This window comes from Zalophus californianus, chromosome 1, assembly GCF_009762305.2.
Source record: "Zalophus californianus isolate mZalCal1 chromosome 1, mZalCal1.pri.v2, whole genome shotgun sequence".
NCBI lineage: Eukaryota > Metazoa > Chordata > Mammalia > Carnivora > Otariidae > Zalophus > Zalophus californianus.
In genome coordinates, this window is record NC_045595.1 from 9,909,334 (window position 1) to 10,050,204 (window position 140,871).

The following is a 140,871-nucleotide window of genomic DNA, read 5'->3' on the forward strand; positions in this document are numbered from 1 at the left end:
CTTGCGAATTTTTGTGACAAAAAATCAAATTTTCAAATTATTTCCAAATGTAATTCAAATGTTTATATGAATACTAAGTTTAATGATGAATGAAGTTGCCATGATTGTTGTTTTCTAGTTATTTAATTAAATACTTATACATTCCAGCTTCGTAGTTTTCTTTTTGCATTGTGGAACTTTCCCCCCACCCCCCAACCTTTTCGTACCCTCTGAGAAGCTCATCAGCCACAAGCATTATGTCTTTGGTGCTAATGAGGAAAATGGCTCTTGGGCGCCTGGATGGCTCAGTCGTTAAGCGACTGCCTTTGGCTCAGGTCCTGATCCCAGAGTCCTGGGATCGAGTCCCACATCGGGCTCCCTGCTCAGCAGGAAGCCTGCTTCTCCCTCTCCCACTCCCCCTGCTTGTGTTTCCTCTCTCGTTGCGTCGCTCTCTGTCAAATAAATAAATAAATAAATAAATAAATAAATAAAATCTTTAAAGAAAAAAGCAAATGGCTATCTATGATGAATACTCCATACAGCTGGCTGAATAATCTTGAATTGTAAACCAGATTATGTCATTTACGCTCCTTAAAACCTTCAAAGGCTTATCATACTTAGAATGAAACCTAAGATCTTTACTGTGGCTTAGGAGGCCCTGCACGGTGACCTCAGCTGACCTCTCAGGCCTCATCTACCAGTCTTCCTCTTGTCACCACTCTCCAGCCTTGCTGGCTTTATTTACTGTCTTTCAACACACCAAGCTTATTCCTGCTGCGGGGCTTTGCACTTGCTGTTCCCTCTGCCTGAAATGTGCTGTCTTTAGACAATTGCATGGCTGTCTCATTGTCATCATTTATGGTTCAACTCAAATGTCCCCTCAAAGAAGCCTTCCCAGGCCACCCTAGTTTAAAGCAGCCCTTCCTTAATCATATTACCCTGTTTTATTACCTTAGTAGCATTCAGATCCAGTACTTAAATTGGTTTTAGACTGTGCTTATCTCTCATCATCCCTGAGTAGATTGACAGCTGATTGAAGGTAGAGATCTCTGCTGCCTCACATTGACCTCTGAGTGTATTTAAAACAATAAATTCGTATAGGGGAGCCTGGGTGGCTCAGTGGTTAAGCGTCTGCCTTCGGCTCAGGTCATGATCCCAGGGTCCAGAGATCGAGCACTGCATCGGGCTCCCTGCTCAGTGGGAAACCTGCTTCTCCCTCTCCCACCCCCCCTGCTTGTGTTCCCTCTCTCCTGCCTCTCTCTCTGTGTCAAATAAATAAATAAAATCTTAAAAAAAATTCATGTAAAGGGCTTAATACCTGGTATGTGAAAAGCACTCTATAACATCAGCTGTTAGTAGTATATAGTAATAAGTCTTTATTCTTCCTACGTAATATTTCAGGTGCACACACATTTGGAAAGGTAGAAGAAATGCTACAGCAAAACAAATTTTTACCCATTACCCTGCTTAAGGAATCAAACATTAGAGATTCTGTTGAAAGGTCTTCTGTACCCCTGTCTCAAACCTAGTCCTTTCCCCTTTTCCTCAGATGTAACTACAACCCTAGATTTGGTGTTTGTTTTTCTGTGCATGTTTGTACATGTTTATTATATACATGTGTCTTTAAACAATATATAGTATATATCATGTTCTACAATTTTATATAAACGAAATCTGTGCAAAAAAGTTACCATTCTAGGCATGAGACTGCTGTCTTTAGAAAGGCCTGTTTGCAAGGTTGGCCCTTGACTGGCTTCTAGGAACTTGGATTTCAGGAAGGTTCCTGTCATCCCGTAAATAAGAGTGCCTCATGGTGCCTAAACTGTACAAATGTGATTTATGTTGAATACCTCCTTTCCTTCTGGGTTCTGGAATTTTGGTACTTGACCAGCGCCCAATAAATACTCTGGGCATTGAGTCTCTAAGTTTCCCTGGTGGGCAACAGTTCACACGTGTTGTTACAACCTTCCTGTAGGAACTAAGTGCATCCCATGTGACTTCACTAGGTGAGGATTCTTGAAATCTTGTGTCTGGTTTCCTCTAGACTTCACACCCTGTGCCTTTTCCCTTGGCTGATTTTGCTTTGTACCCTTTCACTATAAGAAACCATAGCTGTGTGTAGGCTATATGCTAAATCCTGTGAGTCTTCCTAATGAATCAACTGAACCTGGGATGATCTTGGGGACTGCTGACACACTAGCATACTGATATATACTTACAGGTTGAGACGAGCAAGGCACCTATGACCCAAAATTTAAGGAGGTGTTCACTCTCGGGGTCACCCAAGTGTCCAACCTGTACCTGTACAACCCTGAGGGTGAGTGCCTCCTAATATTTTCACTCTATACACTCTGCTTACTTCACTCTAGTCCCAGCCATTACCTTGTGAAACTTTCTTTTTTTGTCCAATGTGATGCTTTTGCAGTGTATCTACATTTACATGTATGTAACTCTAATTCATTTATTTCTACTGCTGTAACCGTGCTGTCTGATGTGGTAGCCATCAGCCACATATGGCTATTTGGATTTCAGTTAATCAAAATTAAATAAAAAGTTCAATTCTCTACTCACTCTTAGTCACATTTTGTGCATTTAATAGGCACCTGTGACTGGTGGCTACCACATTAGACAGTATGGGTAGAGAACACTTCATGGTCACAGAAAGTTTTCTTGGACAGTATTTACTTATCCATTTATCTCTTGCTCGATATTTAGGTTGTTTCTCATTTTCTACTCTTACTAACAGTGCTTCAGTGGTCACTGTTTTGTGTAGGAGTTTCCCTAGGATACACATCTAAGAGTTGAAATGCTGGGTTATGGGAATATCCACCTTACTGGATACTGCCAGTTTGCTCTTCAAAGTGATGGTTGCAGTTCTTACTCCCACCAGTAGTGTTGCTATTGCTCAGTGTCCTTATCAACACTTGGTACTGTCAGATTTTTACATTTTTGTTTTTCTGATGGGTGTACATGAGTGGTTTCAGTTAGCGTTTTTCAGATTACTAGTGAGGTTAAGCTATTTATATCTATTTATTGACCATTTGTCTTCTGTTAATTGCCTTTTGATATCTTTGCCCATTTTCCTGCTGCATTGTCTTCATCTTGATTAGTGCAGAAGTTCTTACATCTGATACTTGCCTTTTCATTTGCTTGGTGTCTTTTGATGTTCAGGATTTATTATTATTATGTTAATGTCATCAGAGTAATCAATCTACTTAAAGTTTGTGTTTTTTGTGCTTTGCTTAAGAAATCGTACCCTGAGGTTGATAAGATATCCTACTGTGTTTTCTTTTTCTTTTTTTCTTTTTTAAAGATTTATTTATTCTAGAAAAAGAGAGAGTATAAGCAGGAGGGGCAGAGGGAGAGGGAAAGAGAGAATCTCAGGCAGACTCCCTGCTGAGCACAGAGCCCAACGTGGGGCTGGAGCCCATGACTCTAAAGATCATGACCTGAGCCGAAACTAAAGGTCAGGCGCTCAACCAGCTGCGCCACCCAGGTGCCCCATCCTGCTGTGTTTTCTTCTGGAAGTTTTACTTTTTACACTTAGCCTTTAAAAAATCTACTTGGAATTTATTTTTGTTTATGATGTGAAGTAGGACTGTGATTTAGTTTTTTCCAGACAGAAACCAGTTGTCGCAGTTTCTTTTACTGAGTAGTTAAGTAGTTTTCAAAATGTGATCCCCTGTGGATCCAGGAGATAAACTATTTTCATAATAATAATTCTAAAGTGTTACTTGCATTTCTCATCTAGACTGTGTTGTGTGCCCTACTGTTACAAAAGCAATGGTTGGGTAAAACTGCTGGTGCTTAGCAGGAGTCCATGCAGTGTCCCCAAACCGTAGTAGTAGTTGTCATTGTATTCCTCACTGTTGCTACACATTCAATGTTAAAACAATTCCATTTAAGAGTGTCCGTGAAGAAGCAGTGAAAAGTAGTAATCTGTGTTAAAAATTAGCCCCGTGAGCAAGTCTTTCTAGTATTCTGTGTGGTGAAATGGGAAGTTTGCATAGAGCACTTCTATTGCATGCTGAAGAGTGATGGTAGTTGAGGTAATGCACTCATACAGTTAAGTTGAAGTGGAACTGGTGACTTTTTTCATGGAACACCATTTTTACTTGAAAGAATGAGACTGCAGTGATTTAGTTAGGATATTTGGCAGATGTTTTCTCAGAATGAATGAAGTGAGCTGGTCACTTCTGTAGCTAATGATAAAATATGAGCTTTCAAGCAAAATAGTCTTTGGGAAAACTTCTATTCACCATGAACCTGACCACGTCTCAATATTTAAAGATTTTTCTGATGAGATCAGTGGTGATACTAACAAAGAAGATTTTAAAAATATTGTATAGCGAAATGTAGTAATTCAGTAGATCAGTATTTTCCAATAGACCAATGGGTTTCAGTGTAAGTGTGAAAAGTTCATTGATACAGTTTCATATTCCTCATTATAACTAACTTGAACATACTACTTTTTGAGTTTTGGTATAAGTAACAAAGTAGAATATCCCCAATTAGCTAAAAAGGAAATAGTATTCCTCCCTCTTCCAATTATATATCTGTGTGAGGCTGGATTTTCTTCATGTACTTCAATCAAGAGAGCGTATTGCAACAGATTGATTTCAGAAGCCTGTGTGAGAATCCAGGTTTCTTCTGTTAAGCCAGACAATTGGAGCTTTACAAAATATAAAACAAAGCCATTCTTTTCACTGCTTTTTTTTTTTTAATTAAAAAAAATTTGGGGCGCCTAGGGTGGCTCAGTCGTTAAGCGTCCGCCTTTGATTCAGGTCATGATCCCGGAGTCCTGGGATCCTAGGCCCACATCGGGCTCCCTGCTTGGTGGGAAGCCTGCTTCTCCCTCTCCCATTCCCCCTGCTTGTGTTCCTGCTCTTGCTATCTCTCTCTGTCAAATAAATAAATAAAATCTTTAAAAAAATTAATTAAGGGCGCCTGGGTGGCTCAGTTGGTTAAGCCACTGCCTTCGGCTCAGGTCATGATCCTGGAGTCCCGGGATCGAGTCCCACATCAGGCTCCCTGCTCAGCAGGGAGTCTGCTTCTCCCTCTGACCCTCTTCCCTCTCATGCTCTCTCTCTCTCATTCTGTCTCAAATAAATAAATAAAATCTTTAAAAAAAATAAAAAATTAAAAATTAAAAAAATTTTTTTACGAGAAAGAGCATGTACACATGTGAAGGGTGGGGGAAGGGACAGAGGGAGAGGGAGAGAATCCCAAGTGACTGTGCAGAGCATGAGCCCAAGCCCGTCACAGGACTCAATCCCATGACCCTGAGACCACAACCTGAGCTGAAATCAAGAGTCAGACACCAGCTGAACCACACAGGCGCCCCTCACTACTTTGTTTTTAAAAACATATAGTTATTCCCACAAAATAGATTATGTTAACATCTAATGGATTTATTAGCTAATTTAAATATTTAAAAATTGTCAGTTTTAATTTCTTATTTAGTAAATGTACACAGATCTACTCCTTATCCCTTTATTTTTTTAAAAGATTTTATTTGACAGAGAGCAAGAGAGCACAAGCAGGGGGAGCAGTAGAAGGAGAGGGAGAAGCAGGCTCCCCGCTAATCAGAGAGCCCCATGTGGGGCTCGATCCCAGGACCCTGGGATCATGACCTGAGCCAAAGGCAGATGTTTAACCATCTGAGCCACCCAGGTGCCCCATCCCTATCCCTTTAAACAACAGCTTTTTAGGGTCCTCAGTAATTTTATTTTTAAAGATTTTATTTATTTATTAGAGAGAGAGCGGAGCAGGGGTAGGGAAAGAGGGAGAAGAAGCAGACTCCCCACTGAATGGGGAGCCTGATGTGGGGCTCGATCCCAGGACTGTGGGATCGTGATCTGAGCCAAAGGCAGACACTTAACAGACTGAGCCACCCAGGTGCCCCTCATTAATGTTTTTTTAAAGAGTTAATTTTTTTCCTTTTTCCTTTTCCTTTTTATTTTATTTTTTAAAGAGCAGTTTCAAGTTCACAGGAAAATTGAGAGTGAAGTAGAGATTTTGCCCCACCTTCCCTCATGCATAGCCTCTCCCACCATTAACATCCCTCACCAGAGTGGTACATTTGTTATAGTTGATGAACCTACACTGACACATCATTATCACCCAAAGTCTGTAGTTTACATTAGGGTTCACTCTTAGTGTTGTACATTCTGTGGATTTGGACAAATGTATGACACATGGCCATGATTATAGTCTGTGTTTTTCCTGTCCCCCAAATCTTCTGTGGTCCACCTAGTCACCCCAAATGCCGCTCATTAATTTTTAAGAGAGTAAAAGGGATCCCAAGACCAAAACCCTTGAGAGCCTCTGGCTGAATCCATCCTTTCCCTAGTGATTTGTAACCTCTGTCTAGAGCAAGTTTCCATCCAGTCACAGGTCTCTTCCATGAGCCTGTTTATCTCTTCCTGTGCCCACAGCACATTGTCTTAAATATTACCACATTAGAACCAGTCTTTGTAAGGCTAGTTCTAAAACCTTGTTCTTTATTCTTTCAGAGGTATCGGTTATTCTTGGTTTTTGTTATTCCACAGAAAGTAGGATACACAAATACTTCTTCCTATTATAAAAGTAATATATGGAGGGGGGAGTCTGGGTGGCTTAGTCAGTTAAGCATCTGACTCTTGATTTTAGCTCAGGTCATGATCTCAGGGTTGTGAAATCAAGCCCTGCATTAGGCTCCATGCTCAGCACGAAGTCTGTTTAAGATTCTCTCTCTCTCTCTCTCTGCCCCCCTCCCATTCTCTTTCTTAAAAAATAAATAAGTAAAAATAAAGTAATATGTTTAAAGAAATAATTTTTTAAATAGAGAATTGCAAGAAAGTAAAAATTACCCCCTGTTAATATTCTGATATATAGCTCTAAATTCTGATATTATATGTGTGTATATATACACACATGTAATGTTAACCTCAAAAATTAAACTGTAAGTTTTACCAGCAAAAATGGATTTATTTGGGAATAAGAGAATTGCATTTTGGGACTTGCAAGCTGCGACAAAACCATAACCATAGGCAACTCTAGATAACAAAGGAGAGGTATGCTCTTTTATAGAGAAAGGGAAATTGGGACTGCTGTTACAAACCAAAAGTCCTCTGGAGTGAACTGGGAGTTCAAAACGTAGTGGCTTTTCTTTCTTTCCTTTTTTTTTTTTTGTAGTGGCTTTTTATTGGCTGAGTCATCTGTGTCTCGAGGGCTGCGCTATTGCGGGGGCGGGGGGGTGTTGTGGAGAGGGGGGAGAAAATCTTCCTCCTTCTGGGGTAGTAAAGTAGTGTCCACTTGGGAGGTACATCTCTTCCTGTTGGGTCTGCAAAGGACTTGTAGTGGTGGGGCGTGAGGGCTCCCCCTTCTGGCCTCTTGACTCCATTTTAGTGAGGTTTCCCTTTATTGCTTTTCGCAACATACACACACGCATGCGTTCATATGCAGACATATGCACACAGTTTCATGTCACTATACACACACTTTTTGCATATATATGTCATTTAAAAAAGGGTCATTCTTTACCTTGTATTTTATGTCTGACTTTTTACACAGTCTTATTATGAATATATTTCGATGTCAGTTAATGTTCTTCTGCATTGTTTTTAATGGCTACATGCATTCTGTTTGCATGATTTATGTAATGATTTTCTATGCTGAAATTTTATTGTGTTTCACTCTCAGAAGCCTGACCACAGTGAACCTTCTTGCTGCTAAGTCTTCATGTGCATGTGTGATTCCTTAGGAATTATTCCCAGGAGAGGACCGGTTGGGTTACTGTGAGGGCTTCAATTGTGAGAGGGTGGGATCACTTAGATGGAGGTGGAGGGCTGTGGGAGACAGTGGGCAGGGTAGCTAGGAAAGAGTAGCAGTTGCAAGGGCTTTGGTAGGAGACTCCTGATGAAGTGAACATGATGTAAATGGGGGAGGGAAAAGCCACCAGGGGCCTGTCATCACTGCTGGTTTCCGTGACTGATGTTTGAAGGGGTAAGAGAAGAGTAGAATAAGCCAGTGGGTGTTGTGGGGATGGAGGACTAGCCTCAGCCTGGCTCCCCCAGGCCTTTCCAGGAGTTTGTGGGGGAGAGGAGGTTTTCTCAAGGACAGAGTCCTCCAGTGCCTTTAGTCTTTTGGGGGTCTAAAGAGAATCTTCTGTTGCTCTGCATTAAGGCCTTCCCACTCTGGACAGCCTTAATACTGGCTACATGGGGACTGTTGGGGTGTGGCATGGTTAGTGGGCACATCTCTTCTGGTGTGGGGAGCCAGATAGTCAGCCTCCTTTATTGTGTGCCACGTGGGATGGGTGGGCAGTGATGAGGAGTGGACAATTGCAGCTGAGTGTGGACATCCCTAGAAGCAGCCCCTGGGATCAGAAGACCAAGATGGAGGCCTGGTCCAGGTTAGAGACTGTGTGGACGTTCTCTAACCTTCCTGGGCTTCTGCTTCTGCAGCTGTAAAATGGGGCTAACATCTGCCTCATCGTGTCATTGAAAGGATTAAGTTGGGGCATGGAAAGGCTCTACAGGATGCAGACCCTTTCAACCACCTAGTAATCTTGTTGAGTAAGTCAGTTAGTCGCTCTAACTTCAGTTTCCTCATTTGAAAAATGGGGATAATAATACATACCTTGTGATAATTAAATGAGATGAAACATAGGAAAGAACTTTGAAGTGATAAATCTCAACATAAGTGTTACTGTTTGTGGGCACGTGCAAATGGTTGCCTCAGGTATGTACGGGTGCCACTAGCAACCACCTGAGTGTCATAGGCATCCGGCACAACAGATTTAGATTGGGCTAGCAGAGAAGGATGTGTGCAGTGCTGGGGAGAGTAAAGGACACAGAGGTGAAAGAGCTGGTCATGTTGTAGAATCTCATGCTGGGATTTGATTTCAAAATCAGAGCATGAAGTTAAAATCATACATGGTTAAATTTAATTATCCTTTAAAGTCCCCATACTTGCTCACAGAGTGTCTCTCCTTTAGTCCAGAGAATCAGCTCCTCTTCCAGCATAGGAACAGGTTGCCTTTTCTTCGGTTGGGTACCAGCTAAAATATTGAACTTAGGTTTCAGGACCATGCTAAATTAAACCCTAGCATTGCACAGTGAGGGGCACATGGGAGCTGAGAGCAGTGGAGGAAGTGGTAGATTCATAATTCCCATCATTCGTAACTCTTTTGTCAGGCTCACTCGGGTCTTATGCTCATTTCAGCTTTCCATCCTTTAACAAATATTTATTGATCACTTACTGTGTGTCTCATGCTGTGCTAGACACTGGGGAACGGTAGTGAAAAAAACCCAGACCATTCTACATTACATTCTAGTTGGGGAGGTAGACAATAAGCCAAAAATGTCTTGGTTTGCTAGCTAGGAGTGCTATGGGAGACAAACAAAGCAAGATGTGTGGGTTAGGGGGTTCTGGAGTGGCTAATTGCAATTTAAATGGAGTGTCCTGGGAAACTGATTTTCATAAGCCCTGCAGGAGAATAAATGAATGCTATGGAATGGCCAGTGCAAAGGCTCTGAGGCAGGTGCTGCCTGCATGTTTGTGTACAGTGAAGAACCCCAGTGTGGCTAGTGGAGGGAGGGAGGAGAGCCATGGGGATGAGATCTGATGTTGTAGAGTGTTACAGGTCATTGCAGGCTGTTGGGCTGACCTTGGCCTTTTGTCTGGGCGAGAGGAGTATATTGGAGAATTTTGAGCAGAGGGACAAGATGCTTACCAAGATCATTCCAGTTTCAGTGTTGAGAAAAGCCTGAAGGACGGACAAGGGAATGAGTTAAGGGACTGTTGCAGTGATCTTGGTGAGACCTTGGCTTGAACCAAGGTGGTAAGAACTAGTTTGCTGTGGATAATTTGAAGTTAGAACTACCATTGCATTTACTGTCAGATTGGGTCAGGGTTGGACAAGGACATAAGTACAAGGTAATCTTCGAGGGTTTTATTCTTTTTTTTTTTTTTAAGAATTTATTTATTTATTTGACAGAGAGCACAAGCAGGGGGAGCTGCAGGGAGAGGGAGAGGCAGACTCCCTGCTGAGCAGGGAGCCTGATGCGGGACCCGAACCCAGGACCCCGGGATCATGACCTGAGCCAAAGGCAGACGCTTAACCATCTGAGCCACCCAGGCGCCCCTGAGGGTTTTATTCTTAAGTCTCCGGATAGACTTGCTATTAATTGAGGTGGGGGAGCTTATGGGAGGAGCTAGGGGGACAGGTTTGGACAGGTTAAGTTTGAAGTCCTACCAGACACTCAGGGGGAAATGTGGAATGGGTAGTTAGATGTGTATGAATTTGGAGCTCCGAGAGTAAAAGTTCGGGCTGGAGCTCTGTTTGGGAGTCATCAGTTTATAGTTATATAAAGCCATGCTACAAGGCTGAGATCTCCCAGGGAATGAGTATAGGTAGCTGGGCTCGCCAATGTTAAGAAGTGGGGAGATGAGAAGGAACCAGCTGCAGAGACTGGGAAGGAGTGGCTGGAGAGGTGGGAAGATAATTAGGGGAATATGGCATCCTGGATGCAGATGTTGAAGGCAGAGAGGCGTGGAGAGAGATGCTCACACTGTTTGAGTAGTCATTCCTTTCTCTCTGAGCACTGGCAGCTATATTTGAGAATGTGAAATACACAGGATGCAATTCCACCTTATCATGTTTGAAAATGCAACACAGCAGGGGCGCCTGGGTGGCTTAGTTGGTTAATCAGGTAAGCTTCTGCCTTCGGCTCAGGTCATGATCTCTGGGGGCCTGGGATTGAGCCTCGAGCCCTGCAATCAGGCTCCCTGCTTAGTGGGGAGTCTGCTTCTCCCTCTCCCCTCTCTGCCCCTCCTCGTGTGTATGCACTCTTTTTCAAATAAATAAAATCTTAAAAAAAAAATGCATCATTCCAGCCACATGTGGGAGTCTAGGAATGGCTGTTGGAAGGAGACAGGCACAGCATACAGTTCCTGTGCTCTGCTCTAAATACAGCTTGGAGGGCTTCTCTGAGACTCGACATGACAGTGGCCTGGCCCAGGGAGACTTGGGCATGCATCTAGGCACTGTAAGCTAGTTTGCTCATCTGTAAAATGGAGATCTGATAACCTCCACCCTAGAACATTTATGAGGATTCAAAGAGAAACTGCACCTGAAGTGTTCAGCCAGGCCCAGGAACTTATAAAGTTCTCTGTTAATGTTAATGATGCTGTGACTCACCAGGCCTCTGCCGTGGGTTCGAAATGCTGCAGTGCAGGTTCTTCACTGTGTCAGCCTAATGGGGATACTTCGAGCAGATCCACTCACCCCTTTCTTACCCCGCAGTGAGTCACACCACTCTTGTCATTCCAAGAAATCTTAATTTCTTTATTGTTTTTTTTTGACTCAACAATTTTTTTTTAACTTTTTGTTTTTTTCTGAAACGTTCTTGTTATGAGCCTTTTGTTTTGTTCTCGTTAAATGCACTCGACCCAAAATTGGTTTGGCATATCGAAAAGGAGACCAAGGAGAGATTGGGGTGGGGAGGGATGGGAGAGAGGGGAGGAGGCCCGAATGGACACAGAGAAATCGAGGGTGAAAGAAGAGGAACACAGAGACAGTGAGAAAGACACAGGGAAAGAGGTGGAGACAGAGAAAGGAAGGCAAGGGAAACCAAAAAAAACAAAACCCCCCCACCCAAAAAAAACAACCCAGAGAAAAATATTAGATTTAAAAGCAAATGAATTCAGGAGCCCAAGGAAGGGAGTAGGAGAGGAAACCAAGACCCTTCCTTCTCTATACCGTCCCAGCTGGGTTGGGGTGTCAAGGCACCAGGTCTGGTTGGGGTAAGGGGACACCTGGGCTCTTGGGGGTGGCTTTGCACTAGGCTGAAGTGGTGTCCAACCCCACCAGGGGGCCCTGCCATGCAGATCTGAGGCCTGGGAATCCACCTTGGTGATTTTGGCTGGAATGGGACCATAGGGACCCACCCCACCCTCTCTCCCCTTGATTGTCAGTGTCTGGAGAGAAGGAGGGCTGCTCAGGGGCGAGGAAGCAGACTCCTCATATACCTCCAGTCCCCCAGGGAGCTCTCCTGCCAAGCCTACTTTCCTAGCCCTCTTGCTGGTGTCAGAGGCAGCCTCTGGCTCTAGCTGGACTGATGCCGGCCCAGCTCCATCATCCCTCCTCTCTTGCCAGCTCTTCACAGACCTCTGGCTGCCCCTGCCTACGGTGGAGTTCCTGGCCTAGTGATGCCAAGGCAGGCCACGGAGCTGTCGGGGCAAAATTGTCCCTGTCCTTATTTCTCTTCCCATCCAGGCTTACCCAGGGTCTTCAGCTGAGTTAAGCCTTCCTACCCGAAAAATCTAGCAATGGAACCCAACCCTGCCTTCTCCCCACACCTGTCTCCCTGCATGGGACAAACCACCATCTTTGGTCTGACCCCTTCTCCCCTAACTGATGGGGACAAGCCAGCCCCAGCTCCCCAGGAGAAGGGAGGGGCTTTCTAGCAGCAAAAAGGGTTCCTCCAGCCACCTACCTGTTCCTTTCCCCCCAGTTCCTCCCTAGAGCCTCCCTCCTTAACCCAAAGAAGTTTATGGCAGCAGCAGGCTGAGACCCAAAGATGTTTGAAAACTCATGGCACTTGTGAGAAAAGAGGGAGGGGCAAAAGAGACAAGAAGGGGTCAGAGTAGAGGTGGAGGGCCACCCCTGAGAGAATGGCAATGACAGGGCTGGGCTACTGTGGCAATGGGACTACCCTACTCAAAGGGTTGGGGGGGGCGGGGTGGGAAGGCCAGGGTGAACGGCTGGAGAAGAGGGCACTGGAAGAGGTACTCAGGAGACATCCCCAGCCCAGAGCTTCCGGAGTCTAAGGTTTGGGGTAGAGCGCCTGGTATAAGGGTGTCCTGACTGCAGGCCCTGATACCTGGCTTTGCCTCCCCTGCAGGAGAGTGTAGGGTAGGGAAGATGATCTCTCACCTTTGCAGCCCCCCTCCCCCCAAGAGAGAAGACAACTTCATCACTCCCAGCCTCCCTTTCACGCCCACCACCTGCTGCCTTCACTTTTCTTCCCCCATCACCCGCTCTAGGTGGGAAGTCAGTCCCTTCCTCCTCAGCCCAGAGTCCCAGAAGCAATATACAAGAAGCAGGAACTCAAAGGGACAGCGCAGCCATCTTGGCAAAAGCATCTTTGGGTGTGAGGGTGCCTCCCCTGGGCCCGTGGGGAGGGGAGGGGGAGACAGGCCCCAGTCCTGGGGCAGGCAGTGAGGTACACGCCCCAGGAGGGCTGACTGATGCCAGGGAACAGGCGGAGCAGGGAAAGAGGCGACAGAAACGGTGCCGGGAAGGAAACAGGTTCTTTGTTTCGCTGTTGCTTCTAGATTTTGTTTTCTGTCTCTGGATTGTAAAAAGCTGCTCTGGCGGCCCGCCCACCCCGGCTGGGGATGCACACATACACGGAGAAGTCCTGGCTGCCAGGGCCCGGTGGCGCCACTCTGCTCCGGAGAAAGCCCCGGGCTGGCTGGGCCACAGGCTCCCGGTGGCTTCAAGTGATGAGATTTTCTTTTTTTTTTTTTTTTTCTTTTTTTTTTTCTTTTCCATTTTGTTGAAATATTTACAGCAATGGGGGAGGAGGAGGAGAGAGGAAGGGGTAAGATGGCCCCCTAGGGAAAGATCCAAGCCCAGGACCCACTCCCCAGGGAGATCCAGACCCAAAATCTGCTCCCCAGATAGCCTAGCCCACAGGACTGGGAACTGCCCAAATATGGCCACCCCTGTGGGCTGGGGGCCCTGCGGGGAGTTGTGCTTCATCAGGAGTCACCCCAAGGGAGGGGGTCACTGGGTGCACTTGAGGAGACTGATGGGCAGGCTTGCTGGGGAGGCAAGGACAAAGAGCAGAGGGAAGGAGCTTCAGAGAAAGTTCCACCTTTAAACCAGCAGCCACAATTGCCCATTCCACTTGCCCTGGGGCTTTCTCTCGGGCCAGAGGCCCCAGTCTCCAGGAGCAGGGAAATGTAGTGCAGGAGGAACCTGTCTGTCTGTCTGCTCCCACTGCTCCTTCCTGGTGCAGCATTTCTGGCTGCAGAGAGGAGTAGCTGACAGGTTCCTTCCAGCGGGGCCCGGGAAAACCAAAGCCCTCATTTCCCTCCAGGGGGGCAGGAAGGTAGGGGAGGGGGGAAGTCAAGAGTGGGTTGCACCCATCCAATTTCTCCTTCCTTACTCCCTTGGGGACCTCTTGGCTCCTCCTTACCGCACTTCCCCCAAATCGAGCTGGTGCGCATGGCTGGTAGGAAACCCTGTCTGTGAACCCTGCACCACAGGCCCCCACGGCAGAGCTCCTGAGGGGCCTAGAGGGCCCACGGCTGAAGGGCACCTGGAGAGAGTGGCCCACCAGCCACTGCCTCCATGAGTCTCCCTCTCCCATCAGAGCCCCACCCAGGGTTCCCTTCCCGTCCTGGGCCACCAGCCCCTGGTCCATGAGGTCCCTCAGAGACTGGTGACCAGCTGCATCTGCCCATCCCCATCGGGCCCTGGCCCCTCGAGGCCCGGGGCTGCCAGGTAGCCCTCATGGCTGGGCCGCCGCACCTGGTAGTAGCCCTGCAGGGGGTTCCGGGCCACCAGGGCCGGTGGGCGCGAGGTGTAGTAGATTTCAGGGGGGCCGGGGGGTGCAGGCGGGGGTGGGGGCAGGGCCTCACTGGGCCCCTCGGGGCTGCTGTCCGGGTAGGAGGGCGAGTCCCGCAGGTTGGCCCCGCTGGCGTAGAGTGAGTCCCGGCCTGGAGGGGAGGATAGGGGCCGGCTGGTGGCCCCATCCTCCGCAGTGCAGCTCTCCGACTCATCCAGATCGCTCTGGTACAGCACCGACTGGGCCCGGGGCAGCAGCAGCGGCTCCTCCAGGGCCTTGTAGAGAAGTTCGATCTCTGCCCGGTCAGCGCCCCCGGGCCCGCCTGCTTCTTCCTCGCCACCACCCCCTGGCACAGGTGGCACGGGGGGTTCAGGTGGTGGGGGGCCCTTGGCCCCGCTGCTGCTGCCCCGCAGGTTGTTGTGTACCAGCTCTGAGATGATCATCTTCTCGAAGGCAGCAGCATCGGCCAGGTTCCGGCCTCGGGGTGGCTCAGAGGCCCCGTCCCCTGGCGGGAAATCCCCGCTTCGCAAGGAGTAACTGTTGTTGAAGTTGCCGTTGAGGGGCAATGTGTCCATGCCGCAGGCTTCCCGGCCTCCCAGAGGGTGCTCTGCCAGCAAAAGGGGGCCAGCTCAGGAGGAGTGTGGGCAGTGACAGGTGTGGGCACATGGGAGAGGGGGTGCCTGCTTCCCTGGGGGCTGGGATCTCCTATTCCCATTCTTCCTCACTCGTAGTGGGGACACCAGCCCAGCAGCACGTTGGGGGAATGGGGGTGGGGACCAGCTCCCTCTAGGTCTCCTCCCAGCTGGAGGCTCAGAATCTCAGCAGTGTGAAGAGGCCCAGTGACCAGTTGCATTTCCTGTGCTCGGACCATCATCACCTTCATTGCCTACCTGAAGGCCAAACATAACCCCCTCCAACTGTATGTGTGTGGGGTCTGGGGGTGGGGTACCCGAATTCTCCTCCCTGAGTGAGGTTATCCCAGGAGGCCACTATCGCATTCCCCTCCCGGCCTCAGAAACGTTACCAGGCAAGTCACACTTACTGGGTTCCCGGTAGCTCCCTGTAGGTGCCAGCCAGGAGGGAAAAGAGATGAGGTGAGCATGTGCTTGGAAAGTCAAGTCCAAGCTCCAATTCAGGAAGCACTAGGATGCCCCAAGCAGCGACCCTCGGGATGCAGACCCCACCACACTCCCTGACCGGGACTGTCACCCTCTTCCCGTACCAGAGTGCTCTCACCTGGGGAGTTGAAGACAGGGGGTGAGGAGGGATTGAAGCCCACCGACTCAGCAATGAGGGTGTTGTAGGGGCTGGTGCCCCCACGGGGCTGCAGCACAGGGTTGGTCAGCAGGTGGTTCCCCATGGTACCTATCCAGAACATCAGAGGTCACAAGGTGGCCCAGAGCCACTGGTCCGGGAATCTTGAGGGATAGAGCCAAGGGCAAGGGACGCGGTCTCACCTCGGTTCAGGGTGGGGGTGCTATTGATGTCGCCTGCCATGAAGGAGGACTCCGTCTGTTTCCTCACGGTGTCGTTCCACATCCTCCGGATTCGGCTCTGGGGATACAGCCCGGATGTGAGCCCCCCACCCCCAGGATACCCACCCTCCAGGATCTTTCTGAGGCCACCCGCCTGCTGAGCACCACTAGGGACCTGGGCTAAGTGCTACCCTGCCTACTCAGCCCCGGGGAGCCCTGCCCGGATACCTGCGTCCCCGTGTAGTAGCGGGTGTTGCTCCGCATGGCTGAGGTCTTGAGTGAGCCATGAGCGCCCCCAGGTGGGGAGCGGATGCAGCAGTAGGAGTGACGCAGGCACTTGCTGTACTCCTTGTGCACCTGGGGGAGGAGGAGGACATGCAGCTGGCATTGGGTGCCCCTGCAAGCCTCAGAAGCCTTGTCTCCTGTTCCTGACAGCCAGCCAGCCAGCCAGCCAGCCAGCCAGGCGCTTCCCCTGCTCAGGCCATCCTCCTTTCTCTACATCCACTGAGTTTCTCATTCACTCTCTCAACAGATCTTTAATGAGCATCTGCTATGTTCCAGGCATAGTTCAGGCCCCAGGAACGATGGTACAGAACAAATCACTCACACAGCCCTACCTCCAAGAGCTAAATTTTGGTAGAGACATATGTAGATGCAAACAACAGCACACCGTGTAGGATGTCTGATGCTGCTGGGTGCTGTGCAGACCAATACGGCCAGGAAGGGGGTCAGGCAGTGCCGGTGGGTTGGGGGATGTGGTGGGGGTTTGTGAGTTCTAATAGCCCAGGGGAAGTCTCCCTGAGGAAATATCCCAGCAAAGATCTGAAGGAACTAGGACCGCAGGCCTTACGGATATCTGGGGAGGAACAGGAATAATTCCTGAGGAGGGTCCTGTCTAGGTGGGTTTTTTTTTAAGATTTTATCAGAGAGAGCGCATGTGCACAAGCAGGGAGAGCAGCAGGGAGAGGGAGAAGCAGGCCCCCCCACTGAGCAAGGAGCTGAAGCGGGACTCGATCCCAGGACCCCAGGATCATGACCTGAGCCCAAGGCAGACACTTAACAGACTGAGCCACCCAGGCGCCCCTGTCTAGGTGTTTGAGAGAAAGCAGAGGAGAGGATGGCTGGAGGGGAAGAAGGGAAGGGAGGCCTGGGCAGGAATGTGTGAGCCTGGGGGCTCCTGTAAGGATGTTGGAAAGGAAACTTTATCACCACGAAACTTACCAGTTTATCTTGTAAATATTGAAGTAGAAAACTTCCATCTGGGTGGTACTCAGTCCTCTCCCTCCCACACACCTGATTCCTGCCCCCACATCATAGGTGGGTGGGGGGGGTTGGTCCTCTGTTACCACAACCCTACCCTGTGCTCTCCCAACTCCCCAAATCCATCCTCTCTTGCTCCCCCAGCTTGCCCTATCTTGCTCTGTTCCAGAACCCTCTTCACCCCTGTCTAAATCCTCACTGACCCCAAGCCCGTGCTCCCCTCACAGCAGACACAGGTCCCAGTACAGAAGGCAGACACTTGAACCCCTTCTCTGACCTCACCTTCTTTTGTAAAGCGCAGTGAAAGACAAAGATGAAGACCCCCTGGAAGGCGTTGAAAGTGGTGAAGAGATAGGCCATGACCACTGACTCCTTATTGATGAAAAGCAGGCCGAACGCCCAGGTGAGGCCCAGCAGGAAGAGCAGCGCGATGGCCCCCAGGGCCCAGGATCTGGGGAGGAGGAGGGGACAGGGATGTCAAAGTCCTTGCCAATGGAGAAACCTCCCCGCTCTGCTGTGTGTCCCTCTTCAGGTGGGTCTGGATGCTATCTGCAAAGACCCACCTGGGGTGAGTGGGCCTTTTGGGGTGGGGGGGAATTGCCTACACAGTGGTACTTTCACTCACCTGGGTTTGGGCTTTTACAAAGGTCAGTCATTTGCTTTCAGCCTTAGGCCATATTTCCAGACCCTGAAACTATCTTATGCTGCCAGTTTCTCTTTAAGTTGCCCTGAATTAGACTTACCTTTTCAACTTGGCCTCACCCTAATAAGTTATGTCCCCAAAAGCAGAGATTGGATGTGTTAATACCATGTTTTTTAATACTTGTTAAGTAGATACACAACAAGCACAATAAAATACTACGTTTGTCCTTAAAATCACATCTTGTGGTACTGAAGGTGAGCACCCCACGTTTTGGGAAGCCCTGGGAGAGACCAGGCCTGGTACGGAGCTATGAGGGGCAAGGGGGGTGGGGAAGGGGTGCTCACTTAATGTTGTCCAGGCGACTGGAGTCGGGCTTGAGCACAGATGAGCTCCGGATCATCTTGTGCAGGGTCACCATGAGGAACACCAGGTTCACCTGGGGGTGGGAGGAGGGGAGGGGCTAGGCTGGGGGGGGTCCCTTGGGGTCCCCCCACCTCCCAGTGCAAACCCCTGCCCAAGTCTCAGCCTCAACGCCCCCTTCTTCAGGGCCTCCTCTGCTGATGTACCTGCCCTCAGGTGCCTGCTGACTGGTAACAGCGGTCTGTTAGTGTGGCTCCTGGTGGTGGGAGGGCAGAGCACACAGCCTGACACAAGGCAGGGGCTCAAATCACAGTTCCTGGACGGACGGGCCTTGGTGCTGGAGCTTTACAGACCCGCTCTGTTCTTGTCCTCTTAGTGGGCTGCTCAGTTTTGATGGTTTTCAAACCAGCCCTCTCAGGACTTGGGGAGAGTGGGGGCGGGGCTCAAGCGGGGTCAAGACTAGCTTGCGTGAAGGAGACGTAGTACCGCCTTCCCACTTACCACGATAACAAAAGAGACCGGTCCAATGAAGCTCCAGATGAAGTAATTGTCCACTCGGAGCCAGCAGCTATAAAGGAAGCGGGGCTGGGGTAGACAGAGGCGGGAAAGCCCTTCCCTCCCATCCTAGCCCCCAGGGACTCTGCAGACTGTGGCCTTAGACCTCAGGAGCAGGAAGGCCACTGCCCTGAGGGTCCTGGCCCAAGGGATTCTGCTGAGCAGGGAGCCAGGCAGGAGACACCCCGGGGGATGAGAGGGGGGACACTCACGCCTTCTCGGTGCCATAGCTGCGGTAGTCGATGGCCGCCGCGATACCGACTACCAGGGCCGGGAAGCAGTAGCCGCCCACGTAGTAGTACTTGGTGCGTGAGTACTCGCTCTCAAACACTTCCACCAGCAGCAGGTAGAGGTGCACACCCTCCAGGCACAGCCAGGAGAAGGCGGCCAGGAAAAAGTAGTGCAGCAAGCCAGCAAAGATGGGGCAAGCGATCTGGGGGCGGCAGAGAGGGGCACCACAGGTGAGGAGGGGCTACCTGGGCCAGCGCTGCCTCCCCTCCCACCTGCCTCTGCCCCTAAACCCTGGCCCACCTCATACTGAGTCTTGTCTATCCCGACCAGGAAGAGCAGCTCGGCCAGAAAGAGGTTGATGCACAGGTTCTTGTGGATGGTGTTGCGGTCAGTCTGCAGCCCCCGCAAGAAGCAGAAGGTAGAGATGCAGATGGCCAGGCAGACGAGGGAGATCACGATGCCCACCCAGGTGATGACTGACAGCAGCAGCTCATTGATGCGGCCCTGGTACTGGGGGACAGGAGCAGGGGACTCACTCAGCACCTCTGGCCTTGTACGTGGCCAGGTTCATCCTGGGCTCAGCCAGGTGCTAGTGGCGGGCAAGGCCACAGGCCACGAACACCACTGGTGCTGCCCCCTAGCCAACTTGCTGGCCCCCACCCTTCTGTAGGTGGCACGCTCTTTCCTCATGCTCTGGGAGGCTTGTGGAGAGATGACAAAGGTGACGCCAACCTGCTTCTCCAGAGTGCCTTGGGAGAAGGTGGGACCATGACCAGAAAGAACCAGACATGTGGCCTCCTGCCCCGGGCAAGACTGGTGCCACCCCCCCCAATGCCCACGAAGCTGGTCTTCCCTGGCACTGCCCATGCAGCACTCTCTAGGATGCCATGCAAAGCCAGGCCAGCAAGTGGGCCTGCCCAGAGGAGCGGAGCGCTGGCCAGCTTACGATCTCTCGGTGAGCCATTAGCACGGCAAAGTTGGTGAGGTGGCTGCAGGCACACGTGGTATGGGTCTTGTTGGACTCCACCAGGCGGCAGCCCTGGGTTGACCAGTAGCCCAGCATGGAACGCTCCGAGTAGTTCCAGAAGGAGCAGTTAGCATTGAAGTGGTTCTTGGCCTGTTGTGTGGTGGTGGCCGGGCAGTCAGATCCAGGGAGTCCCGTCCCAGCCCCCACACCCAGCTATGGGGATGGTGACAGGCATGAGAAAAATGCCTGGGGCTCCAGGTGACAGTCTGGGATCTCTGGGGGCAAATGGCCCAAGCTGGTGAGGTGGGGGTTGGGGGACTGGTGCCCCAGGGAGGGGTTGTAACTTGCTCTTGGGGTGGGTGAACACACAATGGGGAGAATATACAGCCTGGGGACATGGACGCTGGCGGGACCCCCGGGGGGGGGGGGGTGGGGACGCCTCAGCTCACCTCCAGGTGGGCCACGGTGAAGATGACAGGATCCATGAGAAAAACGCGACTGGACTCCTTGTTGATGGACGCCGCGATGACCTGTGAGTTCACCACCAGGGAGGCACCGCCAGGGCCACCTGTACCTGCTTCACCCGCCAGCTTCACTGTGGCATTCTCGGTGGACAAGAAGAGGCCCAGGTTGTTGTAGAGGATGAAGACAACTTTGACCACACCTGGGGAGAACAGGCACCGCGGGGTGTGCCGGCAGTCCTGAGCCAGCACCCCTTCAGCCATCCTGGCCACTGGGACCTCTGAAGCCAGGCTGTGGCCCAGGTGAGGGGGGTTTGGGAGCCCTTCCACGTACCATTGCTCTGTTGTAGGCAGTTCCAAATGGCGAGGCAATATGCCAGGACGCGTAGGGACTGTGTCCCCAGCCCCCACCTCACTTGTTGTGTGACCTCGAGCAAATCCCAACTTTCAAACGGGACAGACCTCCCTGAGCTATGAGAACTGATTGCCACTGCACGGGAGTGAGCCCTGCAAACTACAAAGTGTCCTATGCTCTGGGGCTTTGGGGGGACCCCACAAATCCCCTGTAATGTTAGGCTTGCTTGAATGGAGAACAACTGTGTGTGGTTATGAGTCCCACCCTTTTGTCAGATTCTTCAACCCAATACAGTTTAAGAACTGATGTTCTTCATATGTGAACTGGGGATGCCAGCCCAGGGCTTGGGCACTGACCGTTGCGGCTGTTCTGCTTGATGGTATTGGCGGACAGCTGGATGGAGTTCTCACTTGGGTATTCCTGGGGGAACACCAGCTCCTGCACTTGGCCCTCCGTGTTTAGGACTGTCACCTCCAGGACTGTGGGGACAGGGAATGGCAGGGCAGATGTGGTTGGGGTCTGTCCCCAGTCCAGGGGCCCAGCTATGGCAAGAAGCCCAAGGCTAGGGCATCCCCAGCTGGCAGGCCCCACGGTTCAAGATTTGCACCTGATCATGATCTCAGGGTTGTGAGATTGAGCCCTGCATTGGGCTCCACGCTCAGCATGGACTCTGCTTGAGATTCTCTCCCTTTCCCCCCACTCATGCGCACGATTGCTCACTCTCTCAAATAAAATCTTGGGAAAAAAAAAAAAGATTTGCACCCGAACTTGCCGTAGGCACAACTGCGGCACTCACCCACATTCTGTTTGGCAGCCAGGAAGCGGGCGGGCTCCCTGACATTGTCGGCCAGCAGGAAGGCACCCTCCTCCAGCACATCCAAGAGCATGGTGGCTGTGTGCACCTGCTCCGTGGCATTCATGTCTTTCCAGGACTCCAGAGCCTCTGGCCGCAGCAGGTTGTCCACTGTCTCCACCACGGCCTACGCAGGCGAGGGGGTGGCACTGTGAGTGCCCCCCCCCCCCGCCGCCTCCAGTTCCCTGGGCTGGACTCTGACTCTGCATACCCTCTTCTCAGCCTCCATCCCCAGTGTTGCGTGGGGCATGCCCACGTGATGAGGGCTGCCTCACCCCCTCCTTGGCCGGCAGGAACCCTCCGGGCCTCACCTTGATGTAGTCTTTGCAAGTTCTCTCCCGCTTGTGCATCTGGGAAAGGAGATGGAGGTGCTGTCAGCTTTCCTAATGCCAACATGTCTGGGCCCTGGAGAGCTGGCGCTTCCGCAGCTGCCACCAACCCAGGGCTGGGCGTGAGCAAGACCCGATCCTAAGGGACCCTCAACCCTAAGGCCCGTCCAGGGGCAGCTGAGGAGGAAGATCCAGTATGCCTAGGATCAGTCCTCTCCTCTCTGACCACCTAGCTTGGAGGTACCAGGCTGGACTCTACTTGAGCCCTAAGGGTCCCCTCCCCCCAGCTGGCCCCAGTGCCGTGCCCCACCTTGTTGTAGTTCTTGCCCGCTGACTCGCGCTCAATGGGCCGCAAGGCCTGTAACTGGGCATCTAGAATATCCAGCAGCTGCTCCATCAGCTTCACGGAGGAGGACACATCACCCGCATAGATGGAGCCTCGGGTGTGACGGGCCAGCTCGCTGGCAATGTTGGCTGCATTCTCCCCACTCTTGATCTGTGTGAGGTGGGGGCAGGGGCCCCGAACTCTCTCAGAGACCATCTTCCCACACGTTCCCTTTTCACCTGCCGAGCCTGCTTGGCCCCTCTCCCCCCTCCCTCTCTGACCCCTTCCCCCTCCCCATCCGTCTCTTCCCTCTGTAGGCCAGGGAGGGGACCCACACAGTCCTGGCTCCCAGACCTGCCCGTTTGTCTCCCCAATTGCTCTACTGCCCCCAGTGTGCCCTGTGCCCGGCCACCCAGGGCCCAGTGTGCGAGCAAATGTGCCGATCTGGGAGGGACAGCTGCTGCTGGTACCTTCTGGGCCACCTGGTTGACCCAGGGGGAGGTGCAGTTGCTGAGGTCAGGGCCCCGGGGGTTCCAGAGCCCCAGGGCTGGTAGACACTGGAAGGAGGCAATTCCTGCAGGGACAGACAGACAGGAACAGAGAAGGGAGCCACAGGGAAGGAGAGAAAGAGGGGCCACGGCAGGGAGAGGAGATGACGGAGAGGGGGACAGGTAGGTGGAGAGAGGTGAAGGAAACACGGAAGACCAGACATGAAGAGGGCCGGACAGTCAAGAGAGGTGTCACTCGGAGGTGACATAAGCTACCCCTTACTTCTAAGCTCCCCCTCTCGGCTCCTCTTCCTTCCATCTTTGCCTACCAGAAATGGAACTTTCTAGCAAAGTCCATCTTGGAAGCCCCTTCTCCCTTATGCCTCTTCAGACCCTGCCCTTGGATCACTCCACTTAGGCGCATATGCTCCTGGCCCCACCCTGTCTGGCACTTCAGCGGCTCTGCGGACTGCCACTGGCAGTCTCAGCCTGAAGCCGGGGGCCCAAGTCACCTCCTGTGGGCTCCCTTCATGGTCTGCCTGGCACTGCAAGAGGGGACAGGGCAGGGGGACTCACTGAGCTGCTCCCAAGCTCTGAGAGCTCTGCTGGGCTCTGGGAACACAGCCGCAGGTGTCAGGCGACCCCTGCCCTCAGAAAGCCCGCACTCTGGCCGGGGAGGTGAACAGGTGCATCTGGGCTAAGCTGAGAGGTGGGATCTTCCCTGGCCCTTCCCGGGCCAGACCAGGTTCGGCCCCTCCCCAAGCCAGCGCCCGTGAGGTGACTGCAGCCTCTGTACTCACCGCGGGTCCCTTTGGGGCAGGGCCTCTCAACCAGCATGCCCTGCTGGGTGGCTGGCCATTGGACCCGCCGCACCTCTCGAGGTTCACAGAAGAGCTCTGGGGACACGTGCAGATTGGGAGCTGGGGGCCGCCGGGTGCTGGGAGCCGGGGCTGTGGCTGGAGGCAGGTCAGGTCCCAGCTGGTTGATGGCACCCACGGGGTGTGTGGTGAGGGGCACTCGGCGGAGCGGGGTGGTGGCTGCGGGCGAGGCCGTGCTGGTGAGGGGCGTGGGTCGGGCTGTGGTGGTCGTGCTGAGAGGTGGGGAGGTGGCTGGGCCTGGAAGGGAAGAGGGTATACAAGACAGGGTCACCCCGTGCCCGGGGCCCCGCCATGACACGTGTGCCCAGGCACGGGGTCCCTGGCATTCTAGCACCTTCCCCAAAGTGGGAGGATATCCTGGGTCTGGAAGATCTCCCCTGGCCTCTCTCTGCCCCCAAGACCATGTAAAGCATCAGAAGGCAGTAGAAATTCACTTGAGTATAGCCTGAGGTCCGAGAGTAACCAAAGAGAATGGGCCAGGGAGGGGATGTCTGAACACAGCCACCTCCCATCCTCATTCTACTCTCACTCTGGCCAAGTCCCTTTCCTGTGCGGGCCTTAGTTCCCCATTGTGCAAATGAGGCTGTACTGCATCAGGCACCCCAGCGCCCTGGGGCTGCTCAGAGCTGGCTGAGGGCCGCTGAGAGGGCGAACAGAGACTGCAGAGGGACCCTCACCCTCAATGCTGGCAGCTGGGCTTTGTTCTGTTTTCACGGGCACGGGGCTTCCACCCAGGGTTGTGGCTGATGAGGGTTCCAGGGCTAAAAGTGCACAGGCCCCTGGGAGAGGCGGTGCAACTTCGTGGTCCAGAGTTACTCCTCAAAGGAGTAAACTACCCCACCCCCCACCCTCCCAGTGCCTGTTTCTTCATCTGTAAAACGGTAATAGCCCTTCCTACCTCATAAACTGACAACCGAACGGGTTAACTGGGAACCGCTTAGACCAGCCTCTGGCCCGTGCTGCGCGACTCTGCGACTCTGACCTCCAGGGATCCCCGTGGACCACCTCCAGATCCCAGCTCTCCGCGCGCTGCGGGCTTCCCCCCCTCCCACCCCCGACCCCCGACCCCCGACCCCCGACCCCTGGGGCCGAGGAGGCGGAGCGAGGGGGAGCCATCCCTACCGGCACTGGGGTCGGGCGGCCCGAACTCCAGGCTGTAGCGCACCACGAAATAGTTGTTCCAGACGTAGAGCTGGTTGTCACGAGGGTTGTAGTCCACGGAGGAGACGAACTGGTAGGGGTTGGGGAAGGCCAGGCTGACCGGCTCCTCGCGGTTGGCGTTGGTGTTGAAGGCGTAGTCCACGCGGTTGCCGGCCGCCTCGCTGTCGTCGTCCACGTACACGGAGCGCAGCACGTACAGGACTCCGCACACCATGAAGGCGTTGGACGCCGAGCGCTTGTCGTAGCCCGTCTCCCACGTGCCCTCGAAGCGCAGCGTGTAGGGGTTGAGCTGGCTCACCACCAGGCGCCCGTTGTTGCCCTCGGTGGCGTAGATGACCCACAGCCCGTTCTCGTCCACAGCCAGGTCAATGTCCGTCTTGCCCCCCCAGCGGTAGGGCGACGTGTCGTGGTAGTTGGCCGTGTTGATGACCGTCTCCCCGCTCTTGATGCGTGTGCGCAGATCGTACTTGACGATGTTGCGCGTGCGCTCCTTGTTGTAGAAGACTGCGCCGTCGTAGACCACGAAGCCCGTGCCGTCCACGCGGTTGGGCAGGCGGTAGGTGGTGGTGTGGCGTGCGGCCACGTAGTCCTCCCACGAGGCGTACTCAGTCAGCGTGTCCGTGCGGTAGGGGATCCAGGGCATGACGTAGATTCGGTCGCCCGCTTGCAGCGGGTCCTTGCACCACGCCCCAGACTGGTGTTCCGACTCGTGCGTGGAGGTGGGCTCCAACACCTTCTGCAGGGTCCCTGGGCACACGAAGACTGGGCCGGGCGGGTGGGCGGGGCGGGGAGGACACGGGGAGAGGAGGAGCGGAGGCGAGGGAGGGGGAGAGAAAGAGGCAAGTTGGTCACGCGGCCTGGGGTAGCCAGGCTGTCCCCTCCTGCTGCTGCAGTCACGGTTGCTTGGTAGGGCTGGTGATGGGAAGGGGGTTTCCGGGCTGGGACCCCTGCCCTGCCCAGCTGCCCCTCTCCCTGGAGATGTCAACCCTGGAGGCCATTAAGAGCAGGGTTAGTAGGGGGGGAGAGGTGGTGCCCCTCTTTCCTTCCCTGGCTGCTAGAGACCCCACAGGCTGGGGATAAAGGGTTTGGCAAGAGCCCTCCCAGACTTCCTCATGTGCCTTAAGTGGGGGCGGAAAGATCTCCTCACTGGTGGCTTTGAGGTTCCAGGGACTGCCCTGCTCCTTCGCCATCGTCAAAGCCCCCTGAAGGGGAAGAGCTAGGGTCGAGGGTCCCATCCTTCACCAACCACACTAGGACACAGGTTTTTGTTTGTTTTCTTCCCACCACCCCCCACAACCTGCAAAAACTGCAAGGTAGAGTGATGTTTCTGTACCCACTGTGGGTGTCAGGAGTGCCCCCCGAGTCCAGGGTAGAGGAGGCACCCAAAGTTCCTGATGCAGCCTGTGCCCGCCCCCCCACACACACCCAGTACCCATGCAATCAGTAGGTGAGGAAGGGTTTTTGGAAAAGTCCAGCCCCTCCCTCAGGGTGCCCAGCCCTGCCCCCAGCCAGCAAGGTCTCTCATGGGGTCTGTTCAGCAGCAGACACTGACACTGGTGCACAGGGGTGGGGGAGGTTGGGGGACATGGGAAAGGAGGGGGTTCCCCGGGAGAGCTGGGGAGGGGGGAGGAGAGCTGCGTGGAGGGAAGAGAGACAAGGTGGGGGGCCTCGGCGAGGTCCTGGCTCCGAGGGAGGCACGCTGGAGACCACCTGGGAAGAAAGGGTTAATGCTGGCGAGGAGAGAGGGGTGAGCAGAGAATTCACTCCAAGGCCCAGGCCCGACTGAGGGTCCCTCGGGGGGGCAGTCCCAGGTCCAGCTCAGAGGGGGCAAGGGAGGGAACCAGGAGCTAGGATAAAGACCCAGCCCGCCCCAGCCAGGCCCCCCCCCCACCCTCCCCTGCCCCGGACCCCGATTTACCTGCGACCATCCCCGGCTCGGGAGGAGGGACCAAGGCAGCGCTGATGTCAGAAAGGTGGGGGGCCCCGCCCCACCCCCCCATTCCCTGAAAAGGAGGAAAACCTCAACTGCATCTCGTTGGCCGCCGCTGGCCTGCCCACCCTTGCCCCGTCACATCCCAGGGCCACCTGCTCCTAGCCTCCCCTTACTGACCCAGTAGGGGGTCTGGACTTGGGAGTGGTGATGTCCAGATACCCCTCCATCCAGGATGGCTGGGCCTCCCTCTCACCTCCCTGCTGAACCCACAGACAGGCCAGGGGGGAGGGTTTGCAGTGAATTCTCTGCTCCTGCTTGGCCTGTCACCAAAGCAGCCGGCCCCCAGGGGAACAGGGAGGGCTGGGACCTGGTGCGGGCTTGGGGGGGGGGCCGCCCCAGTGGCAAGAGGGTCATGGACAGGCACCACTCCTCATTCCCCCACTTCCAGCCTCACTCTTTGACAGGCTTAGGTGGGGGGATATCTAGCCCTCCCTTCACAGCATCAGCGGACAGCTAGGCCCGAGGGGCCCCAGGTGCAAAGCGGCCAGGAGCACACCTTGTTTTAGGAGGGGGAGGGGAGTCTGGGACCCAGCAGTGAGCAGGAACCAGAGGGATCCTGGCTTGCGTCCTGGGGCTCCACCATCTCCTTGTCCCCAGTGCCCTGAGGGGTTGGCCTGCACCCTGTGTCCAGCACACCTGGCCTCCACCTTTTTCCTCTGTGCCCAGGTCTCCCCTCTCCCCAAGCCAGGACCCCTGCCAGCTCTGTGGCCCCTGAGCAGACACGTCTGTGTGTTTGAGGGGGCGGTGGGAGGTCTCAGAGCCTGACCTGGTCAGAAGGGTGTGCAGGAGGAAAACATGGTTAGAGGTTACCCTGGGGAAGGGGGAGAAGATGAGGAAGGGTCTGCCTGGGGCCTTTGGCAGTAAGGACCCCGCCCCAGCACCAAGCTCCCAACACCTCCTCTTCCCTCCCTCCTTCCCCCCTTGAAGAGAAAAGATCCAGGGCTGCGGTATCCAAACCACCACCGGCCTGTAAGAAGAGTGCCTGGTACTGGGTGCGAGAGAGACTCAGGGAGAGAGAGAGTGGCGGGGCAGCGAGGGTCGGGGCCTGGGCTGGTTGCCCAGGTCTCTCTGAGATGGGGGAGGGCAGGGGGAGGGGAGCAGCTTGGAGGGACCCCGCCCCACCTTCCTCGAAGGGGATGCTTCACAGACCACCGTAATTTCAAGGCAAGAGCAATCCTGCAAGGAGGGCTCACCCCGGGCCCTGTCCCCGAGGCCAGCCTCGGAGCTGTCAATTTCCCCCAAATTTCAGGGGAGGTCTGGACCATCCCCAATATCCCACCCTGGAAGTTCCTCTGCTGCAGCCCCTCCCCTCTCCAAATGCCGGGGAGAGCTCCACCCACCATGGAGTTTTCCCAGTCCCCTGCTGAGGGTCAACCCCGCAAGAAATGAAATTACGGTGCTCATGGAAGTCCCCAGACCCGGCCTATACCTCCCCCAACCCCCCTCTCCCTGGTCCTCTAGCCAAAACAGCCCAGAAGAAACCCTGACTGCAGCTTCGCAAGTGTTTCAGAACCAGAGAAAACGTTCCCCCACCCAGCGCTCCCCGCCCCCCCGCCGTGAGGCCCACCCCCGCCCCGTTGCCCCCAGTTTGGCAGACTGCCCTCCCAGGGCTGGGGGCAGCTTTACATCCCTCCCCAGGGCTGCCCCCCCCCCCCCCCGCCCCGCCCGGGCCGGTCAAGGATGGGGGTTGGGGGTGGGGAAAACTGGTGCTCCGTGCTCCAAAACAGCTCTGGGCCTTGGAAACGCCAAACCAGAAAGAACTTATGCCACCAGGAGCCCGAGAGATAGAAGGAATCTGCTCCCCAAAAGGAAAACAAAGGTGTCCCCTCCATCCCGCCTCCCCTGAGCCAGACACGTGGTGCAAAAGTTGGGGCAGGAAGAAGAGAAAGACCCACTCCCCCCTGGCTCACCCCGGTGCACTCCGCCCCCAGTCGGGAGCCAGAGAAGGGGGTCCCGCCCTCCCCTCCCGCCCTGGAGGCTTACACACTTCTCCTGAAGGAGGCAAAATAAGTATGAGAGAAGGCCAGGTCCCCCCCGCAAGGGCTGGGACTAGGAAGGAGGGACAGGGAGACAGAGAGAAAAGGAGGCAGAGAGAGAGAGAGAGAGAGAGAGAGAGAGAGACAGAAGGTCCTGCCCGTGCTCAGAGAGGAGCTTCCTCAGGTGTCTGGCGGGTGGAGTCGCCCGTGGCGGCACCAGGGCTGGCCCCACCGGGAGGACACCCGGGGTGGGGGGTACCAACTGGACCCAGTTGGGGTGGGGAGAAGAAGGGGCGGAGCGGGGAGGGCGGGTCACATAAGTATGGTACAGGTGAGAACAAAGTGTGAGTTAGGGGTTAGCATTGGTAACAGTGCGTTTACCTTTCTGCTCCACTTCTACTTTAAGCATCGGAAGAGAGAGAGAAAACAAATTGAAAAAAAATGTGCAAGAAAAAAAAAGAGAAAAAAAAAGATTAAATTGCTTTCGTTTCTTATCTGGCAACATGCCCCCTTTTCCTTTCTTTCCTCATCCTGGTTCCCCAACCCCGGAACGTAGCATCAGCTCAGCCCCCGCCCCCAAGTCCCTGCCTCTGGGGAGGGTGTCGGGGAGACAGTCACAGGGAGGGGGAGACACGCGAGGACAGAAACCAAGAGAGACATGGGGGGGCGTGTACAAACAGGCAGGTGGACGTAACTCTCAGATGGGTAGGGGCACCTTCAGGGCAGTGGGGGTTGGGGAGGGGGGAGCTTCAGCTGGAAGGTGGGCTCTGGTTAGGAGAGCACCAGGGAGGGAGTGGTAGGGGTGGAAGAGCCACACAGTCCCCCCCACCTCTGCACAACCCACCTGCTGCCCTCCTGCTAGAACCAGGGGCCCGGCGGGGGGAGGGGGTTCAGTGCCTCCAGGGGCCTGGGTGCCCCCAGCTGAAGGAACATGCTGAACTTCCCTTTCTGTGCTGGCCTTGCTAGAGTCCAGCTGAGTTCCCCCAAGCCCTCACAACCCAGAGAAAGCCAACACAGAGAGAGAGGGCGGCAGAGTGGGACACAGGATGACAGGCAGCGCCCCTGGGCCTCAGAGAGCCGGTGGGGGAGACAAAGGCAGAGAAGGAAGAGGCTGGGGTGGGGGCGACATCACAGACAGCGGGGGGGGGGGGCACAGACACACTCCCACGCTCCCCCGGGGCCAGCCTGTGGCTCAGTTTGTCTGCCCACCCCCCCCCCGGGGGCCCAGGAGCCAGGCGCTCCCTGCCTGCTGCCAGGTGGGCAGGCGCACCTAGGGGAGGAAGGGGGCACGGTTAGAATGTGCTCAGCTGCAAGGCAAATCCAGCGTTAGTCGGGCCTGTCTGGGTGTGTGTTTGTGTGTGTGTGTGTGGGGGGGAGGCCCACACACCCACTGCCCCCTCCCCGTGGTGGGCCCCTTCACCCACCCCTGACTCACCCACACCAGCACTGGGGTCACCCCAGCCTCTGAAGCCCAGGGCAAGATGGCTGCCCAGGCTGCTCCCCCTTCGGGCGCAGTGTCGCCGGCCCCTCAGGCACCTCTGACCAGGGCCTCGCTCTCCTGCCACCTCTCTAGAGGCACAAGCAGGGAGTTCCACAGGGGAGAGTTTGGCTGCTTCCCAGCGCCTCATCCAGGGCCTGGCACACAGGAAGTGCTCAGCGAACACGAACAGTGGGGGACAAGTGAGCGCCCCGCCTCCCTGTTCTCTGGCCCTAGCTTCGGTCACCCTTGGAACTCCAGTTCCCCTTCTTCTGGAACCAGGAGCTACACCCCCTCACCCCTGGGTTCTGCCTGTCGAGGGCACGCGTGGCCCCCCTGTGGCCCAGATACAGTCACTGTGTGTCCTGCGTCCCCCGGGGCTCAGGCTCGCTCTCAGTCAGACGGGGGCTGCCCATCCCCTGGGCCATCCTGGTCTCCGTGGGTCACACCCCTGGCCACACTGGGAGGGGGGGGTCAGCTTCAGGAGGTCCCTATGCCTCTTTCCTCCCTGCTCCCTCTAACTTTTGTTCCGCTTCTTTACCCGCATGGTGCCCACTTGCTTTGGACTCCACTTGGACCGAGGGATGCCCTTCCTGCCCTTTATCTCACCTGTCTCAGGAAGAGTGTGATCATCATCTGTCATTAGTTTTATTTTTCATTTCCAAGAGCAATAACTGGTAAAAATCACTACAAGTAGTCACAACAAAAGCAATGACTGCCAAGTGCCTTCTGCTTCCTAAGTGACTAAGTGCTAGGAACCATGCTAGGTACTTCCCAGGCAGTCTTTCCAGAACCCTGTCTATAGATGGGGAAACTGAGGCTTAGTGCAGTGAAGCAACACAACTGAGGCCACACAGTTGGCAAAAGCGGGCACCGTTTCTTTCGTATGTACCTATGGCCTGGGGCGCACGAGGAGCTTTACCCACGTTCTCTCTGCTCCTGGCAGCATCCCCCGGAAGGGGTCCCCCCTCCCACCGTCACAGATGAAGACACGGGCTAAGCTGGCTTGGAGGGGCACCCGTACCGTTACTGAGCACGTCCTGAACCAGGCTCGGGTCTGGGCGCTGGGGGGTGAGGACGAAGCCTCTGCCCTGGGGGGGGCATTTACATCCAGCACTCTGCCACAGGGAGCGGGCTCGGGGGGGCGGGGGGCAGCCCTGGGCCAGGCGCTTCACACGCATGCTCTCCTGGCCTCTCGCCTCCTTTTGCAGCAGCTCAGAGAAGTTTTAAGTCATTTGTTCAAGTTTCAGAGTCAGAAAATCCGAGAGCCACGCCGGGCCTCAAACCCAGCCTGACTTCCCTGCCGTGCAATGCTCCCGGCCTCCCGCCTCCCTTCCCTGCCGCCCCGGCCACGGGGGTGGGTGGAGAGTGTCCCCAGTGCTGTGGGGAGGCTTCAAGGCTCAGATGGGCATCCCCCTCAGGTGGCGGCTGGAGGCCTCAGCTGCTGAAAGGAATGGGTGGGGAGTAAAAGAAGGTTATGGAAGCACACAAGTGATCCTGTTGCCCCCAGCACGTAGGTCATCACCTGCGAGGAGAAATCAAAGGTTGAGGGGGGAGGCTGGGGTGGGAGGGCCACAGGGCCTTCTGCTCCCCTGCCCCTGCCCCCCACACTCAGACACTCTGGTGGCCCTGTCTCCTCCCCCATCTGCCCGGAGGCCCTACCTCCAGGCTGGCTACATGAAGCTGGCGGGGAGAGGAGGGGAATGGATGGCGGGGAGGAAGGGAAGGGACAGTGAGGGCAGGAAAGAAGGGCCATGTTAAGAGCAGAGTGCTGAGGAGGAGAGACCCTGTCTTTGTTGGTTCCCCCTGGCCAGATGCAAGAAAGCCAGGCCCCTGGCTCCCAAGATCACCCTGCTCAGGCTTCCCGGGGGCCACCCTAGTCCAACATGGCAGCACTTCCCTTGCAGACAGGAAGTGCTATCACGGTCATGGGCACACTAACCAGGAGACAGGTATCTGTGGAAGATGCCCCTAGCCCCTCACACCAGATCTGCCGCCAGGCCTCAGAGGGCGGTCTGCCTCTCTATGGGTTTGGGGTCCAGCTTCCAGGACTGGGAGTACATGAGAGGTGAGGCGGACAAGAGAAAGGAGAGGGAGTTGAGAAAAGAAGGGGAGTGAGTAAGAGGGACGAGGGGGCATGTAAGGGGGTGATCAGAAAGGGAAGGGAGGGGGAGAGGTTGGAGGGCAGCACGGTCCAGGTCCAGGGAACCAGGAGACAGGTAGGTGCACCAAGCAAGTTCTGGGGTGTGGCCTTGAAGGGTGTAAATGAGCCCTTCTACACGTGAGGGGGCAGGGCTAGTGGGCCAGGGTAACAAGAGTGCAAGAAGGTGGCCTGTGAATGGGGACCAAACCTGTGGGGGGGTGGGGTGGGGCCGGGACTGACTGTGGAGGGGGGGGGTCTGGGAGGAGAGAATGCACGAGGGAGGGAACAGGCCCAGCTGCCCGCCCTGTGCCTCGTCCTAACTTGGCCCTGTGTGTGTGTGTGTGTGTGTGTGTGTGTGTAAGGTCAAGGTGTCTCCTCCTCGCTTGCTTCTGGGAGGGGGAAGGGCCCGTGTCCGCACGAGGAACAAGATGACTCACTGTAGGGGACACAGTCGTACTGCACCTCCAGGTACTTGTAGGTCCCAGGACAGGGGTCGGGAAAGGCGTCAGAGCCAGCAACCACCACGCACTGGGTGCGGTTGTTACACCTGCAGAGAAGACATGAGGAGCTGGGAAAAGACCGGCCTAGAACTGGGGGGCAGGGGCGGGCGTTCAGGGTCAGGAGAGGAATGAGCACCCCCAAATGGAGAAGGAACTGTGGCAACCAAGGCCAGGGGCCTTGTGGGGGCATCATCTTCCGTGTCCTGCCTGCTCTCTTTCGCACCAGCCAGGCTTCGACTCTGGGCCCTGGCCAGGCAGCAAGCTCAGGGCTGGGCCAGAGACTCTGCCCCATAAACTGTGTCCCCAACTCCCCGGCCTCACAGCCCATCTGCGTGTCGCTGATGCCATCGCGTCCTTGGCATCTGTCCTAAGTGGGCTGGAAAGCCCCTCACTGTTCAGTGAAGAGTAAGACGCGAAGGCGCGCGTACGAGGCGGTGTCTCAGCCAACATGCTGCTAATGGGATGCTCACAGCGCCCGTCTGTGTCCCCCCCCCCGCCCCCGCCGGGCCTTAGATGAGTCCCGCGCTATGGGTGGCGCTGCTGTGAGGATCTGCAGTGAGGACAGGGCAGTCTCTTCCCCTCACGCCCAAGCCCAAGCCATTCTCACTCACCCTGGGGACTCCGATCCCCACCAACTTCTAGGAGCCTGGCTAACGTATAAAGGGAGGCCTACGTACGAACAAAAAGATGTTTCTCCTCTGCTGTCTGTCTCTCCGATCGAGGGCTCTGGGCCCTACCACAGCGCCAGGACATTAGTTAATGAGGGTCTGCTCCTACCAGCCCACCTCAACCCCCTTTAAAACCTCAGCCCTGGCCTCTGAAGGTGAAGCAGAGAGTTGCCTGTGACCCAGCAGCTGCATCCCTAGCTTTGTTCGCCAAGGACCCGGAAGCAGGGGCTCAAACAACTGCTTGTTTGTGAATGTTCTCCACGATGTCATTTACACAATTGCCAAAAGGTAGGGACGACCCAAGTGTCCACTGACAGAGGAATGGCTAAGCAAAATGTGGTCCGTCCACACCGTGGAATATTATTTGGCCATCAAAAGGAAAGCTCTGATGTGCCACGATGTGGGCAAACCCCGAAGACACCGCGGAGCAAAAGAAGTCAGGCACAGAAGCCAGCGTTTCATGATCCTACCCGCACGAAATATCTGCGACAGGCCGGTTCGCAGCCACAGAAAGCAAATTAGTGACTGCCGGGGGCTGGGAGAGGGGAGAGTGGCGGTCACAGTTCACGGGGATGGCATTTCCCGTCGGGAAGACGGAAATGTTCTGGAACTGGAGAGAGGTGGTGGTTGCGCCACGCTGCGAATGTACTAACTACTGCTGAATCGTTCGCTTTAAAATGACGAATGTGTTATGTGACTGTCACCTCAACATCCAGAAGAGACAAGGGCTGGACACTGCGCGTCCCAGCCTCCCCTGCAGCTGACTACTCGTGACCGAGTTCCGGCCAGGGAGGTGGGAATGGGCCCGAGGTGGCCTTTAAAAGGGCTGGGTGTGGGAGCCCCCGAGAGAGGGAAGCGAGGGCTGAGGGTCTCTCCCCTCCGATCTGGTTTAAGGGCACTCTGCCTATTCTGGGGTGTCTCCGTCAGAGCAGCAGGGCTGTACCCGAACTAACACGAAGAGCCTCGCCTCCAGGCTTTAATGTGGCAGAGCGGCGGCCTCTCCCTCCCTGGGCCCCCGGAACCACACTGTTCAGCGTTCCCCCTTTTGGAACCGAGAACCCATGAATGCCAGAGCCAGGCCAGTTGCTGTGCTGGCCCCTGGGGAGACCATGGCGCACCCCGCAGACCCCGAGGCCAGGGCTGAAGGCATGAGGTGGGCAGGGAGAAAGCTGGAGGCAGGAGGCGGGAGGAAGGGGAGTCCCAGGGAGGATGGGGCACAGCCTAAGCAAAGGCTGGGAAGCTGGATTAGGGGCGCTCATGCAGGGGTGTCAGACAGGGAAGGGGGAGGAGGGCGAGGACTGCTGGAGGGGCGCACGTGTGAGGGAGAAAAGGTGGGGGACAGGGAACGAGGTGGCTCCAACCTGGCCCACTGGTCTGAGCCACCTGACCACGCCGGTCCCCTGCCCAAAACTCTCTGGACGCTCTTCGTGACCCTGCCCAGGGACCCTGCCCAAGGGACTTATTCTAGAATCCTCTGCCAGCATTCAAGGAGCCGCAGAGCTTGCTCCAGCCCTCCTTTCCTTCTTCCGTTCTATGCTCTGGGTCCTGGAGGGAAACTTGCCCTCTCTCAGGCGCTTAGCAAAAACTCAGTGAGTGCCTGCTCTGCATCTGGCGGGGGACACAGCGCCTGTCCCCATGGGGCTGATGGCCCAGTGAGGAAACAAACGTGTTAAAGAGGCGAAATAGTCCACAGAACTGTGGGTGATAATCAGGGCTAGACGATAAAGCAGGGAAGGGGCTAGGAAGTCGGGGTGGGGGGCTGTGGTTTTAGAGAGGGTGGTCAGACAGGCCTTGCTGAGAGGATAGTCAGATAAGAAGATCCCCGGGCAAGGGAAGGGGTGAGCCATGCGGGTGTCGGGGAACGGCATTCCAGGCAGGAGGAACGGCCGGTGCAAAGACCCAGAGGAGGCCGCGGTGGATGATGGCGGCTGGAGCCGGCTGAGTTGGGGGGAGCGTGGAGACGGGAAGCCCAGGAGCAGAGCATAGGGCAGAGCGCGTGCGGCCTAGTGGGCCTCAGGGGAGACAGGCTTTTGCTCTGAGGGAGGTGGGTGCCCCTCAGGTGTTCACAGGCACCCCCTGGCTGCTGTGTGTGTGGGGGGAGACAGCCCAAGGCAGGCAAGTCGGGGCAGGAGATAGTGCGGCAAACCCGGGGGTGGGGGCCGGCGGGGGCGGCGGCGGTGGCAGCGGAGGTTAAATCTGGGTGCACCGTGAAGGACGGCTGACCAACTCTGAGTGGCCGGCAGTGGGTGTGAGGAAGGCTTTCGCAGTTTCGCACGCATGGTACCTCTGCCTGGCATCCCCGCCCCGCTCACACACACAGCCTCGCACACTCAGGCACTCACTTTCTCTCACGCTCATGTGCACTTCTGTCATCTGTGTTCAGACGTCACCTGCTCCGGGAAGCCTGTGGGACCTCTGGGCTCTCCCTCGGCTCCCGTGACACTTTCCCCATCCTGCTAATTGCTTTTACACTGCGAGACCTCCACTCCCTCCCACACAAATCCTGGAACGAGCTTCTGGAGGTGCCTAGTGGGTGCAGGCTGCCGGGGAAGAGGGGCTGGGTCTTCCCGGCTGTTTGCATGGGACCTGGCACCTAGCAGGTGCTCAGGAAACAGGGGCTGGACGCCTAGAAGGAAGGCGGAGGGGGAACAGGGTGCCAGGGCCGGGGGGTGCATGGAGGACAGGCATTTACCCAGGGCCCCCAGGAACCGCCTGCAGCCCTCCTCCCAGGAGCCCGGTGGGGTGGGGCCCCTCACCTCTGTGACATGATCTTGAACGCGTCGGGCAGGTAGCACTGCACGTTCTCCATCTGGAAAGGGTCGGCGTCGCAGATCTTGTCGTCTGTGCGCCCATAGTTGGCATTCTCCACCATGATGACGTCGCTGCCTGGGCACCGCAGCTCGATGGGGTAGCCTTCGCACGCCAGCTCCCGGCGCATCAGCCCGAACGGGAGCCCAGCCCGGCTCAGGCCTACGGGGAGGGAAGACCCCGCTGAGATGCCCCCTCCAGCTTGGCTGTATCCAGCACGTGGGCTATACGGACCTCCGTTCTTTCATCTGTCAAATGGGCTTCTCGGTGTGCCCACCTGTGCGGTAAGTTCTTTGCCCTAGGCCCCTGGGAGGTGCCTCTAAGCACTGGGGGTGTCCTGCCCGATGAGCGTCTTTGTCTACCTGGGGGCCTCGGGCCAGTCCAGATGGCCTATACCCCTGTGATGGGTTGAACTGTGTCCTCCCCACCTCAAATTCATATGCTGAAGTTCCAATCCCTCGTACCTCAGACTGGGATCACATTTGAAACAGCGGTGATCAAGTTAAAATGAGGTTGTCAAGGCAGGCCCTAATCCAGTATGACCAGTGTCCTTTTTATAAGGGGAAATTTGGACACAGAGACACACACAAAGGGAGGACGATGTGGAGACATGGGGAAAGATGGCCAGCCGCAAGCCCAGGAGAGGGCCTGGAACAGCAGCTTCCCTCACGGCCCTCAGAAGGAGCCGACCCTGCTGACCCCTTGGTCTTGAACTCCCAGCCCCTAGAACAGCAGGGCAACACAGTTCTGTTGTTGAAGGCCCCCAGCCTGTGGTCCTTTGTTACAGTGGCCCTAGCAAATGAGCACACCAACAATGTGAGTAGGAGCTTTTGGGTATCAGCTGACCTCCAGAAGGGCTGGGGACTGAGGTCAGTCATGTGGGTGGTCACCCATGTCTGCTCTGGACCCCGAGGCTCAGGGGAGCGTCCCAGGTTGGCAGCGCACCATGCATGCTGTCACACACCCGTCCCCTCGGCTGACATTATCTGTACCTGTTCACCGTGTTAACAGCATTTGGGAATTCTGGGAACGCATCTAGGGAATCATCAAATCTGAGGGTGGTCTAAAGGACTCCCGAACTCGTAACTGGTGTCAGAGAGGAGAGTGGTCTGGGGTACTTCCCTGACTTCACACCACCCCACACAACGGGGAGAGACGGCTTGGGAGGAAGTGCTCTCATGTTCTGAAGGAACCCCCAGCGCCTGGCCTGGCCTGGCCTCTCCTCAGCTGACAGGCCTGGCATGTCCGCGGGGCCAGAGCTTCTCGGTGGGGCCTGGGGGTCGGCAGCACCGGCGGCTCGCGGCTCCCCACCTGCTGACTCAGGATCTCTAGGGGGAGGCCGGGCGCCTCGGACCCGTGTGCCCACCCACGTTTCTGACGCGGATTCGGTTTGAACAGCCAGCTCTAGCCTCCTCAGGCCTCCGTCCCCAGTGTAAGATCAGCACGGACAGCCCAGGGCTCCGCCTTGAGGAGTACACGCGCTATAGAACGTTCCCGAAGGAAGCCCCGGGCATGGCACCCTGTGTGGTGAGGGTCAGTGTGACGATGAAGAACACGCCTGGTGGGGTGGCATGGTCACGCATCAGCCCTCCTCCCATGCCGTGTGAGGACCGACAGCTCCGGCTCTGGAGCCAGACGGCCGGGGTTTAAACGCCCTGCCGGCGGCCTCGTCCAGTAGCCGACCACCCCCGTGGCCCCGGTTCCTTCTCCCAGGAGCTGCCGCTCCCACCTCACAGCACCGGGACGGCTGCAGCGGGCACGAGGGCCCCCACACGGTTACATCTGAACAAAGGCCTAACGGGGGCAGTGAGGTGATGGGAGCTGAGTCCACTATCATTAAGGTTATCGAGGGGCGCCGGGGTGGCTCAGGCGGCTAAGCGTCTGCCTTCGTCTCAGGTCATGATCTCGGGGTCCCGGGATCGAGCCCCATGTTGGGCTCCGCACTCAGTGGGGAGTCTGCTTGAGATTCTCTCCCTCTCCCGCTCATGCTCCCTCTTTCTCTCTCCAATAAATAAATAAATAAAATCTTTAAAAAAATTATTGAGGCAGCCAGTCTCTATAGGACAAAGTGGGCTCCGCGTGGTCCACAGCTGCCGGGTCAGCCACCTTCTTAGACACTCGTCCCAGCCAGGCCTCGCGGGGTGCTGGCGGGGGGGGTGGGGACACGCAGAGTGACTCACAGGCTCTGATGTGCGGACTGTGGCTTGTGGGTACAGAGAAGTAGGGGTGCCCTAGGGCAGCAGTGCCAAGCAGACCCCTTTCAGGGGATTTGCTCCCTCCACTATCAAGTGGGGGGCCCCAAGGGGATGGCAGCTAGGCCCCGGGGGTTTTTTGGGGTGAGTTGAGTCTCACTTGGGGGAAAGTATTACATGTGTTCCTCTAGCACCATCTGCTTCCACAGCTAATTTTAGTCCTTCCTGGGCCTGGGAGGGAGGCCGGGGGTGGAGGGCTGGCTCAGATGGGTCTGGGGGTGGAAGTGGCCCCTCCCGGCCCAGCCGGGGCAGTGGGGCAGGAACCTGGACGGGCAGAGAATGTGGGCACTGGGGGAGCAGAGGGCGCCAGCTGCCCAGAGCCAGGGCCAAGGCCCCAGGGCCTGGCGCAGCAATGCCCCCTCCACCTCTGTGGCTTTCGGAGTATTGGGCTATGTGAAGGGACACTGGGGAGCAGAGTCCCCCAACAGTGCTCTCCAGACAGAGCTGGGGGGTGCCGGCTGGGGGCATGCCCAGGGCTAGGGGCAAGGCCAGCAGGCCCCTTCTTTTTGCCTCTCCTCTTGGCCTGCCCTTGCCCCTGCCTGGGCCCGCCACGGGGACCGTAACCGAGTGATTGGTGGAGGTGGGCGGGCAGGCTCGGGGCACTAATTGTTGCATGTGCAGGATCCTGGGGCCGGCATAGGGCTGAGGCCGGGTAATTAGTTGTTTTTAAATAAACGTCAGCGGGCATGCTTTAATTAAGCCTTCTTCCCAGCGAGAGCCTCAGGGATGTAATCACAGAGAAAGACACACACGTAAGACAGGGGAGTATCACTCACCGGGAAGGCCGGTCCTGGTCCCAGGAGGCCACAGCCCGCGTCCCAGGCTCCAGGACCCCTGGCAGGATGGGCCCTGCTGCCCTGGGTGTTGGGGGTGAGGGGCTGGTCCAGGGACCCCTCAGTGGTGCTGGGGGCGGTGTGATTACCAAGTCTTCTTCTGGCTTGGTTCCGCTGCGGCCTGGGGCGAGCTGGGGACTGCGGTTCTTCACCAAGTGCATGGGAGGTATTTCAACATTTTCTCTGCCCTCCCAGCTGCATTTTGGAGGCACAGCTCCTCCCCAGCCCCAGCAGCACCTACCTTGGGTGGCCGAAGTGACCAGGACGGCGGTGATGCAGAGACTCCAGAGCACGGCGGCCAGGCGGGCCATGGCGGCGGCCAGGGGCGTGTTCGGGGCGCTCAGTGTCCTGTGCCGGGGGCCTTGCCCTGCATCAGCAGGTGGGCACCACGGCCTGGCCCACCAGCCTGGAGAGAACAGGGAGAGTGAGGCGGGGGCAGGGCCCCAGCAGGCCCAGGAGGAGAGGCGTTTGGGCAGGTCCCCTGTCCTCCTCCTGGTGGCTGAGGGCTTGTCCCCGAGAGGGGCCAGTCAAAGTACCTCCCCCCGAGCCAGCTGTATGGGACTGAAGCTGCACCCTGGCCGCCCCTCCAGGCCCTCTGGCCTGCACTGCTAACTCCCACCCCCAGCCGGCAGACGGACCCACCCATCTGGGCATGTTGGACCAAAGGGGACCTCCTGGAAGCTCCTCCCGTGGCCTCACAGCCCCCCCTTGGGCAGCAGGGGCAGCTCACTGGGATGTCATGGCTGTGAAGGGCCTGCCCACATCCAGGCAGGCCTCAGACCCTCTCTCACGGGAGATTCAGGCCTTCTGGAAGCCTCTTCTCCATCCCCAAATCCCAACCCTGCCCACTTGTCTCCCTGACCTGGCTTCCTCACGCAGCACTGCGGGGCGGGGCAGGGGTGCCCAGGCATCCCGGCCTTGAACTGGCAGCCTCCCAGCCTTGGGCAGGAGTCCAGGCCCCGCCCCCAGCCCTTGCTTCCTGTCTCTCCCTCTCTGGTCGCTAATTAGAATCCAGCGGGCTGGCGCCACAGATCAGGGACCAGGGACAACCGAGTTCCCTCTTTCCCCTCTGGGGGGACCCTCGACGCAAGCTGGAGACAGGCAGGCGGGGTAAAGGAGGGGTGTGAGGTCCCCTAGGGGGCCGGGGGGAGGCTGGCGTTCTGTGCCCTCCCCTGCACTCCTCCCACCCATCTGCCCGTCCCTGGGCACTGCAACTCCGCGGGCACAGGGCTCCGTGCTGACCCATTTCCTCCCCTCACAGCTGCTCCTCCCTTCTCCCTTCCGGTCTCCCCTGGATGCTCTCCGAGTTGCAAATCCAGATCTCTGCTCTCGGCCCTTTGCTTCATCTGCCCCGCGGTTCTCAACGGTGGCCCTGACCCAGTGGCACCAGCCTGGCCATGAACTTCTACAAACACACATTCTCTGGGGAGGGCCAGCACCTGTGTTTTTACCGGCCCTCCAGAGTGTGAACACCCACTTACTCGGTCTTCCCTCGCCGCCACCCCAGTCTGTCCCATAGTTTCAATGCCATTAACCAGCAAATACCTTCCATATCTCTTATTTTCTGTTTGGAATCTCTCAACAGAGCCCCGAATTAGTTTTTCCTTCACCAAAGGAAAGCCTATCCACCAGCCCCGTCAGCTCCCTGATCCCATTTCTGCTCAGGCCACTCCTGCCTCCTGCTATTCCTTGACCACACCAACCCCTGCCCCAGGGCCTTTGCATTTGCCAGTTCCTCCACGTGTATCTTCTGCCCACCAGTTACCGACAAGGCTGCTCCCCCCACGTCTCCTTTAGGCCTTTGTTCAAATGTAACTATTTAGGGGCACCTGGGTGGCTCAGTCAGTTAAACATCTGCCTTAGGCTCAGGTCATGATCCCAGGGTCCTGGGATCGAGTCCCGAGTCGGGCTCCTTGCTCAGCAGGGAGCCTGCTTGCTTCTCCCTCTCCCTCCCGCTCCGCTCATGCTCTCTCTCTTGCTCACTCTCTCTCAAATAAATAAAAATCTTAAAAAAAAAAAAAAGTAGTTATTTATTTCTTGCATGGCCCCTGCACAGACACGGATCATTGGATTGCTTTGCTCACAGCTAGCCCCAGCTTCTAGAACAGGCCTGGCACACAGCAATGTGTTTGTTGAAACTCAGACCCCAAACCTAGGAATCTGCCTCGATTCCTCACCCTTCACCACCTCTCCCCTTCATAAGCTCCACCAGCAAGTCCTGACAGCTGCCTCCAAAGCACCTCACCAACCTGCCCACTTGTGGCCCCCAATGCCCCCCATCCAGGACCAAGCCACCTGCCGCGCCTGGGTGCTTGTCTTGGCCTCCCTGCCTCCACACCTGCCCTCCACTCAGTGCTAAGGGATCACTGAATGACGCAGATCCGAGTGTTAACCTTCCCCTCAGCTCTCCACTGGGGTCTGCGTTCCTCACCAGGGCCTAGACGCCACCGGTGACCTGGTGTCACCCTGCTCTGTAACCGGCCCCCTCCAGTTCCTAGGATGCTCTAGCCTCCTCCACCCCCACCCCACCCCCGCTTTGCCAGGGCTGCTCTCTCGGCCTGGAATGCTCTCCCAGGATCCCTGTACACCTGGTATGGCTTCACCAGTCAGGGCTCAACTCCAAGGCCAGGCCAGCAGGGCAACCTACCGGACCTTCCCTAACGTTCCTGCTGCTCCCACTTGCCATCCTGTTACCCCGTTTTGATTTACAGCTTTCAACCACACCTGAAGTTACCTGGAGGATATTGGCAAGTCTGGGGTCAACCTTCCCTACCAGACCATGAGCTCCTTGAGGGCAGGGACTTGGACAGGTTCTCAGGAAATAAAGGCGGGAACAGCACACTCCCGGGCAGTATACCCACTCCCAGGCCTCAGACTCCTCTCGCGAAATGGGAAGTGATCGGACGGTGTGGCTGGCATGCGGGCGCCCTCCCCACCCCCAGCCTTCAGGAAGCGCCCCCCCCACCCAGACATGGCCTGTGGCACTTTGGGCCCCTTTCCCAGCATTTCACAATGTTACATTGTGGGGGGCAAGGGCTTCCTCATCACCCCCACTCCCCACCTCGGCTCCCAGCCATGGTCAAGCTCAGGAGAGGCACTGACCCCACACTAACGGACACTCCCCTCCCCGGCTCTCCCCAGGGGGACTCAAACTAGCTAGTGGCTGGTTAATGCCGGAAAGGCTGCCGGGTGCCAGGCTCTGGGGGCAGCCAACCCAGACGGGTCTGGATACGACTCTGCCATTCACAAGTGGTGTGAACTTGAGCCAGTCCTCCCCCCCCGCCCCCAACAACCCCAATTCCCTCTGTGCCTCAAACCTGCGGGCTTCTGCTAAGGACAGTAGTCTGCACAGGTGACAGGCCAGCCCGGGACCCATCCGAGGGCGCTGTCCACAGCGCGGCGCGAGTCAGGGCACAGGGAGCATGCGTCTGAGTGCGAGGCTCCCCTCGCTGCTCCGGGCTGCACCCGGACCCAGGATGCTGCGACCTCAGGTGGAGTCTCCAGGCCTCTTCCCCACCCACACTCCTTCCCGGGGGCTCTAACTGGCCGCATGGTTTAGACGCCGTCTAGACTGTGATGACAGCCACACTGGAGTGTCAGCCCTGCTTCTCTTCTCACCGTCTACACCCTCGGGTCTCCAAGGCACCTTCGGCCTGAACAGCCTACAACAAAGCCCCCCCCCATATTAGTCCATGGGCCCAGCATCCCCCCAGATCCTTGGGCTGCAACCCCAGGAGTCAAAATCCCTGGCTCCTCCTTCCCTCGCCCTGATGTCCAGTTCAGGATTGAGTCCTGGGTCTGTACCTCCGGGACACCCCGGCATCTGTCTGTCCCCAGCAACCACCCTCCAGACAGCCCTGACCTCCTTCCAGCAGCGTCCCCACCCTTCTTGCTCCCGCACTCTGGGCTCCCCACCGGCAGCCAGAGAGACCTTCAAAAAATTATGGTATGATAGGTCACGTAAATGTGTCATTTTAACCGTTTTTACGTGTATAATCCAGTGGCATTAATTACATTCTCCATGCTGTGCCCCCGCCACCATCATGGTCTATTTCCAAAACTTTGTGATCACCCCAGTCCCTCCCATTCCCCAGCCCCAGCCGCTGGCAACGACCAATCTTTACTGAACAAATGCAAGGTGCCGGGGTGGGGCAGCTGGAGACAGGTGTTCATGACTGGCGGGCCAGGCCCAACCCACACAGCCCGGGCACCATTGCTCAGAGGTGTAGACAGCGTTCCCCTCGGGCTGCCCACCACTCCCTGAAGGCTGCTTCCCTGAAGGCTCCGCCCAGAAAGGCCCAGGCGCCCCCAGACCTGGCCCCCGCTCGGGGCTAGCGTACGAGGAGCCCGGCACTGTGACTTCCCTTCCTCCCCTCTCTTCCAGGCCAGACGGTGTGCCCACAGGCCCTGAGCGGGTCTGCCTGCCTCCTGGTGCCCACCTACGTGGGGAGGCAAAGGTCAGATGTGGGGAGGTGGGAGCCGTATTCGGGAGGCCTGAGCCCGGCCACCCCTGAGGCCTTGGGAGGGGTGTTATGGATTGGACCCCCTACCCGCCCCCCCGCCAAAAAAAAGGTACGTTGGAGTCCTGTTCTCCAGCACCTCAGGATGGGACCTTATTTGGTCTTTAAAAAGGTAATCAAGTTAAAATGAGGTCATTAGGGTGAACCCTAGTCCAGTGTGACTGCTGTCTTTATAAAAAGGAGATAACTTAGACACAGACGCACACACAGGGCAGTATGCCACGTGAAGACGGAGGCAGAGGTCGGGGTGATGCATCTACGAGCCAAGGAATGCCAAGGACTGCCAGCGAACCCCCAAAAGCCATGGGGGAGGCGCTGGCAGACTCCCTCAGAGCCTCCAGAAGGAACCGGCCCGGCCCACACTTCGATCTTGGACTTCGGGCCTCCGGAGCTAGGACAGTAAGTTTCTGTTGTTAAAGCCGTCCGGTCTGCGGTACTTTGTCGCAGCAACCCTGGCAAACTCGCTTGGGGGGGTCAGGACACATGGTGGGCTGGGAGGCAGAGCTGGGGCCAGGGCTGAGCTGCAAAACCTTGGGGAGCCTTTCACAAACTATGGGAGTGGGAGGCCTGCTGGATCTCCAGTCCCAGAACCTCCCGTGATGCCGGGGACAGCAGCCGACACCTTGGTGCCCCATTCCAAGCACTGTATACACACAGCTCATTTAACCCACAGGAACTCAGTACATGGGGTGGGGGGCGGGTTAGGGGAGAGGCACACACCTACATCTTACAGAGGAGGAATGTGAGGACCCAGGGGCATCCAAGTGATAAGGAGACAGGGAGCCCCTGGTGGCCGGGAGAATCCCCTCCTCCAGCCCCCCCACCCCACTGCATGTGTGTGACAGCATCCTCAGAGCTGGGCACACCCAGAGGTGCTGAACCCACAGGGCCAGATGAGCCTGCACATGCGTCTGTCCCCACCTCAAGCCTCAGCAGACTTGGGTGACCCTAACTGAATGCATGGGAAATTGGGCCTACTGCCCTCACACGAAAGGGGACTATACCCCAAGCATGTCCAACCCCCAGGTCATGTGCGCAGCCCACCAGCCTCACCCACACCTGCCTCTGTTTGCTCCTGAGCCCCACGTCAGTGTCAAGTCAAGGGGGCGTGTAGCAGGGGTCCTGGGGGTGGGTGACACGGCCCAGGCTCTGTCCTCAGGTGCCCTGAAATGGGGCAGGGGAAGGTGACAGGAGGAGAACTAGCTGCTGGAGGAGAGGGGGCGCCTCCAGTCTGCCCTAGAGTGCAGCTGCCATGGCAACCCTCTGCTCGAGTGGGTGGGAGTCTGAATGCCCGGGGGCAGGGGAGGGCACCAACAGAGGGGGCTCTGGGCCCCTCACAGCCCTGCCCCTCCACACAAGAGTCTCCTGCTTCTAGCCCCAAAGTCAGCAGCCTGAGAGCCCAGCACCTCAAGCCTGCCTCCTCCAGGAAGCCCTCAGGCACAGCAGGATAAGGAAGCAGCAGGCCAGGGCACCTGGGTGGCTCAGTCGGTCGTGTCTGCCTTCGGCTCAGGTCATGATCCTGGGGTCCTGGGATTGAGCCCCATGTCGGTGTCTCTGCTCAGCAGGGAGCCTGCTTCTCCTTGTCCTTCTGCCTGCCGCTCCCCCTGCTTGTGTGCTTTCTCTCCCTCTGTCAAATAAGTAAATAAAATCTTAAAAAAAAAAAAGGATGCAGCAGGCCCTGGGGGAAGGTACAAGGCAGAGGCTCCAGGGTCAGAATCTGCTGTGTGGCCTCAGGCTTAGCTCTTTGCCTCTCTCAGTGCATTTCCCCAGCTCCCCTCGGGGACTCACAGATAAACCTTGCAGAGGTGGGGCAAGTGTCCAGGCAGTGCCCAGCACGCAGCCCTCTCTGGGAAGGGCACTCCAGAGGGCAGCTCAGTCCTCCCATGTGCTCCTCCTGGACCCCTCTCTCCTTCTCACCCCCACATCCAACCCCAGCAGCTCCTGCAGCCCCTCCTGCAGGATCTGCGCACCTCCCACTCCTCGGCCCTCCTTGGTCCAGCCCCATCACCGGCCCCCTGGTCAGACCTGCTGCCTCCTCTCAGGTCTCGGGCCCTCGCTGCCCGCAGCCTGTTCCTCCCACAGCAGCCAGAGGGCGCCAGCGAGTACCTGGGTCAGGGCGCATTCCTCCTCCGCTCAGAACCTTCTATGACTCCTACCTCACTCAGGGCAAAAGCCCCAGTCCTTCCTGGGGCGCACACGGCCCTACCCACAGCTCCTCCCACTCTCTTCCTTGCTCACTCAGCCCCTGGTTCCTGGAGGAAGCCATCAGGCACAGTCCCATCTCAGGGCCTTTGCACAGGCTCCTCTCTCCTCCCCAAATGCCCGCACGGCTCCTCCCTTGCCTCCCCGAGCTCTTTGCTCCAACATCGCCTGCTCAGGGCAGCCCTGCTGGTCCCAGCACTCCGCCGTCCTATCCTGGCTTTTTTCTCCACGGCACCCAGCACCGGCATGCCAGCTGTGCATTTTACGTTCTGTCTGTTATCTTTCTCCCACTAGATGTCAGTGCCACAGGGTGGGGTTTGTCTGATTTGTCAGTTTTAAAAGGTCACTCTGGCTGCCCGGTGGCACTGGACCACAGAGGGGTGGGGGCCATTCGAAGCAGCCACTTCCCCCCCCCCCCCCGAGGCCACCTCCCTGGTCTCCTCCATCTATCTGCCACTCCCACCCCATCTGCTCTCCGCCCAGCCCAAGTGATCTTTGTAAAACGAAAACCCAATCATGTCCTTCCCAGCCTACCACCCTCCATGGCTCCCTATTGTCTCAGACGCCCTAGCATGGCATCTCAGGCTCTGGTCTCCAGCCACCTTGTCAATCCCTTCTCTGCTCTAGCTTCCTAAGGTGCCTGCCCCCACCCCACACACCTCTCCCTCGCCCATACACACAGTGCTAGGGCTCCTGTCCCTGCCCCCACTCTTCCTTCAAAAGGTTCTGCCCCCAGGACTGCCTGCATTGGTCTCTCCTACTCCCACACTCATGGCACACTGGGCCTCCATGTTTGCCCCCGCTAATTGGACTTGGGCTCTGTTGTTGAAAGTCTATGTTTCCCACCAGCTGGGGACTCCTCAGGGAAAGTTCCCTCACGGGTCAGTCTGGCTCTCTGTTGCATGCCCAGTCCTGGGCAAGAACAAGTACTTATTAATTTGTTTAATGAACAGAGACAAAACAGACCCAGAGAACAGGTCATCCATTCAGTGCACAGTTACCTAGTTCCCACTGGGTCACAAGTGCTTTGGAGGAAAATAGGCGTGAAGGGGAGGAGGGGGGTGGGGGTGTATCTGTGGGTACAAATGTAAACGGGGTGGTCAGGGAACACCTCTCCCAGAGGGAGACATTTTAGCAAAAGTGTCAAGGAGGTGAGCCATCTAGGTACCTGGGGAAAGAACATCCTGGGCAGAGGGAACAGCATGTGCAAAGGCCCTGAGGCAGAATCTGCTGGAGCGTGGCTGCAGCCCAGTGAGCAAGGGGGGAGGGTGGAAAGAGGTGAGGGCAAGGGGAGGTTAAAGGACAGAGCTAGCAGGGCCTTGTGAGTCGAGGGTAGGACACAGGCTTTTATCTCCAAGTGAGGTGGGATCCAAGGAAGGTTCTGAACAGAGGCGGGGCATGGCCTGACTCAGAAGTTCAGAGACTCCTTCTGCTGCCAAGGGAGATTAGACTGGGGGGAGGTGGGGGCTGCTGAGAGCAGTGGGTGAGCCCCACCCCCACCCCTTTTCTCTCCCTGTCCACTCAGCCGTCAAAGCCAGAATCCTGCCATTTAGCCCATGCTTCCTTTTTTCACCCTCCTACCAACCACCCAGCAAACCATGTCAACTCCTGTCTGGAGAACCCCCGCACCAGCCCATCTCTAATGTCTCAAGGCCCTTTCCAGAGTCTTCACTTTGACAGCCCACAGTGGCTTCCTCTTCCTGCTGGCTTCCTGACCCCCCCCTGCTTCCCTCTGTGGTTCTCTCCCTCCCAGGAGCCAGAGAGAACTCATGCTGAATATTCCTATCCTGTCTGTTGTGCCTTGACCCCTCCATAGGTCTTCCCAGCCCCATGGACACACCTCATGGCACATACTCAATTCTGCCAAGACCAGCCTCCAGCCTCCTTTCCACACGCCTGGCCGTAAAACCTCTTACCTTTTCCCCTTTGAGCCACCACCTCTTTCTGACCTCAGGCAGGCCTCTCCTCACATACTCTCTCTCCCCTCCACTTTATCCCTCCAGGCTGCAGCTGGGAGGCCCCCTCCCCCAGGAAGCCCTCCCTGACTTACAGACTGGCCGGGTGCCTCCTCTAAGCTCCTTACCACAGGAGGTTGGTACTACGGAGGCCTCCGGTCCGTTTCCACTTCATACTGTTCACTGCCCATCCCAGAGCCTTGCACTTCGAGCATGACAGGGCACAGCTGAAAGAAGTGGTAGGAGCCACGGCCCAAGGCACAGGGTGGGAGGTGGCAGGAGCCTCTGGGCCTCCAGATGCTGGCAGTGAAGGCTCAGGGTGGGGAATAAAAAGACCAGAGGGAGGCGGACATGATGTCCAGCAGGGCAAGAGGGAAGAGTCCCAGGGTCCTACGTTCAAATCCCAGCTCTGCCCACTTCGGGCTGTGTGATGAGGCCATGTTCTTCCTCTGAATTCTGTCCCTTCCCCAGGGAAATGGGATGGAAGCCTCCCGCGGTGGCCACAGGGCTTGGAAGTAATGTAAGGCGACCTCACATATCCTTTTAAGAACATCTAGGTACCAGGCACTGACCTAGGAGCTGGACAGACATCCGTGGATGAGCCTCACACAAAGAGCACTAAAGAAGTCAATTCTATGATGTACTAGTTTTGTGGAGTAAACAGGGGCTCTGGGGTGTGTGTCGGGGGGAGGGGCAGTGAACAGAGGGGGTGTGCATGTGTACAATTTAAAATAGGGTGATCTAGAAAGACCAGACACTTCAGCAAAGCCCCGCAAAGCTCCGCAAAGGGAGGAGCCATACAGGTGACCAAGGAAGAGAAAAGACTTCCTGTCGGAGGGCACAGCCTGTGCAAAGGTCCTGGGGCTGGCCGATGCATGTTTGAGGAAAGTGAGGAAGCCAGTGTGACCAGTGGCATGAGCATGGGGCAGTGGGAAGAGGTGAGGGCAGGGAGGTGACAGGGACAGACTGTACCAGACTTGCCATGTCCTTAAGTGCAAAAGCGTGACCCAAACGGGGCTGCTTCTCTGCTGAGGAGGGTGCATCCACAGGTGCCCCAACTTCCACCACCGAGGGCAACTGGGGGGCACTCTAGGGCAGGAGCTGTCCACCTAGGGCCCAGTGACTGACTGTTTTTGCACAGCCAGTGGACTAAGAGTGCTCTCGCCACTTTTGAAAGGTTGTGAAGAAGAGGCAGAGATAGAATATGCATGACAGCATATTCTCTGTCCACCTGCCCGTCTCCGGGATTTACCGTCTGGCTCTTCACAGAGAAAGTCTGCTGACCCCAGTCCTGAGTGGTGGTCCTCAACGTGGGACAATTTTATTCTCTACCCCAGGCTGTTTGGCAACATCTTGGGACCTTTTAAGGTGTCTCAACTCGGGGTGGGAAGGATGCTACTGGTACTTAGAGGGTGCAGACCAGGGATGCTGCCCAAAGTCCTAGGATACCCAGTACAGCCCTCACAAAGAATGACTGGCCCCAATATCCAGACTGCCATGTCTGGGAGACCCTGGCCTAGAGAGCCGGCCCTGGGCCCCCTGGCCTGCCTGCACCGCCTCTCCGGTGGCGGGACACGGGCACCCGCTTGGCTTCCCGACTTGCCCACTCCTGACTTCCAGGGTATTTTGAGCGTCTGAGGGAGGGGCCCTGGCTATTTTTAACTCTGGGGGGCAGGGCTATTTTTAGCCTCAGCGTCTTTTTATTGAAATTTTTATCTTCCCCCAATTCTGGAGTTCAGGGTGGGGAAGCAGAGGGCTTCTGCTCTGCTATTTCGCCAGGGCCCACACAGCCTGAAACAAGCGTGAGGGTCTCACCCCATGAGAGAGAAAGAGGTTGCGTCAGTGCCCCCGGAGGAGGGACTGCTCAGGCCTTGACCCTGGGTTTCCTAGCCCCTGCATGAGCAGAGGGCCCCTACGTTTCCCACCCCAGGCTCTAAACCCCACAGCGCACACAGAGTTCCATGGGCAGGTGGCTCCATACACGTACCCTCAGCCACTGGGGCACCCACAAGGCCACCTCAGAGAGAGTACTCACAGGTGGGCACAGCGGACAGGTGCAGAGCTGGCCTGGTCAGGCCCCCAGTGGCAGCCCTCAATCCCCGCAGAGGGGCAGGATGGATGGGGAGTTCTTGTTATGCATAGCCGGAGGACTCACCTGGGAGTCTCCAGTCCTTTGACAGAGCCCCTCCCATTCACTCAGGTAAGATTCCCTGAACACCGACTGTGGGCCAGGGAGGAGTCTAGGCATCTTGGATCCAAAAGCAAACCTTGAGTAACAAACTCCCTGAGCACTTGGATCCTGGTTGGGATGATAAATAAACAGGCATAATAAATCAAGAAATTACAGTGTGAGAAAAGCCATCCGTGCTCAGAAAAGTCAGGAGGTAGGTGGGAGGCTGTGATTTTAAACAGGCTGCACGGGGTAAAGGTTACTGGGGGGGGGGGTGACATCTGAAGCGGGTGAAGGAGCAAAAGCCTTGCAGATGTCTGGGTGAGAGTACCAGGTGGAATAACAGCCAGTGCAAAGGCCCTGGGGTGGAATCGTGCTTAGATGTTGGTGGAGCACCAAGGAAAGAGGGAGCGAAAGGGATGAGGTGATGGGGAAGATCATGCAGGGCCAAACCCCAAGATGCCCCACTGCCTGCCCTGAGGCAGTGCCTGGACGCAGGGGCTGCTACCTTCCGACTCCGGGGCTGCCCCCTCCCCAGCTGGGACCCCGGCCACTCCAGAAAGGAGACATAAGCTTTCTCCCCGACTCCTGTGATACAAGCCTCTTGACTCAAGTCACTATGTGTGGCCAGACTGTGAGCTCTGTGAGGACATGACCAGGGCACTGTCCCACGGCATCGCCAGCACAGTGCCTGAGAGACAAGACACTCACAGACTGCATGAAGAAGTGCCCCCAGCCTGGTCCTGAGGAGCCCCGTGCACACACGCCTGGGCACACGGCTGCAAGTGCACGTAAGACATAGACCCTGCTCCTGTGTAGAGCCACAGACGCACACGGGCCGCCCACACTGCGAAACTCACAGCACCAGCACCCAGGAGACCCCGACCAGCATAGGGCTAGCCTGCTGGACACGTGGTCACACACAGGCTTAGCCAGGTCACCATCCAAACCACACACGGAACACACACAGACATCGGACGGAGGACTGGATTCCGGGGGTGGTGAGACCCCTGCCCCCATGGCTCTGTTCAGCAGCAGCCTCCTATCCGGGGACCCTGCTTTCCTCTTTCACGGGGGTGGCCAAGACCCAGCCCAGGCACCTCCAGGGTCACTGCAGCCAGGTCCGCTTCCAGGGAACCCCCCCACCCCCCAAAGAGGGGTCTGGAAGAGGGGAAGTGTCTGGCGTCTGGAAATCGGATCCTCAAGAGGCGCCCACATAGAAACCGGAGCCTTGTCCTTGGCCACACAGCTGCCTGGAGAGGTAGGAGGGAGCAGAGCCCTGGAGCTCCAGCTCCCCACGGCTGGCGGGTGGGGACCAGGCGGGTGGGGACGGCAGGGATCCCGCTCCTCCTCTTCCTCATCGGGGTACCCACTGCAGCCGAGCAGCACAACCTCCTGGGATCAGCACCCCCCCACACCACCAGATGCCCAAGCTGGGGCTGAAACACCTCATGCTCTCCTACCAACCAGGCGGCGTAGGGTGGGGGGTGGGGGGTGGGGTACAGGGAGGCTGCAAACTCCAGACGCAGGTGGCTCTCACAGGTGGAGGTACAGGGCCCGGAGTCCAGACAGCTTGATGCAGACTCCAGAGCAGCCAGGGAGCCTGCCAGCCCCTCCCCCACATGTCTGGAGGGTTCTCCTAGGCTCCCTCAGGAGAAGGGGCTCCCCAGGGCACGCTGGGAATAGAAACAGGGCTTCACGAGTCTCCCTTCCACCTCCTCCCTACAGGCACGAGGGCCCAGGTACACTGGTCCCCAGCTCCCCACCCTCCCTAACCCTGGGCAGCCTCCAAGCCCAAGATCAGGCATTAGCAGGGGGTGATCATGCCTTAAGCCAGCTCCCCAAGAGTGGGGGTTGGGATGGGTGCGCTGTGGAGGGACGGCCTAGTGGGGCATTGGAGGGCAGCACCAATGGCATGGGGCGGGCACCGGGGTCACTGAGGGAGAGGAGGAAGGCGGGCCCTCACATGTGAGCAGATGCACACATATGTGGCTCAGTGCAGGGGTACCACTGCCGCCAGCCAGGGATCGGATTAGTTCCCTTTTCTGCTTTCCAGATGATTTTTCATCTCTGTAATTAATGGGCAAGTCAGTTCTGAACGGCATGGCAGGCAAATTGCTAGTTAGGAAAATCACGGATAATTTTCTCGATATGATAATGAAGGTTGTATTCCTTTTCTTATTCTCCCTGTTTTCATCCTACTTTTAAGTAATAAATTTGGCATTAGAGGGTGGGGAGAGGAGAGGAAGGAGAAGTCACCTGCCCCCACAGCTGGGGCCTGACCCAGGCCCACCCGGAGTCCTGAGCCCCTGGCCATGGGGCAAATGGAGGGGATGAGAGATGGGGACCCTCCGTGGGGCACCACAACACCCTAAATGATCAGTTCAGGGTGTCAAGCCTAGAAGAGCAGGTTGGAAGGCAGGGAGCCCCCAAGCTGTTAGCTGGGCTGAAGGGGTTGAGTCTAGGGTCAGGTTACAAGCTCTTGCCAGCCCCTGGGGTGCTGGAAAGAAGAGCAGAGATGGACAGCCTCTCTCCAAGAAGCAAGCAGCATTGAGGTCAACAGGCCTTGAGCAGACATCACCCTTAGGAGTCCCCCACACCTGTCCCCACACTGTCCAAACCCTTCTCTGCAATGACTCCTGTAGCAGCTAAGGGAACAGAGCAAGGAGAAAAGGGAGAGAGAGAAAGAGAAACAGATAGAGAGAGGCGGAGAGGCGGCCAGCCATCTTGGCAGCCATTTTGAACCCCTCCCCCTGCTCCCCCAGGCACACCACATGTTTGGATGTGGGCAGACAAACCCAGGCTCTGGGTCCTGCAGAAGCAAGGAGGAAAGGGGGCCCTGCCTCCAGACTGGGACGGCGGGACACCCAAGCAGCTGCCACGGCCGGGGAGGGTCATGGGGGGCGGTGGTTATGGCTCAGGGACGTACAGTGAGGTGCTGGGCGAGCATGGGGCTGGGTGCTGACCTAGACCGGACGGTCAGGGACAGGGCTGCGCGTAGGGGGCTGTGCCAGCAGGGTGCTGTCTTCAGATGGGTGCCAGGGGTGCACCGGAGCAATGCCTGCAGGGGCATTTTCTGGCCGAGGCTGGAGCACCCACAGCACTCTCCACCCTCTTCTGGTCCGGGCTTCTGTCCCAGGACCCTCAGAGGCGAGGATGACAGTCGAAGCTCCATAGCTCTACCCAATGAACACCCAGGGGAGAGGGAGGGCTCCCCCCGTCGAAGCCCGAATCGGGGCGGCTCAAACCCAACAGCTTCCCATGCACAACCGGGGACCGCGGTGAGAGAGGAGACGCCGCCGCGCTGCAGCCGGCCGGACCCGCAGACAGACCCCTCCCCATCCACCGCGTTTCTGCCTCCCGGAGAAAAACAATCCGCGGCCCAGCATCCTGCGGTGCCAGCCCCCGACACAGCTCCTCCGGGGGCCGGGGCCCGCGCACAGCGCGCACACGCACCCTCTCCGCTCACACCCAGACACCTACACAAACAGGGCGCCAAGCACCCGCGCGCACACGCACCGGGGACACGCAGGCACCGCCGCGCCGCTTCCCCACAAAGGCTGGCGCGCGCGCGGGCACACGCAGCCACGCGCGGGCACACTCGCGGTCCCCTCCCCCCGCCGGCACCCCGCGGCCGCCCATCCGCACCCCCGCGTCCCCGGCGCTCCGTGGGGGCCGCCCCTCTTGACCCCCAAGCCGGTGGGTATGAAGTCCAGGCCGCCCCCGACTCCCCTCCAGCTCAGGTGCGGGAAGTCGCGGCTCCAGCCATCCCCTCCCCCTTCGCGGCCCGGACAGGCCTCGGCTCCGGTCCTGCCCCCATCCGCCTCGGCCCCCACACCTGTCCCAGGTGCGGCGTCCCCCTCGCCCTGGGCCCGCAGACACTCACCTGTCCAGCGCAGCTCTGGGGTCGGCCCTGCGCGTCTCTCCTGCGGCTCCGCGAACCCCGGCCCCCCGCCCGGCACATCTCCCGGAACCGGAGCGGGGGGGAAAAGGGTGAGGGGTGGCGGGGCGAGGGCGGCCTCCGTGTCCCCTCCTTCCCCCGGCCCAGCACCGCCGCCACTAACCAAAAATTTAAAAAAATAAATAAATAAATAAAATAAAAAAAGCGGATTACACGGCTCTAGAGGCGGCCCCCTCGCGGCAGCGGAGGCTCGGGGCTGGGGGCGAGAGGGTCCGCGCCCCTCCCGGGAGGGAGGCGGCGGAGGCGGCGGGGCGGGGGCGGCGTCAGAGCTCCGGGGGCTGGGGCGAGGCGGAGCCCCCCGAGGCGGCGCCGACAGCGGCCCGCATCTCCCCCGCAGCTCCGCGGCCCCGACGGAGGCGGCACGTGTGCGCCCAGGCGACTTCCCAGCCCCCTCCGACGGCGGCGGCGGTGGCCGAGGGGTTAACGGGCCAGCCGGAGCGCCCCTGCAGCCCCCCGCCGCCCGGCGGCGCCGCTCCGGGGCCCGCGCGGCCCCATCCGCCGGGGCCTCCTCGGCAGACGGCGGGGCGGAGGCGCCACAGCGCCAACAGCTCCCGCGCCGACGGCTCGGGCTCCCCGCAGTGGCCGCGGGGGGCTCGGATTGGGGGCAGGCGGCGCGGAGCTGGGGGGGCGCGGCTGGAGGCGGGAGCGGCGGCGTCGCGCCCCCGGGGCGGCCGGAGGGGGGGCGCCGGGCCGGGCCCGTGGGCACCGCAGGACGCGCGGACCGAGCCGGCGCCGGGCACCAGCAATGACAAGCCGCCTGCTCGCCCCTCTCCCCGACGCACCCGCTGCGGGAGGGGGGCGGAGGGCGCGCGCAAAACCCGGCCCGGAGCCGCCGCCGGGGATCGGCCGCCGCAACCGGCGCGAGCGCACCGGGGGCCGACCCGAAAACCCGGACTAGAATTTCCTTCCCCCTGCCTCCTCCAGCCCCTCTGGAAAAGCGGAGAGAGGGAAGGCGACGTGCTGGGTCGCTGCGTCGGAACGGGGAGTGGGGGAAGGGAGACGGGTGCAAGGAAGACCCGGAGAGGATTTCGCCGGCAGTCAAGTAAAGGAAAGACGCGGAGCCGGCGAAAGGAGAAATGGAGGAGCTCTGGAAGGGGTACGCAAAACCCGGGTCGGATTAGACAGAGATGGGAGGAAGGTGGGGGGGGGCGGGGGGAGGTAGCTGCGACAGGGCCAAATGCAGCCGGGGCACGCAAATTTGGGGCCGGATTCATCCTCGGGAGACGGAGTAATGCGTCATGCCTAATGCAGTGGGAGCAAGCAAGACCTGGCCTAGAATTCCCAGACCTGGGCTCGCAGGGGGCTTCAGGAAGGGGCTGCTTAGTGGCCGAGGCGGCACGGACTGCCCCAATCTTTCTGGCAGAGACATGCAAGGGGGAGGGGCAAAAGGAGGGCTTGACTCCCGCACGAAGGAATCCGGAGCGCTGGCTGCAATGAAGCAGGCTGGTAAAAGCGGCTTCAGGATCCAGAGAGGCGATGCGAAGGGAATGCACTGAGGAGGCCGCTACCCTAGGAGACTAGACCTACAATAAAAGGCGGGGGAGGGACGCAAAGCTTGGACCGGAATCCGCGACACAGAACAAGACCCCAGGAGAGGATCCTGGGCAACCGGACAAGGGCTTGGAGCTGACGGGGCAGCAGGGGCGGGGAGGGGAGTGTTAGGTGGTGGTTGTATCTATAAACGCCTCAAAAGTCTAGCTTTGGGAGGGGAGACGGACGGGGGGGGGGGCGCGGGGGAGGGTGGAAAGAAAAAAATTGAATTTTAGGTTCTTGGCAAGAGCAAAAACCCGGTACGAAATTTCACAGCCCAGCAACTACATTGCAGCTGGTGGACTTGGAAGAAGTAGGGCAAGGAACCAGAGGGTTCCTAGGCATCTGGCTGAGTGAGATGAGGGGCAGATTTCAGGCTGAAGCTGCAGAGGGAGCCCCGCACCCCGTCTCCAGGGTGGGGAAGGCTGTCCAACCTGGCTTGGATCCCCAGAACCCGACTGTCACTGCCAAGACCCACAGTGGGGGCTATAAAACCGGGCCTCAGGCCAAAAATAAGCACTTCAGCTGAATAGATAACTTGGTGCCAGGTGGGGGCTGGGGGGAAACTGGAAGATTGAGGGCTACTGGAAGGTCCTGCGAGGTAAGAGCCGGTTAGGATCTCAGGAGATGGGCACTGGAAGCCTGGCTGCCGGCTGGGCTCCGTTTCATGAAAGATGGGTGCAACTCTCGGACTGTTGGATGGGGAGGAGCAAATCCTTGGCTTGGATCCTCAGGGAAGGGAGTCCATCCAAGCGGGGCCTAAATAGTAAAGCAGCCAGCGCAAGCGAAGTCCAAAGTCCGGGCGAATCTTGATGGGTCCGGAGTGGGCATATGTACAGTGGGGTTTGGTGGAGAAGTAGGGCAGACAAATCCGGATCTGGATTATAGAGGAAGGGAAAGAGCTGAGGAAGGGGAGGAGGGCAAACCCCGTCTTCTGTCTCCAGGAAGGAGAATGCATTGCCACCCAGCTTGGCTCTGCAGAATGGGTGATGAATAGGTTGGAAGTAGCAGTGGGACGGTTTGGGGAGGTAATTACACAAAACTTGGGGCAGACTGGGATGGAACTCTGAGTATCTAAGAAAGCCCAAATTGAACATCTGCAAGCAAATTGACCTGGCCTCTAAGAATCCCTTCCAAGAAGCATCCTGGTGGCTGAACATAGGGAAAACCAGAGACACCAGACTTCCAGGCCTGCTGGGTGACCAGGGGCAACCTCCATGGCAACCTACTGCCCTCCACCCCCTTTTATGGAGAGCCTTCATTTCAAGACTGGGCAGGGATTTTCATAGCCCAGAACCTGGGGACAAATCAGGCCCCAAAACTTCCCAGGGGAGAGAGGGTAGGTGGACCACCTTTGCTTCCCTTTCATGCCCAGGACTGTATGGCTGTAGAGCTCAGACCTTGAATCTGGGTGGTGAGGCCCAACAACCGGATCTAAAAGAACAAACGTGAAGGAAGCCCAGAGGTTGGTGGATGCAGAAAGGATTCCATCTATCTGTGGTTCCTTGACTGCGGGTCTGTCTGGTGTGGGCATGGCGGGGCGTGTCTCACCTCTCCACACCTCAGTTTCCCATTTTGAGATATTCGGTAGCACCTGATAGGACTCATGGAAGGTTTTGGTGCTGGGGCGGGGGGGGGGGGGGGGCAGTGCCTGCGTTCTATAAACCCAGCAGGATCGGAAGGGGGAAAGAACGTGCAGCTCAGAGAAAGCTGGACATCTCCAGAGCCCTCTGGCTCCGAGCCTCCTCCCCGCCCCTCTCCCCCGCCTTGAGCCGCCCACCCACCGCCTCCAGCAGAGCAACCCTAGGAATCTATGAGCTTGCCTAGGAGGTGAGGCGGTTCTAACTTGCGTCCTCCAGGGACTAAGAGAAAGGGTGGCTTTTACTTGTATAAAACGAAGGGGTGGCATGCTTAAGGGACTCCCGGCTCAGTTTGGAAAAATCCCGGCCAGGACCCCTCCCAGCCCCTCCTCTTTCTCCTACTGCTCTTGCTCTCAGCCAGCCGCCATTCCATCCCGGTCTTCTGGCCTCGAGGGCGAGGGGCTCAGGAGGCAAAGGATGGGGAGGGCCTGGGGGCGCGAAAAGAGCCCTGACGGCCCCCTCACCCCCACCCCTCGGCTGCGCAGCCGCAGTGGAGGCTGCGAGAACTGCCCGGCTCCGGGAACCAACGCGTCGGCGCGAGCGCGCAGTCTTGCCGGGGCGCTGCGTGCCCTGCACCGTGCGGGTCTGCACCCGCGTACCGGACGCCCACTCTCCACTCCCAGGGTGACTCTCGCTTCGGGCATCCTACCGTGCGTTGCGGTTCTCCCATGCCCGGCGTGCCCCGCGCCTTGGGTATCCCACGTTCTGTGCACCCTATATCAGAAAACCCCCACACCCAGGGTGTCCCGCGCTGAGGGCAACTCACGTTCTGATCCTCCCATCTGGGGGACCCTGCGTGTTGCGCTCCTTAGCACCTCGGGCACCCCGGCTTCAGACATGGCTCAAATCACTCGTGCCCTCTGTCCCCACCTTGTGCCCTCCATGTGTTGTGTCCACTGCCTCAGATTCCTATGTCAGGGTTCTGCGCCCCTCCACCCTCCCCAGTCCCCAGTGCTCTGCGACCTTGGCCTGAGGCCTGGAGCCCGTGGCCTCGGTGTCCTGCCTCAGGCTCCTTAGGTCCTCAGTGCCTGCTTAGTCCTGAGCGCCAGGCCAGACCTTGTAACACGTGCGAGGGGTGGGGGTGGGGAAGGACAAGGTGGATGGGGATGAACCGCGTTCCTGGACTCAGGAGGAACTGAGCAATGCCCGGACCTCCACCACTCTTTTCCTAGAGCCCACTCAGCACAGGATGCACAATCCTGCAGGTCATTTTACTCTTCGGTTCATATATTCACTCCTTCCGTTTATTCCTCAGACACAGAGCACCCCTTACATGCCCTTAGTGCAGGCATGGGGCTAGGCGTTAAGGAAGCCCTAGTGCCCCAAGAACAAGCCTGGAAGATCTCTCAGGGGCATTCTGGTTCTAGTGGGTAAGGCAAACACAGGAGGCATGATGGAATTAGCCCTGGAAAGTGAGCAGGGTGATAGGGAAGTGGATGGCAGATGTGTCTAAGCCTTGAGGGGTGAGCAGGTGGGGGCTCTGTGTGCCCCTGGCCCTCCTGGAGGCTCCCTGTACCATACCTTGGGCAATGTTTGAACCCCATCCCATCCTATGCCCTCACTCAAGTGAAAAACCAGGTGAAAAGGTCTCAGAATTGGACCAGGAGAATAGAGTGTGGGTGGAGATTAACATCAACTGCTGTCTTTGGGGGTGGGAGGGTTCAGCTTATCAACAAACGTCTATTGAGCACCTACTATGTGCCAGGCACTGTACCAGGTGCTGGGGACACAATGGTGAACGAGGCAGAAGAGATTCTCTGTTCTTGGGGCTGACGTTCTAATCAGAAAGACAGACAAGAAATCAGACAAGCAAAAGATAGAGGATGTCAGATGATAAGTGCTATGGAAAAGATTAAGGAAAGAAGACAGAGGGCATGCTGGTGGCTGCAGTTTTAGATAGGGGAAGTCAGGGAAGCCTTCTCTAAGAAGCTGGGGTTTTTGGATAAAGACCTAAAGAAGTGAGGGAGGAGTCATGGGGAAGGATGTTCCGGGCAGGGAAAACAGTCTGTGCAAAGGTCCTGAGGCAGAAACATGCTGGATGGGCAAAGGATCCATGACACGGCCTGTGTGGCTGGAGGGAGGGAGTGGGGGAGAAAGGAGATGAGGTGGGGAGATGATGGGGCAGATGCAGGGGGCGGGGGGAGCTCTCTGAGGAGGAAACAGTTGAGCTGAAACCTGAAAGCTGAGGAGCCCATCATGTGTGATCCAAGAAGAGTGAACAGCAAGTGTAAAGGCCCTGCAGTTGCAACGGGCCAGACTATTTGAAGAGCACAAGGGCCAGCATGGTGGGACCATGAGACATGGCCTCAGGGGCCATGAGGAGGGTCAGGATTGGATTCTCAGTGACAGGGGGAGCCAAGGGAGGGCTGTGAGCAGGGGGATGTCATGTTCCAATTTAAATGTTTAGCAGATTATAGGCATGGTTCCCCAATAAATACAACATAGACTTACCACATGACCCAGCAATTCCACCCCCGAATGTGTACCTGAAAGAATTGAAAGCAGGTACTCAAAGGGATACCTGTACACCAATGTTCACAGCAGCATCATTCACAAAAGCTAGACGATGGAAACAAGCCAAATGTTCATCAAAGAGTGAACAGATAAACCGAAGATTGGATATCCATGCAGGGGAATACTATTCAGCCATAAAAAGGAATGAAGTCTTGACACACAGTACAAGGTGGATGACTCTTGAAAACACTATGCTGAGTTAAAGAAGCCAGACACAAAAGGCCAGCTATTGTATGATTTCGTTTATATGAAATATCCAGGAGAGCTAAATCCATAAAGACAGAAAGGAGATTAATGGTATTCAGGGGCTGGAGGGACGGGGGAGGTGGACTGACTGCTAATGGGTACAAGTTTCCTTTTGGGGTGATGGAAAGATCTGGAATTAGATAGAGGTGGTGGTCGCACAACACTGCGGATGTACTAAATGACAATGAATTGTTCACTTGAAAATGGCTAGTAGTTAATTTTGTTACATGGATTTTACCTCAGTTAAAACAAAATTACAGGGGGGATTTGAGAAGGAGCCAGGAGACTAGGAAAGTGTCTGCCAGTTGAGAGGCGACACAGGATGCTAGGGCAAAGTGGTCAGATTTGAGACATATCCTAGAGGCAGAGCCAATAGAACGCTTAAACTTTGCACTCCCCCCCCCATCAGGACTGATCAACTGTCATCTCTTGACAGACACACCACTGAGAACTGTAAACACCCCATCCCCCTCACTCCCGAAAAGGAAAAGCGTCCAGGAAGTAGACGCGGTGCAGCCTGAGCCGCGGGCAGGCAGGAATGGTGGTTGGTTCCCAGTTAGGTACGAACTGGGAGGGGCGCCCAACTGCGCTTCCCTCCCCGGCCGCTAGGGGCCGCTGCCCCGCTGCTCTGCGGCCTCCAGGTGAGGAGGCCCCGCCCCTTCCCCCGCTAGGTGCGCAGGAGGCGCGGCCGCCGGGACCGGGGAGGAGGGGGAAGAGCGCAGAGCTGGCGGAGGGGCTGGAGGGTGAGCGGACAAAGTGGGAACGAAGGGAGCGTGTCTGAGGTGGGGGCTGCTGAGAGGAAGGAGACAGCCAAGGGGAGGCTGGAGGTGTGAAAAGATGAGGGAGGAGGAGTCAGCAGAATGGTTGGGGGGGAGGAGGTGTGAGCAGGGGAGAGCTGAGGGCTCTGATGGGAGAGCGGAGTTGGGAGGAGAGCACCAAGGGCACAGAGCAAAGCTGGGGGAAGGAAGACAGGTGAGCTGGTGAGGAGTCAGGGAGCGTCCTAGAGGTGAAGGAATTGCCTTGGGGACTTGACGGGGGGGGGGGGGTGGACATTTGGACCGTGTTTAGGGACGGCTGGGATGGTTGGGGGTGGGCCGACCTGTGGGAAGTTAAGGACCTCAGGGAAGGGGCCCTGTGCTTTGCCAGGCTTGACCGTTAAGGACTGGGGGCGGGGGGGCTGGGGGGAGACTTCTCAGGCCCTGACCTCTTGGGCCAGCCCTGGGGAAGGAGCTTTTGAGGATGAGGTGTGCCTGCCCAGCCCTTCAGTAGAGGGTACGGCCAGGTAAGTGGTATATTGCACCTGGCACGAGGGCTCTCCCTCTCTCCCCTTTGTGCCCCATGCCCCATGGCCAGTATTCCACGTGCATTGAGCCGATGGTGGGCAAATGGCGATGAATAAGACAGATGCAGTCGCAGTTGGCTGGGAGCTAGCAAGGACTTGTCAATGCAAACGTGAGGGACTGTGGGAGAGTACTCCTGGGACGCCCTCCCCAGCCAGAGGGCTCAGAGAAGGCTGCTGGGGAAGTGACCTGTAATCAGACAGCAAGATCCCACAGGCTGAAACATAGAGGTCTAAAGGGACTGCAGGCTCTGTGAGATGGAGTAGAATTGGGAAGGGTATTGAGAAGGGAGGTGAGGGTCCCATGAAGGTCAAGGCCATGGACACAGGAAGGTAGGAATCGATTCCTGACCTTGCACGGGTCCAGGACAGGTGCCACAAAGCCAGATGCCAACGAGGGAACAAAAACATAGAAATGAGACAGGTGTGAGGCAGCGAGGAGGGAGGGTGGCAGCTGTGGGGAGCTGGAGACGCACCCCCCTTTTAAGCCAGCAGCCACTTGCTACTACTTAACTCCAGCTGAGTGCTACCATGTGCAAAGTCAGGCTCGGAGATGCCAGAATAGATTCTTCATGAGAAGCCAGAAGTCAGGATTTTTGTGCAAGCGTCCCTGAGCTTTAACTAGCACCGACTGATCAACTAAGGTGGAATTGCTCCAACCCAGCAATTCCATTCCTGGGTTTATTCCCAGTGGGAGCGGGCACTTATTCCCACCCAAAGACACACATTCATCATCGTCAGACCCTGGACACCCCTGAGCACCAGCCAAGTGGCCACCGACTGGCAAATGGAAAATAATTATATATTTACACAATGGAATACGATGCCGTGATGAAAAGGAACGAACTAGGAATGCGTGGAGAGTCTTGGTGCCTGATGAATCTCAAAACATAATGTTGAGCGAAAGTACAAGACACAGTGAGGATGCACTGCATGATCCCATGACATTCAAGGACAGGCAGAAGTAATCTGTGGAGTCCGGGGACCCCAAGTTTTCCTGACTGTAGACCATTGACATTTGGGGCTGGATGATTCTCTCTTGTGGGAGACCTGTTCTCTGCATTGGAGGATGTTGAGAAGGCATCCCTCGTCTCTCCCCGCTAGATGCCAGTTGTGACGTGTGTCCCTTGTGTGATTGCTTACAATCACCTTCAGGGGAGGGCCGTGGGGAAAGTGATACTTTGGGGTGGGACCATTCACTGGGTAGTGGCCTCAGGGAGCCTCCAAGAGGCTGGAATATTCTATATCTTGAGCCAGGTGGTGGTGACAAGGATGGAACATTATTTTTTAAATTCTGTCTTCTTAAGCTATATTCTTAAGAAGTATGCGCTTCACAATAAAAACACAAGTGACCCTTGAAAACATTATGCCAAGTGAAAGAACCCAGACACAAAAGGCCACCATTGTATGATTCCATTTACAAGAAATGTCCAGAATAGGCAAATTCAGAGAGACAGAAATTAGATCAGTGGTTGACCAGGGCTGGAGGAGGGGGAGTGGGGAGTGACTGTTCATGGGTATAGAGTTTCCTTTGCGGTGATGAGAATGTTCTGGATCTAGGTACCGGTGATAGTTGCGCAACAGCTGAGTATACAAAAATGCATTGAGTCGTACACTTTAAAATGGCTAATCTTATGTTGGGCGAATTATACCTTAAAAAGAAATTATGAGAAAAAAAATGTTAACTCACATAGGCTGTAAGAGACAGGGCCCCGGGCCAGCTGGGCATTTTGTTCTGAGGAAAGCAGATCGGGAGCTGTAGGGATTCTTGGGGAGCGGGGGCTACAGCAGCTCAGAGGCAAAGAAGTCTGCCTCAGCTCGGGGGAGTGCTCCCTCTGAACCCAACCTGTCAGGCCTGGAAAGAAATGGGCTGCAGGTCAGAGGCCAGCTGGCAGACTGTTGAAGGGAACGGAGAGTTCTGGCGTACGAAGGAGGGATGACAACCACTCAGCCCAGCCTCCCGCCGAAGGGACCATCCGTGGTGCTTGCCCAGTGCTCTCTGCAAGCTCAGGGGAAGGTGGGGGCTCACTCCAGCTCTTTGGCAGCCTGCAAAGAAGCAGTCTTCTTGAGGGCTCTCGGCCTGTGTTGGAAACAGGGGGCCATCAGATGGCACTTGGGCCTATGTCTCCCCTCCTGGCAAGGAAACCGCCCCCCCCTTCATCCCCCACTGGGGGCCAGGGGCAAGGAGTGGGTGTCCAGGGTGTGGTTATCCACTGGCTTCCAAAGATCGAGTCAGTGAAGAGAGAAGAAAGCAAGGCAGGACTCCAGAAAGCTGTGGAACATCTCCTGCACTGAATGGTGGCCCCCACAAGATATGTCCACCCAGAACCTGTGAGTGTGACCTTATTGGGGAAAAGGGGTCTTTGTAGATGTAACTAGATTAAGGATCTTTTGATGAGATCATCCTGGATCAGAGCGGGCCCTGAATCTAATGACAAGTGTCCTGAGAAGAGAAGGAGAGAAGATGCAGAGAAGTCCACATGGAGGCAAAGGTAGAGCTTGGAATGATGTGGTCACAAGCCAGGAACCACCAGAAGCTGGGAAGGGCAAGGAAGGATCTTCCCCTAGAGCCGATGGAGGGAGCGCAACCCTGTGGACCCCTGGATATCAACTTCTGGGGGCGCCTGGGTGGCTCAGTCGGTTAAGCATCTGCCTTCGACTCAGGTCTTGATCCCCGGGTCCTGGGTTCGAGCCCCATGTAGGGCTCCCTGCTCAGCGGGGAGTCTGCTTCTCCCTCTCCCTCTGCCCTTCCTCCCTGCTTGTGCTTTCTCTCTCTCTCTCTCAAATAAATAAAATCTTTAAAAAACAAAAACCAACAAACAAAAGAAAACCTTCCTGTCTCCAGAACAGAGAGAATCAATTCCTTGTTTTAAGCAGCCCCGTCTGTGGTCCTTCGGTACCGTAGCCCTAGGCAAGTAATACAGGCCCTGATATTCAATGCCACAAACACGTATGAAGCCCCTGCAGGGGCGTGAGGGACCGTGGGGAAGGCAAGCCCAGGACTCCATCATTCCAGTGTGCTGGGATCACCGTCAGTGGAGAAGAGTGTCAGGGATGAGTATGCGGTGGGGTGGAGGGAACCCCTCACAGCAGAGGCAATGACACAGAGCTGAGCCACATCCCATAGGCGACAGCAGGTAATACAGACACACCAAACAACCAAGTCAAGACCAACCACGTCAGCAATGGCACAGGTGACCCTCAGCTTCGGTGCTGGGGGGCAAGTAAGGGGTGGTAGGGACCGTAGTGAAGAATGATGATAATTGTTAATATTTATCAACACTTGCTAAGACCTTTCCTTATACGATATTAACTCATGTAACCCCTCACATCAACTCGAGAGGCAGGTATTATGGTTATCCCCATTGACCAGGTGGGTTCACTGAGGCACAGGGGCTGTATCAGCTGGCCTGGCTGGAAACACATGATACATTCAAAGTGGGTAATGTAAGCAGAATTCAATGAAGGAACAAATTTTTCAAAGTGTGGACAGATGTGGGGAACCGTGAGGAGTGGCACCACCCCTTGGGCTCATAAAATTGGGGAGCTCTTAACACCCCTAGGTCTGAGAGGTGAGGCGAGGGAGTTGTCAGAACCTGGAGACATCACAGGTGATGTGGATGGTGAGAGCCTGTGACCTATGATAAGGACACAGCGGGGCCCACAGGGGCCACAGCGTGAGGGGCTGAACTGGGGACTAGATACCCTTGCTTCCCCTGTTCCCCCACCTTGGGGGGTTCTCAATGGCTGAAGCCAGCACAAGCCAGAGGACCCGGGAGCCCGTTGGTGAAGTCCACAAAGCCCAGTCTCCTGGGACACCACGCTGGATGGAGAAGTGAGGAGGATCCCTCCAGGTGGGCACACAGAAGATTCCAGAACAGGAAGGTTGAGTGATTCCGACCTGGGCAGTCTGGGTCCAGAGTCCCCTTAACCACTCACCACGTGAGAACCCTGGAACCAGCAAACCTGTGCCCTCTCCTCGGGGGGCCACCCTTGCTGAGTGCCACCCCCTGCGGGGAATGTGACCTCAGCTCCTCAGCGGCTGTATCTTTTGATGGAAAGCCAGGAATACAGATTTTTATGCAACAGTTGCCTGATATTTAAAAGCTGGCAACTCATTACATTTTTTAAAAACCCTGCATGGGCCCAACACATGACATCGGTGGGCTGGTTTGGGCTCTGGGTGACAAACCCCAGGGCTCAGGAGGTGGACATGGAGGGGGGCAAGGCATCCAGGTGCCGGAATTGGGATGTTCAGAGAGGCGGACACGCAAAGCATTCTGGGTGAGATGGGGACCACACATGGACTGCTGGGTTTGACTAGAAGGTGCTTGGGGTGGGGGCAGGGGATGCCTGACGTTGGGGGGATGAAAGTGAACAGGTATTTGGGGTCTAAACTGGGAAGGGCCATTGGAGCCAAGCTAACAGGTTTCAACTTGGAAGGAGAGAAGCCACCGGTGGTTTTTAAACAGCTAAATGACTCAGTTGTGTTCATCTCTACTCCCCACCACCCCATAGCTGGCTGTGGATCAGGCTTTGGTAGGGGTGGGGCGTGGATAAGCGAGTGAAACAAATGAAAGAGCCCCCCCCCCCACTTCTTTCAGTGTGCTCCCAGTTTAGTGGGGAGGGCAGATGCATCAATAATGTCAGGGTACGATGCATCGGGTCATGGTGGGTTAGCCCATGTCTGCACACGTGGGAGCAACGGCGTGTGTCCCACGCCAGGGATGAAGGGACAAGGGCATGGCCCTGCCTTGGAGGAAATGGCCAGTGGTTGAGGGAGGAAATAAAGGGGGGGCGGGGAATCCCAGGTGGTGATAAGAGAATGTAAACATTAAAGCAAGGGGCTCATGTCAGGTGCTGCCGGCAGGCCCAGCAGACAAAGTGGGCCCGGGGCAGGGGGACAGGGAGTCTCCTCCTCCCCTGGGGCCCAGCAGCCTGGCCCGGCCCCCTCCCCTGTCACCCCCATCACACCACCAGGAACAAACCCACGGCTGACATGGATTCCTAACGCGGAGCCTAAGCAGGGGGAGAGAGGGGAGAAAAAACACCCATCTGTTCTCTCTCTGATGGAACACGATTCTTCACCCAGTGCTTAAACCCCGCGCTTCTCCTCCCATTTCCTCTCTCAGCAGCCGCGGTGACGCGGTATAAATCGCTGCAAATGGGTTTTCCCTCCAGTAGCCGTGTTGTTTTAATAATGGTTCATTTTCTGCTCCAGGAAAAAATATTCCGTCGAGAAATTGGCGACGGGGAGGGGGGGTGGCTCATTCTGTGTATGTGTGCGTGCATGTGTGCACATGCATGTGTATGTAAGAAGATTCTGGAACATCCTGCTGAGACATCAAGTGACCTGTCTGGTTGGGTGATGCTGGTCTGAGACCCAATGCATCCCCCTCACTGGGACAGAGGAATTTGTTGAAAACCTCCTGGGCATATTTCTTGAGCACCTACTGTGTACCATGCCTGAACTAGGTACAAAGGGACACAGTGATCTCCTGGCTTCTGCCCTTCCCAGGCTCACATTCTAGAGGGGGGGAGAGCAACATTAAAAAAAACCCTGCAAAACTATGTAATACAATTGTGGAAACTGTTCACAAGGGAGTATTGGGTGAGACGAGAATGGATAACAGGATCTTGGTATAACTGAGGCTCCCGTGCCCCCTGCCCCGAACTGCAGAAGGGACCCTCAAACTGAAACTTGAAGGGCAGATGAATGGAGTTGCAGGAGAGAATGCCATTCGGGTGGAGGAAACTTCCTAGTCGAACATCTGAGACCTCATTTGGAAATAGGGTCTTTGCGGATGTCATTAGTTAACATGACATGCCATGATATCATGCTAAATCGGGGGGGGTGTGGCCCTGAATCCAATGACAAGTGTCTTTCTAAGAGGCGAGAACACACGGAGAAGACAGAGGTAGAGACTGGAATGATGTGGCCACGTGCCAAAGAATGCCAAGGAATGTCTGTAGCTCCCAGAAGCCAGGAGAGAAGCAAGTAAGGATCCAGCCCTGGAGCCTTCAGAGGGAGCATGGCCCTGCTAACCTCTTGATTTTGGACTTTTGGCCTCCAGAACCATGAGACAATACACCTCTGTTCTTTTAAGCCACCGAGCTTGTGGTAACTTATTACAGCAGGCCCGGGAAAGGAACACAGTTGGGATCTCCAGAAGAGACACCCTGATCTGAGTACAAGTGGTTTACCTGGGAGGCAATGGCAGGAAGCCCTGGTAGGGGAGAGGGGAGGCGAGGTAAGGAAGGGGGGCCACCCAGTAAAGACTGTGTTCATGAGCAGGTCACACTGGGATATCTTGGGTTTAATCCCTATGGACACCTGTGGGACACCCACCCCAGAATTATCTCGTGTGAGTGGTGAGGGAGCTGGGTTGTTGATCCACCAACATCCAGCCTTCACTGGGTGAGGTATGCCAGCAGGGGCAATGGGTCCCCCAGATCTGGCTGCCCCAGGCAAGCCTGAGCTGCCTCTACAGCCAGAGAGCCACCAGGCAAAGTGAGTTACAGGTGCTGGTGGTATGAAGCCTTTGGATTGATGTGCATGGTGAGGCAGCAGCCTCGAAATAGCCTCCAATGATCCCCACTCTGTGTGATCCCTTCTCCTCGGGTGTGGATGGGACTCCGAGACTTTCTTCTAAACAACAGAATGTGGCAAAGGTGATGGGATGTCACTTCCAAGATTAAGTTCCAAAAAGACCATGGCTTCCATCTTGGGTGCTCTCTCTCACTCTCTTTTTCACTTGTTTCCAGGGAAGCTAGTGCCATGCTGTGAGGTGCCCTGCGGAGAGGCCCACATGGCGAGGAACTGAAGGAGGCCTCTGACCAACAGCCAGTGAGGGACTGAATCCAGCCAGCAACTAATGAGCCTGGCAGCAAACTTTCCCCAGTTGAGCCTTCGGATGAGACCACGGCCCCAGCCGCCATCTTGGTTGCAGCTCTGTGAGAGACCCTGAGCCGGAGACACCCCGCTAAAGCCATACATACCTGGATTCCTGACCCGCAGAAACTGTGAAGGAATACGTGTGTATCGTTTTAAGCCACTAGGTTTTTTGGGTAACTTGTTATAGGGTGATAAATAACTGGACATGCTGAGTGCCACAGGGATGTGGGGAGGGCGGGGATTGGCAAACCATCTACTCAATTGCTTTAGATTCTCATCTCTCTCTCAGCCCTCACATCCAGTCCATTAACAATCCCTGTCAACCTCAACTCCCAACCAATCCCGAATCCATATACCCTTCCCCACCTGCATGGCTACCAGTCCATGTCAAGTTATCCTCATCTCTCACTTTCATTAAAGCAAGGGACACCCCTCCCCACCAATCTCCATCCAGCTGGTTCTCCACAGTCAGGGAGGGCTTTCAAATCAATCATATATCAGATGGTGGCATGCAGTAGGTGCTCAATAATGATGGAGGGGATTCAGATATCAAGTTAGGCTGGACTGGGTCTCTCTCCTAACCCTTAGGTCAGCCCCTTGCTCTTCAGGCACCTGCAGAAGGAAGGGATTCACATAAGAGGCAGGTCGTTAGACCATCAGCACTGACCTTCAGGCCCTGGGAGGCAGCTCCATGGCATCCCTTCTTCTTCCATGTATATATTCCACCAGCCCTGCCTGCCCGGACAGGGGGCCTACACTCTTTAAGCACTTACTCTATGCCCCTGACTTCTAAATATCTGACAGGCATCATTTCATTTAATCCTTGAAATGAGCCAGAGCACTCCTGAGAAAGAAGGACAGAACCGGAGGCATCACACTTCCTGATTCCAAACCATATTACAAAACTATAGTAATCAAACAGCATGGCATTGGCATTAAAAAAAAAAAGACACACATGCCAATGAAAGAGAATTAGGAGACTAGAAACAAACCCATGCATATCTGGTCAACTGATATTTGACAAGCGAGCCAAGAATATTCAATACAGAAAAGACAGTCTCTTCAATAAGTGGTGCTGGGAAAATTAGATATTCACATGCAAAAGAATGAAACTAGACCCTTCTCTTTTACACCACTCATAAAAATGAACTGGAAATGGATTAAAAACTTAATCCTCGGGGCACCTGGGTGGTTCAGTCAGTTAAGCATCTGCCTTTGGCTCAGTTCATGATCCCAGGGTCCTGGGATCAAGCCCCACATCAGGCTCCCTGCTCAGTGGGGAGTCTGCTTCTTTCTCTGCCCCTTCCCCTGCTCATGATCCCTCTCTCTCTCCCTCAAATAAGTTAATAAAATCTTAAAAAAAAAAAAAAAAGACTTAATCCTCGAAATGGCCCTACGAGGTAGGATTGTCATTGTCCTGTTTTACAGTCAGGGAAACTGAGGCACAGAGCAAGAAAGCCACTTGCTTAAGGGTGACTCAGCCAGTCCCAGGCAGGCCTGGGATCTGGACCCAGGCAGTTTCAACACTAGCACTGGGGTCTTCATTGAGATTCAGCTCATATGTCCCATGTGTTAATTCTCTTGCTTTCAACCAGAGGAAACCTAAGCCAGTTTGCACCCCTAGGCTTTGTCCAGAAGGTAGTTCTGTCTTGGCCATGAAAGGGCCATTCCCTGTCCTCAGGGAGGTCCCAGCCTAGCTGGGGAGCCAAAGGCATGGATAACCTGAAATCCACAGTAATGACAGCAGCCACCTCAAAGCGTGCTGAGCACCTGAGAGGCATTAATTTTGGGGGGAGATTCTGGACAGCTGGAAAGGCTTCCAGATACTTGGGGTGCTGCTGTGCCCACTGATGGAGGACACTCCTTGTCTGTGTCTGTGCCCTGGGCCTGCAGAGGGTGCTAAAGCACGCAAAGGAGTGGGCAAATGCTTGGTTCCAGGTCTGATAACTGGAAGCTCCAGGGAGCCTTGCGCATTATGTCTTGCTGCCTGCCATCCCTCCTGTGTAAATGTCCTGTGGCTGCCAGCACAAAGGGCCACAAACTGGGGGCTTAAAACAACAGGTCTCATCTCACAGTTCTGGGGGCCAGAGGTCTGGAATCCATCAGAGGGACCACAGTCGCTCTGAAGTCTCTAGAGGAGGATCCTTCCTTTCCTCTTCTAGCTTCTGGGGGCGGCTAGCCATCCTTGGTGCTCCTTGGCTTGTAGACACATCTCTCCAGTCTCTGCCTCCATCTTTATTTTTTTTATTTTTTAAAGATTTTATTTCTTTATTTGACAGAGAGAGCACAAGCAGGGGGAGCAGCAGAGAGGGAGAAGCAGGGTCCCCGCTGAGCAGGGAGCCTGATGCAGGGATCAATCTCAGGACAGGACCCTGGAATCGTGACCTGAGCCGAAGGCAGACACATAACTGACTGAGCCACCCAGGCGCCCCTCTGCCTCCGTCTTTATGTGGCATTCTCCCCGCACGTGCCTGTGTCTGTGTCTTGTGCTTTAGAATAAATTTATAATCCAGTCATACTGGATTAAGGTCCCTCCTACTCCAGTATGGCCCCATCTTAACTAAATATATCTGCAACAACCCTATTTCCAAATAAGGTCACATTCTGAGGTATTAGGGGTCTAAACCTCAATATATCTTTATCTTTTGGGGGGACACAATGCACCCTATAATAGTCTCTCTTCCTTATTGACAGTCTCTTTCTGGGCTGCACCTAGGTAAATTCACCCACTCCTTTATGCGGCAGTGCCCAAGCCTCATTCTATATTCTAACTTAAAAAAAAAAAATCAACCAACAGCTACACTGCCTGGAGCATTTTTAGAGATCCAGAGAAATTCAATATCATCATTCGGGGGTGCACTGGGCTGCAAGTATCAAAACACCTAGCCGCAGTGGTTTAAACAAAAAGGTTACTTTTCCCTCCTCAAATAATCTGGAGTTGGCGCCCGGTGCTGTGGGAGGCCAGCAGCTAGGTGGCAGCGGGGCCAGGACCCCCCAGTTCCTGGGGTCCCCTCGCTATCCCTCTGGGTCACTTATGAGACCCTGACCACAGTGAGTTGCTGTTTTGTCCCCATTTCACAGCTGCAGCAATTGAAGTTCAGATAATCACACGCCCACCTTTCCCTGAACCCCCTGCTGACAGACTGTCAGTCTGCCAGAAGTGTGCCACTTGGCTACCCCTAGAATTCTAGAAGCGAGGCAGGCTGGGAGGCATGCACAGAGCAGGGCACACAGCCCCTCAACGAGCGAGCGCTGTTTGCAAAAGAAGAAAGCAAGAGTAAGTGTTGGAGGCAATAAAATGTGTCTCCCACAATTCTCCCTGCCTCTAGGTCTAGACCAAGTATATCGAGGGTCCTCGACAGGCGAGGCATTATGCTACAGGCTGTTTGAATTATGTCTGAAAATTAGAAACCGCAGTATTTAGCTCATGGAATCCTAAACATCTGTGAGGCACATGCGATTAGCATCCCATTTTACAGATGAGAAACCTGAGGCTCAGACAGGACCAGTAGAACCTCACAGAGTTACTCTTTTATCAAATATTTATTGGACATCTACTGGGTGCCAGGGCATTTGGGCACTGAAGATACAACAGTGGATAAACTGAATACCGCCCCTGCAGTCTTAGCCCTCAGGAAGGGAGGAGGGAGAGGGGGTACCCAGAAATAAGACAAGTAATATTAGTTTTGGGAATAACACCCAGTGTAGGCCAGGCACTGTTCTGAGGGCTTCCCATTGACTACGTCACTTACTCAACCCAATGACAGAACTGAGGCTCAGAGAAGTGAAGCAACATGCCCAACATCACACAGCCAGTAACTGAAGCCAGGATTTGAACCCCAGTTCCAGAGCCTGAGCTCGGGTAAGTAATATAATGTCAGGAGGTGATAATACAGGTGAGGAGGGCTAAGTGGCCAGGGAAGTTCCTTCTGAGGAGTGGACATATGAGCAGAGACGGGACTAAAGGAAAGAGGAACTGTAGGGACATCCAGAAAGAAGAGCTAGTGGGAAGTCACAGGTGGGACACCGGTGTGTTTGGGGGCTCAGTGAGGGGCCAGTGTGGCTGGAGCAACAGGACTAAGGGCTGTCATACCCACTTTACACATATTACCCTCTTTCAGCATCATAAGAGACTCATGACATAGGCTTTTGTAATTATCCTCATTTGATAGATGGGGAAATCGAGGCTCTGTGAACAGTTAACTGAGCCGCCCGGGGGGGCCACACAGCCAGAAAGAGGTGAGGCCCAGGCCGCCCTGACTCCATTGCCCACCACAAGAGAAAGAGTGGGGAGCAAATGCCAGCAGGCTTGAGGGCTGCCTGGAGGAGGTGGCTGTCACCGGGACTTGAAGGGATCGCAGGAGCAGGGAGGGGGAAAGGGAGGGTGCTGCTTGAAGACTCTGACTGAGCACAGCACATGACTGTGTTCCTGGGGCCAGTTCTTCGAGGACAGATTTCCAGGCACAGCCCTGCCCCGGCCTCCCCCAGGCCAGCTCTGCGAAGAAAAGGGAAGGCAGCAACAGGGGCTTCATTAGCGCCTCAGAGGCCCCAGCAGCCCTGGGGGGATGAAAAGGACCCGAGAAGGGAGCCATCCTAATTTTGGCACACCTGGCAGGGGGCACGGGGCCACTGAAAAGGAAGCAGCTGGGGCTGGCTGGGCAGGCCCCGTCATTGTTCCAGCTGGATCCGCTGTCAGCGCTTCAAATGCAAAACCGGAGTAAAGGGGGTGGGGGCGCCGGTGGCCTCTGCTCTTCCTTTAATAGACCAAAGGACCCTGGCGGCTTAGCTCTTTTTCCTAATTTAAAGATATTTTCAGGCGTTTGGGAGCTCCCCTATGGTGAAGCAGGAAGGTTGGAATGGGGGGGGGCCTTGAAACTCTCATCATGGTTGCCCATGGAGGATGGGGGAGCAGGCAAGGAAGAGGAGGAACTCAGGGTGGTCTGGGGCCAAGGGTGGGACCCTTGGGGAGTAAGGAGGTCACTGTGTTCTAGGCTCTCTTCTGCCTCCATTTGCCCCCTCTGGCACGTTAAGAGGCCTCTCCAGAAAATAGGATCGATGCAGATGTACCCAAACATCCGTCCCTGATAAGGAAAGGGGGTGCTCTTTGGGGTCCACACTGGAGGCCTTGAGTTGGGACATGGTGGGGGTCTTGCCCCAGGCCAACCCCTGGGCGGGGCAGCCCCGCCACTGGGGAGGTTGTCAGAAGCCTGAGAGGCAAAGCAGAGGGAGGAGGCTGCCCCTCTGCCCAGGAGAAGACGAATGGGGGAGGTGTGTTCCCTCTCAGTTTGGCACTTCGGGTACCAGGGCAGGAAAGAGGGTGGGGAGCCAGGCCAAGGGGGTGCAGCCACCTCCCTGTGGGGGGATGGGGCTCCTTGGCTCATCTCCACGGGGAGGGTGCACAGGAACCAGGAGAGAGCCGTCCAGGGACCCCGGCAGGAGGGGAGGGTGTAGCCTAGGGACAGCTTGGGGTGGGGGCAGGTCGATTCCCTTCAGTCCAGGCTCCCCTCACTGCCTTTTTCTCTCCCTGCCCCCGCTGTTTCCTTCCCCCGCTCACCCCACCCCAGCCTGCCATCCTTCCTGCCCCCCCTCCCCCTCGCTTCTCCCCTGCCTCCCCCCTACCTCCGTCCCCCTCCCAGCTCCCTGGCCAGCTCTCCAGCCTCCCGCGGTGCCACCTCCTTGGGCTGCCTTTCTCTTCCCTCCTCCCGGCTCCCAGCCATCCCCTCCCCCCCCCAGCCCGCCCTCCTCCCTCTGACTGGCTCCCGCCTCCCCACCATTCTCCCAGCGCCCCCTTCTCTCTCTCTCCCTCTCAGTCTCTCCCTCTCTCCCCCCCTTCTTTCCTTCATCCCGGCCTCTCTTCCCACCTTCCCCAGCAGGAGAGAGGGGCCGCATTCTCCCCCCTCCAGCCCCCTCCCCGGCCCGGCAGGCTCCGCTCCGCGCCCTCCGCTGGGGCCGCCGCCATCTTGCAGGATGCTGGGGAGGGAGCAGCGAGCAGGCAGTGGAAACAATGCATCTTTTATGAAGCCCCCCCCCCCCGACCGCCTGGAAATCTTACATTAACGCGACATTGATTTCCCTCGGAATAGAGGAGCCTCTCGTCTCCCCCCAGAGGGGCTGGAGGGCGGGGCGGGACTCGGGGAGGAGGGGGCCGTGGTGGGGGTGGGGGTAGTCTGCTCCCGGCCGCGAGTCCAGCAGCCGGCGCCCCTCCCCCCGCCCTACACCCCAGATCCCGGGGCCGCGCTGGGGCAGCCCCCGAAGGTGGGCTCCTACGCGGAGGGACGCAGCGGGCCCGTTCCGAGAAGGGGGTCCGGGAACGAGGCTTCGGAGTAACTCCTGGACCGAGGGCGCCCAGCGGAGTCCCTCGTCGGCCTCGGCTGCCCCTGGGCCCGCTCCCTGCGGCCAAGCCCGATGGGCCGCGAGTTTCCCCCCAAACAGCCGCCTGGGCTCCCTCTCCCCTCCCCGCCCAGTTTCCTTCCTCTCAGCTCTCCCATCTTGCCGCCTAACTCCCATCCTTTCCAGTTCCCGCCTCCCTCCTCCTCCCTCGTTCTCTCCCGCCCCCCTTCTCCCTTCCCTGCTGACTGCTTGCTCCCCCTACACCCCCTTCCCTGCGTGCTAATGGCCCGGTGGCAGGCGGCTCCACGGCTGTTTCCGGGGGAGTCGGGTTTGCAGCCAGGGGAGATGCTGGAGCGATTGAGGTGGGGGGAGAAGAATTATACACACATAAATCTGGGATAATGACGGTGGTGCTAATGGGACTGGCAGCCGCAGCTCCCAAGCACCCCCCCCACCCCTCACCCCCCACCCCCACACTCAACAACCAACAAGGGCTTCCTGGCTCTCCGAGGGTCCATGGATCCGTCATATCTGAATGGGTCCTGCTGGGTATTCAGGGCCCAGGCTAGTTTGGGACACCTTATGCCACATTGGGTCTCCGTTCAATTTGCAGCTTGTCACTTGCCTGCCCTGCAGCCCAGAGCAAGTAGGGACCACGATAAAGACAGGTATTTTTGGGGTCTGCAGGTTCCCCCCCCAGTTGCTCCCCACCTTCTGGAATCCACATATCTCTAGGTTTTCTAAGGCCATGCCACCCACAACCTGGCATCTTTCATATAATTGAAAAATCAGACTTGAATTTTCTTGCCCTTTCCCCATCTTAGATGTGTGACCTCGGGCACGTGACGACCTCTCTGAGATTCAGTTCCCTGTAAGTTGAGGATGATAATAACCATCTTCAGCTAGAACCTGAAGCATGGTTCTCCCCCAGGTTCAGTGTTATGTGAATGACACCAGACAGAAGAGGCCCGTGCAGTATGGTTGCATTTATATGAAATTCAAGGACAGGCAAAACGCATCTATAATGACAAAGTCATACTGGGGGATATGAACTTCCAGAAATGGGCATGAGGGCATTTTCTGGAGGGACGGACATACTCTCTCTTGGTTTGGGTGGTGGATACACAGGTATATACATGCATAAAGCTCAATGAGCTGGAACTTAACATCTGTGCGGTTCACCTTATCCGAGTAATACTTCATTCAAAGAAAAGAAAAAAGAAGGAAACAGAGAAAAGAAAGTGTCCCCCAGACATCACCCACTTCTTCCCACTTCTACGGTCCCCACCCTAGTCCTGCCCCCATCACAGCTCACCTGGATTATTGTCGCTCCTGCCCGGACTCCTGCTTCTGCCTTCACACCTATCAGTCTGCAGGGGCCCAGAGGGGTCTTTGAAAAGACAAGAAGTTCATCGTGTCATTCTGTTCAGAACACTGCAATCCATCCCCATGGCTCTTAGATTCGATTCAAATCCTTCACTCAACCTCTTCGGGATCCCTCTCCCCATACCTTCCTGCAGGTCAGCTTCACGGAGCATTTGCACTAGGGTTCCCCTTCCTAGAACACCTGTCCTCCTAGATCTCACATGGCTAGCTCTACCTTCTTCTTCATGTCCAGCTCCATGGTACTTCGTCGCTGGGACTTTCCCAACCCCCCTCAGTCACGCTTTATCCACCACCTCTCTGACACTTTCCCCACTCTGATATGGCCTTAATTACTTGTCGGCGTGTTTACAGTCTGCCTCACCACCCCCCACTAGAACACAGTTTCTTTTTAGACCTTGACTCTTGTTCTCAGTGTGTCCCACAATATCTGGCATCTATTAGATTTTCAAATAAAGGTTGAATAAGTGAATTAAATAAGAATGTTGTAACTATTTAAGGATATAACTGATGGAAAGTCCTTGGCATTCAATAAACCAGGGCACCTACCTTCTTCATGAAGAAGGAACCAGGAAAGAATAATCTGTGGTTATTTGCTCTTGTGCCTCTCCCAGTCCAAAACTCGGGGAGATCATTTGGAGTAGGAAATATTCTCCCAGAAGGAAGTTATTTGTAATAGTATATCTGACAAATGATGCATATTCATAATATATAAAGGGCTCCTACAAATCAATGCCATCAGTCATCAGAGAAATGCATATAAAACCACAATGAAATACCACAACACAACCAACTGGGATGGCTAAAATGAAAAAAGCTGATGGCACCAAGTGTCGACAAGGATGTGGACAACTGGAGCCTTTTTTTTTTTTAAGTAGGCTCCATGACCACGTGGGCCTTGAACGCATGAACCTGAGGTTAAGAGTCATGCTCTACTGCCTAAGCCAGCCAGGTGTCCCGGAACTTTTTTTTTTAAACTTATTTTTATTTTTGTTTAGTAATCTCTACACCCAATGTGGGGCTCGAACTCAGGACCCTGAGATCAAGAGTTGTATGCTCTTCCGACTGAGCCAGCCAGGCACCCTGGCACTTTCATATGCCACTGGTGGGAATGTAAAATGCTACAGCCACTCTGTTTAGGAAAACTGTTTGATGGTGTCTCCTAAAAATGCACACACACCTGCCCAGTGACCCAGCAGGGGCACTCCTGGGTATTTACCCAATAGAAATGTACACTGTGTTCACATACAAGAATGTTCATGGCAACTTTATCACCAGAACCAATCTGTAAACAACTTAAATACCCATCAACAGTAGAATAAATAAGCAAATTGTAACACATTCTTACAATGGAATATTACACAACAAAGAAAAAGGACAGTAATAATACTTGTGATGATAAGGATGATTCCCACAGGTTCAGTGTTATGTCAAAGACACCAGGCAAAAGAGGCCGTGCAGTATGGTTACATTTATATGAAATTCAAGGACAGGCAAAACTCATCTATGATGACAAAGTCAGATTGGGGGATATGGACTTCAAGGATGGGCATGAGTGCAGAGGGATGGACATATTCTCTCTCGGTGTGGGTGGTGGAGACACAGGTATATGCATGCATAAAGCTCATTGAGCTGAAACTTAAGATCTGTGCCCTTCACCTTATCCAAGTAATACCTCAGTCAAAGGGGGGAAAAAAAGGAAACACAAATGAAAATGTCCCTAGAGCTGTGTATGGACCATAAGCTGTGTGAACCCTGATGTGTTCCTCCTCTGAGGCTTCACAATAGTACTACTTCCAGGGTGGACAAAAGTTGGAAAATTTAAACAGCTGCCCCAGATTCAGGATGGAAGTTCAAGGGTAGGAGTGCCCGTCCCTGTGTCTCTGGGGTGATGAGGGCTCCTAGCCTCCTCTGGCACTGGGGCGTGGGTGGTCCAGTCTGAGGGCAAGGGGATGCCCTTGAGGTCTCCTTCCTACCCCTTCATCCCCTCCAGCCCAAGCTGTGGGCCCAGCCACCTCCTGTACCAGAAACTGCTAGTGAGTCTGGTTGCTATGGCAACAGGGCTGCAAGGCCCCCAGGAACCCACGGCTCTGCCTCATTGCATGGGGAGCTTTTCCCCCCTTTAAAGTGAAATGGGAGTCCGGGGAGGGGAACCCCCTGCCTCTGATCTTGAAAGAGATGCTTGCCTCTACCAGCTTTGTCCCAAACCCCTGGTTTGGAGAGGAGGGTCTGGGTGGAACCCAGACAGTGGTTAAGGATGGAAAGGGGAGGGGTATCTGCTCCCTGGGTTATACCAGCCCTCCCAGTCCTTTAAAAGCCCAAGAAAACAGTCTTTCTCTAGCTTCTTTTCCTGTCTGCTCACTCATTTTTTCCCACAGGAAGTGTGAGGTGATGGGTAGAGGGAGCACTGCATTTGGAGTCAGAAGGCAGGTAGAGGGTCTGGCAGCCTTACTGTGTGGCCTTGACTCATTCCTTAACCTTTCTGGTTTCTCTTTTACAAAATCAAGACAATAATAGCTCCTGCTTGGGCACCTGGGTGGCTCAGTCGTTAAGCGTCTGCCTTCGGCTCAGGTCATGGTCCCAGGGTCCTGGGATCGAGCCCCACATCGGGCTCCCTGCTCCGCAGGAAGCCTGCTTCTCCCTCTCCCTCGCCCCCTGCTTGTGTTCCCTCTCTCGTTGTCTCGCTCTGTCAAATAAATAAATAAAATCTTAACAAAAAATAATAGGCCCTGTTTCATAGCTTATTGTCGAGACTCATGTGGACTCACATATGAAAAGCACTGAAAACAACTTCTGGGGTACGGTTGTTCCTCAATACATCTGTGGCTGTGTTTATGTGCCAGGTCCCATGTCAGTCACTTTCATGTGTAATAATGTATGTAACCCTCACAAGCAGCTTTGTGGGATGGCCATTATCATACCCATTTCATAGATAGGCTAGAGTACTCTTATAAAGAGGGCGTTCTCCAGGTTCCCAGAAATCCTGGACCCTTGAGCCACTCCAAGCTCTCGGCTCAGCTGTAAAATGGGCTGGTGGTTCCCTGCTGAGGGTGCAAAGAGGGTGTCCTCCACCTCCTATCTTCCGGCTCCCTGTGCGTGTTAAGAGAGTCATAGCTGCTTCAGGGCTGGTGTTCTGGTCAGCAGTAAGTTGTGAGTGCTTCCTGATCCCGCCCCTCCGTCTGTTACGTTCCACAGGGGGTGCAGGAAATCCCTCCTTGGGGAAAAAAAGGCAGGTATTACAGATGAACCCTCCTGTCCCCCATCCCCGTTCCCTCATTAGAGGACCCACTGTTGTCTGTTTGGGGTATATCCTTATAGATCTTTATCTGAACATTTACAACACTTATACTATATACTACTTACTATAAACACTTATACTAAATGCAGTCTTTGTGCGATGTCTTAATCTGAGTACCCTCAAAGACAGACAACTCTGAGACAAGCAAAGATTCGGGGTCAGGTTGTTCGTCCGGGAGGTGATCCCAGGAAACAGCTGTAGGGGATTGGGGAAGTCAAAAAGGAAAGGCAGGTTGTGATTTCCAAAGATGGCCACCTCTCATATTTATCACCTTGTACAGGCTCTTTCTACAATATTCTGAGGCTCCTCCCACAAGAGGCGGGGTCTGTGCGCCTCCCCTTGGATCTGGGTGGGGTTTGTGACTGCTCCGACCAATGGAGTATAAAGGAAGTGATTCTGACAGGCTTCAGAGGCTGGGTCACAGAAGGTAAGACGCCTTTCACTTCGTTCTCCCCTCTTTGCTTTGCTTTTCTCCTCCTCCCCCATCCTCCTCCTCCCCATCCTCCTCCTCCCCATCCTCCTCCTCCTCCCCCATCCTCCTCCTCCCCATCCTCCTCCTCCTCCCCCATCCTCCTCCTCCCCATCCTCCTCCTCCTCCCCCATCCTCCTCCTCCTCCCGCATCCTCCTCCTCCCCATCCTCCTCCTCCCCATCCTCTTCCTCCTCCCCATCCTCCTCCTCCCCATCCTCCTCCTCCCCATCCTCTTCCTCCTCCCCATCCTCCTCCTCCCTCCTCCTCCTCCTCCCCATCCTCCTCCTCCCCCATCCTCCTCCTCCCCATCCTCCTCCTCCCCATCCTCCTCCTCCCCATCCTCCTCCTCCCCATCCTCCTCCTCCTCCCCCATCCTCCTCCTCCCCATCCTCCTCCTCCTCCCCATCCTCCTCCTCCCCATCCTCTTCCTCCTCCCCATCCTCCTCCTCCCCATCCTCCTCCTCCTCCCCATCCTCCTCCTCCCCATCCTCCTCCTCCCCATCCTCTTCCTCCTCCCCATCCTCCTCCTCCCCCATCCTCCTCCTCCCCATCCTCCTCCTCCCCATCCTCCTCCTCCCCCATCCTCCTCCTCCCCATCCTCTTCCTCCTCCCCATCCTCCTCCTCCCCATCCTCCTCCTCCTCCCCATCCTCCTCCTCCCCATCCTCCTCCTCCTCCCCATCCTCCTCCTCCCCCATCCTCCCCCTCCTTGCCCCCTCCTCCTCCTCCTTCCCCTGTCTTCCTCCCCCCATCCTCCTCCTCCCCTCCCCACCCTTTCTCTCGATGCTTGCCCTTGGAACCCAGCCATGTTGTAAGGAAGCCCAGATCACACGAGGGGCCACATGTGGGTGTTAACAAACAACAGCCCCAGTTAGGTCCTCCGGCCACAGCCCACATCAGCCACCAGTCATGCAAGGAGTGATACCCTTCAGATGACTCCAGCCCCAGTCTTTGAGGCTTGCAGCTGAGGTCTCAGACATTGAGGAGCAGAGACATGCTGTTCCCCTTGTGTCCTGTCAGAATTCCTGATTCGCAGACACAGGAGAGATAATAAATGATCATCCTCTTAAGCCACTGAATTTGGGTAATTTGTTAAGCAGGATTAGATAATTAATACAACAGGGAAAGTAGGAAACCAAGAGGGTGGGGCATTAGTGAGCAGGTGACCCCTGTGGGCACCTGGGGCTCATTCCTACTGGGAACCTCTGGGTGTCGGTTGTACATCTGAGTTGCCCCCCCTCCCTGGTTGAGGGAGTTGGGGCCTATCCACCAGCTCCCATCCCTCTCTGATTGAGGGCCGCTCCTGAGGCCAGTAACAGCCTTGCCCACCCCTAAGAGAAGCACCCCAGGTGGGAATGTGGCTGCTTGGGGTGGCATGCTGTAAGCCTGTATGGAAACTGTCCACTAAAGCTTCAGGTGACCCCAGGTGGCCCCAGGGCAGTCGGCAGGGCATTGCCCACAATGCTATGGGCGCTTTCTAACAGTTTTAACATAGACTGTATCACACTGCCCACATTGTTCTGAAACTTGCTTGTATCACGGTAGTTGGTTCTTGTGGCGGCCGCCACAAACTGGGGGGCTTAAAACAATAGGAATGTGTCCTCTCCCAGTTCTGGAGACCAGAAGTCTGAAATCAAGGTGTCAGTAGGGCCACACTCCCTGGGAAGCCTCTAGGGGAGGATCCTTCCTGGCCTTTTCTAGCTTCTGGGGGTTCCTGGTGTTCCTTGACCTTCTCCCCTGTGTCTCTCCAACCCCCTTTCCTTTCTCATGTAAGGACCCCAGTCCCTGAATTTGGGGCCCACTCTAAAATCCAGAATGATCTCATCTTGAGATCCTTACCTCACTGCACGTGCAAAGACTCTATTTCCAAAAAAGGCCCCATTCACATGTACTGGGGGTTAGGACTTGGGCATGCTTTTTTGGGGGAAGGGCACAATTCAATGCACTCCCATCACAATAGATTTGGGTGCTTTTTTTTGCACCACCTTTTTTTTTTTTTGGTCTCATTTCCCACAGTAGGGGCCATAATTCACTTAATAATTCATCATTCCCCATGGCTATTATCTAAGATTGTTACCAGCTTTTTGTTCTTGTCAAAGTCCTTGTCTGTACCATCTTGTGCAGGAGAATAAATATTTCTCCAAAAGGTGTTTTCACCAGTGGAAGAGCAGGCTGGTTCTGAATTCTAAGTTAAGGAGGGTAGGATAAGATAGTTCCCATGTGGCCTTCAAGATTGATGCTTCAGGACACCTGGGTGGCTCAGTTCGTTAAGCATCTGCCTTCGGCTCAGGTCATGATCCCGGGGTCCCAGGATCGAGCCCCGCATCAGGCTCCCTGCTCAGTGGGGAGCCTGCTTCTCCCTCTCCCTCTTCCTGCCGCTCCCCCTGCTTGTGCTCTCTCTCTCTCTCAAATAAATAAATAAGATCTTTAAAAAAAAATTGACGCTTCATTGGCGTGTCTGGGTGGCTCAGTCAGTTAAATGTCCGACTCTTGATTTTGGCTTAGGTCATGATCTCGGGGTTGTGGGATTGACCCCCATGTTGGGCTCCACCCACAGTGTGGAGGTTCTCTTTCTCTCCCTTTGCCTCTCCCCCCTCAAAAGATTGACGTTTTACTGTCCTCCACCCTGCTTGGGGTGCTGGGGCGGACGGGGCTCCCTGGTCCTCTGGCTTCCTCAGCTTTAGCCAACAGGAAGCTCTGGTAGAAGATGGAGGGCAGGAGGGACGTGGGGGCGGCTCTGAGCCTGTCCTGCAGGGTGGTCACTCACGTGAGCAGGACCACAGCTCCTAGGGGTGGTAATAGCTCCCCAGCCTCACAGGGCCCCAGGGTCTCCTCTGCTATAGCTTCTCTCATTCCCAGACCTCAAGTCACCTACTTAACAGAGTGCTTCCTGTGGGGACCCTAACCACAAAGGGTTTTCCCCTTTGAGCTTTTCCTCTTACCTAAAGGGTCATATTTAGAAAGAATTTAAAAATATTTAGCTTTATTATTATTGTTACTAGCACAGGCAGGAAACACACAGAGTATACCAAAAGACAATAGTGTTCTCCCACATTTCCAGCCTTGAGGATATCACTGCTGATCTTTAGGTGTTTATTCTTCTAGTCTTTCTTGGGGCAGGACTTTGCCGTCACACAGAGCCAGGCCTGAGTCCCAGCCTGACCGCTACATGCTATGTGATCTTGGTCAAGTTTCTTAACCTCACTGAGCTTCTGTTTCCCCATCGACAAATGCAATAATCATAGTCCCCACTTCATCCCCACGGCAGGACTTTGCCGTCACACAGAGCCAGGCCTGAGTCCCAGCCTGACCGCTACATGCTATGTGATCTTGGTCAAGTTTCTTAACCTCACCGAGCTTCTGTTTCCCCATCGACAAATGCAATAATCATAGTCCCCCCCTCATCAGCTTGCTGGGAGGCGCAAATGCCCAGGATTGATAAATATCAGCTCTTATTACATACATCAGTGTTACAGGTAGTTCTTCAAACCTCCATTCAGGCTTTCTATAGATAACAGGATCTCAGCCCTCCTTTTTGTGGCCAAAACAAGTTCTGCTCTCATTTCAACAGTCCCAAGGCAAGGTTGCTCCTAGGCTGCCATGCCTTTTTTTTTTTTTTTTTTGAGGTCTTATGTCTGTTTTTATAGTTTTTCTGTTAGCCCCCTAAAAAATTCAAGTTAATGTTTATCTGTACTTGCTAGGTACCAGGCACCATGTTAGAAACTTGACAATAATTTTCCCTAATGCTCACAATAACCCATTTTACAGAAGGAAGAATGAAGGCATGGCTAGTAAGTGGTGTAGGCAAGATTTCTTCCCATTCCTTGTCTCCAGCACTGTAGCTTTGTCCACCCTGAGTAGCTCCCTGCGCCCGTTTAACCTGGCCAATGTTGTTACTGTGTCTAACCTAGGAGTGAAGGGGCTGTAAGTAAAGGTCATGACCATTAGTCCAATTCAATTCCACAAAAATATATTGACCACCCACCTCATGCCAGATGTTAGGCTTCTCGAGACAAGATTAATGGGATCCCCCCTCTTTCTGGAGCGTATACACCTTCTGGGTCACATGCTTTCACTGATGCATGGACTTTGTGTCATGTACTTAGGTTCATAGAGTTTTCCCTCACATCTGGTTGCTCCGTTGACTTCCAGGTGGTTAAATGTGTTGGAAAAACGACTAGGGGTATTGGTCTTGCCCTTTCTAAGAGTTAAAGCCAGTTTGTGGCGGGGGGGGGGGGGAGTCAGGGGGAAGGCATAGGACTGTAGTCCAGAAGGTTAGGGGCCCAAGCTCTGAACCCCAAATGCCTGGGTTTGAATCCCAGATTTATGGTTACTTGTGGTGTGACCTTAGACAAGCCCCCTCATCTCCCTCTGCCTCCATTTCTCCATCTGTAGAGGAGAGCTCTTGTTAGCAACCTGCCTTCTAGAATTGTGGTGAAAAATCAGGGAGCTCTATAAAGCTTTAGACAGCTTCCGGCATATAGCAAGCACTCCAAGAGTGGCAGAGACTATGACAATGATCCCTCCAGGCTCCCCAGGGAGGTAGCTGGAGGAGGACCCTGGTTCTGAACGGGCAGGGCTGGTGTGGAGGAGTAAGAGGGAGCCAGGACCCCAGCCCCGGGCTTTGTAGGGGCTGCCAAATAGGGTGGAGGTGGAGGTGAGGGGTCTGGCCAACCCCAGCAAGCCTGTTAATTACCTCTCAGGGTCACGGGTCTTAAGGAGCCCCTCAGCGGGATCTCACCCGGCCCTCTGTATATTGATCTCATCTAATCTCTCCGCAGGCGGGCCGGTCTCTAAATCCTCCTTAACTCCCCTTTCCTGCCCTCGCTGGGAAGGGAGGCCCCAGGCAGGGCTTAGCTCGCCAGGAATGAGGGCTGGGAAGCTGGAGCGCTTTGGGGGACATCCCTGCCTATCATCGCGGAGGATGGACAGCGCGATGTGCACGCGGGGGACCTCCGGGGGGGGGGGATGGATGGCACTTCTACCCCTCTGCCCGCCAGTACTCCAGGACCCCGCCCACTGCTCCCCCCAGTCTGGGAATCCGCCGCTGTGGCTGCGGAACCCGGGAAAGGGCCGCTCCTGGGCAGCCGTGGCCCCCCACCTTCCCAAGGCGGGGGGCTGGAGGATGTTTGGGGAGCTGGCGAAGGGCGCTGTTTTGCTGCTCCCCTCTCCTTGCTGAAGCCAAAGCTGCTGGAAGAGGTCGCCTGGCGCAGGCCTGGCTGGGCTCTGCTGGGGGGATTCGGGTCTGCGGAGCGCTCCCGGCTTTACCTAGAGTTGCCAGCCCTTTTCCCGCCCTTGCGCGATGTCCATTGTTCTGGGGGTCCCTGGGTGTCTGGGAGGCCCCGGTTCCCACCTTGAAGTTAGCTGTGGTTGGATGGTGGGGAAACCAGGGGTTCTGCAGAGCTGCCTGGCTCTTAGGGGCGGGGTCCAGGAGGGAAGGTTGAGGGAGGCTGGTGGGACTTGTGGGGAGCTAGTGAAGGAAAGGGGTGCAGACCCAGGCTCCAAGAGGAAGCGTGGTGGCGTATTTTAAAGCTCTGAAGACAGAGCAGCCTGGGTTTGAATCCTGCCTCCACCACTTTTTGCTGGGAGACCCCGAGCAAGGGACTTTGCCTCTGGGGGTCTGTTTGCTCACCGGTGTTACTTGTCACCTCCTCTGTCAAGAACTCCTCTGAGAGAGTGCTCCTTCCGGCCAAGAGGAAAGGTTATCAACCAGCAAATAGGTGAAGAACGGTGAGGGGTGGTGGCAGGCGGTAGGACCTCCTACCTTCTGGAGGTCCGGGCTGCATGCTGAAGCTGACATGAGCACTCGCCCACACTCGGGGTGGCATGCATGGCACGGGCATAAGGTAGGTTTCTGTGGGGGTGGGGGGTGCCCTTTGGAGGGTCTGGGCAGGCTCCAGCTCGCATCTCCCTCCCTGGAATGCATGATGGAGCTCTGTGTCTTGTCTGAGTTCAGGGTCAGGCACGGGTGTGCCCTGACCTGTGCCTCAGTGGTTGGATGTCCCTGGCACACTCCTGAAGCACATCTTCCAGGCTTCTAGCCACTGGTCCATCTCGGTCCTGTTCAATCAGCATCAGAGACCTGGGTGAGGTCACTTTTCCTGGTAAGACACAAAATCAGGAACATGGAAAGAGTGCTCACTGTATGCCAGGCACTGTCCTAAGCATTTCACATTACCCTACTTAATTTTTACGACAGCCTGTAAGTTGGAAGCCCGTCAGTGCTGCTGGCCAAGAATTGTGCTTCCTGCCCACCTTGTGGAGGAGGTCACATGACTGGTTCTAACCCATGAGTTGTGACTGGAACTGACGCATGTCATTCCCACCCAGAGCATTTAATTGCCTGTGCACGAGCTTCCAAAGCTCTTATTTCCTTCTGGCATGACCGCAAGCAATGTTCTAGAATGTTCCAGAGTGTGACTGCTCCACCAGTGACCATGATAAGCAGAGCCTCCCCACAATGACCCAAAACAAACATGAAGCATGAGTGAGAAATAAACCTTGTGATTTTCATTCACTGAGATGCTGGGTTTCTTTAGTTTCTGCAGCCTCGCTTAGCCTAACCATTACAAATTACACCCTATTTTACAGATGAGAAAACTGAGACATGGACAGGTTAAGTCGCTTGCCCTCAGTCACCCAGCTAGTAGGTGACAGAGTCAGAATCTGGGCAGTCTGACTCCAGAGTCTATGCTTTTATATTTAAAACTGTCTCTCTGGACAGGACACAGTCATCCTGGGGGGCCTGGAATGTATGGAAAATTGTAGTGACAACTGTGGTGGATTCTGGGTGAGCTTGGCTTCTGCTAGCCCATTGCCTCCTATCGTTTGGGGCTTTTTGGTTTTTTTTCTCTCTTGAGCAGTCTCTCCAAAAAGGTTCCCTCCATTAGCTCCCCTGCAGCAAAACTGGGAGGCAGGGTGGGAGATGCGGGGCCCTTTCTCCTCTCCCTGCCTCACTTAGAAAGTTTAACTCTGGGGTGCGGGTGCATGTGTAGCTCAGTCGCTTAAGCGTCTGCCTTCAGCTCAGGTCATGATCCCCGCATCAGGCTTCTTGCTAAGCAGGAACCTGCTTCCCCTTCTGCCTCTTCCCCTGCTTGTGCTCTCTCTCTGTCAAATAAATAAATAAAATCTTAAAAAATAAAAGAAAAAGAAGTTTAGCCCTGCAGCTCTGCCCTGTCCCCCCCCCCCCCCCCGCCCCCAACCCTAGGGACCAATTCCGCTCCACCCCATTCCCCAGCTCCTCCTACACCCTGTCCACAGGAGCCCCAGCCTTCCCTCCAAGGCTGCCCGGAGGAGAGGGAGGTCACAGATTGCAAAGGAGAAAAGCCCTGAGGCCAGAGAGCGGAGCCCTGAGCTGAGCTTTCAGAAATGTCTTCTTACCCCCTCACCTCAGGCTGCTTCCTTTTCTCTCCCGGGATCCCTGAGGTCCCGCTGCAGCCTCCGGAGAGCCAACACTACAGCAGCCCCTGCCCTTGGAGGCTCTCAGGGAAAACCAGCCAGTCAGGGCTCAGGACACCTCCGTGCAAACCTCAGCTCCTCCTGCCCTGATCGGTTAACTCGATACTTACTCTATATTAAATACCAATTGGGCCAATTTTCTACTGTAATTAAAACCTCTGCAGATGTGTTCCCTGCTCATCAGTGATGAGTTTATTAACCTCCAGCTCCAAAGGAATGTGGGGCAGGGAGGAGAGAAGGACAGAAAAGTGTTTGGCTCCGGGCAGGCGGCCGGCAGCCGTGTTTGCAAAAATGTCAGCATTTGTGTGTTGGCTGCTTCTGTGGCCGACACTCAGAAATAACTGTCCCTGCCATGCTGACCTGCTGCAAACCTGGGCCATGCCGTATCATAACTGCATGTCTTTCAGGAGCCCCATTTCCCAGACTGCACGTCTGGAACCCGGAAACACGGCCTCTTCTAGCTCAGCAATCTGGGCTTGTTTGTTACATAGCATAACCGAGACTGTTGTAACTATTACATATTATAGCCCCACTTACGGATGGTGAAACTGAGGCCCGATTGGCTTACTAATCCAGGAGAGACCAAGATGGTTCTTGGTGAGAGAGTCCCAGATCCTGGAAATAGACTCTCAAGGTTGACAGAGGAACAGACCAGTGCCAGGCTAGTTCCCTGGTCTGCCAGAAGTGTGAGGTTCACGGCTGCCAGCCATCCCTATGGATGCTCATCCCTGGAAGCTCAATGCCTAGTGCACTCACGGCATCTCCAGCAATCAATTGTCTCTGTCCGTCAGAGACTACCCATAGACTGGAGCATGATCCAGCCCCAAGAATCCACTGTTTTGGTTTTTTTATTTTTTATTTATTTTTTTTAAAGATTTTATTTATTTGACAGAGAGCAAGAGAGCACAAGCAGGGGGAGCAGTAGAAGGAGAGGGAGAAGCAGGCTCCCCACTGAGCAGGGAGCCCGATACAGGGCTCGATCCCAGGACCCTGGGATCATGACCTGAGCTGAAGGCAGACACTTAACGACTGAGCCACCCAGGCACTCCTGTTTTGGTTTTTTTAATCAATAGAATATATATACATATATATATGTTTTTTGAGAGGGGGCAGAGGGGACGAGGGAGAAGGAGAGAGAGAGAATGTGCAGAGCCCAACGAGGGGCTCAATCTCATGACCCTGAGATCATGGCCTGAGCCAAAATCAAGAGTTGGATGCTTAACCTACTGAGCCACACTGGCGCCCCTAGATTATATATTTTAAAGCAGTTTTAGGTTTATAGGAAAATTGTACAGTCAGTGCAGACAGTTTCCATATACCTATCCAATTTCTCCTGTCATTAATGTCTTACATTAGTGTGGCAAATTTGTTACAGTTGGATGAACCAATATCAATTCAGTCCACCGTCTACCTTAGGGTTCACTTAGTGTTGCATGTTCTATGGGTTTTGACAACTGCAAGATTTCATGGATCCACCATTTCAGTATCATACAGAATAGTTTCGCCACCCTAAAAATCCCCTGTGGTCCACCTCGTCCTCCCACTGCCCTCGCCCACGCCCAACCCGCAACAGTGGTTCTTTTGACTGTCTCTATAGTTTTGCTTTTTCCATAATGTCATATAGTTGGAATCATACAGTGTGTAACTTTTTCAGATTGGCTTCTTTCACTCAGCAATATGCATTTAAGCTTCCTTCATGTCTTCTTGTAGCTTGATAGCTCATTTCTTTTGCTCACTGAATACTACTCCATTTTTTACTTTTTTTTTTTTAAGATTTTATTTTTAAGTAATTTCAACACCCAACACGGGGCTCAAACTCACAGCCCTGAGATCAAGAGTCTCATGCTCCATGGACTGAGCCAGCCAGGTGCCCCTTCAGTCTTTACTTTTAAGTACCCCCTTTATCACCCAGGCTCCACATTGTCATCTAATTTTTGTTGCTTTATAGGGAGGAACGCAATCGAAAGATCCTGGGAAGGAATAGCCTCATGGAACAAGGGGGCTGTCTTGCCCGTGTGGAGGGGGGGCCCACGCCATGGCCCATGATCACTCCAACTCCTCCTCGCCAGCACATCACCAGGTCCCAAACCCTTCAGGCCACCATCTCCATGGTCCACCTTTTTGGGTGTACTCAATTGCCTGCTAGCAACTCTGCACATCCTTTGATTCTCTACCTCAGGGGTTAGAAGTCTGAGAACTACATGCCTAAGACTCCCTTGTCAATGGAGCTATTGGGTGGAGTCTAATACTGAGAGGCATTCATGCAGGATTTGTCAGGTGGAAGAAAATAGGGCCATCATTTGTCCTGTCAATGGCAGGTAAATGGCAGCTGTGAGACTTGCTGGGCACCTTCTGGGCATCGTCCTACAAAGAGTCTATTTCGATGTTGAGAGTAGACCCTTGAGGTCACCAAGCATCAGCAGTGATTCCCTACGGTTCCTGTATATGTTGCCTTCCTGGATGTTGGCATGACTCCCCCAGTCCTCTCAGTGGGTTTGCTGGCTCTGATTCCCTGCGTTAAATCTGTCCCTATTGAAATATCTAGACTGACTTCTGTCTTCCTAGCCTGAGCCTAACCGATGCAATGGGATTTTGGGAGAATATCAGACTACTGGAGGAAAGATCTCCAGTCTGGCCCTGCTCTCATCTCTCTGTTCCTGGCCTGTGTCTGGGATTGCTTGTCCTCTGCCTGTAGTGGCCACCAGACTAATGCACAGAAAAATCTTAGTGTTCCCCCAGGCCTACTTTTATAGGGTCATTAAATGTTGGGTTTGGGGGGCTCTCCATCTCTCTCCAGACCACCTTTTCGTGCTCATGTGGTTAAGTCATGATCCTGCTCTCCAAATTTTTCTAGTTCTCCCCCATCCAGGGAATTACATTTCCTAGCATCCTTGTGGTTAAATGGGGCACATGATGAGTTCTGGCCAGTGAATTTTGAGCGAACTTAAAACATGCCACTTCTGGGCTGGATCACGTCATTGCCAACAGAGGTCCCTCCAGAGTAATCTTTCCCTCTGGCATGGCAATTGGCAACATTCAAGATGGTGGCCGCTTCATCAGCCTGGATCCTGGAGTGCAGATGGAGTAAGTCATACCCGCCCTACCACTTCTATTTTTTTTTTTTTGTGATTGCATTTTATTTTCATTCATTCATTTTAGTAAGCCTAGTAAGCTCCAAGCTCAATGTGGGCTCGAACTCATGACCCCAAGATCAAGAGTCACATCCTCCATTGACTGAGCCAGCCAGGCACCCCATCCCGCATCCCCCACCCCCTTCTGACCCATTATGGCCATGTAGTATGAGCAAGAAATGAAACTTTGGTGTTTGAAGCCCCAGAAATGTTGGTCTTATTTGTTACTGCAGCATAACCCAGCCTGTCTTGACAAATACACCACAAATGATGACTGTCATATTTATATTCCTGAAGAGCAGAGCCTCATCCAACTGCCTTGTCGACATTTCATTTCAATGTCTCAAAGGCATCTCAGACCTGCCATGCTCAAGTCTAGATGAATTCTCTTCTTCCACACCTTCACATCCAATCCACCACCAAGTCTCATGAACTCTACTTCCCCAAATGGGTCCTGTAGAATCTACCTTCACAGCCATCCCTTGAATCTGCCTACATCTCTCCATCTCCATCAACCCTCCTAGTCCAAAACATCATCAACTCCACTTGGATGACTACAATAGTTCTATTGCTCTTAAAATGAAGACCAAAAATTGTAACATGTCCCACAAGATTTTGAGTGATTTGACCCCTGCCCATTGCATCAACTTCCTACTGCTCTCCTTTACCCCTCCCTGTCCTCTCTTCCAGCCACCCTGGTCTTCCCACTGTTTCGCACATGCTCCAAACCCTCTTCCTGCCTCAGGTCCCTTGCACATGCTGTTCTCATCATCTGCAAAATTTCTCCCTCTCCTCCAAATTCCTCTTGTTAACACCTACTTATCCTTTGGATTTCAGCATGTCCCTCTAGGACACCTCCCCCCGGGTGCCACTCATGTCAAGTTTCGGCTGGTTTAGGCTCTTTAAGAATTGGTTCTTTTCTCTGGAGCCCATATCTCAGTATGTAATTGCACTTCATTAGAGTGCTGATTTGATCCACATCTGTCCCCTAACTAGGTTTTATTTGTCAGGAGCCCAAAGACCAGGTTGGGCTTTGCTGACCATTTCATCCCCAGTATCTAGCAACACCTGGCACATGATAGGTGCTCACTGAACATTTCCTCATCCATTCAACAAATCAGCAGTGTCTCCCCACTCTATGCCAAGCACTTTCCTAAGCCCTTGGTGCATATTCAGTCGTCCATTCCTTCCAATTGCCCAGTGTTGTAGGTACGGATGTATGTCCTAGGGCTGCTATAACAGACCCATTACCACAAATCGAGTGGCTTAAAACAATATCAATGTTCTTTCACAGTTCTGGAGGCAAGAAGTCTAAAGTCACTATCGCTGGGCCAAAAACAAGGTGTCCCTCCAAAGCCACCTTCCTTTGCCTCCTCCAGCTTCTGGGGGCTCCAGGCATTCCTTGGCTTTTGACCATATCACTCCAGTGTCTGCCTGCATCTGGATGTGGATTTATCTCTGAGTCTATCTCCCTTTCTCCTCCTTATAAGGACACTCATCCTTGCTGGGCAATTAAAATCAGACTCTGTGGGTGGGTGAAGGGGCTCCAAAGAGGTACAGCCCCTGCAGGAGCCCCTGGCTGGGGTCTGGCATCCAAACCCCTGGGGACCCCCAGCCTTTCTCAGGGCTGCCCTTAATTTCTCACACTCATCCTTTCCTCCTGTTCACCCCCCCCTTCCCACTCCCTCCCTCTTCAGCCCCTGTCCTTCCTTCTGTTCTCCCTCCCAGGCTCCTCTCGCCCTGCTCCTCCCTGCTCTCTGCCACTTGCTTGCCCCAGACATAGGGATGTGAGAAAGTTCCGGCAGAAATTGCAATCTCCTCTCCTCTCATGTGGCTCCTAGATAAGACAGTAAAAATCCGATTTTCAGCAATTTGCTTCATTTGTGAGCTCTCCCTTGTCTCCCTTTCTCCCCCTGACACCAGCTTAGCAAAATTGCCTGGGCGGAGTGGATATTTTTAACCACTTAGTAGTCAGGGGAGGATCATAAAAAGTTTTGCAAGAAACCGGTCCTGGCCCCTTGCAGCCGGCTGGTGGTGGTGTGCTTTGGGGGTTAGGGGAGGAGCATTTCAGGAAGCAAGATGGGCAGGTTGAAGGGAACTAACTAGGCAGGAAGGGGCGTGGGGAGGGAACAGAGTTACCAGAAGCAGATGGGGAGCAAGCTGTGGGAGAGGGTCTGCCAGACAGGAGCTGTGGTTGCAGAGGAAACCAGTCTGGGGTCTAGGTTCTTGCCTGACAACAAAAGACATAGCAAAGGAGCTTCCCCAGCAGTCTGGGAAGGGGTATCTCCTTCCCCAAACCCCAAGTGGCGGTGGTGGGGAAACAGCAAACATTTATTGAGCCGCTTCTATGTGCCCGGCACATGCTCATGGCTTTATGTGGATTCCCTTACTGAATCCCCATAGCGGTTGATGAAGGAAGCATTTTTCCTTTGTGGGTATTAGTTAAGGCAAATAAGTGTTAGGCTGCTGTAGTGACAAGGTCCCCAAATACAGGTCCCCCTCACTGTCCAAATGTTCACTATGCAGTCTCCCCCACTATCTGAGTTTGACATCCAGACTCTTGCCATCTGAACTCGGGAACTGAAAGGATGCTGATAGGAGGGAAGTATTATGGCTTAAAGGACACAGGTCATTTCTGACTCACATGGCAGCTGTAGCTGCAAGGCTTGTGTTCTGTAATAGACCCAGTCTATTGTATCTGTTGTAACAGCCCAGATGGACTAAGCCACCTAGAGCTATAGGCTGTCTTCATGAATCTCACAGGTGCCAGGTGGCTTAGTCCATTTGGGCTGTTATAACAGATTACAATAGACTGGGTCGCTTATAAACAAAAGATATCTATTTCTTGGTTCTGGAATCTGGAAGTCCAAGATCAAGGAGCTGGCAGATTTGGTTCTTGGTGAGGACCGGCTTCCTGGTTCATGGTCGGCTGTCTTCTAAATGTGTTCTCACATGGTGGAAGGGGCAAGCGAGCTTTCTGGGGGTCTCTCTTATAAGAGCAGTGATCCCATTTGTGAAGACTCCATCCTCATGATTTCATCACCCCCAGAGGCCCCACCTCCATTAACCATCCTGTTGGGGACTCAGTTTCACCATCTGAATTTGGAGGAAGACCCACATTTGGTCTATAGCAGAGGGCTACCTAACTGTTTTGTCCCTGCATGACAAGGGCCACCAGCTTCCCAGCCTCTCATGTGTGAATTCTCACCAGCTGCCCACCCACTAAAATAATGCCAGGTATTTTAAATTCTATTATCAAATTGATAGTTACAATATCATTTTGGCCACTGGAACAGAAATCCAACATTACAGTGCCTCAAAGAAGAGATACATTTTTTTAAGGTTATTGACTTATTTAAGTCATCTCTACACCCAACGTGGGGCTCGAACTCATGACCCCGAGATCAAGAGTTGCATGCTTTTCAGACTGAGCCAGCCAGGTGCCCCAAGGGATAACTTTATTTAGTACTTACTTAATAGTCTGAGTGTAAATGGTCCAAGACTGGGGTGGTTGGCTATATTGTGGTGAGGATGTAGGCTCTTTCTGTCTCTGTTCTGCCACCTCCAGGGTGGACCAAGATGCCTCCCCAGCATGGCCACTTTCCAGCCGGTGGGAGGAGAAAGGTCAGGGGTGGCTCCACTCCTCCCCTTCAAGGGCATTGCCCAGAAGGAGCACAGGTCACTGCTGTTCACCTATCATTGGCCAAAACAAAGTCACATGGCGTAGCTTCAAGGAAGGCTAGGAAATGAAGTCTTTTTCCTGGGTGGCCATGTGCCCAGCTTAAAAATGGAGGTGCTTTATCAATACAAAAGATAAGGAAAATTGAGGGGAGAACAGGGAGTGACCACCTAATGGTCATAGGATTTCCATTGAGAGTGATGGAAAAGTTCTGGAACTAGAGAGTGGTGGATGGTTGCACAACATTGTGAATATACTTAATGCCACCGAGTTGTGTACTTTGAAATGGTTATAACGGTAAACTTTAGGGTGTGTGTACTTTATCACAATAAAAAATAATTTATTTACAAAAAAAAAGATAAGAAAAGGGATATTGGGAGACAGTCTATACCCCAAGCAGAAACCTGAGTGAAGAGAGAGAGCAAGCCATGCAAATGTCAGAGGGCAGATTTTTCTTGGAGGGAGGAAAGGCATGTGCAAAGGCCCTGTGGCTAGAACTTGCTTGGTGTGTCTGAGAAACATTGAGGAGGCTGGAGTGAGGTGAGAGAGGGTGACAGTGGTAAGAGATGAGGGCAGGGAGGTGACAGTGGCTTATAGGCTGCGGGGAGGAGCACAGATTTTTTTTTTCTGAGAAGCCAGTGGAGGGTTCTGACCGTGAAAGTGACCAGGTCCAATTTAGGTTTTAAAGCAGTCACTCAAGCTGCTAAACCTTAGGGCGCTCTCAGTACCCTAATTCACCCTAATTTCAGCACCCTAAGGGGGCTGAAATTCAGGTATCCCCCAAGCCCAGGCTTCCTGGGGATAGCCCAGGCCTCCCATGGCTGCCACCTGCCCTCCCTTATCCAATCTCCCTTCCCCTTTGCAGGCTTTTCCCTCCTCTGTTGGCTGTAAGGAGCAGTGGCGAAGAGCTTGGGTTGTGGATTCAGGGTTGGAATCTCAGCTCCAGCACCGAATAGCTCTGTGATCCTATGGACTGAATGTATCCTCCCAACATTCATATTTTGAAGCCACAACTCCCGATGTGACTGGATTTGGAGATTGGGCCTTTATGGAGATATTTATGGTTAAATGAAGTCATAAGGGAGGGACCTCGATCCAACAGGATTAGTGTCCTTTAAAGCAGAGACGGGAGCGTGTGTGCGTGTGTGCGTGCTCACCCGCACTCTCTCTCCACCATGAGAGGTCCAGGGAGAAAACAGCCATCTTCAAACCAGAAAGATCATTCTCACCAGAACCCAAAACAGCTGGCAACTTGATCTTGGACTTCCAGTCTCCAGAAACCGCAAGAAATTATTTTCTGTTGTTTAAGCCACCCCGTCTCTGGCACTTTATTACAGCAGTCCAAGCAGCCCAATGTCCCTTGTTTGAGTGACTTAACCTCTCCACGTCTCAGTTTCCTTACCAGAAAAATGGACACTCATTAATACACCATAGCATATCTTGAGGCTCCTTAAACAAATAAAGAGCTTGAACAGTGCCTAGCTCTGAGCAAATGTCAGAGTATCGGTCAGGACAGGCTCGATGAAGCAAACATGGTGGGTGCCCTGCACATGTCCCCACGACATTTACCGTGACAGTACCATGGCACCTGCATCTCTCTGCTTGAGGGTTTTTTCTCAGGAGAAAGCACCTGGAAGTTAATGCCCCCCTGAGCAGCTTTGGCAAATGGAAGATAAGAGTTGAAGGATAAACACCCCAGATCCCTCATGCCTTGGGTGGAACAACTCTGAGGTGTGTTCTTGCAGGGTGTAAAAGTCCCAAGACCACCCTCACTTCTACTTCCAACAGCAAGTTTGGGGTTCCCAAGACACCTCAGTTTCAACAATTCCCTAGGACTCACTGATAGCTCTCATACTCCACGTTATGGTTTATTACAGGGAAAGGATACAGATTAAAATCAACCAAGGGAAGAGGTGCAGGGGTCAGGATCCAGGAGACAACAGGCATGAGCTTCCAGGTGTCCCCTCCCAGTGGAGTTGTGTGAACAGCACTCACTAACTTCTTCCAGTAACAATGCATGACAACACTCATGGTGTACTGCCAAACTGGGATGCTCACCCCAGCCTTGGTGTCCAGAGTTTTTATTGGGTCTATGTCATATAGACATGGTTGACCATCCATGAGGTCAACCATATAGCTGACCTCAGTCTCCAGCCCATCCAGAGGTTGAGCTGACAGTGGGTGGCCCGAGGCCCCCACCATAAATCACACTGTTAGACTCTTTGGCCCAAGGTCCCAGGTAAACAAAGATACTCTTACCAAGCAAGACATTCCAGGGTTTAGAGGTCACCTCCAGGAGCAAAGGGCAAAAACCAGACCTCTCTTTGGGTGAGGTTAATCATTTATTGCACACCTCTACAATGTCCCCCAGAATTCTCCTGTGGGTTAGAGCCCCAGTTGCCCACAGCACTAATCTCAACAGTGTGCCCGTTCTTTTCTTCCTCATTTCCTCACTCTCCTTCCTGGGATTACTTCCCAAATAAATGATTTGCCTTTGAATCCTTGCTTCTAGGTGAACCCACTGTTGCAGGCTGAATAATGGCCCCCCCAAAGATACTAGTTCCTGAGCTCTGGAACCTGTGAATGTGACTTTCTATGGCAAAAGAGATTTTGTGAAAGGGATTAGGTTAAGGCTCTTGAAATGGGAGATTATCCTGGATTATCTGGGAGGGCTCTGAATGCAATCATAAGTGTCCTTGAAAGGGGGAAGCAGAGGGAGGTTAGAAGACGCTACACTCCTGGCTTTGAAGACGGAGGAAGGGGCCACGAGCTAAGGAACACAGCACTGCAGCTCTAGCATCTGGAAAAGTAAAATGACTCTCCCCTAAAGCCTCCCAAAGGAGCAGGGTCCTGCTGACACCCTAGTTTCAGTCTAGTGAAACTGATTTCAGACTTCTGACCTCCAGAACTGTAAGGAAATAAATGTTGTGTTCAGCCATCAGATTTGCGGTAATTTGTTACAGCTGCCATAGAATACTATTATACCAGCTGAGACTCTGGCTTATGCTGTAGTAGCCCCAACAGCTCAGTGACTTAAAAGTTTATTTCTTGCTCATGCTACATGACCATTTGGGACCACATGAGGCCTCTGTTTGGGTCATTGTCATGGCAGGATATAGGTTGATGAGGCGGCAGCTCTCTGGAATGTTCTTAGTCACTGCAGCAGAGAGCAGAGGGTCCTGCATCAGCAATTAAATGCTCCACCTTGGCAGTGATGTCATCACTTCTGCTTGCAGGTGACTGGCCAGAACTCACCACATGGCTCCAGCCAACCACAGGGGAACCAGGAAGTGCCACCCATCATGTGCCTGGAAGGTGGAGAGCTGGGAATAGTCAGGGAGCAACATCAGTGGACCCCAGAATTGGATATTACTGGAGTAACAGGATGCTAAGATGGACATTTTCATTCAGGCCCAAAATAAGTAGACACGATGACCAGCGAGAGGCATCAGACCACAGCAAAGATTTCTGAAGTTGATGGCTCACAATGGGTTTCATGACTCTCACCTTGACCAGGGTCTAAAGGGCTTGGGGAAGGCAGGTTTGGAGAGGATTTTATGAGGAAGATTTCTTTGGAGGAGGCTGTGCTGTGAACTTCATGCTCTCCCCATCAAGAGAAAAGGGACAGAGCAGAGTGCCCTCCTCACCTCAAGCCCAGGAAAGAAAAAACATCAGCAGGATGTCCTGGAAAATCTGTGAGTCCCTTGGACTTTGGGGACCTCATGGCCTCTGGAGGGCAGAAGAAAGGGGCTGGTGACTACTCTGTGATCAAACACAGGGTACATCCAGGAGGGCTTCCTGGAGGAGGTGCTGGGACTCCAACTGCAAGCATATGACTGGTTTCAATGGGGGAGAGAGTCAGGCTGAGCAGGGAGCAGCTCCTAAGGGAGAGGCAGGGGCTGGGTAAGAGGTTTCCTTAAAAGCATTTACAAAAGGAAAGCGGGGCCCTAAACACCTGCTAGGCCCAGGAAAGGCAGACACCCCCCCTCCGCTCCGCCAACCCCCCCCCCAGCCAGTTCCACCAGGACCAACTGCCCCCTGGTGTCCTGGGGCTGCCACAACAAAGGACCACAAACTTGAAGGAACACAGTAGGAATTTATTCTCCCTCAGTGCTGGGGGCCAGAATGTGAAATGCAGGTGTGGGCCAGGCCAGGACCCTAAGAGTTCTAGGGCAGAACCTTCCCTGGCTTCCTCCTGTTCCAGTGGCCCCAGGTGCGCCCTGGCTTGTGGCTGCACTGCTGTAATTTCTGTGTTTGCCCCTTTCTTCCCCAGGGCTGTCTCTCCCTTATAGAGACACTCATCACTGGATTTAGACTCCCCCACTTGATCGAGGATGATCTCATCCCAGGATTCTTAACTTAATCCCATCTGCAAGGACATTTTTTCCAAATAGAAGTTCCAGGGGTGAGGACGTGGGACCTATCCTTTTGGGGACCACCACTTGACCCCCCCCACACACCCCCTTCCCTCCCTGAGCTCAGATCCTGAGCATTGACTGGTCCTCAACCTTGGGCTTCTCTGTGTCCTTCCTTATAGAATCCAGTTTTAGCAAGAATCCTGCTAAGTCAGTGAAGCTAGAACCTTCCCTTCCTCCTGATGTTTGCTCCTAGTAATTTTCCATCCACTGCCCCTGACCCTGCTCCTTGGCTGTAAATCAGAACTGAGCCCGGTTCTACACTGACCTCTCTTTTCCCCTACTGCAATAGTTTTTAAAAAACAAAATTTATCTTCATCGCTTTAACATTTGTCCAGCTCTGGTTTTCTTTAACTGTGACAAGAAAGGTGAGCAAGGAGGGAGGGAAGGATGGGCCCCTGCACCACTCCAGGCCCCCAGAACCAGGCCCTGGGGAAGGGGGAGAATATTTAAGTCTAAACCACAATCCAAGCTCAGATCTGGACATTCTTGTCTTGAATCTTGCCTAAGCTGCCTTGTGACTTAAGGCAACCACACGAGCATCTGTGATCTGAGATGCGTGGAACAGTCAGGAAGCTAAGAGTTTATCCAGTTAACACCCCTGCCACCACCTCCCCCCCGCCCCCCCGCCCCGTGAAAGCACGTTAGGGAGCAGCAGGAAGCCAAACTAGAACTGCATTTGATCCCACCCCATGAGTAAGACGGGCTCCCTGCTGGTTCATTTTCCTCAGTGTCCTCTTGACTCCAGGATTCTTCTAGGTCTTTCGCTCTCCCCCCTCACACTGACCTCTCTCCTGCCTTCCCTTGGGCCCTGGGTCCTCCTTCGCACTGGGGCCCTGCCTGCCCTCCATTCCATTCCACAAACATTTATCGAGCAACTGCTGGGTGCCAGGGGCAGGGGTTGGGGAGGTGCCGTGGAGTCAGGAGAGAACAGCAGAGACAAGGGACCTCCCTGGTGGAGCTGACATTTGGGTGGGAGAGTCAGACAAGAGATAAGATAAGCAAGTGAATATCTTTGGTATATCCCAGAGCAGTGAGTGCAATGGGGAAAAAGAATGGGGTAATGGTGGTTTGTGGTGGTTGTAAATGGGGGAGAGGGAGGGTGTCAGAGAAGGGCTTCCTGGGGAAGAGACACGGGAAGGGAGACTTGGAGGAGGTGAGGGAGGAGGCTTGCAGATATCTGGGAGGAGATAATCCAGGCCCAGGAAATAGCCTGTGCAAAGGCCCTGAGGCAAGAATGTGCCTAGTGAGGAGGCCCATGTGGCAGGAGGGAAGGAGGGGAAGAAAGTGGGGAGACAAGGGCAGGGAGGTGATGGAGGACTTGGGGTTTTGCTCTGAGTGAGGAGGTTGGTATACAGAATGACCCCCCAAAGATGTCTACATCCTAATCCCCAGAACTCATGAATATGTTCCCTCACATGGCAAAAGGGACTTTGCAGATGTAATTAGGTTGTAAGGATCTTCAGACAGGGAGATTATCCTGATTATGGGGTGGGCCCCATCTAATAACACAAATCCTTAAATGCAGGAGAGGGAGGCAGAAAGGGGGTCAGAGAGATGCCATGTGAGGAGGACAATCCCCGCCGGCTTTGAAGGTGTGCACAATGAGTGCAGGCCACCGTTTCAGCTGACATCCAGCAAGAAAATGGGCTACATTTTCTTGGGCTACAACCCCAAGGAGCTAAATTCTGCCAGCACCTGAATGAGGTGAGGGCTCCTTCCCTAGAGCCTGGCGGTCAGCTGACATCTTAGCCCAGGGAGACCTAAAGCAGACTCTGGTCTCCAGAACCTGAGATGATACACGTGTGCTGTGGGAATTCGTGAGGGCAGCAACAAGAAACCGGTCCAAGGTGGGAAGCCGGCTGAGTTCTGAGCAGAGGAGGGGCAACGCGGCTCCGCTGTTCACTAGCGCCCCCTGGGGGCCGAGGGGGAATAGACCTCCAGGCGAGGCCGGGCTGCCCCGAGGCCAGGGTGGAGGCGGCTGCAGGTGCAGGTCCAGGTGGGGCGATGCTGGGCTGCACCAGGCGGGGCCGTGGAGGTGGGAGAAGTGAAGTCCAAGGTTTGGATGTGAGTGGAGAGAGAGAGAATGGTATCAAGTCAAGGATGACACGAGGCTTCGGACCTGGACCTAGCTCCCCCAGTCCTCTCCGGCCCCCTGCTCCACCAGCACCCCTGGCTCCCTCCCCTCCCCCGCCAAACACACACTTCAGGGGTTGGCCACATGCTGCCCTCTCCTCTGAGGCCTGGGCTGTGCCCTGTGGCCTCTCGCTCCTGGCATTCAGCCTCTCCATTCTCAAGACAGGAAGTCAGCTGAGCCTGGGGAGGGGCTGAGGCTGCCAGCGCCCTGAACCCCCGCGCCCAAAACAGGCCTGGGAAGCTGCCTCCTCCCTCCCATCCGAGCCCAGCCAGACTAGCTCCCATTTCTCCCCTGGTCTGTGCATCTCTCTCTCTCTCTCTCTCTCTCTCTCTCTCTCTCTCTCTCTCTCTCTCTCTCCCCCCCTCTCTCTGGAATTTTCGTTGTCCTTATGGTAACTGAATTATCCCATCTCTGCCTCTTGCCGGGGGGCCACCCGCAGCGGTGTGGGTGAGGAGGGCCGGGTCCCAGCTCGAGCTATTAAGCCATCAGTCACCCGTCACTGCCAACTCCCCCGCACCTGGGACCCTCTGCCGGCTGGGCTGCTGGGCCTCCAGACCCTGCAGGGTGGGGCCTCGGAAGAAACTCACAGGCTCTGCTCACCTGGATCCACGGAAAGCCGTCCTGGGTTCTCTTGCCAACCTGGGCAAACCACTTCATCGCTCTGTGCCTCAGTTTCCCCACTTGGAAAATAGAGACAATAACCTTTTTAAAAAAGATTTTTTAAAAAACTAATCTCTACATCCAGCCTGGGACTGGAACTTACAACCCTGAGATCAGGAGTCCCACGCTTTACCAACTGACCCAGCCAGGCGCGAGAGGTAATAACATTTTTGTTGTCATTTTGGTTTACTGTGAGGATTACATGAGTGAATATGATGGTAGTACCTGGCACATAAGAAGTCCTTTCTAGGATTTGTTGCTATGATTGCTGTCCCGCTCCTAGCATTCACTGGGGATCATCTACCGCTGATAGAAATCCAAGACTTGGGCGGCCTGAGTGGCTTAGTGGGTTAAATGCCTCCGTTTGACTCATGTCGCGATCCCAGGGTCCCGGGTTCAGGTCCCGAATCGAGCTCCTTGCTCTCCCTGCTTGTGCGCTCTCAGAGCTGACAAGTAAATAAATAAATAAATAAATTGTTTTTAAGATTTTATTTATTTATTTAGAGAGAAAGATTTTATTTATTTATTTATTTAGAGAGAAAGAATGAGACAGAGAGAGAGCATGAGATGGGGAGGGTCAGAGGGAGAAGCAGACTCCCTGCTGAGCAGGAAGCCTGATGTGGGACTTGATCCCGGGACTCCAGGATCATGACCTGAGCTGAAGGCAGTCACTTAACCAACTGAGCCACCCAGGCGCCCAATAAATAAAATCTTAAAAAAACAAAAAAAGAAATCCAAGACTTTTGGCTGCGGGTTGGGGGTGGGTGTGTTTATGGGGAGCGTGGCTGTACCATCTTCCAGCCTGTACCTCATCCAAGTCAGAACTGGAAATTTTTTTAAAAAGCCTCCAGCAGAACCTTAACTACTGCTGAGCACCCCACATTTAGTGGTACTCATTTCAGATAACAAGGCTCAACGCTTTGCACCGGCTGTTCCCTCTGCCTGGAATGCTCTTCAGGGCCATGTGCCACATGCCTGCTCTTTGCCTGCTTCAGAGCTTGGTTCCTCAGCGAGGTCACCCAGTTAAACTTGCATGCGGCGCCCCGGTCGGCCCCAGGTGTCCGGTATTACTGCTTCCACAGCGCGCATGCGCGGCCACCTAATGCACTGTTCGCCATGTTTGCTGGGTCTGTCTGTCCATCCCACTGGAGCATCAGCCCCAGGGCAGGGGTGTATTCCTTCACCATGCCACACAGTAGCTGGCATGAAGTAAATGCTCAGTAAATACTTATTGAGTGAATGAATGCATTCCAAGGCTGCTCTGCTCTGGGCCTGTCAGCAATCCTGGGCTTTTGGGGGGTATAGGGGGTGTGATCAGTCCTGTGCAGGGACCCAGCTGGTCTTCCATCATCTTTATGTGGATCTATTTTCCTTCCTCCCTCCCTTCTTTCCTTCCTTCCTTCCTTTTTTGAGGTGAAATTCACCTAACATAAAATCAACCGTGTTAAAGTATACACTTCAATGACATTTAGTACCTTCACAATGTTGTGCGGCCATCACCTCTATCTGATTCCAGAACATTCCCATCACCCCAAAAGGAAACCTGTACCCATTAAGTCACTCTGCAATTTTCCCTGTCCCCCTGGCCTCTGGCGACCACCAATCTGTTTTCTGTCTCTATAAATTTACTTATTCTGGACATTTCACATAAAAGGCATCATGGTGATCTTTTGTGTCTGGCTTCTTTGAGCATAGTGTTTTCAAGTTTCAGGCACATTGTAGCGTATGTCAGTATCAGTAGTACTCCTTTTTAGGGCCAAATAATATTCCAATGTACGGATGGAGCACATTTGCTCATCCATTCATCTGTTGATGGACATTTGGGTTGTTTCCACCTTTTTTGTGGATCCTTAAAAGACACCCTTTCCTCTGGGCCAATGAAGGGTGTGGTGAGGGGAACAGAGGACATCAACCCTTGCTCTGGCTTCTGTCTGGCACTCTTGTGCAATGAGCAACCGGCACAGCTCTTCATGGCAGCTCTGATGGTACCATGAGCATCCCCACCAGCTCAAAGATCAAGTAGCCAGGAGCTGTGCCTCCTCACCTAGGCTTTCAGACTGCCAATCCCTGACCTCTATGGCCTGCTTACCCCTGCGGAAGATCTGCCAGGGAATTGGGCCACTCTGGGTGGTGCTCCAAGCCCCCTCCTTCCCGTTGCCCCTGGCTGGGCCTTCCTGGCCTTCCTTGCCTCTCTAGACTCTGGGGACCCTCGTGCCCCACAGCCCCTCCCCCATCCCTCCTCTGCAGGGTCTCCACTCAGCCTGGAGTCCCACACCCGCTGACTTCTCCCAACCCTCTCTCTGTGTCTCCAGCACAGTGGCTATTTTTATTTTCCCTTCTTATTAAATTTCCAACTTCTGCAAACACCATGGCCCCTGCCTGGCCGCCCCCCCACCCTTTCCCTTGGAGCGGATTTGATTCACTTGCGTTTTATTAACAGATTAAAAAAAAAAAGCACGCAGCTGCCACCACACTGTGCCTTCTCTGCTTTCTTGGAGGTTTAGAAAGCCAGAGGGAGGAAAAGCAGGCTGCAGGGTCCCTCTGGGGGTTTAAGTCCACCCTCCTCCCTGTATCCCAGCACATGTAGACCTTTCCATCACAACCTGAAGGCTGAGGGGGAGGGGCTGGGCAGTGAGACTGGGCTCTTTCCTGAGTTGGAGGGATAATTTGAGGGGTGTCAGGCCCGTGTGATCCCCCAGCCAGCACCTGGTCCCAAGGTGGAATTGGAAATTAAAAAAAAAAAAAAATCAATCCATATGGAGGCCCCGCCCCCACAGACACTGGGTGGGGAGCTCCCCAGGTAGGCCTTGGAAGTGGGGGCTTAGATTTGGAAGCCTCCACACCAGAGCTGGGGTTGCCTCCACCCATTCTCCCTTCCGGTAGCTGGTGGGGAGCGGGGGGCGGCGGGGGGGCGACACAGAAGGTTCCAGGCTCCCTGACACCACCTACCCTGGCAGAGCTCTCTCAGCTTTTTCTCCCCAGGAGATTCTAATCCCAGTCTCCTCCCCCCACCCCCTGCCTCCGAGAGCTGAGAGCCCAAATTGCTTCTTCATGCCCCCAGGGTGTTTCCCCCCCCAAAATTCTTTGTGGCAGTCACTATGGCAACCCAGAACCCAGCTGCACTTTATTTCCTCAGGATATAGGATGGGGGGTAGGGAAGTAGATGGGTGGGTGCAATTGGGACTTTCATACCCTCTTTCCACTTCTGATTCTCCTCCTCCACAGGGCCTGGTCCCGCCTCGGTCCACAAGATATTAGGCTGCTGGTCTGGGTGTCCATCCTGGCTTCCTGGGCTGCAGCTCCCCACAGGGTCCCTGATCCATTTGAGAAAGGTTCTTCATCTGGCCAGAGTGCTAAGGTTAAATGATGCCCTGGATCCCAGTGGAATTCCTTTCCTCTTCTTTTTTCTTCTCTCTTCTTCTCCAATCCCGTAATCAGGGTAGGCTGGGATGGTTGGGCATGTTGGACACTGCACAATGGGACACAGAGTGAGCTCAAGCCATGCTGTGAGTGCCCCTTTCTCCTTTGCTCAGGGGCACCTTATAGACTAACCTCTGCCCTGCTGTAGCTGACACTGACTCTCAGTTCACTATAAAGAGAGCCAACTATTTCAATAACAAATTTCAGTTCCAGTCACACCCCAAAGCAGAGGAGGAAGGAAAGCCACATCAGAAATTTGAGGTTTTGAACAGTACAAGCTACAGGTCCTATGAGATCTAAAGAGAGCAAACATGGACAGGAGGAATTCTAGAGGGGCCAGAGCTGGAGTCAAGGACCTTAGAATGCCTTGGGGGTAACCAGAGAGGGACAGGAAGTCATTATCAAAAGTCCCAAAGAAGTAAAAGAGCTGGTGTAGAATGACTGCCAGACTGACCCAGCTCGATGCCCTCACTGTCTACACTCTGTGCCTCAGCATTGAGTAGCTCCTGCCATCAGGAGGTGGGGCCTATTTCTGTACCCCTGGAATCTGTATCCCTGGAATCTGGGCTAGCCTTGTGACCTGCTTTGGCCAATCCAGTGCAACAGAAGTGCCCCGGTGGTCCTGAATCTGGGGCTCAGGAGCTGCTGCCTGTTTCTGCTCACCAGAAACCCTGCCTCTGTCACCAGATGAAAGCCCAGGCTAGCCTGCAGAAGGATGAGGGACATCAAGGAGACAGCCCTGTCGTTCCAGCTGAAGCCATCCCAGACAAACATATGGCCAGCCGAGCCCCAAACATGTGACAGAGCCTGACCTGGGTGAATAAAGAGTCCCTCCCAGACCCACAGCTGACCAAAGACTCATGCAGGAGCCCAGCGAAGACAGAAGAACTGTCGTGCTGATCCGTAGACAGTGGGACCATAATCAAGGCTGATGGGCTAAAGCCACGGGACTTGGGGGTTGTTTGTTATGCAGCATAAGGGGCAATAGGTAACTGACACAGGGTCTGACTGGCACACGGGTGCATTAGGCGTAACTTGTCCTTCCTCACAGAACTGGACTCAAATCTAACAGGCCTGGATTTGCTTATCATCTCCTTCCCTTTCTTACAAATTCTTCCCTGTTCCTTCATTCCCTGATATCTAGCCACATTCCCTTCACTCTCCTGCTCTCACTTCCTTCAGCCACAACAGATGATCCTCACACCCTCCAAGCTTGTACCCACTTCCAGGCCTTTGTGCCTGCTACCCACGCTCCCGCCTGAAACTTCCTCCCCTAGATCTTCACATGGGTCCCTCCCTCGCCTCGTATGTCCCTGCTCATGTGTCTCCTCCTTTAAGAGGCCATCCCTGCCTCAGACAGGCATGCCGCCTTCTGGCACGTCATCAACTCCTTCCTCTAATTTTTGTGGTTGTTATTCACGGCACTTACCACTACCTGAAACTGTCTCCTTCCCTTCCTTGTCTCACTTCCCCAGGCCCCTCCCCATGCTTCCCAGGGCCACCTCCCAAATAAACTGCATCTGCTCTCAAACCCTTGTCTCAGGGTCTGCTTCTAGAAGGAACCCAACCCAAGACATCTAAGGGAAGATTCTAGATTCGGGACAAAGACACTCAGTGGTGCTGGGTACTTCTGCTGCTCCCACCAGGAGCCACTCATGTCCAGCTGCGCCACATTTAGGGATGCTAAGGTTGGCCTGGGGCTTCAGATGGGGGCAAAAGAAACTTCCACCAATATACTCCTCATCTGCCCTTTCCCCGGTGATTTCACCGTCCATGCATGAGCGTGTCCCAGATCCATGATTTCATTACCGGTTGAAAAATAGCGCCGTTCCCAGGCTATCGGGGCGTTTTCTCATTTATATATCCGTCTCCTTCACCAGGCTGGGAACCTCCTGCTATAGCTAGCAATAGAGCTACTTCTGTACCAAGGAAACATTTGCTAAAAGTACTTGAATTCTGGAGATGGAAACCACTGGAAAACAAATCAAACAAACAGCTATTTCTTTTCCAGAGCACAGATACCTGGCATCACTCCTCCTGCTTCTGGGATCAGAGACTGCCTGGCTCCAGCCTCCTCTGGACTCCAGGCTTGGCCTCCGCCCACCTCCATCACCCGCCATCATCTGATGGATCTGGGAATCGCTGGGGACTTTGGGGAGAAGAAAGATCATCTGTCTAAAGGCATCAACATCGCTTGCCTTTAAAATTTTTTTTTTTATTTTAAACCTTCCTACAATTCAAATGTTTCTCTTATTATCTTCTGCCGAGGGAAAAAATTAATAACACGGCGCAATATAAAACACTAAATTAAAGGCGTTTTGGAACCAGCAATTATTTCATAAGCTTCTCTTTTATTGCCGCACTAATGTGCCTAATTGCTGTCTTAATGAGGACATTAATTTCTAGCTAATGTGATGTTATTATAGAAATTGCAGTCAATCTCTTAAAAAGGGGAAAGTGCTAGAAAGCTGTCCCATGAGGCAGGGGTTCTGGTCACCCTGGGGCTGAGGGGCAAATGAGAGGGGAGGGAATGGCACTGGGGGAGCAGCCAGGAGCCAGGGAAGGGGGAAGGCAGGGGAGTCTCGCAGGTAGTGGACATTCTGGGGAGGCTCCGGTCAGAGAAACAGCTGTTCTAGGGGCCTAGGAAATGAGACCCAATAGGGGAAAGCATCAGAACAATAGTAAACCCTAACATCAGTGGCAGGGACTGTTGGAGCATCTTTTTTATATCCTCAACCTTGCAATAACCCGATGAAATTGATAGCATTGTTAGTCCCATTTTATGGATGGGGAAACTCAAGCACAGAGAAGTGGAGTGACTTACTCAAGGTCACACAGCTAGCAAATGGTGGAGGTGGGATTTGAACCCAGCCTGTCTGGCTTAGCCATTGAGCTGAGCTGCTTCTTGGCCAGTGCCCACCACTGTCCACGATAATAATCTCAAACACTTATTGAGAATTTATTAGGTGCTGGCACTGTACCAAGTCCCTCATATATCATCTCAGGGTGGGCTTCTCTGAGAAGAAGAGGGGCAGGTCAAGCCACACCTGAGCCCTCCCTGATAGAAGAGGGAGGACATACTAAGGCTCAAGGCTGCGGTCTGCAACTGCACCCCCGCCCGCCCCCCACACACACATGGGAACAGGAAATCCAGTGTAGGGGAGGGACTTCAGGGCCCAGGGAGGGGAAATGTCTTTGCCCTGAGCCGTACCTTCTGGCAGGTTACCATGGAGGGTCAGAGTGGGCTGTGAAAGCAACTGGTCTGGGTTAGAATTCTCACCTTCTCACTTCCTGTGTGACTTTGGGTATGTGGCTGGCCCTCTCTGTGCCTCATTTTCTCATCTATAGATCAGGGATAACAATGGAACCTATCTCAGAGGGCTGTTTTGGAGGATTAAGCAAGTTCAAATGATATATTAGTCAGAATCAGTACACCCTAGTGGCCGTGACAAGCAATGCCCAAGCCCTGTGGCTTAATACACCAAAGACTTATTTCTCACTGATATGGTATGTAGCTCTGCTCCACTTGGAAACCAGACACCCTCTGTGCCATGGTGTCACCTCCTCCAGTGCCTCAGAGCCCTCGGGGGGACCCTCTCTGTCCAGCCAGCAGATGACAGGGCAAGAGAGAGAGCACGGAGAGAGAAAGGGGTGGGGAGTTTGGGAGGCTGCATCTAGACTATTTTAACCCATACTGGACAGAAGCAGATCAGGAATAATGGAGAATGGGTGTGAGGGCAAAAAACACAACCAACCCCTTTTAAATTCCGACAGCTACTTACATGAAAAGCAAAGGAGGAGCCCCCTGAGCCCCGTATCCCACACTCAAAAAAAAAAAAAGACAAAAAAGACAACCACGAAACAAAAGGGACCTGATTTGCTGCAGCTCAAGCCTTTGCCAGTGTGGCTTATAGAGACACACACAGAGTTACCGGGCGCCATCGCAGAGGTGCTCCCCTTTATTTACAAAATTGACTTTCCTTTGTTTTAAACTTAAAGCAAGTCACTCACAAAGGCGACTTCTCTCATATGTATATGGAGAGATTTATTTTAAGAAATTGCCTTTTGCAGTTGTGGAGGCTGGCAAGTCCCAAATCTGCAGAGTTGGCCAGAAGGCGGGAGACCCAGGAAAGAGTTGCAGTTTGAGTCCAAAGGCAGTCTGCTGGCAGAACTCCTTGCTGGGAGACAGCAGTCTTTGTTCTCTAGAGGCCTTCACCTGATTGGATAAGGCCCACCTACACAATGGAGGGTAAACTGCTTTCCTCAAAACCCACTGGTTTAAATGTTAATCTCACCCCCAAAAAACACTGTCTCAGAAATTTCTCAAATAAAGTTTGACCAAATATCTGAGCACCATGGCCCAGCCAAGTTGACATAATGTGCCCCCTTGGTGCATACACCCCTGCGTCTCTCTGCCTGGGGCTTTTATATAAGCATGCAGGGTCTGCAGGCAGGAAGTGCTGGGAGCGGACACTCCCAGGAGTGACCATCGTCAACAAGAGACATAATTTTGGAGGGTAAATACTCCAGCTCTCTCCCCACTTTGGGGAGCTGACTCTGAAGTATGTGCTCTCTGCTGTCTCCTGGAGGTCCCCAGAGGAACTGCATCCCAGTTACCACATTGGGAACCTGCTCAAGAACACACTCTGTACTGGTTGTCTTCCCTTTCCTGCCGCACTCCCCATCCCTCTCTACCTGTGTTTCTTGGAATCACCTTGCAGATTAAACTGCTTGCATCTAAACCCCTGTCTTAGGGTCTGCTTAGGGGGAGACCCAGCTCATGGAATTCCCTCTTTAACCTCTTTCCCATCTCTACAGCAACAAAGCATGAGTGGGTGGGAGAATGAGTAGAATTTCTTTTTGCAATACACGCTCGTGATTAAATGAAAAGAATGCAAGCCCCGTCAAAGGGAGAGCACGTTGAGTCCCTCTCCGTGCCACTCCTCCTTTGGCCTCCATATAGCCCTGCTAAGACCTGCCCGGTGTATCCGCCCCGATGTTTTGTATTCACACTCCAGCATCTGCATGAATATCCTCTGCCTTTCACAAACGGGGATCATTGCAGACGCACTGTTCCACACTTGCTTTTTCTCCAGTTAATTATATAGCTTGGATACCCTCCCCAAATCGGCACATCCAGACCCGCCTCATCCTGCTTAATGACTGCAGATATTGGAAGATGTGCTTTCAGAGGAAGAAAGGATTTGTCTGGAAGGCTCCGCCTGGAAGTCCTGGACCTGAGCTAATGAGATGGAAGACCACACTCCAATTCCTCTCCCTCTTCTCCAGCTCCTCTGTGCCTTGGGAAACCCACATGGACCCAGTGTCTGGTCTGCCCCACCTGAGCGGGATGGACAGGCCTGTGTCTGGGTCAGGGTGAGAGTTTTAGGCTCCTGCTCTAGCCATCAACCGTCCATGCAGAAAAAAAACAAACCAAATCTCAGAGCTCGGTACCTGCTCTGTGGGCCTCCACACTGGGAGCACTTGGCGTCTCCTCCTGGGCTTGAATGCCCCTGACCCTCGACAATCTAGGAAGATGTAGTGGCCAATCCATTTGCAGTGTGAGTTGTCATGTGCTTCAGAAGGTGGGCCCTCATTGGCCCAGATCCATCGGGCATTCCCTTCCCCTCACTGATGATTGGCTGGGGCATGGCACCTGACGTTGTGGGCATCTTGCTATATCCACTCAGTGCTGGCTGTTCCAGCCCGGGGTGGGCAAAGTACGGCTTGTCCCCTGTCTTTGTAAATAAAGTTTATCGGTGCACAACCATGCTTGTTTGTTTACATCTCTTCTTCAGGCTGCTCTTTGTACTAGAAGGGCAGAGTTGACTAGTTGCAACACAGACTGTCCCACCTGAAAAGCTAAAAAACACTTATATCTGGGAACTTTACAGAGTTTGCTAACCGCTGGGCAAGTGTGTGCTGACAATATTCTTAATCACCTGCAGCTCTCTACCTGGGGGTTTTCTCCTGATCCACATGGGGGACAGGTCGGAAGTGACCCTGGGAGCGGCCCTCAGTCTATGATAGACGGGAACCAGAGGATCCATTTGCAGGTCCCGCTCCACTTGGGTGGGACATCTCAGACGTATGTGTCCACATAGTCTCTGCAGTGTATCCCAGTGGAATTGGACCCCAGGTGCCCTTGGCAGTAACTGCTTATTTACACCTTGCATCCCTTGCCCTTCTTTTCCTATATCATTTCCCTTGTCCCCACCAGTGTTTCCTGGATTTACTCCCCAGATAAACTGCTTGCACTCTAGTTGTGTCTCTGAGTGTGCTTCTGGAGGAACCCCAAACCAAGACAGCACGTGACAGATTTCAGGTTAGGGAGAACCAAGAAAGGGCTCCTTCCTCTTGAAAAGAGACACATTTAAGAGATGGTCTCTTCCGCTGCTGGAATCTGTTATTTTCTGCACATGACGCCTGGAGTTCTAGAATCTGTCTTTGGACCATGAAGAGAGCCTGCCTTAGGACAAAGCTAAGATGTGGGGAGGGCAGAAGGAACCTGAATCGCTGACACCATCGGGTCACTGAATTAATCAACCCAAGAGCTGCCCTGACTCTGAACTTATTGCTCTATAAGGTGGTGACTATTATTATTGTTTAAGTTAGCTTGAGTGGGGCTTTTCTTCTTCCTTTATAGAAGGAAAGATCTGGAGCGGGAGGAGGAGGATCAGTCTAATGGAGTAAACACTGGGCGATCACCTTTGGGTGAGGTCAGAGGTGAAGTCTTCGCAGCTGCCAGAACATGTTTTTGTTTGCACGTAAGAAAACCCTTAGTTGCCATAACTTATTCAAAAAGAGAAGACATTGGCTCATACCACTGAAAAAGTACAACAGCAGTATGACTTCAGGCATGGCTGGATCCAGGTGCTTGATGATGTCACCAGGAGTCTGGTTCCATCCATTTCCTAATTCATATTTCCTCTGTGTTGGCCTCTCTCTCAGGCCAGCTCTCAACAAGTGGTGGTGAGATGGTCCCATGCATTCCTGACTTACAACCCAACAACTTAGCAACCATGGCAGACAGAAAATATCTCTTTCCCAACAATTGCAGCAAAAGTCTAAGGACTGTCTCTCATCTACTATCTTGAGTAGATCCATCCCTGGGCCAACCAGGAAGGGGGAAATGTTCTAATTGGTCTATCTTGGACTATATACTCATCACTGAAGGTGAGGGGGATTTGACCCTGCTATGGGGTGCCACGTTGACCAAAAGGGGATTAAAGTTGGTTCCTCCAAGGAAAACTGTAGAAAAGAAAAGGGATGCCAGGGAAACAAAAACATCAGACTTCTATGAGCCTAGACTTTGTAGGTTGGTGATTGAAATAGAAGGTTCGGTAAGCCCAGAGCATTAGGATCTTGAACAAATGAAGTCTGAACATAACCTCTCTATCTGACTCTCATCTCTCACATACTGGTGTTTACTCAGGACACAACCTAGGAAGATTTGTGCAGGACATCAGAGTCACAAGAGGGAGAGAGGTACCGTGGTGACAGGAATGGGGGAGCTAGGTCAGCAACCAAGCAGTTAGCCTGGAGAGAGCTGATGTTGCATTTGTCCTGCACAAGCTATGATGCTGTGACAAAGAGGCCCAAAATTTCAGTGGCTATAACAAGATGAGCGTTTATTTTTTGCTCATGTGTCCAGAGGTTAGCCTAAGTCCAGGGCTGGTGGGAGAGTTTTGCCATCCAATCACTTACGGATTCCTTCTGGAGTTTTGAGGAGAATCAGGGAAAAGGAAGTGGAAGGCAAAAGCTTTCTTTGAAGGACATACCCAAAAGTTGCACACATCACTGACGCTCATACCCCATTGGCTAGAACTTAGTCATATGGCCACACTTAAGATGCAAGGGAGACTGGGCTATGTAGTCTCTGACAGGAGAACCATGTGCCCAGCTAAACTGAGAAGACTCTAATACCCAAAGGAGAGAGGAGAATGGATTCCAGGGAGCAGTTGGTATTTCACCCTGCTGGCTGAATCTGCTTCATCTGGGAATGGGCTCTGCCATCCCGGACTATTGGCCCCATAAAGAGGGACAGTGCCATCCCCACTCCATACCCCATACCCTCTCTCCATGCATACATGTCGTGTGATCACTTTATTTATTATACTTTATTTCAAAATTTTTCTATTTAAAATTTTAAACAATTTTTACTAATTTATTTTTTAAAGATTTTTAGAATTTATTTATTTTAGAGAGAGAAAGAGAGAGCAAGGGGAGGGGTCAAGGGAGGGGAAGAAAGAGAATCTCAAGCAGACTCCTGCTGAGCACAGAACCTGGTGCGGGGCTAGATCTAATGACCCTGAGATCATGACCTGAGCCAAAATCAAGAGTCAGACACGCAACTGGCTGAGCCACCCAGGCACCCCTAAAAAATGTTTACTAATTTAAAATTTTATTTTTAAAAAGGTTATTACTATGTATTTGTTCTTTTATTTTCCCTTCCTTCCTTCCTTCCTTCCTTCCTTCCTTCCTTCCTTCCTTCCTTCCTCCCTCCCTCCCTCCCCCTCTCTTTCCAGCACTGAACAGCAGAACATGGATAAAGTAACTGGCACTTAGTAGGCACTCATGAAATATGGTGACCACAAAGCCATGGTCTCATCGAACCCATTTCCTCCTCCTGTACACACAGGAAGACTGCATTTCCAGCCTCCCTCATAGCTTGGCAGGCTCACGTGGCTGAGTTCTGGCCAATGGGATACAGAGGAAACGACTGTTCTACCTCCAGCACAAGACCCTAAATTATCCTGCTAAATCCTCCACTACCCCTTCTCCTCCTGCATCAGATGGTCAGAGATGGAGGATGCAGGAGTGGATTCCGAGCCTCTGAAGAGGTTGGGGGGGAATGGTGTTTCTGTACCTCTATATTCTTATCTATCGATAGGATAATAAGTGCCTTGGCTGTATTGAGGATCCAATGAAATAAATTAACATTTGAAAGTTGAAATTAATTTTCACTAATATTTGAAAAGTGAAATTAATTCACTTCAATTAAATAAATTAATATTTGAAAAATGCCTAGAACAGTGCCTAACAGGGGCTGAAGGGCTATATGTGTGTTCAAATGTATAATTTCACAAGCCAGGCACCCGTATACCTGCAAGCCCGGTTAGGGAATAGAACACTGACTGATGCCCAGGCATGGATGAAATAAATAGCCAAATCACACAAATTTGTCATTATTAAACTGTGATAGATGCCTTGAAGCAAAAGAACAGGAAGCTACAGGAATAACCAGGGAGCTAATTTAGATCAGGAGGGAAGTCGGGAAAGGTGTCTTCCAGACATTTCACTTGATTTGAGTTATGGGGACAGAGAAGGTAGCTGGTGAGCCCTGAGGAAGGGCAGCCTTCTGGGGAGAGACTACAGTGAGTGGAAGTCCCCAAGATACGCCAGCTCGGGGCACAGTCAGGGAACGTGACCAGGAGCCAGGAAAAAGGAAGAAGAGCAGACAGCGCGGTGGAGGAGGCCAGCAGAGGCCAAACGTCATGGCAGTTACTTTGGTCTTGATTCTAAAAGCCACGAGGAATCATTAAAGGCTTTTGGTCTGATGTACATTTTAAGAAGATGGCTCGGCCGCTTGAATCCCACACGCTGGCAGTGGGAGGGTGGATGACAATATTTTGGAAAACTGTTTCATTACATCTACGAAAGCTGACTATCCACTCGTCCACGACGGAGCAGTTCCGCTCCTCGGTAAACCATCCCAAACTGGAAATGACCCAAATGCCTATAAGAGTAGAGCAGACAGACTAATTATGATATGGTCCGACAATGGGATACTACGCAGCAGCGAAAAAGAGCAATCCATTGCCACCTGCAACAACACAGATGAATCTCACAAAAAATATTGGAGAAAAGAAGCAAATACAGGGCACCTGGGTGGCTCAGTTGGTTAAACATCTGCCTTCGGCTCAGGTCAGGATCTCAGAGTCCCGGGATCGAGCCCCTCGTCGGGCTCCCTACTCAGTGGAGAGTCTGCCTTTTCCTCTCCCTCTGCTGCTCCCCCTTCTTGTGCTCTCTCTCTGTCAAATAAGTAAATAAAATGTTTTTTATTTTTTATTTTATTTTATTTTTTTAAAGATTTTATTTATTTATTTGACAGAGAGAGACACAGCGAGAGAGGGAACACAAGCAGAGGGAGTGGGAGAGGGAGAAGCAGGCTTCCCGCGGAGCAGGGAGCCCGATGTGGGGCTCGATCCCAGGACCCTGGGATCATGACCTGAGCCGAAGCCAGACGCTTAATGACTAAGCCACCCAGGCACCCCAATAAAATCTTTTTTTTAAAAAAAGAAGCAAATACAGAAGAAACATTGCCAGATTCCATTTATATGAGGTTCTAGAACAGGCAAAAATATTCTGTGACAATGGAAATTAGGATAATGGTTATCCTTGGGCAAGGGGGTAGTGGCTGGAAGTGAACATGGCGGGGGGCTCTGGGGGCTGGGATCCTATCCTTGATCTGGTGCTGGTAACACGGGAACATTCATTATGAACATTCATTGCACTGGGGGCACCTGGATGACTCAGTCAGTTAAGCTTCCGACTCTTGACCTCAGCTCCGGTATTGATCTCAGGATTGTGAGTTTGAGCCCCAAGTTGAGCCCTGCATTGGGTTCCACGCTGGCCATGGAGCCTGGTTAAAAAAAAAAAAATTCATTGCACTGTATGCTCATGCTATGCACACTATGAAGTATGTTCACCACGTTCCAGTAAAAAAGATTTTTAGAAGTTAAAAAAAAAAAAACCCAAAGACGGTTATGGCCACTCTGGGGAGAAAGGATGCGGAGGGGCTTCTATTTTGTCACTGAAGCAAGAGGGGCCATTATTGGGAGGTGGAAGGTAAGAATGCAGGCCCCACTGAGCCGGAGCTGGTTCATGTGGCACGCATCTCTTTCCTCCTCTATGTGAAGTGACCTCACATTCATGGCCTGAAGTCCGCCACAGTGGGAGTATTCACACCATGGAAACTAGCAGATGCTACACATTTCTTCATTGTTAAAATTTTTCACGAAGAGCCAGTTTACACACACTCGCTATACCCCTGGGGGTGTAGATAACAGGATAGGGCATGACAAGGCAGTGGCTTCCACCAGCTCTATTTGTGCTGGGCCCTGAACCTGAGGACCCAGAGCTGAACAAGACCCACAGAGCTGACCCCCCACAGGCCACACAGGTTACGTGTGTCACTTGTGGGGTGGGGGAGGGGGTGGGGAGGAAGAAACAAATAAATCTACTCAACAAAATAAGAAAATGCTTAGGAGGAGTTCCAGGGGAGTTCTGCTTTGAGTAATTTCTGAGTAGAGTTTTGTGGGATGAATAGGAGTTTTCCATAAGAGTGGGATGGCAGACCAGGCAGAGAGAAAAAATGTGTGCAACGGCTTGGGGTTTTTAAAGGATATACCAGGTTCTTGGAGCTGTAACTTGCTCCAGGAGGTTAGCACAGAGGGTGAGAACTGGTCAAAACCAGTCCATGGGTATGCTTTGTTTTAAGAAATATTTGGGTTGATTTCCCAGGCTTAAATAATTAATGATTTTACATAAAAATCCAGATTTCTGCCCTTCTATAAAACCCAGAAAATCTGGTAACCCAGGGCCGGCCGTCCCACGAGGCAGTAACTGACCAGAGCATAACAGGAATGTGTCTCCTATCTTCCCCAGTCCCCACCAGTTCCTACTGCCTCCCAACACTGTGCTGAGGGTCCCTTACCATTTTACCATTTTGCTCCCAGTTTGCTGCTTTCTCCATAATAGAGCAAGATCCAGCCATACTCCCATCTCTATATAAAAGAGGAAAAATAAAGGAAGTCCAGGAGGACCTCTTGTTTCTCGCCCCCAGCTGGCTTTGCCCTTTGTCTTTCCCGCCCAGTGGCCTCTGTAGATGTTCAAGTGTGCCACCCCTGATGTAGCATCAGGATATAAAGCTGGGTCACAGTGCTTTTCTGTGCCAACTCCAAAGTGTCCCGTAGGCGCTGGGGAACTATTGAAAAATCTGTATTCAATTATTCAACTAATAGTTGTAGCAGAAGCCGAAGCAGAATGTTGATGCCCCATTCACATCCCTCCAGCCTCACCAACTCAGCAGGCTCCTGCTGTGGTCCAGTTGCTGCCATTTGCAGCAGCTCATGGCCGGAGGGCTCTCTCCAAAGCTCTTGAAGGCCCCTCTGGCCCAAGCATGGTAGGTTGAAATGGTCCCCCTACCCTGGATCGCCTCTGCTGCCCAGAGGTGGTGGACAAATGGGCGTCTCCTTCACCTCTCGGCAACGTCTGACACCGCCTGCCAGAGGTCACGGGCTGGATGACACACCCGTCAGTCACCAGCTGTCTCCCTTACCAGCTCCCCCAATGGTGCTTCCTGGGGTCGTCACCTCCTAGATAAATGACTTGCCTTTAAATCCTCACCTCAGGCTCTGCTTCGAAGAAGCGCAAACTAAAAAAACCTCCTTATTCAGCAGCCGCTCTGTGCTGGGCGACAAAGAGGAGAGTTTCTGCTCTTGGGGAACTTACACGGTAGCCAGATGAGAGAGCCCCCAAATAAGATAACGAGCGATATGTATCTTTTTAATATGGGAAGAGAAGAAATCATTCAGTAGAATGTGGTGGTTTTAAAATATGTCCACCCAAGCCCATTTCACCCATGGGTGAATGTGGCCAAGAGGTACAAACTTTCAGGGGCGCCTGGGTGGCTCAGTCAGTTGAGCTTCTGCCTTCAGCTCTGGTCATGATCCCAGGGTCCTGGGATCCAGCCCCGCATCGGGGTCCCTGATCCGCGCGAAGTCGGCTTCTCCCTCTCCCTCTGACCCTCCTCCCTGCTTGTGCTCTGTCTCAAATAAATAAATAAAATCTTTTTTTTAAAAAAGGTACAAACTTGCAGATATAATATAAATAAGCCCTGCGGTTGGAATGCCCAGCATGGTGACTATAGTTACCCATACTGCACTATATAGTTGAAAATTGCTAAGAGAGAAGATCTTAAAAGTTCTCATCACAAGAAAAAAAATTGGTGCTATTTGTGGTAATGGGTGTTAACTAGACTTATTGTGGTGATCATGACATAAATATGTATATAATCATTATACACACTATATATATGTATATAATCTTATGTTATACACTTGAAATGTTATGTAAAATGCTGGTGCAGTCAGTTGAACAATCGACTCTTGGTTTCAGCTCCGGTCATGATTGGGAGATCGAGCTCTGCATCGGGCTCGGTGCTCAGCACGGAATCGGCTTGAGATTCTCTCTCCTTCTCCCTCTGCCCTCCCTCTCATGCTCTCTCTCTCTCTCTCTCAAATAAATATTTATAAATATAAATATTTTTAAAAAATGAAATGTTATATGTCAATTTTATCACAATAAAAAGACTTTTAAATACATCCACAAATTCTGTGATACTCTCTCTTTCAAGAAACAGAGCCCCATCTACCCCACTCTTGAGTGTAGCTGGATTGAGTGACCATCATGTAATGAATAGAGTATGACACAGTGACAGAATGGGGCAGAACTTCAGCCTCTCTCTCTCTCTCTCTCGGATCGCTTGCTCTAGGGAAAGCCAGCCATCATGTTGTGAGGGCATTCAAGCAGCCCCCTGGAGAGGTCGGCATAGTGAGGAGCCAAGGGCCCCCCACTGACAACCATGTGGGTGCACCATCTTGGAAGAGGCTCCTCCAGCCCCAGCCCAGCCTTCAGATAACTGTAGCCCTAACAAAATCCTGATGGCAAACTCGTGAGAGACCCTGACCCAGAACCACTCAGCTAAGCAACTCTCAGATTCCTGGTCCTCAGAAACTGTGAGATAATAAATATTTTTTTAAAGATTTGTTTATTTTAGAGAGAGATAGAGAGCAGGGGAGGGGCAGAGGGAGACGGAGAGACTCTCAAGCAGACCCCATGCTGAGCATGGAGCCCGACTTGGGGCTTTATCTCACAAACCTGAGATCACTACCTGAACCAAAACCAAGAGTCGGATGCTTAACCAACCCACCCAGGTGCCCCAAATATTTGTTGTTTGAAGCCACTAAATTTTAGGGTAATTTGTTACAATAGCAATAGAAAATGATGCGTGAGGGAGTTTATTTAAATGTGTGGTCAATGAAGCCTTCTCTCAAGTGGTGACATTTAAACAAGGATCAGAAGGAAATTAGCCATGGGGGTAACTAAGGAGGAGGATTCCAAGGAGAAAGAAGATATGATCTGTGCAAAGGCCCTGAGGTAGGAGCACACCTAGGGTATTCAAGGAACAGTGATGAGGCTAACACAGCCAGAGTGGTGGGAGCACAAGGGAGGTAGGGCCCGAGAAAAGTCAGATGGAGCTACAGCAGTTCTCAATGAGGGGCACTACCACCCCTCACGTTGCGGGTAGAAACAGGCAAGAGTTTGGTGTTGTCACAATGCCTGGGGTTGCTTATTGGATTTGGATATGGAAGCAGGGACACATAACATCCTGCACTGTGACAACCAGTCGCCCATCATGAAGAACTGCCCTGCCCAAGATGCCCAGATCGAGACATAGGAGAATTTGGAACAGAGGAGAACAATCCGATTTGTTCTTTTAAAAGATTTCTCTGTGTAGAACAGAATGTAGAGTCTGCTACCTCCTCTGTAAAAAGGGGCAGACAAATATATTCATATTTGCCTGTACTTGCATAAAGACACTATAGAAAGATGTATCGGCTTCTGGTAATAATGCACATCAGTTGGGGGTTTGCAAACTGGGCCAGTGGGGGCCTGGGGTAAGAAGGGAAACCTTTCAAAGAATACCTCTTTGTGTATTTAAAATTTTTTGAACATGTGACTATACTACTGATCAGACAAATAATTAGAAATCAAAAGTGATCATCTTGGACATTGAGGGCAAAGGGGAATTTTAGAGAAGCGAGGCTGGAGGGACAGGAGTACGATATGATTTGAAATAGGAGTTGAAATTGTGGGGCGGGGGCGGTTGGTTTGGAGCTCAGAGGGAACGGGGTTCAGTGTTTGAGACTGCGTTCCAGCTGGTGTGTGAGGGGCTGGCTTTGCCTACTATGAAGGTGACCATCTCAGCTTGGGCTGCTATAACAAAATCCCATAGATGGGGAAGCGGTGGGGGGTGGCTTCAACAGCAGATGAATTTCTCACAGTCCTGGAGGCTGGGAAGTCCAAGATCAAGGTGCCGGCGAATTCCGTTCCTGGTGGCAGCTCTCTTCCTGGCGTACAGACAGCCACCTTCTGTGTTCTCACATGGCAGAGAGAGGGGGGAGAGAGGGAGGGAGTGTGACAGAGAGGGAGGGGGAGAGGAAGGGAGGGTGGGTGAGCAGGAGCTCTGGCCTCTACCTGTTTGGAGAAGAACACGAATCCCATCATGGGGGCCCCACCCTCATGATCTCATCTAAACCTAACCACCTCCCAAAGGCCCCACCTCCTAATACCATCCATCACACTGGGGGTTAGCGCTACAACATAGGAATTTGGGGAGACGGCAAATACTCAGTCCACCACACCTGCCTGGAAACAGAACCTGAGGCAGGGACCCAGATGCCCATTAATTTGGGGGGACGACTCTCAGGAGAAAGAGAGTGAGGGAAGCAGGCTGGGCCGAGGAAGGGGCTCAGCCAGGATGTGGGTTCAGCTGGATCTAGCCCCAGCCCCATCCCACAGGGAGCACCGGGGTGTGAACTGCATCATATGGTCTGTTCCAACTTGAGGCAAGGGGGCTGGCCTTTAGCACCCCCATATCAGAAAGCGATTGGCTGTGGGTTGCACCTGGGCGGAGGGAATGGCTCCCTGGCATCTCCAGAGGAGGGGGCTCCCAGCACAAGTCATGCTCCAGAGAAAGGGCAGGTGTGAGTCGCTGGCAGCCGACATCCGAAGCAGGCAGAAGATGGGTGCACTGGCCCAGAAAAGGGGCTGTGGCCTGGGCGGGGACGCCAGCAGTGTCTCCTGTGGTAGCCACAGGCCACGTAACAGCTAGGGGAGGCCTGGTCCCATCCTTCATCTTATTTTTATTTAGCAAACACCTAGCATGCCAGGCACTATTCTTAGAGCCGTACACGTTTAAAATCTGCACAACAACCTATGAGGCAGGCACTGTTTTTACCACTACTCTCAACTGCGGTCGCAGGGAGCCTCCCCCCTGAGCCCCCGGGCCCACTGAGCCCCCCGCCCCTGCCAGTCACCCCCATCCATCTTGCAGCCCAGCGCCCCCAGCTCTCGCCGCCTCCGCTTGGCAAATCCTTCTTCCAGCTCTTAATTGATTCTTAATCTGCAGCCTTGGGGCAGCGCTGCTGAGAAGGCAGGTGGAAATCATTTCCTTCAGCGCCAGCCGGAGCTCAGGGCATCTGAGGGGAACCCCCATCCCCACCCCACCCCCGTTTCTGACAGTCCTGGGCCCGCAGTCCTCACGGACGCTTGTCCCCCTTTCCCTCTGCTTCCCCACTTGCTCTCATTCCGCAGGGCTTGAGGGGGAGAATGTGGCAAAAAGAAAGGACCAGAGCTTTCTGGGGGCATGGGAGACAGTGAAGGGGCATCATGGTGCCCATCCAAGGCCCCCTTGTCCGCTAAGCCCAGAGGTTCTCACGGGGCCGATTCTGCCCTCCAGGGGCAATTTGGCGATGTCTGGAGGCATATTTGGTTGTCACGACTTGGGGGTGGGGGGTAGGGTGCTACTGGTGTCCGGCCAGCAGAGGCCAGGGATGCCACTCAACGCCCTTCAGAGCACAGGATGGCCCCACCACAGAGAAGGATCTGGCAGGTCCCAATGCCAACAGCGTCCCGCTGAGAAGGCTCTAGGCTTTGCCTAGGACCCTGTACTTCTAGCTACTTCCAGCTGGGGGTGCAGCCTTGGGGGGGGGGGTGGGGGAGGCGGGAGATGCGGGACATCAAAGACATTTTAGAGCAGGTGACTCTGATGTGCAGCCAGGGCTGAGAGCCACCCAGCAGAGGGTCAGCTTTCAGTCCCCCCCACCCCCATTGTCCTCTCTGGGCACCCGAGTCTGTCAACGGAGGGGGCGGAAGAATCTTCTGGAAAGAGTCCCACAGCCCCCGGCTCGCATCTCCTTCCCGCCTCCCTGCCCCTGCAGCAGTCTCTCCGGGCCTCCCCCACATGGTTAGGGGACCCGGAGGACCTCCAAGGAGCAAAGGACTCGGAGGTGGCCCAGGCCCCCGCCCCCACCCTCCCGCCGGGGAGGGGGATGAGGCAGACAGGCCCCAGATGCTCAAGTGTGATGTGGGAAGTCCAAACACACAGAAGAAGGGAGTGAGAGGCTGGACCGAGGGAAGAGCTAACCCCTCGGGAGGATGGGGTGAGTGTCTGAAGGAGCTGGGGCAACGGGGGCGTCGAGACTGAGGGAGGCCAGAGCCCAGGTGCGGGTGCAGCCGAGCCAGCAGGTCACCCGTCCCCCAGACACACACTCACACCCTCACACCGTCACATACACGCACGCCCTCAAATTCCCACACAGCCACACGTTCTCACACCTCCACACACATATTCACACCCTCACCCAGTGACACACCTTCACACACTTAAATTTTGCACATAGCCCCCACACACACTCAAAGCCTCACACCCTCACATACCCTCAAGCCTCACATACCCCCCCACCCGTCCCCACAAATACTCCCAGTTACACATTCTCCCTCTCACACGTGGTCACACACACAGTCACGATCGTCCCACACACTCACACACGCATATGCACACACGCAGACTCTCCAAACACCTCTGGCTTCCCTGCCTTCACCCCCCACCCCTCCGCCAAAGCCACCCTAAGACTCTGTAAATGTCACCGGCTGCCTGCTCTTGTCCAGGCAGGCCAGGGAGGCCGGGCTGGGAGGGGAACCGTGGGCCGGGTGCTGGCCTTCGGCTCCCCCACAAGCACCCCGAATCTGTCTGCTTTAGGGCTGGGCAGATTTAAAGACAGAGCCTCCCCCCAAACCAGAAACTTCCCGCCCCATCCCCAGCACCACCTGGGTCTCCGAGGCCAGGCAGACCAGCCCCTGGCCTGGAGTGGTCCTTTGTCACTGTTCATTCATTGATTCATTTTGCATATTTGATCGAGTGCCTCCAGTGTGTCCAACCCCCACCCCTGGTGGAGTAGGCCTGGCGGGACCCGGCCCTCCGTTCTTCTTCCCTTCAGCCAGGAATGTCTTCTGAGTGGGCTGCACCCCATCCTGCAGCCCCCACTAGAGAGTACCACGGGCGGTTCCAGCCCACTCCCCGCTGCAGAGACTTTGCTGGAAAACAGCTAATTATATCCCCCCCCAAAGACAGTCTGGTGGGGCTTGGGTGGCGTTGGGTGAGCGTGCCCCGCGTCCGCAGCCGGTGGCCCGCGGGCCAACACCACAGATTTCTATATGTTTCTAATTCCCCAACAATACTTTGATTAGAGAGCCGAGGTGTTGTGTACGACCTCAGGGACCTCATTATTTTTCTAACTCAAATAAATACGGCATTCAGAAGGCAGGGAGGGGCGGAGGGGGTGGAGGAAAGAAAAGTCGCAGGAAACCTCATCTATAAAAAGAATTCAGGCCTTAATGAGCTTTTAAAACTTGCCAACCCCTCTCCCCCCTCCTCAATCTATAAACAGAAGACATGGCTTCTGGCTCCAGCCCCTGGATATGGGGGGGGGAGGGCGGGCACAGTGGGGTGGGGACGCAACTGGGTGTCCAAGATTTGGGGGGGCTCCCAGCTGCTGGGAGGATGGGAGCGGTCTCCGTCCAAGCTCAGTGGGAATCGTCCCCATCCGGGGGCCCACTGGGGCTGGGCCCAAGCTGGCATGAGCAGGAGGAAGAGAGACGCTGCCTTGCCTCATCTTTGTGTGTCTGGAAATTCTTTCTAGAGCTTCCTGCAGGAGAGGCTGGGGTGGGGAGATGGGGAAACTAAGGCAGGGCAGAGCAAAGAAGACTGGACCACCGGCACCCTCCCTAACCCCCCTTCATGCTGGGGCAGACAAGCCTTGGGTCTGCCCCGGGCTGTTGGGGGGCCCTGCCACCCTCAGTGGCTCCAACATTGGGATGGGTGTGGACAGAGTGAGGTGGCGACCACAGAGCTCCCCGAAGGGCAGGGTGACCTCCGAGTCACTGCCCATGTCGCCTTTCTAACAGGAGCAAGGAAGCTGCCCAAAGCGAGCAGCAAAGCCAATTTCGGGTGGAAGATGAGTTCAATGAGCAGAAATGAGCTTGGAACTGGGAAATTTCTGCATGACGAAAATTCTGGGAGCAGGGCAGACCCAGGGCGGCGGGCAGGGGCCTTAAGAAGGACTCGGGGGTCGGGGTGGGGTGGTGCGGATGAGGGGGAATCTGTAAGAAAGAAGATTCAGGGCACTCAAGTGACTGCCGGCGGGGGGGGGGGGGCGGTTGGAGGTGGGAAGATGCAGGGGCTGCGGGAAGCGCGGAGGGGCTCTCCTTACCCCTCAATCTACAGAGCAGCCCCTGTCCCTCGCTCTCTCCCCACCCCGCTGCAGCTTTCTTCGGGACACTTCTTCTGTCACCCTCTGATGTGATGATGTTGGTCTTCAGCCTCACCTTTGCAAAGAGGGTTTTGTTCGTCTTGAAGGGCAGGTGGGAAGAGGTCCGCTGGGAAGGTGGTTTCACCTTCCAGGCGGGAGGCCAGTACCCCCGGCTGAATGCTTGTGTCCCCTCAAAATTCAGATGTTGAACTCCGAACCCCCAAAAGGATGGTATGAGGAGGTGGGGCCTTTGGGGGTGGTTAGGCCGTGAGGGTGGGGCCCTCATGAATGGGATCAGTGTTCTCGTAAAAGGGATCCCAGAGAACTCCCTTGCCCCTTGCGCCGTGTGAGGATGCAGCAAGACCATCATTTATGAACCAGGAGAGTGCTCCTACCCGACGCCGTGTCTGCCGGCACCTTGATCTTGTACCTCCAGCCCCCAGAACTTTGGGAAATAAATGCTGATTTGTAATAAGCCGCCCATCCTATGGCATTTTGTTATAGCAGCCTGAACAGAGACAGGGAGTGTGAGGGGCGTGCCGAGGGGTGTAAGCTGCAGGGTGCTGGGGAACCGGCGGAGGCAAGGGGACCTGATGTGCGGTGTTTGCCAATTTCCATGGTGTCAGTTCTTCTACCTTGGTTGATTTCAAGCTGCGAACGCGGAGTCACTAAGCCCCAAGCTAGGAAGAGATGTGCAGAATCGGCTCCGTGAGCCAGACCTGGAGTTGGCCCTTTTCCAAATCTGGCTCAGGAAGAAGAGAAGGGGAGAGGATGAAGCAGGCCTCCCCTCCCTCCTTCTATTCCAGGCCCACTGGCTCTTCCCTTGGCCAGCCTGGCATGCTCTTCCCCCAGATAACACCTGAGTCTTCCCCACCTGCTCCGAGTGGACCCCATCCCACCCTCTTGCTGGCCCTGCCCCCTACGCAGCCAGCACCCTCCAAGCCCACCCATGCAGGTCTCATGACTGCCATAATCCCGCTTTTTAAATAGGGGACACTGAGGCACGGGGATGATGTGGGGTGGGTGGAGCGCTTGCCTGAAGGGACAGAGCCAGAAAGCGACAGACCGGCCGCTGAATCCACACGCTTAACCACCGGGCTTCACGGACGGACGCCCTCCTCAATTCTGTGATTCTCCTCCTCCGTGTGATGTCATGGACACTCTTCACTGCTTTTTGTGCTAAAGAGCAATGCAAGCCCCCAGTTCTGCTGTCTGAGCATGGCCAAGTCACTTCCCCTCTCTGGGCCTCAGTGTTCCCTTCTGCAAAATGGGAGGAGAGTGGCACCTGCCCCTGACGTAGGGTTGTGCGCCATTACATCGGGAACACGAGGGAACACATGTACCTCTAGGGCAAGGTTCCTTGACTTTGGCAGGACTGACATCTGGGGCTGGGTTGGTTTCATGACATGGTCCGTGCTGTTCGTTGTAGGATGTTTCGCAGCGTCCCTGGCCTCTACCCACTTGATGTTGATAAAACCCACGCCCCGACTTGTGCCAACCAAAATGTCTGCCGACATTGCCTAACGTCCCCTGGGAGGACAGACTCACCTCCTGTTGGAAAACACTGCCACAGATGAGTGGGTTTTCACACTGTCTACATGTTGGAATCAGCCAGGGAAGTTTGAAAGCTCCCTAAAGCCAAACCCACCCAATTATTTCAGACTCTCCGACTGGGGTCAAGGGTCATCATTGTGAAAGCTCCCCAGGTCATCCCAATTTTCAGCGAGGGCTGAGACCAGTGATGGGCGACCAGCAGCACATACACAGGGGACAGTGGAGGAAGGCCTAGCGAAGGTGTGGGGCCGCGTCCAGGGAAACTAGTAAAGGGTGACCTGAGGTAACCCCAGGGCTGCTAGCAGCCAGGTTCCTGTCCTGTTTCAGCTCAAGCTGTCACAACAGACTCACTGGCTTACAAACAACAGATCTATACACAAGTAACAGATTTACAACCCACAGCTCTGGAGGCTGCAAGTCCACGGTCAAGGCGCTTTCCTCCTGGCTGGTTCACAGCTGCCTCCTCGCTGTGTCCCCATGGAGCCACGCCTCTAGGTGTGTGCAGCAGGAGCACAAGATCTCTGGTCTCGTCCTCTTCTCATAAGGACACCAGTTCTGTGGGACCAGGGCTCCACCCTTATGACCTCATGTAACCTTAATTACCTCCTTTAAGGCCCCCCACGTGCAGTCACATTGGGGATAAGGGCTTCCGCATGGGAACTTTGCAGGGACACCATTCAGTCCACACTAGGGCGAATGGAAGAACATCCAGCCCGCAGCTGGGCCGGGAGCCTCTCCATGTCATGTGGGCACACAGACCCTTGGTGAGTGTGGGTTCTCCATGCACCTGCCGACAAAGGAGGGATGAGCGGGGCCTGCCGAGTCCTGTAGTGGCTCATGAATCTATGCATGAGGAACGAGGTACGGGGAGGACGGCCTGTCAGAGACCTGTCCAAAGGGTGATTCATGCAGGACAGTGTCCCCAGAGCTGATGACCCCTCCTGACATGGGTGCCCAGGCAGCTACAGAAGGAACAAGGGCGCCCCAGTGGACCGGGCCCAAGCCACGTTCCCCAACTCTCCAAGTCCACCCTCAGTTGACAAAGAGGCGTGCTTTCTGGTTCCATATTTGGGCAGGAAGAGGATTTCCCATCCCTGAAAATTCCCGAGAAGGTGGGGAGATGTGAAAGGCACGCAGATCTGATGGGGGAAGGGGTGGCGGGCAAGAATGGTATGCATACAGCTCGGCTCAAGGAAGGGGGGCACCCCCTTTCTTTCCTTTTTTTAAGTAGGCTCCACATCCAGCATGGAGCCCAATGTGGGCTCCGAACTCACGACCCCAAGATCAAGATCTGAGCTGAGATCACGAGTTGGACGCTCACATGACCGAGCCACCAGGCGCCCCACCATCTCACCATTTTTAAGTGACCAGTGGCCTCAGGCGCATTCATAGTGTGGTGCAATTGTCACCATCATCCACCTCTGGAGCTCTTTCCATCTTGTAAATCTGAAACTCCATCCCCAAGAAATACTAACTCTCCATTCCCCCTCCCACCAGCCTCTGACACCCTCCAACCTACTTTCTGTCTCCATAATTTTTCCTGCTCTAAGTCCCTCCTATAACTGGAATCACAAGAATTTGTCCTTTGGTGTCTGGCTTATTTCACTCAGCATAATAATATCCTCAGCGTTCATCTATGTTCTAGCCTGGGTCACAATTCCCTTCCTTTTTAAGGCTGAATCATACTCCCTCGTAGGAAAGCACCACATTTTGTTTATCCATTCTTCTGTTGATGGGCCCTTGGGTTGCTTCCACATTTTTGCTATTGTGAATAATGTTGCTGTGGGGGCGCCTGACCGGCCAGTCAGAGGAGCATGTGACTCTTGATCTCGGGGTTGTGAGTTCGAGCCCCACGTTGGGTGTAGAAATTACTAAAAAAAATAAATAATAAACTTAAAAAAATTATGTTGCTGTGAACATAGGTGTACAAATATCTCTTCAAGACAGGCTTTCAGGGGTGCCTGGGTGGCTCAGTGGGTTGCACATTCAACTCTTGATTTTGGCTCAGGTCATGCTCTCAGGGTCATGGAATCGAGCCCTGCGTCAGGTTACATGCTGGGCATGGAGCCTGCTTGGGCTTCTTTCTCTCCCTCTGCACCCCCCATCCCACCTCACTCACACATGCACTCTCTCTCTCAAAAAAAAAAAAGAACCTGCTTTCAATTTTTAAAAAAGATTTTATTTATTTATTTGAGAGACAAAGAGATAGCAAGAGAGAGCACGAGTGGGGAAGCGGGAGAGGGAGAAGCAGACTCCCCACCAAGCAGGGAGCCCGACTCGGGGCTTGATCCCAGGACTCTGGGATCATGACCAGAGCCAAAGGCAGAGGCTTAGCCACCTGAACCACCCAGGCGCCCCTCAGGTTTCAATTTTTGAGGGGTATATAACTAGAAGTGTGATTGTTGGATCAGTGGTAGGTGTATTATTAAACCCAGTGAGGCCTACTGTGTGCCTAGCAGTGTTTTAAGACTCGAGATACAGTGGGGCGCCTGGGTGGCTCAGATGGTTAGGTGTCTGCCTTCGGCTCAGGTCATGGTCCCAGGGTCCTGGGATCGAGCCCCGCATTGGGCTCCCTGCTCAGCAGGAACCCTGCTTCTCCCTCTCCCACTCCCCTGCTTGTGTTCTCTCTCTTGCTCTCTCTCTCTGTCAAATAAATAAATAAAATCTTTAGAAAAAAAAAAGATTGGGGATACAGCAATGAACAAAACAGAGGCCCCTGTCCTCCGAGAGTTAATGTTCCAGCAGGGGGAAAGGCAAGGCAATGAATTAGTTAAATAAAGGAACACCAAGCAGAGAAGAGGAATGGGGAGTGCTGGCTTGGAGTTGCAATTTTAATGCCGTAGCCAATGAAGGCCTCACGTGTGAAGAAAGTGACTTTTGAGCAAAGACCTGAAAGAAGGGAGGGAGTTTTATTAGTTATCTACTGCTGCATACCAATTACCCCCAAATCTAGTGGCTTGAAACAACATGGGTGATCTTCTGGTGTCCATGGGTCAAGAATCTGTGCGCAGCTTAGCTGAACTGGGTCTCTCATTGAGGGTGCAGTCAAGGCATCCCCTGGGGGTAAGGTCATCTCAAGGCTCTGCCAGGGAGGATCTGCTCCCAAGCACACACACAGGGGACTGTTGGCAGAATTCGGTTCCTCGCTGGCTGTGGGCCAAAGGCCACTCTCCCTTCTTTGCCACGTGGACCTCTCCATAGGACAGCTCATATCATGGCCACTGGCTTCATCAGACTGAGCAAGCAAAAGGATAAGAGAGAATGCTAGCAAGAGGGAGAGCCCGCCAGGAGAGAAGTCACAGTCTTATAACCTAATCTTGGAAATGACATACCACCACTTTTGCCACGCTCGTCCTATTGGTTAGAAGTGAGTGGTCCAGGGGCGCCTGGGTGGCTCAGTCATTCAGCGTCTGCCTTCGGCTCAGGTCATGATCCCCAGGGTCCTGGGATCGAGCCCCGCATCGGGCTCCCTGCTCCGCAGGAAGCCTGCTTCTCCCTCTTCCACTCCCCCTGCTTGTGTTCCCTCTCTCGCTGTGTCTCTCTCTGTCAAATAAATAAATAAAATCTTTTAAAAAATTAAAAAAAGAAAGAAGGGAGTGGTCCAGCCCTCACTCGAGAGGCAGGGACCATGGGAGACCATCTTAGATGCTGCCTACCACAGGAACCACGCAGATATCTGGGGGAACAGCATTTCGGGCAGACGGAACAACACGTGCGTGCAAGAACAAGCCTGGAATGTGCTCAGGACAAGAAGGACAATGTGAGTGGAGCATCGCCTGAGGACAGGGGAGGAGTAGAAGGCTGAAATTTTTTCTAAGAGCCGTAAGAAGCCACTGGCCTATTTCAAGGCAGGCCATGATGTCATTGGATTTAATTTTGAGAAGTTTCATGTGATACTCATAGAAGTAATATGGTACCTGGGATTTGCTTTAAAATAGTCCATAAAAAAAAAAAGTTGGGAGGTGAGAGATAAAACAAGATGCGCAAAATATGGATGATCCTAGAAGGCAGGTGACCGGGCCATCCAGGCTGTTCACACTCTTCTATTTGCATGTGTGTGAAAGTTTTCTATAATAAAAAGGGAAGTAATAAAGATAAACTATGAACCTGGTTTTGGGGGGGGCAGAGAAGCAACTGTGGGGGATCCAGGGCAGAAGCAGGGTGTCAAGGCAGAGGTCACAGTAATGGTCCAGGCTACAAGCCATCAGTCTGGCCAAAATCAGAGGCCGACAATACCAAGTGTTGGCAAGATGTAGAGGAACTGGAACTCTCATCCAGGGCTGGGGTGTGTGAAACAATTTGCCAGGTGTTTTCTGTTTTATAAAGTCACACACTACAGCCCAGCAATTCCCTTCCTGGGTATTTAACCAAGAGGAATGAACACATATGTCTGCGCAAAGATCTGTTGGCAAATGTTCATAGCAGCTTGGTTCGTTCTCGCCAAAAAGCTGGAAGCACCCCAAATGTCTACCAACAGGAGCACGGATGAACAGGCTGAGGTCCATTCACACCATGGAGTACTCCGCAGCAGATACTGGAGACTAGGAAATCTCTGGGATGCTCACTGCTGAGAAGCAGCACCCAGACCAAGGAGGCCGCCCTCTGGGGTTCTATTTGCATGAAATTCTCCAGAAGGCTAGGCTAACCCACAGAGAGAGAAATCAGAAAAGTGCTTGGGGCGGGGTGGGGGAACGAGAGGGCTGGGATCCTTCCGGGACCTTCTGGATGGAAAAGTGCCGGACTCTGGCGGGCGGCGGGCCCCAGGCCCACGCACGTGTCAGGCACGCAGGCAGCAGAACCTGCGGGATGGAAATGGTGTCTCAGTAAAGTTCCGGGGCAGGTGGTCCCACCCCCGGTGTGAAGGCAGTGGCATGAGCAGTGGGATTCCGATCTGAGCTCGGAGACCGAGCTTGCAGGCCTCGCGGGTGGCTGGGCGGGCGAGACTTGGGGGCGTCAGAGGAAGCCCCCCGCCGCCCCCCGGTAGGGGAGGGGGAAGCCCAGACCTCCGCCCCCCGCCGGGACGTGCTGGCGGGTCTAAAAGCTTCGCTGCAGCGCCTGGGCGGTCGATAGCAGACACCCCGGCTCCGTCCCGCCTGCCTGGCAGCCTGGCCCCTTCCCGCCAGCCCAGCCCCCGGGAAGGGACCCCGGCCTGTGGGAGCCTGCTCCGCAGCCCCGCGCCTGGCGCTGGTCCCCCTCCCCGAGGCTCCGCCTTCTCAGCCACTGAGACGCGCCCTCGTCCCGGAGGGTGGCGGGCGGGCGGGCGGCGGGGGGGGGGGGGGGGGGGGGGGGGGAGGCACGGGCCAGCCAGCGAGCCAGCCGCTCGGGGGGCTGCCCTGGGATGAGCCTGCCAGTGCCCCCCTTTCCCCCACTGAAACTCCGAAAGAGCAGGAGCTGAGGTCTTCCCTCGTCGCCAGGGGCGAATAAATCTTTGACTTAGAGTCACCTCTTTGGGGCCATTCAGGCTTGGGGTCATTCATTCATTCATTCACCAAATATCTATGGAGCGTCTAATCCACCCCCCACCCCGCCCTCCTGGACTGGACATCCTAGACCTGCTCAGAACAACAGATACACGACGAAGCCACAAACAAGGGCACACAGGTCTTTTAAAATTTCCCGGGATCCACACTTTTAAAAAGTAGAAAATAAGTAGATGCAATTAATTGTAATCCTATATTTTATTTAACCCACTATGGCCAAAATATTCCCCATTCGACATGCACTTCAATATAAAAAAATGATTAATGAGATATTTTACATCCTTTTCTCTGTACTAAGTCTTTGAAATCTGGTATGTTTTCACTTGGAGGTATCTGAATTCTCAGTGGTCATTTTCAAGCACTCAGTAGGTACACTGTAGCCAGTGGTGACCACGTGGGCTGGCACAGGCCAGGATGATGGCAGGGGACAGGTGAGTGGGATGAAGGAGCACAGGGGACACAGTGAGGCCTTTGGGTTTCAGTCTAGTGGGACCAGGTCCTCCAGAAAGTTTTGAGCAGGGCGGGAGCATGATCTGACTTAAAAAAAAAAAAAAAAAAAATCCCTTTGGCTGCTGTGTTAAAATAAGTGGGGAGGAGGTAGGGATTTACCTTGAAATGCACGAAAAAATGAGGTGAACAGATAAACCAACTGTGATCCATCCAGACAGTGGAGTATTATTTTGCGCTAAAAAGAAATGGGCCATCAAGCCGTGAAAAGACAGGGAGGAACCTTAAATGTCCATTGCTAAGTGAAAGAAGCCAATCTGAAAAGGCTCTAGATACTGTGTGATTCTCACTATATGACATTCTGGAAAAGGCAAAACTATGGAGACCGTAAGGAGATCCGTGGTTGGTGGGGGCTGGGAGGGATGAACAGGTGGAGCACAGAAGATTTTTAGGGCAGTAAAAAATACCCTGTATGAGATTATAATGGTGGGTACACGTCATTCTGCATTGGTCCAAACCCACGGAACGTAGAAGACGCAGAGTGAAGTGTAACGGCCGTCCGTAACGTCCGACTTTGAGTGGCTATGACGTGTCAGTGTGGGCTCATCAGTTGTAACCAGTGCACCCTCTGGTGGGGCTGATGATACCAGGGAGGCCGTGCCTTGGTGGGGGCAGAGGGTGTATGGGAAATCTCTGTACCTTCCCTCACAAGTTTGCTGTGAACCTCAAACCGCTCTAAAAAAGATTAATTCTTAAATCGCAAAAATTGTAACAAGGTGGGTGGGTAGATGGATGGAAAGACAGAAAATGACAAATCAAGCCAAGCGTCAACTGCGGACTCTAGGTGGTGGGCGTACACGTGGGTGCTCACTGGACAGTTCTTTCCATTTTTCTGTACGTTGACAACGGTGATGCTAAATTGTGGACGAGCAGACTGTGTTCACGTCCTGGGGCTGCTGTGACAGATGACCACAGACCGGGGGGCTTAACCAACCGGAATTTTATTATCCCACAGTTCTGGAGGCCAGCAGTCTGAAGTCAAGGTGTCCTCAGGGCCGCATCCCCCGGAAGGCAATAGGGGAGGATCCTTCCAGGCGTCTTCCAGCTCCTGGGGGCTCTGGTGTTCCTTGGCTTCTGGCCGCATCACCCCAATCTCTGCTTCTCCAATCGGGCTTCTTCCCTTCTCTCTGCTCTTCTGTCTCTGATAAGAACACTTGTCAGTGGATTTAGGCTCTGCTGTATAATCTAGGACGCTCTTATATTGCTCCTATCTTTATTACTTCTGCAAAGACTCTATTTCCAAATAAGACCGCATTCACATGTTCCAAGGGTTAGGACTTGGACACGTCTTTGCGAGGCACAGTTCGACCCACAACATGGGCCATGTTTCGTGGATCAGCCGTGAGACCCTAGCACACAGCACAGCCTCTCTGAGCCCTTCTCAGTGGCACACAGTAGGTGCTCAATAAACAGAAGCTATTGTTTCCATCATCCCCAGGGCTTCTCCTGGCAGGTGGTCCACTTGTAAGCAGCCTCTGGGGACCCAGAGAACACATCGGAGCGTCAGGCACATGGTCTGGTGCCATCTGGAGGAGAGGAAGTGACCTGGTTGATGGCCCAGGCTCTGGCATCAGAGAGACAAGGGTTTAAATCCTGGCCTCGTCACCTGAAAAACATAGTGACCTTGGGCAGGTGACTTTGAACCCCTGAGCTCCAATTTCCTTGTTTGTAATGGGGTGGGGATGTCATTCATTTATTCAGCAAATGTTTACTAAGTACCTACTTACTATATGCCAGGCGCTGAGTGTGAAGTGTGGGGATACAGTGGTGAACAAGAGAGGTGAAGTCTGTCCTCAGCAGGAAGATGAGAAATCTGCTATGATGAGAAATGTGCTATTTTGAGAATTTAAATGAGCTGATGGGTTGGTGTAAACAGGTCAGTAGAGAGGGCTTCCTGGAGGAGGCGACATTAACTGGAGTCTAAATGACAGGAAGGGCGCCTGGGTGGCTCAGTCAGTTGAACGTCTGCCTTCAGCTCAGGTCATGATCCCCGGGGTCCTGGGATCGAGCCTCGCGTTGCTCCCTGCTCGGCGGGGAGTCTGCTTGTCTCTCTCCGTCTTCTCCCCCTGCTGTGCTCTCTCTCTCTCTCTCTCTCTCTCTCAAATAAATAGATGAATAAAGTCTTCAAAAATAAATAAATAAATGATAAGAAGGAGCTGGCCATGTGAGAACCATCGGGAAGGGCATCCCAGGCAGAGGGAGAGCAGTCCTGGCTTCAAGGGAGTGATGATGGACTCATTCACTTTTTCATTCAACAAACATGTGTTCAGCACTGTGCATCTTCCACAGTGAAGAACAAAGAGATGACAGTTCCTGGCCCATGGTGAAATGCTCCGTGAACTTCAGCAATTATTGGTGGTGAGTAAATTTGGGGATCTCTCCAATTCCTTCCTTCTCAGTGGCTTCCCCGAGGGAAACACCTCTGCCCAAGACCTTCCCTCCATAGTGAGGTTGGCTTTCTTGTTTTTATTCTGGTTGTAAGATGACCCATACCAGGGGGGAAAATTGAGGCCAGTACAAAGAGAGAGAAATACCTGAATTTTCACCTCCTCAAAGAAAGTTTAGTTAGCTTGAAGGATATCTTTCTGGATGTTTCTCTGGGCATTCAGGCGTGCTCGCGTGCACACAGAGGTTGGCACACACACATGCACACATGCTTACAAACTCCTATATATGCACAGTGCTTGCAGTCATGCATACACAATGCACACACCACACATATAAATGCATAAAAGCATGCAAACGCACGTGTATTCACACCCACACTCACAGATACACGCACACGTGCATGCAAACACACATACAAACACATGCATGTACAGAGGAGCAGGATTAGGGTGAAGTGAGTGAGGCTGAGTTTTGAAACCAGGGCCAGATCCTGGCTGTATTTAAAAATTTGGCATTTTGTTCCTATGAATTTTTCCATTATTTTGATTTTTTTAAATATTGCATTAAACTATTTATCTTGATGACTGAGTTTTTTGACACCCCTTCAAATTTTCCTCCTGAAGTGACTGCCCCACTTGCCTCTCCCTCATCCCAACACACAGGCACACATGTGCGTATCTGTATGCACACACATGCACACACATACAGACCTGTATGCACACAGTGCACATGTGTAAGCACACACTTATGCACACACGCGCGCACATAAGTTCACACATACAACCCACTAACAGGTGTGACACCTATTCACACTTTTCCCGCACCCCCAACCCTTTTTCCTAGTCACTACCCAGCTACCCAGCGGTCCGGTGACATCCACCAAAGCCTTGAAGAGAAAAAATACTGTATTTATGAGAACGACCTGCCTTCCAAAATGGAACAGAAGAGAATAGAAAATGTCAGAACTCAGTGCACAGAGATAGGATAAATATTACTTCATGAAATTTTTGCTTCAGTTCTGAACCTGGGTTAGACTACATTACAATGTGAAAAATAAATGCTCTGATTCATGGTCAAAATGCTTGAAATTATGTGGCTATATGTGATGTTTGAAACCTGTCTTCTTTTTGTTTTTCGTTCTTCTTTTTTGGAAGTCCCATGTTAATTACGGCATATCCAAATATTGAACTTAGCTGGGCCCCTGAATATCTGTTTGTAAGAAATTCAACAGAGTCACTTGCTATTTGAAAGCCTCTGCGTAGGCTTTATGTGGAGTAAATATAAATTTGTAAAATGTTCAAACAACCGATATTTTCATGTGCATCTGAAACATAGCACCTAAATTTAATTTAAAGATGTCTTATATAAACCTTGAGTATCATATATTAAAGATTTATCAAATATTAAATATACGGCCATTATTTTGTTTCGAGATTCTTTTTGTTTTTCTGTTAACAAATTGTAGAGGTCACACGGTGTCAATGAATCTAGGTTTGCTCATTTTCGTTTTCTGCTCCTTACTTAGGCCACCCCCTGCACAAGGACACTTTCACTGTTTCCCAGCTATGAGGGTTTTTGTCCTGGTGATAGTACATACACCAAGTACATAGCACCTACTATGTGCTTGGTGAGGCGCTAAATGAGAATTTCATACACATTATCTCATGGAGTCCTCATGATATGCTTAATGTACAGGTGAGGAAATGGAGACTCTGTGACATTAATTCATGTACCTGAGGGCACATAGCTCACAGACAGTGGAGCCAGGATTGGAAACCCCAGCCATCTGATTATGGGGCTCTTACCCACCCTGCATTACATTTTACAGATCTTTGCATATTCCCAGAGATGGACTTGTTGGGTCAGAGAGTTCACACATTTAAATGTTTAATACAAAGTTCTGGAACAACCCTCCACGAAGGCTGTATCAGTTTACATGCCCATGAGAGTGCACAGGTGTGCATCCCCAAAATTTCACACATGCTGATAAGCTTGACAAGTAAAAACGACTTTTTTTTTTTTTTTTTTTTTAGATTTTATTTATTTGAGAGAGAGCATTAGCAGGGGGGTGGATGCAGGACTCGATCCCAGGATCCTGGGATCAGGACCTGAGCTGAAGGCAAACACTTAACTGACTGAGCCACCCAGGCGTCCCTAAAACTGAGTCTTTAGCTGATAAAATGGTTAGATTGTTCATCCTCGAGAGAAGTTTGGTGACTTTTTATCATTCCTTTGTGAGCCTCCTATTTATGCCCTGTGCCTATTTCACATGTGGGATATTTGTCTTTTTCTTATTGATTCATAAGTGCTCTTTGTATATTAAGATCCTGAAAATTTTATCTGCCATATATGTGGCCAAGAATCTAATCTTTCTTTTTTTTTTAAAAGATTTTATTTATTTATTTGACAGAGAGAGACACAGCGAGAGAGGGAACACAAGCAGGCTTCCCGCTGAGCAGGGAGCCCGATGTGGGCTCGATCCCAGGACCCTGGGATCATGACCTGAGCCGAAGCCAGACGCTTAACGACTGAGCCACCCAGGCGCCCGAATCTAATCTTTCTTGACCTAGGATCACTTTGAAGGGCGAGACAAGTCTGCTTTATTGCCCACCTGGCCTCAATGAATGTTTTTGTTCTGATGTGTCCTTGCTGCAGACTCCGTATTATTGGTACCTCCAGAAGCAAAAATGGAGACCTTGAAGTTTTATAAACCTCAGTCTTATCCAAACCTTCATTTGAACAACACCTCAGCTTTCCGTGGCAAGAAAGTTGAGGCCTAGGAGTCAGGAGCCCCAGGTTTCGGTCCCATTTCTACAGCCCACTACAATGACTGACAGCTCCTCTTTCCTCCAGGGTCAGAGGTGTTGCAAATCCAGGCACCCCTATGGCCCATCCAGCCACGCCCACCTCCCACCCAGTCACGCCCACCTCCTCTAGCAGAGCGTCAGTAGCAGATGGAGAGGAATGGGTGACACCTCAAGCATGGTCGGGGAAACTGTATGAGGGGTCCCTGGCCTTGGAGGCTGGCAACCCCTGGTGCCCCCAGCACTTACCTGGCTAAGGAAAGAAAGCCCCTGGCTACTTGGAGCTACGTTTGTCACCCTCTTTTTAATATACTCTTCTATATGCTTTCCCTGCACCCTAGTTTTATCATCTGCAAAATGGGGATAATTTTAATGATAATGTGAGTTAGCGTCTGTAAAGCAGTTGAACGGTGCCTGGCACATAGTAGGTGCTCAATAAACAACATCAGTGTTTCAGCGTCACTGCCGTATTGTTATTGAGGATAAGGTGCGGGATGGAAAAGCAGGGCCCCCGGGGGCACCTGGAACCAGCCCCAGGGGCAGGTGGGGCCCTGCACAGCAGTCTTTACCTGGTGCCATCTGGGTGGACCCTCAGGGGAGAAACTGAGGCCCCACCAATGCCCCTCCTCATCTCAGTGTCCCTACCTCAGCCCCTCCAAGGCCCAGAGAGGCCCCCTGGGAAAGTGGCACCGTGGGGACCCGTGCTGCCCAGCACAATTACCGTTTTCATCCTCATTAAACCACATTTTCATTCTAATTAGAGTTTCACTGCCTCCCAGAGAGAAGGGCCGATTACTTTTCAGCATCATTACCAGCCTCTCCTTCCCTCCCTCCCTCCCTCCCCACCCTGCCCAGGTGCCAGTTCCACACCGGCCAGCCTCTCTCTCTCTCTTCTTCCACCCTCCCTCCCTCTTGCCATCTCTTCACAGACTAGAGAGAAGCATGGGACGTTTATTTATTAGTCTCCTCCTGGGTGTGGAGCTTGGTGTTAAGGACCTTCACCTACAGCACTGTCACCTTACCTTTGCCCAGCTCTAACTGATTCTTTTTCAACACATCCCCCCTCTCCAAACATACCCCGTGATGTGTTTGTTCTGTTTGTCGTCTATCTCTGCTTTCCCAGAATGCCAGCAACCAACCATATCCCCGTGGCACTCCTGGGCATGCTGACCCCCTTCTTCAAACAGCCAGCCCCTGGCAGCCGGACCATTCCCAGGGCCGGCAGAACGTTCTGGAAAGCAAACACACTGCTGGAGCAGCCCCTGCCCAATGACTGATGGGGAGTGGCGGACAAATACTCCGGCTCCCCCGTCCCCTGGTGGGAAAGCTCTGAGGGGTGTGCTCAACCTGGTGTCTCAGCAGCCCAGCAGGACTGAGCCCCACTTGCTAGCAGTGGAAACTCACTTGTGAACACACCCTCACTGACTGCCCTCCCTTCCCTTCCCTGCTTCCTCTCTCCCTTACCCGTTTCTGGGCTCCCCTCCCACCAGAATCCACTGCATCCAGGATCTCTCCCCCTTCTCCCCCTTGAGGTTCAGGGAAGTCCAAGAGAGTGTCTTCCCTACACAGCACCCAAAGGATGGGTCACAAATACTTCTGCAGCTCTCCTTAGAACAGAAGCACCATTTCAACAAGACTGCAGCCTCACTGGGCAGTTCTGACCCACATTTGAAACAAACTCTTGGGGTGTTCTCCTTCAGAGTGGGGGTAAACTTCCTGGCACTTTTGGGAGGGGCGCTTGGCAGTGTGCATTACAATGGGCACTGTTCCAACCCTCCACCATCAGTTCCCCTCCTGGGAATAAGCGCTTTTGAGCATGGAGGTGGGAGCCAGGGTGGTTTTGGCAGGCTTGTTTGCAACCATGCAAAGCGAGAAACAGCCCATGTGTCCAACCACAAAGGATGAGGAAATCAGCTACGGTGCTGTGGGACACCACATGACTTCAGAAAAAAAACCCAGATAGATGCCTATCTTGGGTTTTTAGGGCTGACAAAACAAAGTACCATAAACTGGGTGGCTGTAAACAAGAGGAATTGATTCTCCCATAGTTCTGGAGGCCAGAAGTCCAAAATCAAGTGTGGGCAGGGTTGGCTCCTCCTGGAGGCTCAGGGGGAGAATCCCCCCTCGGCCTCTGGTGGCCTCCTGTGGCCTCCCAAAGCCGGTGGCATTCTTTGGTGTGTGACCACATCTCTCCGATCTCGGCCTCTGTTTTCACGTGGCCTTCTCTGGGTTCCTGTCCCCTCTTCTAATAAGGATACCAGTCATACTGGATTCAGGGCCTACCCTAATCCAGGATGACCTAACTTCGACTTAACTGATTATACCAACAAAGACCCTATTTCCAAATAAGGTCACATTCCCAGGGACTGGGGTTTAGGACCTGGACATATTTTTTGAGGAGACACAGCTCAGCCCCCCGCAACACCACCCGCGGACTAATCACAAGTGTGGTCTGACTCCCTTTCTGTGATCAGACTTGGCCTGAATCAGGAGGCACCCCCCTACTGCCCCAACCCCATACCTCCGTGCTTTAGCGCAATCACACTGGCTTCTTCTATCTCTGCTTCAGCTCACAATGTGTTCAGTACTGTCCTAATCATTTTAGGGGCATTATTTTATTCAATTTTTGCAAGAATCCTACAAAGTCCATACTGCCTTAACCCCATCTTACAGATGGGGAGACTAATACCTAGGTACAGTGAATCCCTATTTCCAGGCCAGCTGTGGCTACTGGTTATGACTTCCACAGTGACAGTGTGGATCTGCCATGAAATACACACACGGTCATTTATTTTCTCCAACAATATGCAAGGCAGAAATTACACTCATGTCATAAACGAGGAGGCCAAGGCAAGGAGAGGGTGAGTAACTTGACTAACGGCACACAGTAGGTGCCAGGGTGGGGATCTGAGCCAAACATGTGGCCTTTCGGGGAACCGCGGGCTCCATCTCCTGGCAAATGGGGTGAGGGTCCCCTCCAGCCCAATTGTTGTTCTGCCGCCACAGGACCTCACAGGGCCCGAGTCTCCACCTCTGGGGTTTGGGCTCCGGAGGTTAAGGCTGTCTACTGGGGCCATCGACAGACCCCGCTCCTGGAGCATGCTGGGCCTCAGCAGCCGGGGTAGAGCCCCTCGCCCACCTCAGGGCCCACCTCAGGCTCCAGCTGCCACACACCAGGGACCCAAGTCAGCCTCCAGGTCCTTCAGAGCTTGGGGATCGACAGGCAGCTCCCTCACTCCTCAGGGGTTATTAATTAATGCTAATTAATATCTGTGTTCACAGAGCCAGCCAGGCCCCTGGGCCTGGAGCATCCGAGAACGGAAAATATGAGAAAGCTGGTGCCCTGCCAAGAAACATGGATTATTCAGACTGGCTCGGGCTGGCTAGTGGAGAAGGGCTCCCAGTGACTAGAAGGGGACACTGAGACACAGGTGAGGACCAAGCAGCCCCAGACAGCTTCAAAAGTGGTTGCTGTTTGAGGGGCGCCAGGGTGGCTCAGTCGGTTGAGCATCCGACTCTTGGTTTCGGCTCAGGTCAGGATTTCAGGGTCATGAGATGGAGCCCCATGTTGGACTCCACCCTTAGTATGGAATCTGCTTCAGATTCTCTCTCCCTCTCCCTCTGCTTCTCCCTACCCCCCACCCTGGCTTGTGCTTGCTCTCTCTTTCTCTCTCAAATAAATAAATAAATAAAATCCTAAAAAAAAAAAATCGGTTGTCATTTTTTTTTAAGATTTTATTTGTACATTTGAGACACAGAGATACAGAAAGCATGAGCAGGGAGAGGGGCAGAGGGAGAGGGAGAAGCAGGCT

At 53.8% G+C, this 140,871-nt stretch overlaps 1 protein-coding gene and 2 long non-coding RNA genes across 8 annotated transcripts; 1 reads left to right on the forward strand and 2 right to left on the reverse strand.

The window, feature by feature from the left end:
* Nucleotides 1-11,290: 11,290 nt before the first annotated feature.
* ADGRL1 (adhesion G protein-coupled receptor L1) lies at nucleotides 11,291-55,290 on the reverse strand. Of its 4 annotated transcripts, none has more exons than XM_027582891.2 (24): nucleotides 54,268-55,286; nucleotides 39,776-39,940; nucleotides 36,398-36,611; nucleotides 32,911-33,020; nucleotides 29,235-29,249; nucleotides 24,846-25,646; nucleotides 23,646-23,960; nucleotides 22,828-22,931; nucleotides 22,343-22,528; nucleotides 22,015-22,053; nucleotides 21,647-21,830; nucleotides 21,207-21,329; nucleotides 20,484-20,698; nucleotides 20,014-20,184; nucleotides 19,368-19,577; nucleotides 19,049-19,269; nucleotides 18,783-18,849; nucleotides 18,266-18,357; nucleotides 17,561-17,729; nucleotides 16,247-16,375; nucleotides 16,001-16,097; nucleotides 15,780-15,908; nucleotides 15,586-15,603; nucleotides 11,291-15,150 (listed from the first exon to the last, which is right to left on the reverse strand). In XM_027582891.2, the coding sequence occupies exons 2-24, from the start codon at nucleotides 39,843-39,845 to the stop codon at nucleotides 14,408-14,410; spliced, it is 4,422 nt and encodes a 1,473-aa protein (XP_027438692.1). In that variant the 5' UTR covers nucleotides 39,846-39,940; nucleotides 54,268-55,286; the 3' UTR covers nucleotides 11,291-14,407. The 4 variants fall into 4 exon arrangements, with proteins under 4 accessions (XP_027438692.1, XP_027438691.1, XP_027438695.1 ...); XM_027582890.2 differs by having other exon boundaries at nucleotides 29,235-29,252; XM_027582894.2 differs by lacking the exon at nucleotides 15,586-15,603 and having other exon boundaries at nucleotides 29,235-29,252; nucleotides 54,268-55,290.
* Nucleotides 55,291-75,571: 20,281 nt separating this feature from the next.
* Nucleotides 75,572-105,030, reverse strand: LOC113915801. Of its 2 annotated transcripts, XR_003517811.2 has the most exons (5): nucleotides 104,660-105,030; nucleotides 101,693-101,913; nucleotides 101,408-101,487; nucleotides 85,620-86,088; nucleotides 75,572-79,433 (listed from the first exon to the last, which is right to left on the reverse strand). It is a non-coding gene; the product is annotated as an uncharacterized LOC113915801 (long non-coding RNA). The 2 variants fall into 2 exon arrangements; XR_003517812.1 differs by lacking the exons at nucleotides 75,572-79,433; nucleotides 85,620-86,088 and adding an exon at nucleotides 99,316-100,685.
* A 28,591-nt stretch (nucleotides 105,031-133,621) lies between these two features.
* LOC113916231 lies at nucleotides 133,622-135,448 on the forward strand. Of its 2 annotated transcripts, none has more exons than XR_003517884.1 (3): nucleotides 133,622-133,743; nucleotides 134,138-134,225; nucleotides 135,099-135,448. It is a non-coding gene; the product is annotated as an uncharacterized LOC113916231 (long non-coding RNA). The 2 variants fall into 2 exon arrangements; XR_003517883.1 differs by having other exon boundaries at nucleotides 133,623-133,743; nucleotides 133,979-134,225.
* Nucleotides 135,449-140,871: the final 5,423 nt, after the last annotated feature.

Bases quoted from the DNA above. Each gene is read 5' to 3' on its own strand.
- ADGRL1 (XM_027582890.2), bottom strand. From the start codon at position 39,845: ATGGCCCGCCTGGCCGCCGTGCTCTGGAGTCTCTGCATCACCGCCGTC. The intron at 33,021-36,397 runs GTGAGGGGCCCC...TCTTCTCTGCAG, and splicing joins TTCAAGATCATGTCACAGAG to GTGTAACAACCGCACCCAGT. The intron at 18,358-18,782 runs GTAAGTGGGAAG...TCCCACCCCCAG, and splicing joins CGGTCTCTTTTGTTATCGTG to GTGAACCTGGTGTTCCTCAT.